The 144,179-nt window shown below is 41.5% G+C and overlaps 1 protein-coding gene across 1 annotated transcript; it reads right to left on the bottom strand.

Annotated features, from left to right (window-relative positions):
• Positions 1 to 33,994: 33,994 nt before the first annotated feature.
• CENPF (centromere protein F) lies at positions 33,995 to 101,913 on the bottom strand. The gene is made up of 19 exons (XM_077813757.1): positions 101,877 to 101,913; positions 97,974 to 98,180; positions 95,482 to 95,678; positions 89,044 to 89,159; positions 87,750 to 87,841; positions 85,736 to 86,027; positions 83,411 to 83,613; positions 72,769 to 72,894; positions 67,882 to 68,010; positions 65,429 to 65,551; positions 62,014 to 62,149; positions 56,806 to 60,368; positions 46,215 to 48,524; positions 43,987 to 44,163; positions 41,452 to 41,613; positions 39,797 to 39,959; positions 37,590 to 38,063; positions 36,199 to 36,392; positions 33,995 to 35,556 (listed from the first exon to the last, which is right to left on the bottom strand). The coding sequence occupies exons 2-19, from the start codon at positions 98,133 to 98,135 to the stop codon at positions 35,347 to 35,349; spliced, it is 8,829 nt and encodes a 2,942-aa protein (XP_077669883.1). The 5' UTR covers positions 98,136 to 98,180; positions 101,877 to 101,913; the 3' UTR covers positions 33,995 to 35,346.
• Between the last annotated feature and the right edge of the window lie 42,266 nt (positions 101,914 to 144,179).

Consider the following 144,179-nt stretch of genomic DNA (forward strand, 5'->3'; position numbering starts at 1 on the left):
GCAGTTTTAAATGCAGTTTTATTACCTATGGCTTGTTTATGTGTTAACCAAACAACTGTATTATTATTGTTTAACATAGTTTATTAAATCAGGAATAATATTTGATTTAAGTTTGGGGAACAAACTAAAAAAAACCCAAAGCCCCTTTGCTAAACCACCATGATTTTTTGACACAAGCTGTAATACACTGCCTTAGTCATTTTTGATGATAGCTACAGCTTATGCCTACTGCAGCCTACTCATCTCACTGTTCTAATCCTTACTTGGCCTCATCACTGACAAAATAGGTCTTCCTGAAACACACGTTTGCTCATTTGAGCCATGGTGTTTTAATGTTCAGCCCAGGAAAGATACTTAAGCCCTGGAACAGGTTACCTAAGAAGGTTGTAGAATTCCTGACACTGGAGGTTTTTAAGAACAAGTCAGAGAAATATGTGTGAGAGATGGTCTAGGTATGCATAATGCTACCTCAGCATCTGAGGTCCCTTCTAGCCCTACGTTTCTATGATTCTATAAAGTATGATACAAGAAAAAGCTATTGTATTTTTTGTGTGCATGCTATGGAAATGACTGACATTTAGTTCTTTTTGAAAATGTATTCTTACAAAACTAGTCCTTCCTCATAGCAGTGATGGAAAGTACATCGTTAATTTTTTACAAGTGAATTATTTCAAATGATTCTTTAACATGTAATGGCACTTAATGTTTGTTTTCCAACTTTGATATTGACTCATTAGCCCCAAGCATCAGTGCAAAGTGACCAGTTACAAATTTTCATCCCTAATATTTAACTCGAATCTCCCTTGCTAGAAACTAAGCTGGTTACTTCTCATCCTATCCCTGGTAGACATGGAGAACAATTGATCACCATCTTCTTTATAACAACCTTTACATATTTGAAGATTGTTTTGTCCAATCATAGCCTTCTCTTCTCTAGACTAAACATGCCGAATTCTTTCAATCTTTCCTTATAGGTCATGTTTTCTAAACTTCTGATCATTTTTATTGCTCTCTTATAAGCTCTCCCCAATTTGTCCCCTTTGATGCCCAAAACTGGACACTGTACTTGGGGCTCACCATTGCCGAATAGACCAGGACAACTACCTCCCTTCTCTTACATACAACACTCCTGTTAATACATCCAAAAATGACATTTGCCCATTTTGTCACAGCATCATACTATTGACTCATATTCAATTTGTGATCTACTGCAGTCCGCAAATCCTTTTCAGCATACCTACTTCCTAGCCAGTTATTTCCCACTTTATAACTGAGCATTTGATTTTTCCTTCTTAAATGTTGTACTTTACAATAGTCTTTATTGAATTTCATCTTATTGATTTCAGACCAATTCTCCAATATGATCAAGATCATTTTGAATGCTAACCCTGTCCTCCAAAGTGATTGCACCTCTCCCAACTTAACGTTGGCCATAAAGTTTATAAGCGTACTTTCCACTCCTTCATCCAAGTCATTAAGGAAAATATTGAACAGTTCTGGACCCAAGATTGACTCCTCTGGGACCCCATTTGATATGTACTCACAGCTGGAAACGTTGATGATTACTCTTTGAATACAGTCTTTCAACTAGTTGTGCCATTCACCATACAGTAATTTCATTATTTCAGGAAGAAATGAAGACAAATAGAATTTGCTTAATCTGTCTACGTGTTTAACTGTCAATTACCACAGCATGCAGAGACTTGTAGCACTGTGGGTAGGTGCTGTGAAATCTTCCACACCAAACTCTGCTAAAGGACTTCACTTCTAACCTGCAAGCCCACTACAGTTCTACTACCAGTCCCTGACTCTGTCTTGAGCAGAAATTGCTTAGCAAGTACATTGTGAGGTTCGGGTTTTCTTAGAGGGTTTGGAATTTTCGTTTGTTTGTTTGTGGTATGACAAATGTTTACCTGGAACTTGGATGAGACAAGGCTGTGTGCCTTTCTGGAAGATATGCTTTAGTCTGAACACAAGGGTAACTGGGTGACATTCTATCGCCTGTGTTATACAGTAGGTCAGACTTGATAATCTGGTGGTGTTCCCTGATGTTAAAATCTTAACTGTGACAATACAGTCTGTCTGAAGAGGTGGAAGGTTAGCATAATAACCCCATTGCATCACCAAACCGGAACTCCTGCTTTGACTTAAATCAGTACTTTATTCATTCCAGTTCAACTATACAAGGAAGTTACATTTCTTACATCCTTCAAATTCCCATTGGCTCTGTTCATGGAGTTATGCCATGAAGCGTGTTGCAAGCATCTGAATTATGTAAGGGGTAAGCAACACATGACAGATGAAATCCTGACTTCATTGAAGCCAGTGTCAAATCTCCCATTGACTTCAGTGCGGCCAGGATTTCACCATTTATGTTTAGAGCAATCAGACAGCAAATGACTTCCTATTTGAATTCAAACATCGGGGACCAGTTGTGCTAACACCTGCATGTGTATATAAGGCAGAAAGTGGATGATGCAGTCCCAGTGGATTCTGTTTTGGTAGAGAGTCTGTGAGCTTGTTTCCAGGGGGCACCAGTTCCACAAGCGGGAATACACAGAAGCCTGTGGAGAAGGAAGAGACATTCCCCTCTTCCGATCCCTCTCCTTGAGCCAGGCCCAGCATACCAGGAGCTCTTGAGCTGAGGGAGAGCAGTGACTCTCCAGAGCTAGTGTTACTATGAGCCTTAACCTCCATAAAGGGCATAGAGTTGGGGGCAAGGCCATGACCAGGTGTAAGGGTGGCACAGCAGCTTTGCTTCCATCGCAGTCCCCAGAGCTCTGGAAGTCATTGTGACACAAGGCCATGTAGAGCTCCTTCTGGAGCAGTGAGCCTCCTCTTAATCATTCTTAAACAGAACACTATGGTGAAACGGATTCGTTAGAGACACTCTGTCTTTTGTAAGCTGCGGCATTTGTGTCTCATCTGTTTTGTTCTCTGAACTGCAGTGGCTGGATAAGAGTCGCCTGTATTTGGCACCACGTGGGAAAGTCTGCTCCGTGACTCAGGAAGAACAGCGCTCACCTGTACCCTTTCAGAAACCCCCCTCAAGAATTCCATCACCAGTTTTAACTGCACGAGAGACTATTCAAGACACTGTTCAGCAAGCTTTGTCTCAGACTCCTGTTCACAGATCTAATATGCTCAAACTATCCACTACACCACATAGCTAGGCTTACCTGTGTGCGGTGGTTTGCAGCAGGAAGACAACATTTCAAGACCCTTAGAAGAAAACATATAGTGGTGACCTCCTTGACAAACATTCTGATTGGTTCACAGAAAAAAAACAGCCTTTTGCCCCCCAAATTTTAAAGACATCAAGTCAATCTTTTCTTTCAAAGTACAGGTATTATAATCCTCCCCACAAAATGAAGAGCATCTCACCTGGAAGACCATCTCTTAGATCAACTGGAACATACAGTGTAAGGCCAAGAGAGTTATGCAGGTAAAATACTGGAAGAAAAGGGGTACTTCTCTCTTCTGTTTGCACATTAATGCTAAAAATTAAATGATTTCATTTCCAAGGAAATCATTTAAAACTGCAGTCATCTTTATTGAGCATTTTTCATTTAATCTTTCAGCTCTGTAGAAGATGCACATCTGAGATCTGATGCAGATTGCTCCACGCGGCATCCAGTTAAGGTTATTGTACCCATTTGGTATGAGGTGAAAATATATGGCAGCACTATTCAGAGACAAAAGCTGACTTGGTTCTGAGTGTAATGTGCTTTTAGAACAATTGATAACATAATGGGGCTTCATGGGACATAGCTAAAGGAGAGTGACAAACTTGAATCATGTTATAAGGTTTCATTTATTTAAACAGGATATGTAAGCTATTGAGAAGTGAGAAATCTGAGGAATCTAGCATGTTAGGCTAGATAATGACAATAGGTGTGTGTGGTTACAATAGAAACAGCTAAAATAACTGAGTTCTTTGAAAAACACAAATTAGGCTCTGAGGTATATAAAAATAATAGCTCAATATATTCAATATATTCTCAATATATTCCAGCACCCTGAGTTCTTTACGCAGGGAATGAATGTGAAGGCATATTTGTGTGTGAAACTAGACTAATATAGTTAGTTATCAGATGGGAAAATGCACAATTCTGTTTCTATTCTACAAGTCCTATTTTCTTAATGTCAAACGCTATCCTATATTTATTTTGCTTTTGAGATGTCAAAGTGACAGGGAACAAGAACAGCGAACAAGAAGTCTGAAACCATCTTGCAGAGCGTCCCCTATTTCTTTTCCATTTGGCCAGTCTTGAATATTGCAAAGGCAGTGGGGACTGCATGTACTCTGAAGAGTTCCAAAGGATTTTCAAAGACAGCAAGAGTGATCTCAAATCAAAAGCCAAGTGTATCTACAGTGTATGTGTAATGAAGTGAATCTTATTCTCTGCCAAGTTGATGAAAATAGAATTCACAGCTAGGAAGGAACTCACAGAGCTCTGGGAAATGAGGAACATTTACTGAATTTGGTTTCTTAACTCATTAGAGCAAGGACTGGTATTTTTAGTAGATGCTTCTAAATCCTTGTGAGACAATAGCATTGTATGCATCTTGTAATGTAGCGGTTAGATAAGACTGATGAGTGGAGATGTACTGCTAAACAAAGCTGCTCTAATGGTAAGCTAGCACAGCTTCACACAGTGGGCAGTTGTTTTAGTTCAGGGATATAAAAAATGCAGAGTCTCATCCCTCCTGCAATATGATGAAGATGCTTTATGCATTGGATTGGACCCAGATGCCCTGGTTGTCTGAGAATGCACAAGCCCATTCTGCTGAAAGTGAACTTTTCCCTTGTCCTAGCTGGCCAACATCCCCCATTACTAACCGTCCTTTCTCTGAAGCCCCTTGGCCCTGCTGACCTCCTGATGCCCTCCACTCCGAAGATTAGGAGCCCAGAAGCACTCTGTTGAAACATTAAGCACACAGGAATGCAATGGAGTTTGGGCCGTTCCATATCCCTAATCCATTTGCCAAAACCTTCCTGCACCCTCCTTAAACTCAACCCTGGTCCCAACTGCTAAGCCCTTGTGCACCTTCTGGTGAGAGATGTGTCACATACAACTCCCTTCCTCATTAGTGTTTTGTGTCTCTCTGTCATAGATCCAAAGGATTGGTGCTATGGCCCCGGATTTGGAACAATCTCTGGGAGGACCCCTTCAGAGAGCCAGACCCGCTGGGGGTCTCACTCTTCCTCCAGGGGAAGCCACGCAGCTTCACCACCTCTCTCAGCTGGACCTCAGGTCCTTCAGACTCCTGCTTCACAATGTGAGCTCCGTTCAGTGAGTCCAGCTGAGGCAAATACTTGAGGGAGACTTGTACAATCTTAGGGAGCAAGGCACCTCTTCCAGTATCTGCAGGGACACTCAGCCAGCATTGTCAAACAGTAGGGTTTATTAGTCGACTGGAACACAGCATAGGAAGTCCTTGGTTAGCATAGAGGAAAGAAAGTTACAGCATAGTCCATCTTGGTCAGCAGAGCTCAAAGCCCTGTCCCTCTCTTTGTGCTAGTTCAGGTGTGTGCCAGAAACCCTCAGCAGCCAACCTTCACCCACCATCCCCAGCACCTTCCCAGTCCTTTGTTCTCCAAATGGGCAAACAGTGCTGGCCTTCTTGAAGTGAAGTGGGCCATCCGTGGTTGTTGGTTGCCAGGTATCAAAGTCCCGCTGAGTAGAGTTGCCATTGTCACCTCAAAAGCTCCTTTGATATGGGGCCCAAACCCTAGACAGCTAGGAGCCTTTCAGCCCCAAGTCTCTGAGCCTTTATGGAAAGCAAACAACGCTTTCTACTCCCTAGGTAACGCTGCACTACATAGGGGAAACTGAGGCATACATCAGCTTCATTAAAAAAAAAAATACAAAAATTCCCACTCTCTCACACTCCCTTTTATAGATAAAGAAATGTATTCTAGGATGCATCCTGGAAAAAAAAGTCTTGAAATTATTTTAGGAAACTCCTCAACTGTTCTCCATTTCTCAAAACCTGCCATTTCAATTTATTGTAGTGCTTGTATCCTTCATATCAGGTTGTGAATGTTTGTTTCTCTATCTACATAGACACATTCTGCTTTAAATGATATATTTCCCCTGTACTTTGCTCATACTGATTATCATTCCCGGGGGTTTCATATGCCACTGAGTCATCTACTGTGTATGAATCGGTCTGTTGCTTCAGTGTGCTGCTGTGTAAAAGCAACAGAACTGGAGTGCTCTTATATGTGTTTCAAGCCCAAATCGTTTTCCCCTGACAATTTCATTGGGAATATAAAATGTTAATATAGCGGTATTAAAGAATCTTATTTCTCTTCATTTGAAAATGATAGGAACATGAATTGTGGTTTTTGAAGCCTCAAACTCCTCATTCTCTAAGACTTAAGGAGAAGTAAGTGAATTATTTGTTCTCCCTTTCAATTATTTTTTATTGTGTGTTGAAATATTTAAAGTAAGAAGCTAACAGAAAATTGAAACCATATCACCAGAGCTTGTTTAACTACCAGGAAACGGGTACAATACAGTAAGCAGAAGTGACGGCACAAATGGTACAGATTTTTGTCATGTAGATGGGGGATTATCTCACAGTAACCATACCCCTGGATGCTGCTATTATTTTTCTTAAATAGGTTATACATAAAAGGCGAAGATTTTTCAAAATAATATTTGGGTGCCCAACTTTAAACGTTTTAAAGAAGCTTGATTTTCAGAAAGTTCAAAGCTCCCTACCTCTGAAAATCAGGCCCCAGCTCTTGCAGGTTGGGCACGCAAAAGTGGGGACACCCAAAAATCAATAAAAAGAACAAGAGTACTTGTGGCACCTTAGAGACTAACAAATTTATTTGAGCATAAGCTTTCGTGAGCTACAGCTCACTTCATTGGATGCAAAAATCAGTAGTCACTACTGAAAATCTTGACCAAATTCTTTATTAGAAATGTCTTGTAATCACTGTGAATGCCAGCCAAATAAGAACTTTCTGGGAATGTTCTTCAGTAAATGTTTTCATCCATAGGATTGCTCAATAAAATCAGTCCTTAAACAAGAGCTGCAAATAAAACAAAGCCTCTCTTTTGAATGTTAAAATCAGTGGTATTGGCATTGCAGTAGGAGAATATTGACAATGGCCTGGAAAAAGCACCATGCTAAGGATGAGTGATAAAGGGAGGGTGTGTGTGTGGGGACCACTGACTAGCATGAACTGCTCTCCTGGACGAGCAATGATCAAAGAAAGAAAGGCCTATATCTCAGAACAGCCAGCATATTACAATTCTTGCAAATAGGAACAATTGGCAGACAGCAACCCTCCATATAGGAGCAGGGACATCCCCAAAAGCTCTGTTTTCCTGTCTGCATCCCTGGGAAAGGGTGCATTGTCCATGCTCTGAGTTGGCACATAAGCTTACTTTACTAGATACCTTTGAACTTTTGTTCACATTTTAACAAAGCCTCTTAGGGTTTGTCTCTCTTTACAACAAACTGGTCAGGGTAGACAAGGATAATATGGTGACCAGTGTGAACTCTGCTAACTTGACTCTTCAAAGCTGTACTGAAACACAATAAGATTTCCTAATGAAGACAAGCCTTTAAAATGCAATCAGTAGTAAAAAATGAAAGCCACCTTTGTTGAAATAAGATCACACTCATCAGTACTGCAAGTTGGTTTGTGTTCTGTTTACATTAAAAAAGGACGGAAATAAAACACAAAGCCCTATCTTGTCTGGGGATATTGATGCTGATGGTCTGTTTCATGTTTGTATAGAGAAGAAGAGTTGAAATACCTTCAGTTTCTTCAAGAAGTTACAAATGATATTTTGATTAGAAGTTGTTACCGCAAGGAGTAAGTAACTTGACATTTCTTCTTATTTATTCATCTGAAGAAAGAAATTGTGACTAATTTTATAATCAGTATGAAGTATTGGAGGGCTTGTGAAGATGAAGGCCATAATGCTATTCTTGAAATCAATTCCTTTGATTTGTCCTTTTTTTCTTTCCTGGCTTTTACACTTTGTAATAGAATCGCCAATAACACACACAGCTGAGAAACAAAATGGGAAATATTTGCAGTGATCTTCCTATTTCCTGATAACGTAGAGTAGATGTAAACAGACATTATGTTCTCAGAGTCTATTTGTAGGACTGAGCTATTGCATAAAATGGTGAGATGCATTGTTGTTATAGTGATGGCTCTGTGTTCCAGTTCTGGTTTTAATTGGTTTCTCAGAGCCTAGATAAAGTAACACAGAGCTACATTGAGTCTTCTGTAATAAAGTGCCTCAGAGCAAGAGGTTTTGCACAGGGGGCTTTTTCTCCCCAACACAAGAACAAAAAAGGTGGAATAAATTAATATCTATATAGAAATGCTTTTTTCTTTAGAGTATACAATGCATCATTCCACTTGACTTCTCTTATTAAATCATTAATGAAGATAAAAAACTAATATGCCCAGCCAACGCAGGTACCTAACTGTTGCGTCATGTGCAGTTTTCATGTTGCCTAATTTAAATTATGCATTTATACTCTTACACTGTTTTACATTTCTAATAATGAAGGTTGTGGAAGGTTCTGATAAACCACACTTCCCTGTTTGCCCTCAGTGAATCCAAGCATGACAAAATGTACTTTAATGTAAGTCTGCCCTCTCCTATTCTACTTGATGCCCTGCACCTTAACTAGAAGGTGTTTTGTCTGTAAGGATGAGAGAGAATTTAACTGCAAGCATGTTTAGGCCTTGATCTTTGTGAGGTGCCATCTAGAGAAGGGAGAAGTGCCAACCCTCACAATCAGTCATGTCGTCTTCTTCGGCTATCCCTTGATGCGAGGATAATGTCTGCCAAGGGGGAATCACTGATGGGTTTTTAAGTGGCTGAGGAGCCCGATTCGTGCAGATTTTTCCACAGAAGTGACAGGTGTAATCTTGGAGGAGACATAGTTGTTGGCTGGACTGTTGTGCCCTTTCTTTCCTCCTTTGTCATTTCTCTGTCTCATGAGAATGTCTGTTCTCCTCAAAATGAGCTGTGGTTTGGTGTATGATGTGGCGCCACTGTGTTCTGTTCCACACTGAGTCTTCTCAGTTTGTTGGGTTGATGCCTCCCTTTTTAAAGGTGTACTTTCATACGTCTTTGAAGCACTTCCGCTGCCCACCATGAACCCTTCTTCCCTGACTTAACTGAGAGAAGAGTACATGCTTCAGGAGGCAAGTGTCGGGCATACATACACAGCGGCCAGCCCAGCGGAGTTTTATGACCTGTGCCTCTATACTGCTGATGTGGGCTGCAGAGAGAACGCTGATGTCAGTGTGTCGATCTTCCCAGCTGATCCTGAGAGGCAGCGCTGTTGGAACCATTCCAGTCACTTGAGATGTCATCTGTAGATTACCCAAGTCTCACACTCATAGAGAAGGGTGAGGGTGACAACTGCCTTGTAAACCAAGGTCTTGGTGCCTGTTTGTAGATCTCTATCATTGAAGACTTGTTTGAGTGGTCTTCCAAAGGATGTGCTGACACAGCGTATCCTGTATTCCATTTCTATGTCAATGCTGCTTCTTTGGGAGAGGTGGCTGCCAAGGTATGGAAAATGGTCCACATTTTTTCCAAGGGTTTTCCGCTGATGGAGATTTGTGGAATACGAAAAGTAGTTTGTGCAGGTGAGGGCTGGTAGAGTACCTTGGTTTTCCCGGTGTTGAGAGAGAGACCCAGGCTGTGATAGGCATCTGCAAAAAGATTTAGGGACTTTGCAGATTGGCCTGTGTGTGTGCGTGCGTGAGAATGACACAGTCATCTGCATACTGAAGGTCAGTGATGCCTATTCTTGTGATCTTAGATTTTGTTTGGAGACGTCAGAGATTGAAGAGTTCACCGTCCATACAATGCTCAATCCCGATTCCATCGGGAAGGCGGTCATGAATGAGAATCAGGATCACAGCAAGGTAAATGGAGAAGAGTGTTGGAGTAGTGACACAGTCTTGGTTGACACCAGTGCGAATGATGAATGGTTTGGTCTCTGAGCTATTGCAGAGTGATGGCACTTGTCCCATCATGGAATAGTCTGATGATGGAAATGAATTTCTGTGGACAGCCAAACCTACACAGTACCTTCCATAGGGCATCCCGATGGATAGAGACAAAGGCCTTGGTTAGATCAATGAATGCCATGAACAGTTCCTGGTGTTCCTCTCTGCACTTCTATTGAATCTGTCATGCCACGAAGATCAAGTCAGTTGTGCCTCGGGGTGGCCTGAAGCCACACTGTCATTTGGGGAGAAGTTCCTCAGCAATGGGGAGAAGGCAGTTTAGTAGGATCTGGGCAAGGATCTTCCCTGTGATAGAGAGAAGGGCAATACCTCTGTAGTTCCCACACAAAGATTTGTCCCCTTTCTTGAATTTTGTAACAATGTTCACATTCTTAAAGTCAGGTGGAATTTCTTCAAAGGTCCAGAATGTCAAGGAGTTGCCAAAGTTTGCGTTGGGGCATTGTTCCACTGTCTTTAAAAAACCTCAGCTAGGATGCCTTCTGGGCCTTGTGTCTTGTGAATTTTTTGTCTTGGTGTTGGCACACTGGATTTCCTCAGAAGATGGGGGATCAGCAAGATGTTCCATTACCAAGCATTGTGGAATAGACTCCATGGCGTCTTCAGAGACTGCAGATTCATGGTTTAGTAGGCTCTGAAAGTGCTCCTTCTAGCGTTGTTTAATGGTGCATTGTCCTTGAGGAGGGTGGAGTCATCCTGGGAACATAAAGGGGTTCGGCTGTTGGAGCTTAGCCCATATATAGCTTTTATTGCTTGAAAGAAGCTTCTTAGGTCATCCTGGTCCATGAAACCCTAAATCTCAGAAGATCTCTTGCCACCACTTATTTTTGATGTCTCATAGCCTCCTTTGGACTTCAGCTTTGAGCAGGTGGTAAGCCTCATGTTTTCGTTGGTTAGAGGAATCATTTTGCCAGTTGCAGAATGCAGTTCTTTTCTGTTGAATTAATGCTAGGATTTCCTAGTTGTTTTCGTCACTGACACCAAATCAGAATCTGTCATTTTCCTTCTAGCAGACTCCAGCCAAAATCTTTAAGATTGAAATTAAAAAAACAACAAAAAACCAGCCATTAACACAATTGTGAGGTTTTGGTTCTTGTTGGATTTTTTTGAGAAATCACTTAAAGTTCAGGGTTTTCTTCCTGCCCCATCAAGGATAAATGGAACAGGTCTCTGACAACCTTAGGCTCAGCGGAAAGCACACTTCTATGCACTGGTTTATATCAGTTTACATTTTTAATTGCCTAGGAACATTCATCATTTGTTTAAAAAATACTGAAGCTTTGCTAGGTTTGGGAAGTTGCAATTAATTAAATATTTTGTGTGCCTATGAATATATTTGTAACTTAGATATTATTTTAAAGCATGCGCTGGCAGCAACTAATTGAATTGGAAGGATTGGTGTCCATCAGAAAATACCGCAAATAATATCATCAAATAAAAATCACACAACTGTAGCTACATTAACCTTCTTTACTGTGGTTTCCTAAAACAGTCACAAGTGGCTCTCTTTGCCAGATCACCTTTTAGCTTTCCCCTAGGCATACATAGTACTAGATTATGTCTTGTCCTGTCTGGGTGCACAGAAGGTGCAGGGTGCCTATCCTCTGCAATGTGGGAGATAGACACAATCCCAGTATAGCACCTCAGTCCTGCAAGGACTGGGGGATCTTAACACCCAGAGCAGAGCTAGACTCCTTAAAGAAGGTGGGATGAGGCCATCATCCTTCTTTCCCTGTTTCCATTGGCCAGTAGAGCTGAGCTGGTGTATGGGAATGAGAGAAGAGTGTGCCCCACACCCTGCACATTGACATAGCCACAGGTGCTGCTGTGTGGGGCTCCCATAAGTATCTTACCTTTCTGTATCACAGTGTCCTTGGGAACAGCCACCAGTGCACAACCTCACTTCCCCACAACTCAACGCCACGTTTGCCCTTTTGCTCTCTGAACATACAGGGGTCTTGGGACATGTGGTTTGATGCAGATTGTCCACACTACAGGCCTACAGGGTGCGTGAACCAAAGTCTGCTGGGGACTTCCCTGTTGATTTTCTGTTGAAGGCACTCAGATACTATGATGATGGGTGGCAGAATAAAACTCTAAGATAGATATATTATAAAAAGTGAATAGTGGCCCAGTATTGTTCTGGTAAATCTCTAACAACAACATTTAATCTCCTTGAAGATTAAAACTTCTGGTCAGTAATGGTCTCTTTTTAAAAAACTCAGAGTTGAATTGCTAAATTGATTTTAAGGAGAGCCTATAAAAGGTACAACTGGTAGCCTTGGCTGATTTCTTGCAGAATGAATATAATAGATGTACGTTTTAAAGAATCCCCTCATTTAGCTCAGTATCTCCAAAGGAAAATACCCAGTTCAGATTTGCAATATAAGTATAATGCTTGAAGAATTTGACTGAGACTTCTGGTTCATTACAGTTATGCAATGACTGGGGCAGAACTAGATCTGAATTACGATTGCAGAACTTGAAGTTCTAATTTCCCGATTCAGTTAAACCCTTATTTCTTATGTCTACCTGTTTCCATTAGTGTTTCTTTTATATTTGTCACAGCCATCTTGAAAAATAGGGATTTACATACTGGAGTAAGAAACACATTCTGAAAGCATTTTCACACCTTGTAGTATAAAGTGTAAGAGGTTGTGTTCAGGTTAACAAGGATTTGAGCTATGAAAGTTCTCCCCTTAGTGAGTCCCTTAAGAGTTATTGAAAGAGAAGCCTGTTTAGAGAGCGAACCTACAAATGGCGTATGTGGATACCAAAAGATAATACATTTTGAAATCCAAACATTCTTGTCTGAATAGCGCTATGTTCGCAGCATGTACACACAGAGTTAGAAACAAAACATCAGTACTCTAACACACAACAATCAAACACAGAGAGCGATATAGCCAGCTGTCACTTAAAGCAAAGGGGCACAATTCAACCCACGTTTCTCCAGACTGGCTCTTTTGCAGACTATTGCAGAGGACCCAGATCACGTGCTTCCCTCGGAGATTCCCTAGCCTGCAAGCAAAACCAAGAAATCCTTAGGATTTAAAGTGATAGCTTGTAAGTATTGTAAAGGTACGTCACTCAAATGTTGATCCTGCCCCCTGAGTCCATAAGGCCCCCACCACGCTCCATAAGACCCTCCCATGGTGTATTACTTCCAGGGCAGAGATTAGCACGTGTCAGGAAGGAAAGGATAGTATGTGACCCTTCTAAAAAGGGTCTCTCCACTCTCTCCACTGCTCTCTACCAAATGGAAATGGTTTCAGCACAGTAGGTCCTCCCCAAGAGCAATGTGACCAATTGGTGCACGTGTAAAAAACTTTGTCACTCATTTTTTCGCTTCTTACAGGAATAATTGTTTTCTTTCACATCTAAATGTCACTCAGTTGAGAACCTTTCGCCCAACTCTTACTGGGCCACCCTAACCATTTCACCAGTAGCCACTTTTTTCTCCCCTTTCTTCTCTCATTTAGAACTTTTTTTAAAATCCTGTAAATCCTGTCCTGTTTGGGGTTAATTTTTTGTACTTGTTCTGGGTAAAAAGAGCCAGAAATTTTCTCACCCCCATAATCTTTTAATCGGCATATCGTTCTCTATTCCTTGGTTAAGGCTTCATCCCCTTTGAATATTTCATCAGTAAACTTTTCTTCATAACCTGTTTCAACAGCTCCTTTGCTTTCAGATGGTTGCATTCTGTCGCCTTTTCTAAAAGGGGCACCAATCTTCTTTATTTTAAAACTCTCTTCAAAAAACATTTTTCATACCTTCAGAGAATTTGAGGGATTAACGTCAGCAGGTCTGATACATATAATTCTGTGAAAGTTTTAGTTGTAACTGTTTATAAACTCTGGTAACACGTCAACGTAGTGAAACGTGGTGTGGGTTGTAAAATATCTCCACATCTTAGATTTTAAAGTTATGTTAAACGGCTATACAACTCCTGCTTTAACTTCAGTATTAGTAACAAAATGTTGAACATTATGTTGCTTTAGCAGTTTACTTAAAATTCTTTCCCCCATTTGCTTTGTAATTTTTGAGGCATGAGACCTTCGCTGAAAATAGTTTTAAAGGTCTTGGATACTTCACCTCCCATATTGTCTTTTAGGAGTAGGACCTAAGCATGTTTAAATATAATGTCTATCGCTGTTAGGATATACTTAAAACCACTGTTGTGTGGGGAGACCTGCTGCATATCCACCAAATCTTCCTGCCATTGTGCATCCACATCTGAAACAATGGCCTTGTTTCTTTTGACACGTGTTCGCACCAGTTTGTGTAAAGTGTAAGTATCCTGGTCTGAAAGCCAAGCTGTTCCCTGTCTTCTATGCAAAGTTTTACTAGGTTTTTTGGCCGCTTGAAAAAGAGGGCTCACCCTCTGTAGCTTCCAACTTTCCCGGGGGCATAATATATTTTCTTTAACTGAGCCTCCTGTGTAGATATGACAGTTATAATCTCTTTTACTAACACGAGTATAGAGAAGATGTTCATAGTGACAAATTTAAACAAAAACAAGTTTTATAGTCACATGGTTTAACACGCTCTACAGCAGCTTGTGGAAAAAGAATGCTGTGACCCATGACAATTACAAGGTCCGAGCTGGTTCATTCTTCCATTTTGTTTTTATCTGGGGTCTCCTCTGTGAGCTCTGCGTCTCAGACATGAGCCAAAACAACTGATGCATGATAGATTCAGCCCTACTGCACTACCATTGTGTAGGTTTTCAGAGGTCTCTAGAAAGGTGTTGTCATCAGTGATCTTCCTGAAAACATCATCCTAGCCACTATGGATGTAGAAGCCCTCTACACCAACATTCCACACAAAGATGGACTACAAGCCGTCAGGAACAGTATCCCCGATAATGTCATGGCAAACCTGGTGGCTGAACATTGTGACTTTGTCCTCACCCATAACTATTTCACATTTGGGGACGATGTATACCTTTAAATCAGCGGCACTGCTATAGGTACCCACATGGCCCCACAGTATGCCAACATTTTTATGGTTGACTTAGAACAGCGCTTCCTTAGCTCTCGTCCTCTAATGCCCCTACTCTACTTGCGCTACACTGATGACATCTTCATCATCTGGATCCATGGAAAAGAAGCCCTGGAGGAAATCCACCATGATTTCAACAATTTCTATCCCACCATCAATCTCAGCCTGGACCAGTCCACATAAGAGATCCACTTCCTGGACACTACAGTGCTAATAAGCGATGGTCACATAACCACCACCCTATACCAGAAACCTACTGACCACTATACTTACCTACATGCCTCCAGCTTTCATCCAGACCACACCACACAATCCATTGTCTACAGCCAAGCTCTACGATACAACCGCATTTGCTCCAACCCCTCAGACAGAGACAAACACCGTCAAGATCTCTATCAAGCATTCTTACAATTACAATACCCACCTGCTGAAGTGAAGAAACAGATTGACAGAGCCAGAAGAGTACCCAGAAGTCACCTACTACAGGACAGGCCCAACAAAGAAAATAACAGAACGCCACTAGCCATCACCTTCAGCCCCCAACTAAAACCTCTCCAACGCATCATCAAGGATCTACAGCCTATCCTGAAGGACGACCCATCACTCTCACAGATCTTGGGAGACAGGCCAGTCCTTGCTTATAGACAGCCCCCCAACCTGAAGCAAATACTCACCAGCAACCACACTCCACACAACAGAACCACTAACCCAGGAACCTATCCTTGCAACAAAGCGCGTTGCCAACTGTGTCCACAGATCTGTTCAGGGGACACCATCATAGGGCCTAATCACATCAGCCACACTATCAGAGGCTCATTCACCTGCACATCTACCAATGTGATATAGGCCATCATGTGCCAGCAATGCCCCTCTGCCATGTACATTGGCCAAACTGGACAGTCTCTACGTAAAAGAATAAATGGACACAAGTCAGACCTCAAGAATTATAACATTCAAAAAGCAGTCGGAGAACACTTCAATCTCTTTGGTCACTCGATTACAGACCAAAAGTCACAATTCTTCAACAAAAAAACTTCAGAAACAGACTCCAACGAGAGACTGCTGAATTGGAATTAATTTGCAAACTGGACACCATTACATTAGGCTTGAATAAAGAGTGGATGTGTCATTACACAAAGTAAAACTATTTCCCCATGTTTATTCCCCGCCCCCCCCCCCACTGTTCCTCACACGTTCTTATCAACTGCTGGAAATGGCCCACCTTGATTATCACTACAAAAGAGGTTTTGTTTGTTTGTTTTTTTCCCTCCTCTCTCCTGCTGGTAATAGCTCACCTTGCCTGATCACTCTCCTTACAGTGTGTATGGTAATACCCATTGTTTCATGTTCTCTGTATATAAAATCTCCCCATTGTATTTTCCACTACATGTATCCGATGAAGTGAGCTGTAGCTCACGAAAGCTTACGCTCAAATAAATTTGTTAGTCTCTAAGGTGCCACAAGTACTCCTTCTCTTGAAGTTGTTGAGAGATTTTCAGAAAAGAAACAGCTGTAAGTCTCCTGTTTAGATTTACACAACCCCAGGGCAGTTCCTACCCCATTACAACTACCTTGACCTCTGCTTTTTATAGTCTATTTACCTGAGCTATTCCAAGGAGCCTTCCTCCATGGGTTCAGTTGTAGGGTGGGCATCTTACTGATCACGCTGACTCATAATTTCATAGGTCTTGCTGTCAGGTTCTGGTGTGTCCAGGAATAGCTGGGACAAAGGGTACAATCATCCTTTGGCACCACAGTTACAATTTGTGGTGTGGTTGGGACATAGCAGGACAGCCTGAGGCAGCTTACTGGGACTTAGATCTAACCTGCAATACAAGTGTTATAAGGGGGCCACCATGTTGCAATTGAGTGTTATATTGGTACCATAGACAGACCCTCCATTAAAGGTGGACGAAAGGAATATATAGGAATTGAAATTAAAAGCACGAAGTGGGAGCCTTGTTGTTATCTGGTTGTATTTCATCCCAGACAGAACTCTCACTGATTGATGTGCGTACTTCAGAATGAAGGGGATTAGAATTTTTTTTAAAAAAAAATTCAAATACTTGTGAGGTTAAAAAAAATATGATTATACCTTTGGTAGAAAAGTAGGGAACCTAGAATAAAAGTGAAAAGTTAGGATGCATCTATAAAGATTTGAAAGATGGACCAATCAGTATTTTTTATTTGCAAATATATTGTCTTTCGTGTGGGTTTTTTTTGTGCTGATGATGGGGGGGAGGGGTTGTTCTCTTTCTAAGGCAATAGAGGATGTATTTCAAATGCACATTAGAAGTAGAAGCCATGACCTTGCTGAGGTGAGCAAAAAATATTATTAAATACTCTGTCACCCAGAGCAGGAGAAATATTTTAATATCAGTGCGCAACAATTTATACCATTCTGACTCCTACGCAATTTAAAATGAAAAGAGGTGAGGGGGCAGGGAGAGAAGAAACCCTGTTCCGACAAAAGGCAACAGCTACAGGGTGTGTTATAGCTAGAGCTAGCAAAACAAAATTTTTCCTGTATGCTTGTATGTACATTTCTATTGTGGCTTCCCAAAAGCTTTTAATAAAGTACTTAATGTTCAGATTAGTTTAAATTGCACAGGGCCTCTGTGCAAGTGTTTGTCTCTACAGATTTCTGCTCTTTCTGCCATTGCTGTAGCAGACAAAGCAAGGGAGGATTTGTACCCCAATGTTTTGAAAGTGGGTCGATAGAAGGATGAACTTCAAAGCTCAGCAACAAACTCTGAAGTTCCCTCAGCTTCAAAACCCATTCCTTGCAGCATGTTGTGGACCAAAGTGCAGGCTGAGTGAAGCCAAATAAATACTGCAAAGCATCATGAACATTAATTTAGACAAGAACTGCAAATCTGCCTGAATGCTATTGGTGACGCCTTTTGTTTTCACTCCCTGGGTATTCATCTAAGCAAATGTTCATTTGCAGAAAACTCTAAAAGAGCTATGACTATGCATCCATGCTGCACGTGTTTGGCAGCCATTTTGAAGGTTTTAGGAGTCATCCAGTCAGATAGCAGTCAGCATGTGTAAAGTCTGTGGGACTGGAACAATCTTTTTGTTCTATATTTATACAGCGTCTAGCAAAATGGGGTTCTGACCCATGGCTGGGGCTCCCAGGGACCAATAACACACCATCTAGCTCTTCTTTAGTGCTCTTCATCGGTAGAGCTCCAGGTGCTTTACCAAGGAGGTAAGGATCAATCCCCTATTTTACAGATGGGGAAACTGAGGCACAGAAGGGGTGATGTAACTTACTGAAGGCCACTGAGCAGGCCAGTGGCCAAGTCAAGAATAGAACCCCGGTCTCCTACATCGCACTCCAGTGGACTGGCCACATTATGCCATTCAAATAAATAATAGGACTGGCAACCAGTCACTGCAAATAGCAAATTACTAAGAGAAAACATTTTAAGCAAAAGCCCTGACAAAGAGTTTGTGAGCAACCCATATGCAGCAATACACTCACACAAATAATGTCAAATAATGAGATAATCTGAAAAGATTGAAGCCTCCTTGTGGATAACACAAACAGAAAGAGGGGTTTAAAGTAATACATTGTTCTCTGGAAATGGTTTGTCCAGCTCTAGGACTGACCCATACTGGATTGTAAAGTTAGTTGATAACCACTTAGGGGTATGAAAAAGAGGAGAAAGAATGGTCCAGTGGTTAGAGCGCTGGCCTAGGATTTGGGAGACTGGGTTCAGGTCTCTCCTGTGACACAGACTGCCTGTGTGAACTTTGGCAAGTCACTTAGAATGGGATCCATGAAGAGACTGAGGCATTGCAATGCTGAGCCTGGCAATGCCTAACTTTTAGACACCTAGAAAAATCACAGGAACCAACACTGACCCACAAAGCCGATGTAGGTGTATAAGCCCCCCCATACCATTGGTTCTCAACCAGGAAGGATAAAACTGGGGCTGGGGGTCTCGTGGCGTATGTGGTCCAGGACCCCCCAAAACACCTGGATCCTTAAAGTGGTGAACGTCACATTTAGAAAAAAGTAGCTGTCATTTGCTTCTCTTGCACTAGAGTGTGGTACTTACCTTTATGGAAATCAAAGTTCTGGGTCCTTCTCATTGGCGGTACTGCTGACTGCTGCACACTGGCATCAGTGTTTTTTGTTTGTGCATATATCTATAGGAGATCCATGTCGCTCACGTTACGCCACTGAAACAGCTGTGTTAGAAACTTTCTCACAGACGTTAAATATTTTAGTATTCAATTCTCTGCCCCTGGAAGAAACAGCTTTCCAATGAGACTCAAAGGCAATGAAAAGGGAGAATGTTAAAGAGACCGCATTCCCCTAGGCCCATCTTCTCTAACCTGTGTCCTCTGCGCTTGCATTAGTGGTCAGAATGCCCAAGAACTAAATGATTAGCAGCGTCAGACTGGCTAACTGCTGTATCTTTCCATCATTGCTATGTTATTATTTGCATTCTGGTAGCATCTAGAGGTTGCCAGTCAATGAATAGGGCCCTGTTGTGCTAAGCACAAAGTACTAAAATATGATAGGGTATTCATACAGCTCACTGCATGGGGTTCCCTTGGGTGAGCAATTTAAAAATTGAGTTTCTCTTCTGACTGGACAACTAAGACTTCATGGGTCCTTTCACAGGAGAAAAGATTGGTCACTATAACCTTGACCAACACTCTACACCCTCAAAGCCCCTTATAGTTCAGTGTGTAGTATGCCCTTTTGAGTATGACTTTGTGTGTTTATGTACTGTGCGTTGGCATCTTTTCAGATGAAAGGAAGAGACACGTATAAATTAATAGTATTTATTATTGATGCACCAGGCATTCATTCTTCAGAAATACGGGGCATGTTATAAGAATATATATAAATAACAGAGCTAAACTGAATATCACACAAACAAACAATAATGACTAAGACCTTAATACATGGAATTTCCTAGGGTTTAATGATCAACTGGAGTTAGTGACGTAAGGTTTAGGGTATTGCTGCTTAAAACTCACACTGCTGCAATAGATTCAGGTAGAATCAGTTTTTGAGGAATTGGCATGCAATGTCCTTTAAAACTGTAGGGCTGTCTTTGCTTACTTGTTTCCATAGTGTTGGAGTGCTGCCTGGTGTACTCTCTTAAACAGTGGGTTATGTGGGAGTTAAACCATGTGCCTTGCATGAAGATTAAATAGCAATCTAGATAATTACAAAGTAATTGGAATGCAAAACGTAATTTTGTGTCTTTTGAAGTGCTTCAATTCAGCTAGAATGGGTGTTTTTGGTAGCAGTTTAGACATTAGTCTGAGTGACAGTCAGTAGGCAGGGAAAAGGCTATTGAAGAACAATCAAAGCTGAAGTTAGTGAATTCTAGGTTAATTTCATAGACAAAGGAACTTTCTGAAGTGATGCATTAAATTGAAAGGATCTGTAATTTAGTCCTGACTAGACAATGCCGAGTGTACATTGCTTAAGGTCTAATCCTACAAGATCCTGAATGCCATATGTTGAGATACTGTGCACCGTCAACTCCAGTGGGAACTGGAGGGGGCTTTATTCCTCTCTGGAGGCACTCAGCACTTCTAAGGATAGGGTCCTTAAATGGTAGTGGATTTTTTTTTTTATTGTATCCCACTGCACTGTATTTGTTACCTAAGAATTTACTGTACTGTCCCCAAACTAAGAAGTTGAGGTCTGGGCATATTCCTGTCAAAATTATTAACTAACTAGAGTGAATTCAGAAAAGAACAACAAAAATTATTAGAGCAGAGGAGGAATTGATTTATAAGGAAGAGTTTTTAAAATGTCAGGTATAACTGAGGTTGGCTAAGCAGTATTTGCTGGGGAACAGCAAGATCATCTAGATGAGTTTGAAAAGTGTAAACACCAAGGAGGGAGAAGTATCATATAAAAGGGTATAAATAAGGCTTAGATTAAATAAATGAGAAATGTACTCTTTTTGTCAGAAACTTGCTGACACAGATAAGATTGGAGAATAGTTTTGCTTACCCTCCATCCCCACACAAGGGAGGTGATGGAAGAACACTTACTTTGAGACTTTAATGCATTGTCCCCACAGCTCTTTAGAGAAGAATCCTGCATTGGCAGTGCCTTGATGATCTAAATCTTCTCCACTTTCAGTTTCTGTTTGTCTTTAAAACAAAGCATTTGTTTTCACTTAACATCTTTTTAGACACACAACCCTTTCCAGAGGATGTCTGCAAGCCCAGTTGGACTTCTAGGCAACTAGTCATTTGACTAGTAGGGTGGTTACTTCTTTAAGCTACAAGGCTGGTCAGCTCCTCCCATACACGTACTCTCGAAAGTCAGTGTGGATCTCTCTATTCCTGATGGCAGCTGAATGTACAGCACAATGCCTCAGACCTAAACATAGAAACAGCACCTACTATGGACCCTTGCTATGTGTGCATCACCAGGGAGCTAAGGTGAATTGGGTGGCCTTGCCCATTGTTCTTTTAACTTGCCTCTGCTGAGCCTCATATGCCACCCAATTTGGCTTGAAGCTCTTCCTCTTATTTACTAGGTGTGATAGGGCATCCACCCCACAGTAGCATGCAGGAGGAGCTGCAAGGAACAGCCAATCTGGGCACAGCAGGCCCATATAAGAAGAGCTGCAGGGCAGAGCAAGATCAGCTACTCCCTGGTGCTCACGGAGGAAGAACTGGGTGCCTGGCAGGCAGAAGGAAACTATCACCCTGGACAGAGCAGTGCTGCTAGCAAGGACCAGGGGAGATAGAGAACAGCTCCTGACAGGTTGCTGGGTTTTGCAGGCTGAGGCAAGGGTGAAGAAGGTGCTGGGGCCACAGGGAAGTGGCTGGACAATTGGCTGCAGTCACCACTGTAGAAATGGCGGGACAGTTGGACTGCAACCCTTGCCCTTGGAATGGGGTAGCACAGTTCATAACATGGCTGGAGGACTGTGTTATGAAGATAATGCTGTAGTCCTTGGAGTAATGTGGGCTCTGAGAGCAGAAGCGATGGCAGGTGAGGAACCACCAGGAGTGGGCATACTGATCTGCTAAGCTAATCCCCAATACAACTGCAGCAGCCACCAGTGTGGTGAGTGGAGCCATATTACATGAGGAAACAAGCATCTGCAGCAACAGTAGCCTCCTCCCAACCTCTGGAGAAGAGGCAAGATAGAGCAGAATCATAGCCAAGTTAGGGAAGGAGATTATGTGCTTTAGTGGATGTTAGGGGAGATGAGAGTTTGAACAGATAGGTTAGAAAAGAAAGAGGAGAATGGGAAAGCTGGGAGGGAGGGAAAGTGTGTAGAATGACACAGGGAACAATACACTACAAGGTACCCTGGGAAGGAAAGTGAAAGAAGGACAAACACTGGAGCCACAGGAAGTTAAAATATTTAAGAAGTGTTAAAATAAAACACCCACGAATAGTGCCATAGTGGCTGATTTATATAGACTATGTATTTATCAGTGGCAAGTGGAGGCACAAAAGGAAGTACTCTGTCTGATGGAGTTCAGTCCCTTCACTAGTCTCCACCCTGACACCGCTTTCATCCCAGGCTCAGCCAAATACTTCAGAGGAGCAATTTTGTTTGCCTTTGGAATTAATGTTCTTGCATGATAATTACAATTATGAGGAGCACATAATTCCAAACTGTTTGCACCTCTCCAGCCCTGGACGTTCATAGATATTTCCTTGGGCTTTATGACAGCCTTTTATCTTTAACATTAAGGAATTCAGGAGTTTTCTGACAGCTTTTTATGGAGAGACATTGTCCCTGTTTTCTGCAGTAAGGGTCATCGTGATTGGAAATTACTGCCTTAAGGGCTGCTTACCTTTCCCCCCCGATCAAAAATTAAATTTGGGAGTCCATTAACCCTTAGAAGTACATTAGCGATACAGAAGATCATTCTCAAAATCTGTTCCATGCTCAGATTCAATTCAAGAAGCCATAACTTCCATGGGAAATTTTCTTTAAAAAAATATATCTTCTCATGTTAGGAGCCAAAAAGAGGGCTTCTAGGAATTCAACAAGCTGGAAAATGTCACTCTTAGCCCTAAGCTAGCTGCTGCAATATGTTTGTAAGTACAGCATACCATTTTGTGAAATGGCTGGTACATAACAGCAGCTGTTGGGGGGGGGGGCAGGGCGGCTCTGGTGGCTCTTCTGCAAAACAGCTCATTCCAAGTAACTCCTTTCCTGGAAATTTGTCATAGAAACCAAAAGATAAATAGATTTAGAAGACAGTGTAGCAATATCTGACATTTATGGAATGCCTTTAATTTCAGCTGATCCTGAAGTGATCTCTCAACCAAGGGTAGCCAGACACCACTCTAGCTAGCCTGGGGGTGAAGCACAGCAGCTGTTAAACAGCACTTAGCAATGTTACTAAACATTTTAGGATAGGAAGTGAAGAATATTGTAGGCAGCTGAATGCCTCACCTAGTTGATAGTGTAGGGAGCCATTTAACTAGGCAGAAAGTAATTACTAGATCTGGAATTTGTGTAGGATATTCAACGTCCTGCAGAAAGCACTATGGGATTTTAATAGTCATAAGTGGTCAGGACCATAGTTTTAGTACCTTATATCCAAAAGATGGTCCAGCTAGAATCACAGTGCTAACACTATGCTGGCTCATTGCTTCAGTACTGAAGCAGAAGAAAGAATGCCTGTATTGAATCCCTCAATACTGTCTCCTAGGGTTCTCTGGTTTTCCCCTATCCCAGTACTAACCCCTCCCTGGCTTAGCTTGGCAGAGCTAACGGGATCACAATATAAGAAAGTATAGCTGCTGGCCAGCATAACTTGAGATATGTGAAAGCATTAATTACCAGCTTAATCATCAAAACTTATAAGCATTTACAACAAACATGTACTGGTATTGTTTAAATCCAAGGTAACAACAACTTGGTTTTCTTATATGCTGTAACTGGATGTGGCATTCGGAGGTATTTTAAAGACAGATAACAGTAAATATCAAAATATTCCTGCTGTGAAACTAAAACAGTGTCCAACTGTTGATCTGTTGCAGTTTGTATCCTCACCAAATAGAATTCTGTACTGTTTTTTGACTTACAGAAAATTCTGCCAGCGAGCCAGTAAATGGAACTCTTCTCTTGGAGTCAATATAGAAGCAATGGCCCCAGCATGGTACTTTTCTGCTGGAGGTTGCATCTTCATGATGAGACTTAAAAACAGGGATCGTATGCCCATTAATGATACCATGGTACTTCTCTGTAAGAGCAGGAGCATTATCCTTGCTGTCCTAGCCAAATTCTAGCTTGAGTGATTACGTTTTGCTTATTTATATTCTCTTTGAGGTTTTGTATGGATACACTGTTCTTCACTGCCTGCCCTGACGTAGGGTAGAGCACTGCTATATACTGTTAAACTTGCCTCATTTCATGCATTTTGATGGTGGACATAGTGATCCCTCTGTGCCATTCAGTTACTGTTGCAGTCAGTTTTCCCATTGACTTCAGTGGGATCAGGCCCTGCGGGTCCAATCCTGCAACCCTTCTCTCCAGATGAGTTCATGTAAGTAGTGTCCTGCAAGTTGAGTAAAGGTTGTAGGATCAGACTTTACATTTGCAGAGCACTTTCTGATTCTCTGGAATCTGTCACTCTTATGTATTTAAAATAGCACTGATCAGCTTGGTACGTGAATGCCTGTGTGATGAAAGGCACTATTTAAATATAGAATAGTGCTATGAGTAGGGCTCCTTACTAGTCTGTAAGAATAACCTATTGGTGGGTCCACTTACTGCAAGGAATCTAACCTTCTGTTGACACGCCTTCAAATCAGTCTTTTCTCTTGCTCACCTATTATGCTGGATCATAGATGCATTTAGCACATATCCCATAACTTGTAAGGTTGCAGTGGACGAAAGTTGGTCACAGGATAGCACAGAAAAATCTGATCTACACTAGAGAATTTTGGAATTGCAAACATCTGCCATGCTTGGTAAGAAACCATGTGTCTGTGCACACCAAAAAAACAACAACGCTTTCAGTGGTTCACAAGCACTGCCAGCAGTTACAATTACACCTCTTTAAAATAATTCTTGCTGCTAGCCATGTTGCCGTTTTAGTGTAGATAGAAAGCACATTGGTGCTGATAGACTGTTAAAATTGGTTCCCCCAGAACAATCACAGAATGTCCAGCAATTCTTTCATCAACACGCTACGGTTATTCTCTGGTTAGAAAATGCCATGAGGATAGTCTTCTGCCACAAGTAGTTACATTTCGCTTACTTAAACTCACTCTGCAGTTTCAACTTGATACGGTAGAACTTTTCACTTCCCACGCCACACTATTGTATACTGCTGCTGTACTCTGTTAAATGGCTATTATATTTCACCCCAGCACTGGCTGCATTTTGTTGCTGATTGAAGTGAACCTGGGCTATGTAGTCTGAATAGTGGGGTGCAAATCTCTTTGGGAGGCCTGTAGATGAAAGGTGCTGAATAAAAAGAAAGATATCCAGTCACTGAGTCTCCTTTTAATGAGCTAAAAGATATAAATGAATGAGATGGTAAGGGCAAAAATAGTATGTACACTGATTGAAACCTTATTCCAGTTTGCTTTTCTAAAGCCATTTGAGTATAGAGAGAAATAGCATAGAAGGCATATTTTAAAGTAATGGTGTACTGCCAAAAATCAGATGTTAACACGGCTTTCAAATAATTTGGGGGGTGGGGGGGAAGAATGAATACGAGTGCTGAATGATGATGTACTTTTCATCATCCAGCAGTGTGAGTAAGATGTTTGACCGGGAACTGCTGTACAATACTGGCTGCCGAATTGGTGAGTTTGTAGAAATCTCTCCAGTGTCCTAAAGACAAAATAAGAATTTTGTGAACTCCCTCTGCTTGCTAAGAGTAACCGAGCAACAGGGCCAGCTTGGATAGAGGACAGGAGAATAGCATTCCCAGCAAAATTCGTAGAATATACTAGATGCAACAGCTATAACTGCAGTGACAGAAAATGGTCTATTAGTTCCTAGGCAGGTTGTAATCAAATCATTTCCACTCACAGTAAAAGATGTGTGCTCGGAAACAAAATGGAAGGAAATGCCCAATGACATTTCACAGTTGCAGCATCTTTCATTTTAGCAGCTCAAAGCTTCTTACAAGTTGAGCTTCACTCCACCCTCCGAGACAGGAGAGTACTGGTATCAATCTCAGCTGTAGCACAGGATCAACAGGCATAGTACTTGCCAGATGTTTATGCAGTCCGTCTCAGAGTGCTGCCACCCAGAATTCAGCTTACCCAAATACGAAGGAGCCGACCCGAGGCCACGTTTACAGAGGCTCTCGCAGCCATACTAAGGACATAATCTCATTCTAGTCAATTCAGTTGCCTATTTTTATGTGACTTTAGGAACTGAAAATAATGGTTTTAATACAAGGCACCAGCCAGCTGCTGTGTAAGCTTCTCAGACTGTTCTAGCAGTACACCTCCATCTTGACTTGCAGTTTCAGTTTTGGGCCCCCTATGCACAGATGGCCAATCATGTCCAATTGAAGTGAGAAACTTAGTCACCCCAGTCCCTGGAAAAATCATGGAGCAGGTCCTCAAGGAATCAGTTCTGAAGCACTTAGAGGAGAGGAAAGTGATCAGGAACAGTCAACATGGATTCACCAAGGGCAAGTCATGCCTGACTAATCTAATTGCCTTCTATGACGAGATATCTGGCTCTGTGGAAGAGAGGAAAGCTGTGGACTTGTGATTCCTTGACTTTAGCAAAGCTTTTGGCATGGTCTCCCACAGTATTCTTGCCAGCAAGTTAAAGAAGTATGGGCTGGATGAATGGACTATAAGGTGGATAGAAAGCTGGCTAGATTGTCGGGCTCAACGGGTAGTGATCAATGGCTCCATGTCTAGTTGGCAGCCAGTATCAAGCAGAGTGCCCCACGGGTCGTTCAATATCTTCATTAATGATCTGGAGGATGGCGTGGATTGCACCCTCAGCAAGTTTGCAGATGACACTAAACTGGGAGGAGAGGTAGATATGCTGGCGAGTAGGGATAGGATACAGAGCGCCCTAGACAAATTGGAGGATTGGGCCAAAAGAAATCTGATGAGGTTCAACAAGGACAAGTGCAGAGTCCTGCACTTAGGACAGAAGAATCTCATGCACTGCTACAGACTAGGGACTGAATGGCAAGACAGCAGTTCTGCAGAAAAGGACCTAGGGGCTATAGTGGACGAAGCTGAATATGAGTCAACAGTATGCCCTTGTTGCCAAGAAGGCCAATGGTATTTTGGGCTATATAAGTAGGGGCATTGCCAGCAGATCGAGGGACGTGATCATTCCCCTCTGTTCGACATTGGTGAGGTCTCATCTAGGGTAGCGTCCCCAGTTTTGGGCCCCACGCTATAAGAAGGATGTGAAAAAATTGGAAAGTGTCCAGCGGAGGGCAGCAAAAATGATTAGGGGACTGGAATACATGACCTATGAGGAGAAGCTGAGGGAACCGGGATTGTTTAGTCTGTGGAAGAGAAGAATGAGGGGGGATTTGATGCTGCTTTCAATTACCTAAAAGGAGGGTTCCAAAGAAGATGGATCTAGACTGTTCTCAGTGATAGCAGTTGACAGAATGAGGAGTAATGGTCTCAAGTTGCAGTGGGGGAGGTTTAGGTTGGATATTAGGAAAAACTAACTTTTTCACTAGAAGGGTGGTGAAGCACTGGAATGCGTTACCTAGGGAAGTGGTGGAATCTCCTTCCTTAGAGATTTTTTTAAGGTCAGGCTTGACAAAGCCCTGGCTGGGATGATTTAGTTGGGGATTGGTCCTGCTTTGAGCAGGGGTTGGACTAGATGACCTCCTGAGGTCCCTTCCAACCCTGATATTCAATGATTCTATGAACTGCTGGGGTTTTTTGTGAAGAAATCCTAAATATTTTGATTAGGTAGCTTCCCAAATACTTCAGTCCAAACACACTGGCTTAGATAAAACAAAACAAATGTATTGACAATAGAAAGATAGATTTTAAATTACTACAAGTAATGAGGCATCTAAATCAGAATCGGTTACAAGGAAATAAGTTAGGAATTAGTTGTGTTTTACCTTTTAACAAGCTAAGTGAATAAAAAGCAAAGATCTCTCTCTCTCACCACATGTTCCAGCAGTCTTACTGGGTGAACCTCTTTCAGTCAGGATCTCACCCCCAGTCCAGTGCTACTTCCTTTGTTCTTCAGGTGTGGATGATGCCAGTGGCAGAGAGCAAGGGAGAGATGATTTGAGGCATCAGCCGTCTCCTCTTATAGCCCTGTCTCTTGCACAAGTATCATCTCCAGCTGATGTCTGGCCAGGAAACAAACTACTTCGTTGTCAAAATGTAGATTTTTCCCCCATACCTCTCTTCTGCCAAAGCGTGGCCACTTACACAGGTGGTTGTTCATTTGAGCTCATTAACACCTGGCTGAGCCATTGGCTAGCCTTTTGTCTCTGGGGAACTTGTTTGTGACTGCCCTCCAGAACATGTTGGAACGTATCTTTGGTTATCTTTGAAAAGTCATGGAAGATGGGAGCGATTCCAGAAGACTGGAAAAGGGAAAATATAGCGTCCATCTATAAAAAGGGAAGTAAGGACAACCCAGGGAATTACAGGCCAGTCAGCTTAACTTCAGTACCCAGAAAGATAATGAGGGAACTAATTTGCAGACAGCTAGAAGATAATAAGGTGATAAGCAACAGTCAGCATGGAATTGTCAAGGACAAATCATGTCAGACCAACCGAATAGCTTTCTTTGACAGGGTAACAAGCCTTGTGGATGGGAGGAAGCAGTAGATGTGGTATATCTTCACTTTAGTAAGGCTTTTGGTACTATCTTGTATGATCCTCTCATAAACAAACTAGGGAAATACAACCTAGATGGAGCTACTATAAGGTGGGTGTATACCTGGTTGGAAAACCATTCCCAGAGAGTAGTTATCAGTTCATAGTCAAGCTGGAAGGGCATATTTAATGGGGTCCCGCATGGATCAGTTCTGGGTCCAGTTCTGTTCAATATCTTCATCAATAATTTAGATAATGGCATAGAGAATTCACTTATAAAAGTATGCGGCTGATACCAAGCTGGGAGGGGTTGTGTGACAGGGTCGGCTTACCCTGCACTAGCCCAGACAGGGTTAGGCCCATATTATTGACAGCGGAAGTCCCACCTCCTCAGTGGGACTGGGCATGCTCTAAATGTTCTTGTAGTATAAAGGGAGGAAGCCCAGCTCATTGTGGGCTGGCAGCTGCAGGGGAAGGACCTATCTGGGAAGCTTCTGCAGTAGGCCAGCCACAGCCCCTGACTGCATCGGGAATCAGAGCCTCCCCAGGCCCAACTGAACTCGGGCAACTGGAGGAGTCAGAGAAGGCAGCCAGCACAGCTGTCCAGGGAGACTCCAAAGACTCATGGGAGACAAACACAGAGACCAGTAGGAAGTGACCCAAGGAGGGTGAAGGAGTGGTACTAAACAATCCCAGTTCCTTCAGCCTGTCCACATAAGTCATGTGCTCCAGCCCCCTAATCATTTTTGTTGCCCTCTGCTGGACTCTTTCCCATTTTTCCACATCCTCCTTGTAGTGTGGGGCCCAAAACGGAACACAGTACTCCAGATGAGGCCTCACCAATGCCGAATATATGGGAAAAGACAGTTACCTTTTCTGTAACTGGTGTTCTTCGAGATGTGTTGCTCGTGTCTATTCCACAATAGGTGTGCGTGCTCGCCACATGCACTGGAAGTTTTTCCCCTAGCAGTACCCCTAGGGGGGAGCGCCCCAGCAACCCCTGGAGTGGCACCTCCACGGGAGTCTTCTCTTCTCCAGACTAAACAAACCCAATTTTTTCAATTGTTCCTCATAGGTCACGTTTTCTAGACCTTGAATCATTTTTGTTGCTCTCCTCGGCCCTTTCTCCAGTTTGTCCACTTCGTTGCCAGAGTGTGGCGTCTATAACTTGCCACAGTACTCCAGTTGGGGTCTTGCCAGTGCTGAATAGAGTGGTAGAATTACTTCTTGTGTTTTGCTTAATACACTCCTCCTGCTAATATTTCTTTTTGACTTTCTCAGAAGAATTGAGGACCCTAATTGATCGCTGCTGACCAAAACTACTGATAGGTTATTTTTCAATTATATAATAAATCCAGGCCATTCATACTTTGAAAAATCAGGTCAGTGTATTGAGAGTTACTTAGCACAAGCCTGAAAGAATAAAAACAAATACTTATTTCAGTGCAAATCAATGGAAAAAAACAATTCTGTCTCATTTGCTTCTAAAAGATGTAGGACAATGAAAACCAAAATATAGAACATGTTAATGTGGTCTGGATGATTGCCTAAGTGTCTGTAAATTAAATAAAAAGAAAAGGAGTACTTGTGGCACCTTAGAGACTAACAAATTTATTTGAGCATAAGCTTTTGTGAGCTACAGCTCACTTCATTGGATGCATTCAGTGGAAAATACAGCGGGGAGATTTATATACACAGAGAACATGAAACAATGGGTGTGACCATACACACTGTTAATGAGAGTGATCACTTAAGGTCAGCTATTAAGCAGGAGAGCGGGGGCGGGGAGGGACCTTTTGCAGCGATAATCAAGTTGGGCCAAATCCGCACAGACACACCCCTGAAACCCTGACCTGGTGTTTTCTATCTGCTACCCAAGATCCATAAACCTGGAAATCCTGGATGCCCCATCATCTCAGGCATTGTCACCCGGACAGCAGGATTGTCTAGCTATGTAGACTCCCACCTCAGGCCCTACGCTACCAACACTCCCAGCTATCTTCGAGACACCACTGACTTCCTGAGGAAACTACAATCCATCGGTGATCTTCCTGAAAACACCATCCTGGCCACTATGGATGTAGAAGCCCTCTACATCAACATTCCACACAAAGATGGACTACAAGCTGTCAGGAACAGTATCCTTGATAATGTCATGGCAAACCTGGTGGCTGAACTTTGTGACTTTGTCCTCACCCATAACTATTTCATATTTGGGGATGATGTATACCTTCAAATCAGCGGCACTGCTATGGGTACCCGCATGGCCCCACCGTATGCCAACATTTTCATGGCTGACTTAGAACAATGCTTCCTCAGCTCTCGTCCTCTAATGTCCCTACTCTACTTGCCCTACATAGATGACATCTTCATCATCTGGACCCATGGAAAAGAAGCCCTGGAGGAATTTCACCATGATTTCAACAATTTCCATCCCACCCTCAACCTCAGCCTGGAGCAGTCCGCACAAGAGATCCACTTCCTAGACATTACAGTGCTAATAAGCGATGGTCACATAAACACCACCCTATACTGGAAACCTACTGACCGCTATTCCTACCTACATACCTCCAGCTTTCATCCAGACCACACCACACAATCCATTGTCTACAGCCAAGCTCTGCGATAAAACCGCATTTGCTCCAACCCCTCAGACAGAGACAAACACCTACAAAATCTCTATCAAGCATTCTTACAACTACAATACCCACCTGCTGAAGTGAAGAAACAGATCGACAAAGCCAGAAGAGTACCCGGAAGTCACCTACTACAGGAGAGGCCCAACAAAGAAAATAACAGAAAGCCACTAGCCATCACCTTCAGGCCCCAACTAAAACCTCCTCAACGCATCATCAAGGATCTACAACCTATCCTGAAGGACGACACATCACTCTGACAGATCTTAGGAGACAGCCCCTCAACCTGAAGCAAATACTGACCAGCAACCACACACCACACAATAGAACCACTAACCCAGGAACCTATCCTTGCAACAAAGCCCGTTGCCAATTCTGTTCACATATCTATTCAGGGGACACCATCATTGGGCCTAATCACATCAGCCACATTATCAGAGGCTCGTTCACCTGCACATCTACCAATGTGATATGTGCCAGCAATGCCCCTCTGCCATGTACATTGGCCAAACTGGACAGTCTCTACGTAAAAGAATAAATGGACACAAATCAGACATCAAGGATTATAACATTCAAAAACCTGTTGGAGAACTCTTCAATCTCTTTGGTCACTCGATTACAGACCTAAAAGTTGCAATTCTTCAACAAAAAAACTTCAAAAACAGACTCCAACAAGAGACTGCTGAATTGGAATTAATTTACAACCTGGATACTATTAACTTAGGCTTGAATAAAGAGTGGGAGTGGATGGGTCATTACACAAAGTAAAACTATTTCCGCATGTTTATTCACCCCCACCCCCTGTTCCTCAGACATTCTTGTCAACTGCTGGAAATGGCCCACCTTGATTATCACTACAAAAGGTTTTTCCCCGCCCCGCCCTCCTGCTTAATAGCTCACCTTACCTGATCACTCTTGTTACAGTGTGTATGGTAACACCCATTGTTTCATGTTCTCTATGTATATAAATCTCCCCGCTGTATTTTCCACTGAATGCATCCGATGAAGTGAGCTGTAGTTCATGAAAGCTTATGCTCAAATAAATTTGTTAGTTTCTAAGGTGCCACAAGTACTCCTTTTCTTTTCACGAATACAGACTTACACAGCTGCTACTCTGAAACCTGTAAGTTAAATGTTTGTCTTTTCAGCAATGTTATTAGAAGCATATACATCATGTTCCACACCTACTCTAAGTGGCTCCCTTCAAGGAACTCGCAACTCTCAGAAGACAGTACGGAATATTGAAAACAGACTCTCGCTAATCTGTCATCTTTCTATTTAATTTATAAAATGGGACATAGAGAGGAGAACATTGAGGGCTGCAGATTTTTCAGTAAACAGATCAGTCTCAGAAGCATTCACATAAAGATCTGAAAGCTTGAATTATGAATATAGATTGATTTGTCAGGCATTCAAAGAAGACAAAACAATGCAAATATATTTGAGGACACTGAATTGTTCTAAAGCTACCCTCTAGCTTTTCAAAGTGCTGTTCAGTTTCTGAGCACATTACACATTGAAAAGCTTTATATATAATTGTACCATCTTTGGAACCGCAATCTTAACAGTTCCATTTTGATGCAAATCCAGGAATTTACTGTGGGTTTATAAAATCAATTTCAGTACTATCATGGTTGAGATTATATTGTAATCCACATTTTATAGAAGACAACCCAATAAATACTCATCAGCATTGCCAGAAAAAGTTTAAAAAATTGTTTTGAACTGAACTCTCCACAGAGGATTGAAAGCCTTAGTATATCTTGCTTAATAAGGCTGTTGCTAGGTAGGACATGTTTTGCTTCATAGTGGTGATGGGAATTAAAGCCATTACAAGGGTCAAGTTGGCCTAAGTCCTAATGAACAGGAAGCAGCCAGGCAAAACCAGTCACAGGGGCAAATCTATAGAGAAGGGCTGTAATCTACACCAAGGGCCAATGTTTTTCTTCAGGACAGGGCACATTTACCTTAGTCTGCTAAGTTTTCATTTGTAAAATGAGCACATTTGTAATTCATAATGTAAAGAAAATCCAGTTTAGTACACATGTTCTAGTTCCCTCTCTGATCTTCTTCTAAGAATTGTAGGACTACATGGAATTATATTCCAATGTACATGTCTGAATCTGCCCAGGTTTCAGATATAGATAGCAGCTCCACCTAATATGTTATTAATATTTTCTCCTTAACATGTGACACAATTGTGTGCAATCACTACCAGCAGCAGACAGAGAGAAGCAGAAAAAGCAACAAGATGGATGGTGTTAAGGCATTTTTTCCCCTTCTCAAGAAAAATTCTTACAGGACTAGTAAATTCTTGTGAAGAGCGTGATGTATAGCTAGCATTAACTACTGCAGCGGTGTACACAACAAGGCAGTCTGGTGTTCCCTTTGAATACTGGCGCTTCAAAAAGTAGCATAGGTTTGGTAAATGCGTTTAGTTCAGTTGGGAGCTATATATGTATGCTGTTGGACATGAATGAACTGAGTTGCTCGGTGGACTGTAGCTGTCAAGGCAAATGTTGAGAAATCATATGTGGAGAAAGTGAATAAGGAAGAGTTATTTATTCCTTCACATAACACAAGAACCAGGGGTCACCCAATGAAATTAATAGTGCTGGACAGCATAGACATCAGTACAAGTGTTGAATGCTCTTGCAGAGCAGGGCATCAACGCAAACTATATCAAAATATTAAAGGAAGCAAATTCTGACGACACTACAGATATAACCTTATTTGATACTCCCCTTCACATCCCAGTTAAGAACGGTGTGAAACAAGGCGACATGGTTTCACCAAAACTCTTCACAGCTTGCCTTGAAATGGTAATGAGGCACATGAATTAGAAGGGTGGAATCAACATCAACGGAGAACAGTTTAACCATCTTGGATTCATGGACTATATTGTGTTGATTGCCAGAAATACTATCAAACTACAGAAAATGCTGCGAGAACTCAACACAAAAAACAGCCAAGTTGGACTGAAAATTAACCACTCCAAAACTAAATTTATGCAGTTTGATACCTTGCCAAAAGCCCAAATAACAATCAAGGGAGAACAAATAGAAGAAGTAGAGCAATATGTCTATTTGGGCCAAGAAATTAACATGCGCCACGATCAGGATGGTGAACTCTTGCAAAGAAAGAAAGCATGTCGGTGCGCATTCAATTCCATCAAGGATGTCCTCAAGGAAAAATCAACAAGGCAACATGCACCAGCCTCTTCAACTCAACCGTACTGCAATGTTGTACGGCAGCAAAACACAGGCACTGACAGAGGAGTAGCAACTGTCTGTCATGGAGAAGGCGATGGAAAGAAGAATTCTGGGAATTTCAATCCACGTCCGAGTCTCCCTGAAGTGATCAGACAGCAGAGTGGAGTGCAGGATGTTGTTGTTGAGAGCAGGCATAGTAAAATGCGATGGGCTGGGCATATAGTGAGGCTCACTGACAATCGATGGACTGCAGCTGTCGCTAAGTGGTACTCACGGGAACTGAAATGATCACTCGGCCGACCTCCAAAGAGACGGGTAGATCTTGTCATGAAAAGACATGGTCACACATACTGCTAATGTAATGTAATATGTGTGGTTTGGTATTTAACTGCATTTCTATTAAACTTTATTTCAGACAAGTTTCTATAGAATTATTTACAGAACATTGTACAATGATCACCTACATTACCAACATATTGAGAAATAAAAATGGATATGTCCATTCTTTCAATACAGCTTTACTAACATAGATATCAGTAAGTGTTTAACAACAAGTCCTGTAAAAATGATTTAGTGTTCAAAGTAGTATACAAATGCTTTTGACAAAAAATAGTGGGCATATAGTTTTCATACCTAGTCATGAAAACTATTTATCTTCCAAAGGTTATTTTGATCTGAAGTGATATAACTGCAGGTTTACTGTACCATACAGTTTTTTTCTTGTTCATTTTGATCAGGCAATGTTTGTGTGCTCAGGGAACATCTGCCTTTGTGTGTGTTAAGATTCTCCCTACAGATCCCAGCAACAGCTTTTGTGGTTTGCTTATTTATGCAAAGAGGAGATCTTGAACTAGATTCCATGGGTTCAATAGCTGTTTCCGCTTGGCACTGTTGAGTATCAGCTACCTGCAACATAAACAAAAAAAGTCTCATGCTTTAGTGGTATGGGAGAACCTTGTTAATTACCAGCAGGAAGTGAGAGACCCATTCCAAGCGACTGAATAGCATGAATTAGCAGACACACTCTAAAAGCAAGAATCTTCAATGTTTATATTTATCACTTTTAAAATACAGCAGTGCTATACAGTGCTAAGGGGAGGAGAGGAAAACTGGGACTGGCTGAGCAGAGAGACTGGGACAAGGAGCCTTAATTCTGGCATATCCGAACTTTTGAGTGCTTTTGCGTGTAATCCATATACGCATGCACACATACCCCCCCTGCTCTAGGCATCCAGGTCTTTCAAGAAATAATCAAATATTTGTGATGAGCATTAAAGTAGGAAGATTTACCTCATTTCCATTTACCATGTTAATGAGCACTTGGCATGAGATCACAGATTTGATCATACCAACAATTTTAAGTTTACCATTATGCCCAGACCTTTGTTACGCCAAGCTTTATTCATTGTATTTACATTTATGACCTTGTCTTCAGTATATTCATGGCAGATATACCATGGCATATCTTCAAACTCACCTGGATAGATAAATACATAATGTGGATTTCCCATGCCCTGCATATTTAGATACATTTTTAAGATCAGTTACCTTTTGTGATTTGCTGCCACCAGCTGTCAGTTTAGAGATCTCGGCAAGATTATCTGAACTGCCTTTTTGTAAACTTTGGACACTTGGTGACAATCTTTGGCTTTGGGCAGTAAGATGGGGACTGGTCCTTAGGTTTAGAGTTGTTCTACGCAAAACATAAGGACTGATTTTCTCAACAGGAATATCAGCAAACCCTGAAAAATAAACAGCTTCAATTAACCACAGTTGACTAAATTACTTTATTGTTCAAATCAATTTGATCTTCCTCATTTCAAGATGGAGATGACAACAGATGATAATATAAGAAAGTAAAATGGCATTTACTCACTGAATAAAATATAATGGGGGAATTATTAGGACTATTTTGTGTTTCCAGAATTTTATATATGAACTCAGGCAAGGGTGTGGATCTCTCCAACAACTCTACTAAAAAGGCAAAAAGAGTTTTCCCCAAGAAAATGTTCCCTTTTTCCTTTAAAGGGACACCATTAACTGGAAAATAATTTCCATCTGAAAATGATGTCTTTTCTATTGTTCTAAGTAGAGCTGGCCAGAGGGTGACAATTCTGTTTTGTGACACCTTTCGAGGTTTCAGAATTCATTTTTTTCCTGATTGGAATGAAAACAAAAGCCTTTCAAATGCTTTCACAAAATGAAATTGTATCAAAAACATCAGGTTTTCAATTTGGGGGCCTTCCTCCCTGCAAGAGTTCACTTTGCACCTCAGAAACCTTCCCAGCGAAAACTTTGTCAGAATCAATACATCTCCGTGAAACATTTAGGCTTTGACAATACAGCATATTTCAATGAAAAAACATTTAGTCAAAAATGTTTAATCAAAAATATTCCCCCTTCCTATCAACCAGAAGGAAGGGGTGTTTTATATTGGGAATGACTGGGCCTGGAATCCCTCTCTTTTTGCCAGAGGACTTTTGCAAAGTTTTTGGAGGAGTCCCAAAGTCAACAAAATTTATCTAGACTGATTTTCAAAACTACAACCTGATTTTAGGATTCTGGATTTCAGAATTTTTGGCTGTTTTCCTTTTGTCATCAACTACTACAAAACTGTACAGATGGGCAGACATCACACAGACCAAAAGACAAAACCACTAAAAATTACATACACCTACAACAAAAGATACTGTCCCCTTATAGCCTTAATTGTATAATAGGGCTTTTTTAAAAACATATGGGGCTAAAACTCAGCTCTGACAAGCAGTTGAGTTTAATGGAGTTATGCAACCTATACCAGGACTGAATTTGGCCAATGATATCCAAGTTTTTACAATGCTTCCAGGTCACACATATGACAACACGATTATTTAGATAAGCATGCGCGCACACACTCCCCACAAATGTGGACAGTTCTCCTCTAAAGTAGTAACAATTACCTTTTTTCACCACCTCTGGGAGTCCGTCTGGCTCATACTCAGTATTCTCATGGATCAGTGAATGTTGGTAGAATGCTCCCTTTTTCATTTTTTTAGATAAGGTCTCTGGTATAGGGGATTTTGGTTCCCCATCATCTTTCTTGGTTTCTTGGCATCTTTGTCTTTTACCTGAAAGCTTAGTAAGGTCTTCATCTGACCTCTTCTCTGTAACTGACTGATTGTTAAGTGTTACTGGATTATCTGAATTTTGTGAAGGAGAATTAACAGCATTTGCTGGTTGTTTCAGCTGAGCACTCAGCAGAGAGACCTGCGTTTTTAACATCTCATTTTCTTCCTCTAGTTTATAGTTCTTAATAATCAGAGTGCAGTACTTCTCCAGGTTCTCTTCTGCTTCCTTGGTTTTCTCCTCTACAGATTCTTTTAGTTCTTCCAGCTTCAACCTCATTTCTTCTGCACTGGCAACCTCATCAGCACCTGACCAAAGGAAAGAGTCATTACCTGTACAAATAACTTTAAGGAGACTCTGCATTGTAAACTCATCTTTCCAATGATCTTAATCATTCATTTGTTAATTAAGTACATAAGGTGTGTCCTTGTGCAACCACAATAAACTATACCAAATAAAACAAAACAGACATCATGTAAAGGTTACTTTACAGAAGAGATCTCCGTTGATACCATATTAACTGTAAGGATGCCATGTACCCCAATTCTTTGGAATCTGTTCCTGACACACCATGCATGGGCAACATTAATTCTGGCATTTTCTAACTTTTAAGTGCTTAACATTACCACCTTACCATTATTTTAACAGTTTTTGTTTATATAATTGAATATAGCTTACCTAAGAAATATGGATCCCTTTTTATACCACTAGTGATTCTGCTTATTGGACACTCATGAATATTTGCTAGCCTAACTTACCCTAGATAATGGCAGTCAAGTTGTAGTATTTTACACATTGTGGTGATCACTTTAAATTGTTGTTCTATTTAGCTCTGTACTTAGTCCCTGACAACTCTTGAAATGATTGAAGTTTGTGATCAATAAAACCCCTATGTATGTGTCTTAAAAAACATTATTTGTTCAAATTAATAAACTCCAGCACTTCCTGGTCCCAGAAAGCTGCAACTAGTACCAGGCTGATGATATTTAGAAAATGGAGGTACTGTCTGAAGCATAACACTTTAAGAGCTGCTCCTCTCTCACTGTCTACAATCCAGGAGGACACCAAAAGCTGTTGGGAAGGACATATGTATAAACTCTAAAAGATGTAAATTTTTCCGTGGTGGATGCTGAACTATCAGCCATCTATACCCAGAATGTGAATTTTCTTTGTTGTTATGGTCAGCAACGGAAAGAACAGACACACTCCAACATTTTACATTCTGTCAGTAGTAAATGTCTCAAACAAAGCATTTGTAAGAAGTTACACACCACACTCTACTGTTTAAAAAAAATAGGCTCCCTTTCATCCTAAGGTCATTTTCGATTTCGAAACATAGATGTTGGAAATTTATATTCATAACATATAAGAAGACTCTGAAATTTGAGGAGACAGATCTTGGGCCAGATTCTCAGCTGGTGTGAATGGCATAGCTTCAGAAGCTATACTGATTTACACCAGCTGAGGATCTAGCCCCTCATCTGAATCTAATGTAATAATGGATGTTTTGAAAACATGTTTTATAAATGAATGCATTAAGGCTAGAAACAGGATCATGATTAAGGCTGTGTTTTAGCCACGAGTATTTTAAGTAAAACTCACAGACAGGTCACAGGCAATAAACAAAAAGTCACGTCCCCATGACCTGTCTATGACTTTTACTAAAAATACCCATGACTAAATCTCACCTACTGGGAGGGGGGTGCTCCTGAAGACCATTGCAGGGGGGGAGGACAGAGCAGGGTGATGCTGCTGTGAGGGGGGGAGGGGGAGGAAGGGGTGTGGCCAGGGGCCCTGCCACCGCTGGTCCCAGACTGGTGCTCCAGGGACCAGCTGCCTGGAGCTGCCAGAGCAGTGGCTGGTGATGTTGGCTCCTGGGCTTCCCCAGCTGTTGGGGTGGTCCTGAGGTCAGCTGCACCAGCGCTGCAAAATTCATGGAAGTCACGGAAACTGTGACTTTCGTGAATGATTTGCAGCCTTAATTATGATTCACTTATAATGACATTCTAGTATAGCGTTTCCTTATTAAACTACCACATACTTGGCTTTTGTTTCTTTAATAGAGCACCATGTTCAGCAATTTGTTTCTGCAACATTTCTTTTTCCTGCTTTAGCTGTTTACAGGATTTCATCCATATCTCCATTTTACTACAAGCAAATTCATTTCGCTTCTTCAGTTGAACTATACACTTCAGATTGTCCACCTATAAAATAAAAATATTATTTTTAGTTGCTAACAGGAAACTCCATTCTTCTGTCTAAGCATTATATGCTCACTAATGACATCTCATCTGCCAGTAAAAGTTCATTGCAACTAAAAAACCAGACAAAAGTTATATATGAATTTGTACAGTAGAGTTCACTTAGTAGTACACAATTGAATTATAGGTTTCAGAGTAGCAGCCGTGTTAGTCTGTATTCGCAAAAAGAAAAGGAGTACTTGTGGCACCTTAGAGAGTAACAGATTTCTTTGAGCATAAGCTTTCGTGAGCTACAGCTCACTTCATCGGATGCATTCAGTGGAAAATACAGCTTATGCTCAAATAAATCTGTTAGTCTCTAAGGTGCCACAAGTACTTCTTTTCTTTTAATTGAATTATAGCAGCTTCTAATTCCAACAGAGAAACATTAAAGCCATGTTTATTGGAAAGCTACGCGTGTAGATTTCCTTGATAGAGAAATAATAATTAAATATAATATTTGAAATAAACAAATGACAAAACCCAGCTGAAAAGCACATGGTCCAGGCAGGTTTGTCCACCCTATGTGCATTGGAATGCCAAAATAAATGGATGGTGGATATCTAGCAGCCTCATAAAATACACCTCAGGATACATAAATATCAAGCACAGTGCTCCATTAGCTGGGCATGGAGTGAGTACTGTAACTCAGTGCCTGCTTGCCACAATATCGGCTCCACAGTGTGCTACATGAGTGCTTTTTGATGTGTTTATTTCTGAAGTGAGAGCACAGAACTACAGTCCGTCATTCACCACAAATGGAAGTAGAAAAAGACTGCACGCTAGAAAATACAGAGGGAATTGATAAGAAAAAATTCAGCTAGATGGACAGGTTTAAAAACTTTACCCCTTCTGATTGGCAGTAAACACCCAACCTATGTGCATTACAAGTAAAACTTCATACAGTCCTTATCAGTTTTTTTTTTTGCAATGACGTGGAATTGTTCACACTCCTATCTAAATTATTAGCAAAAATAGTGCTGTCATAAGAAGAATCACTAAATAATTTAGATGGAAATTCTGCATAATTCAGGACTGATATGCTCGCACAAAGTGAGTGTGACATAATGAAACACTATTTAAAGACAATAGGGGCATGTCTACACTGGAAAGTTTCATAAGGTATTAATTAATGTGTTAATTAACATGATGTTACAACATGCAGTGTCAACACTGCACTGTTATGTTTAATATCACATCAGTCAGTTATGGTTAACCTTAGGGGCAGAGTGAAAAATGTTTAAACACGGTGTAATTTTCAAGTACAGACCCTGGCAAATAAGGTATCTTCATTTTAGTTGGTGAAATTAAGGCAGAATCAAAGCCAGAGGTCAGCTCAGGAGCTCTTTACTTCCAGTTCTGTGCTTATACCATTATACTATGCCTCTTTCTAGATACTACATTGCAATTTAGTTTGAAAGTGAAAAATTAAACAGCTTATAGGGAAAATACATACCTTAATTTTCTTAAGTTCTTCTATTGTCTGGTTAGCATCTTTCAGAGAATTATTTAATTCCTCTTTACTTGACTTCAAGAGCTCCATTTCCAGCTTTTGTTCACTCAGACACTGCTCCAATGAATTCAATTTCTCTTGACAGGCCTGAATTTCTACTTCATTCTATAGGCAAATAAATAGATAACAAGTACAATTTTTAAAAGGCCCCCTACAGAATACTACACAGAAAATGTACTTATTGTCTACAGGAGCTTTGCAGTAAGCTTGCATAATATAAATATTTATTTTGAATTTAAAATGGGAAAGACCAATTTGCTTTATGTGTAAAACTGGAAGAATTCTACAATATTTTAAAAAGAATAGTTTACTAGAATTCTTGTTTAAAAACAAACAAACAATGTTTTTAATTCATAGGAATGAAAAGAATAAAAAGACACAAATAATTTCAAATGGGTTATTTATTACATGAACTAGGGCACTGAGTATCTGAAAAGCTTCCAAGTACACATTTTTGCAGATAAGCAGACAACTCTTTCAAAAGGAGAAAGGAGGACTTTTTAATGACTATTGAGTAAATATATATTCTGAAGTGTTCTTAAGCCTTGTATTTTTCAGTACAATTTGTAAAGTATAACTATTTTGAAAAATCTATAGAACTAAGTTACAGTAACGTTCAGTGTGACTTAAGCTCACAAAAGCCAAACATTACACTTAAAGATGAGAAGAGATCCTTAAACAAATCAAAGCGTTGTACAACACTGGCAGATCTAACAGATCATGCTTTTTCTTGTTTTCATAAGTTCAGACCAATCATTCATATTTTACTAGCTTTTCTGTATGGGATCTATATGGGCTCTCTGTAAGACCAAACAGTTAAAAGTTCTGTTAGCATTCCTACTAAAAGCCTCCAATTCTTGCATTACTAAGCTAAATGTAGAAATACTACTCCTCAAGGTTCTCCCTTCTATTTGCTCTCATTTCTCCAGCTGCCTCTCAAATCTTCTGCTTGGATGCCACACAGGCTCCAGCTCAGTCTCTTCAAATCTGAAGTTCTTGGGTCAGATTCTGCTGCCCTGTACCTTGTGTTGTCATTTACCCCACTGCAAAGTTACTTTACACTGGTGTAGATGGACTACCACACAATGCAGCACACAGAGAATCTAGCCCTTTATATATTTGCTATTAATTAATTTTCACCACATTCCATCTCTGTCACCTCTGATACAATGGGACACCTACTTCACAGGGATGTTTTGTGGCTTAAATAATTGTTTGTGAAACAATGAAATCCTAGGATAGAAGGACTGTATTATTACACCGCTATCCTGTCACCTTCAACTCTTTTCTCTCCCTCATATTCAGTCTCTTCTCAAATCCTGCCACGTCCTCCTTTTAATCACACTTGACTCTTTCCTCACAATCCCCAATGCTGTAACCTTTGTCTTTACCTAGATTACCATAATATTAGACCCACTCTAACAAGCCCTTCCTCCCTGGAATAGTCCCAGTGAAGATGTGTGAACACAGCACTCAAAGTATTAAATTTATGACAGACTATACACATTCATTTTTCCCCATAGTAATTATCGGAAGTAAGTGCTTTGAAATACTATAGCAAAGACAACCTCTTTTTAGGGGATATTATATACACATAAGTTGTTTGCTGAATATTCAAATCTTCCTTAAGATCCCCTGTCATAAATACAAAGGGAAGGGTAAACCCCTTTAAAATCCGTCCTGGCCAGAGGAAAAATCCTCTCACCTGTAAAGGGTTAAGAAGCTAAAGGTAACCTCGCTGGCACCTGACCAAAATGACCAATGAGGAGACAAGATGCTTTCAAAAGCTGGGAGGAGGGAGAGAAACAAAGGGTCTGTGTCTGTCGGTATGCTGCTTTTGCCAGGGATAGACCAGGAATGGAGTCTTAGAACTTTAGTAAGTAATCTAGCTAGGTATGTGTTAGATTATGATTTCTTTAAATGGCTGAGAAAAGAATTGTGCTGAATAGAATGACTATTTCTGACTGTGTGTCTTTTTTGTAACTTAAGGTTTTGCCTAGAGGGATTCTCTATGTTTTGAATCTAATTACCCTGTAAGGTATCTACCATCCTGATTTTACAGAGGTGATTTCTTTACTCCTATTTACTTCTATTTCTATTACAAGTCTTCTTGTAAGAAAACTGAATGCTTTTTCATTGTTCTCAGATCCAAGGGTTTGGGTCTGTGGTCACCTATGCAAATTGGTGAAGATTTTTACCAAACCTTTCCCAGGAAGTGGGGTGCAAGGGTTGGGAGGATTTTGGGGGGAAAGACGTGTCCAAACTATGTTTCCCAGTAAACCCAGTTAGAGTTTGGTGGTGGCAGTGGATATTCCAAGGACAAAGGATAAAATTAATTTGTACCTTGGGGAAGTTTTAACTTAAGCTGGTAAAAGTAAGCTTAGAAGGTTTTCATGCAGGTCCCCACATCTGTACCCTAGAGTTCAGAGTGGGGGAGGAACCTTGACATCCCCCGTGCCCTTTTCTTGTTTGCTTTACCTTTCTGTTTGCTTCTGCCAGAAGAGCCTGATGATTTTTCTCCACTTGAAGAAGTCTGCTTTGATATTCAGATATTTCTCTTTTCATTTCTCTCTTTTTTTCCTCCAGCTCTTTCTGAACCCCATCCAAACTCTTATTTGGTTCATTTTTTTCTGAAGTAGTTGGATCCAGTTGAATCTACAAACAAAAGTTGCTCAGTCTTTGGTAATTACATTTTTATAGATTGGGAAATAGCTGACATATTAGACAATTTGGCTTTGCATCTGGAAAAATCTTTAAATGTCAAAAACTGACAAGGTAAGAGAAAACTATTTAATGGCTGTATAAGTACAGTACTGTAGTCCCAGACTCAAACTTTTTAAACACAAAACAGTAGCATACAAGATTACAGAGAAGATGGGCCTCTCTGTCATTTACAAAGGCATTTTAGCTCTGGTTTGTACAAGAAGCTTCATCCCACGAATGATGTTAGCATTAAAGCCGAAGCTAACTTCACAACATATACAGCAATTGTTCCTACTGAGAATGTTCTGAGAAGTTCAGGGTCATTAGTCTCACCATGACAAAGATGTTGCAACAATCTGAAGTATTTAAGCTGTCTATTTTTGTGACTATTCCGTGGACATATTAGGATATAGAGAGTTAATTCTGGGTCTGATTCCTAAAAGTCACACTGAAATTCATGGCAAAACATTTATTGACATCCAGGAACAGGCCCATAGCCATGTAGTTTTGCACACGGTTTCTGCAGCTAACATGCCTATTTAAATTAGAAGCAATGATTACATAAACAAAAGCAAGGCTGCACTTCATATGATTTGTAAGACATCAAATGTGGAGAATGAAATATGAGCACTTTAGAATAAGAGGCTTAAATATGAACCTAGATTTTATCTACCCTAGAGAGAGCTGTCAAAAAGTTTATTTTTAAAAAATAAGTACTTGAGAAACATTATACTTGTTATCAAACTGATCTCAGATACTCCGCTCATGGAAGACATATAAATGCCTGAAATAGAGAAGAGCCCTTTGTCATAGCAGCCTTTCCAGGCTGACATCCTGAGGCCTCCCATTTCCAGTGAAACAGTTTTCAAATACAAAGTATGAAGGAAAGGGAAAGAACAGTGAGCTCGTCTTCATTCTGTATTAGAGGAGAATGTTAACAGAGTATTAAATTTCCTAAAATGTTGGAGCCAGAACCTCAGTTGCTTTAAACTGGCAGAGATCCATGGACTTCAATGAAGATACACAGATTTACACCAGCTGAGCATCTGGCCCTCAAACTTGGAAAAGTCAATTCCTCATACAGTAACGAACTTGGCTGTTTTCCCTCTGTTCCTGAAGATTATTCATCTTTCTGACTGCTTTTTCCGCAGACTACCTTTACTTCCCCCCCCGTACCCCCCAATGTTAATTTCATTGTCCTTTCTCCTCTTCCCTTCTGAGGGAAGAGAAAGATTCTGGCATTACACTTACTCTTCCTCACGCTCTCTCTCCTGTTTCTCTAGCTCTGAGTCATCTCTCCACAGCCTAGTGGCAGTCTCCAGCTCTATAACCCTCCCGGAATACCTTGATCCAGGATACATTTTAAAAGGGCCATTTGTTAAATAGGCAATAAGAATCTGATTCAAAGCCCAATGAAGTCAATAGGAGTCTTCCCATTGACTTCAATGGACTCTGACTTGCGCCCTAAAGCTGCCAACGATACCACATACACAAAAACCCTAAATACAAAACACACATAGCTTTTAGTAGGTCTGTGGGTATAGGCAAACAAACACCTACACTGCATTCACATTACCTGGTAAGTGAATGCATATCTGTTAGTGCATACACCCAAAATCTTCGTAGACTTGCAAGTGCACACATACAATCTTATGGCTTTTCTACAATGAGGAATTAATTCAGATTATGGTAGGGTATGAATTTATAGTGGCATAGTTATTCCTGATTAACTCCCTGCAAGGATGATCTTATTCCAGAGTAAAAGAATCCACATAGGGAGTTAATCACAAATAGCTATTATAGAACAACTCAGTGTGAGACAAACATTCACTGAAAATTAGGCCTATTGTTTCCACAGCACCACAAATTGTCGTCAGTGATTACTGTACAACCCTCAGTTTAAACTCGTCGGGACTTTAATTTGTCAAGGAAGCGGTCAGCCCAGAGGACTTTCTATCTCCATTCTTACAAAGAGGACTGTACAACAGCTTAAATTGAATTACCTTTTCAACAAGAGCATTTTTTTCAGACAGTGTGGACTCCAGCTCCTTCTCAAGATCTTTATGAGTTGCTTTTAGATTTTCTAGGATAGTCTGCAAAATTTCATTATTAGATAGCTGAATTGAAGCAGAAGGTTCAACGTCTATCAAATTCTGCAGCCCTTCTTTTTCCTGCTTCCAGCATTCACGTTCACTTTCCGCATGTGACAGCTGTACAGAAAGCTGCTCTACATTTTTAATCTTCTTTTGTAGCGCACCATTTTCTTGGATCTTCTCATCCAGGGTTTGTTTACAGTCTGCAAGTTCCTGTACAATTGCTTCCAGTGATTGTTCTAGTTTGGTACTGATGTTTCTTACTTCCTGAAGTTCCAGTAATAGTTGTGTTTTATCATGTTCAAGACAACCCACTTGATAAATTAAGTCTTGTTCTTTTGCCTTACAAATTTCTAGTTCATTGAAAGAAAGCTTTATTTCCTCACTTGCATTTTTCAGCTGAGATTTTATCAATACCGTGACATTTTCAGACTCTTCTTTAATTTGCATATTTTCTTTCTCCTTTTCTTCCAGCAGTCTTACAATGTTAGAGTTAGAAGATTCTAATTCAGATATCTTTTCTTGCTTTTCTTGTAGTTCTTTAGTCAAACCTTCTTTTTCTGACCTGAAGGCACTGACTGCTAATTCTAAACTTTTCAACCTTTCAGCCATCTCTTCCATCTCAATTTTTAATGTTTCTGTCTCTGTGTTAGCAGTCTCTGCCTGAAGAATTGCATCTTCTAGATTTTCTTCTGACATCTGCAATTCTCTTTCAAGCTTCTCAGTTTTGTCCAGAAGAAAGTCTGCTTTCCGTTCACTCTCTTTCAGTTTTTCAACTGTGTGGCGCTTTTTCTTCTCATCAGATTCTATTTTCATTTTCAACTTCTCAATTCCATATCGCAGTTGATCCACCTCTTCTTGTGTTGAGTTCAGTCTAGCAGCAAGTTCGCCTTTTTCAATTAATGAGCCTTCCAAAGTTTTGGAAAGCTTAGAGTTTTCCATTTCTGATTCACTTAACTTAGTCTGCAACATTTCAGGCTCCCCTAGAATCAATTTTTTTTCCTCCTCCAGATCCTGCATTTGGTTTTGCAACTTTTCTTTTTCTAATGTGAGAACCTCTGCATCCTTTTCCACATTCTGCAATTGCTGCACAAGATAGTCTTTTTCCCTTGATAACTGATCTACATCAGATTTTGTGGTCTGAAGCAGTTTGGTTTGTGTCTTAGCTTCAGCCTCTAATATCCTGATAAATTCAGTAGCATCCACTTTATTTGACTCTAGCTCTTTTATTTTCTCCTGCAGTGTTTGATACAATTGATCCAACTCCTCTTTGTTCTCTGACAAAATGCTCAGTTCTTGACTGAGTTGGTTTCTCTCCCTTGTGATTACAGCAAGTTGCTCTTGAAGAGTTGAAATAGTTTTCAGTTTATTTTCACTGTCTTTTTCTAACTGCTGATTTTTTCTCTGAAGTTCCTCTATGTTACCTTCTATGGACAGGGCATGGTTCTCAATGTTCTCTTTCTCAGATTTTGTTCTCCTCAATTCGTTTTCAGACTGAAGGAACTTCTCATGCCAGTCTCCTTTGGTCATTTCTAAGTCCTCCAGCATGTCTGTTACATCAGATAATCTAACTTTGTACACGTCCAGGTCAGACTTTGCCTTGTCAAGTTCTTTTTCTAGAATCATAACTTTATAAGCTATCTGGTGCTTATCAAAAGAAACAGATTCAAGTTTCTCATTTAAGTCCGAGTTTTCTTTTTTAAGTACTAGAACTGTTTTTTCTAGTTCTGCATAAGCAGTTACCTTTGCAGTTAGTTCTGTATGCTGCAAATCCAACCTTGAGTTTAATTCTTTGATTTCCATGAGCAGAGCATCAACCTTTTTATTGCTTTCTTCTGTGCCATGGAGCAGCTTCAGGTTTTCACTAGATGTCTGCTTTATCTGTAGCTGAAGAGTTTCAATTGTTACCTGATTTTCCAAGAAATCCAGAGGTGTTAGAGATATGTTGTGATTGGAAAATGATGATTCACTGTGGCAGTCTGTCTTTTTCTCCGATGTATTTCTATATTCAGTCTCAGAGATCAGTTTTGCTGGACATTCTTCTGCAGATCTTGCTTCCGTGACCTCAGCTACATTTTCACATTCAGAGTTCTTTTCTATAGTAATTTGTTCACATAGTCTTATCTCAGGTTTCTCTCGCTTGGGTGCCAAGTTTTCATTAGGCAAACTATGCACTTGCAACGGATGCACGCCGTTATTTTCTTGTTCATTAGGAGAAGTCTGCAATTAGTAAAAATCAGTGAAAAACAAGAGTGAGTCTACAAAGAACACAGAGAAATTTCTTACCTGGTAATTTTCCGCTAGCAACTTCTCTTGTTCCTAACAAATCGGTAATGTCACTCACCTGTGCAATTTGATCCAGTATTGTTGCTGGAGGCTACAGGATCAAGCCTCACCCTTCAACTCAGGCCATTACAAGAGTTATTCCAAAGCTATAGGAAAACTCTCGCAAACTATTACTAACCTTAAGACAACCTGAAATTATAATAACTAATGTTAAGATGATTATATATTTAAATCTCCCTTTAGAAAAAATATTCCAATTTTCTATAAATTGTGTCATGTTCATTTATCAGATAAGGACATTTGGCTGAATGAAGAGATGCTACTAGTAGAAAGAAAATGATCAGGTAAGAAATTTCTAGGGCTGTCGATTAATCGTAGTTAACTCACACGATTAAATTTAAAAAATTAATCACGATCAATCACAGTTTTAATTGCACTGTTAAACAATAGAACACCAATTGAAATGTATTAAATATTTTTGGATGTTTTTCTACATTTTCAAATATATTGATTTCAATTACAACACAGAATACGAAGTGTACAGTGCTCACTTTACATTATTTTATTACAAATATTTGCACTGTATAAATGATAAACAAAAAATAGTATTTTTCAATTACCTCATACAAGTATCGTAATGCAATCTCTTTATCGTGAAGTGCAACTAACAAATGTAGATTTTTTTTGTTACATAGCTGCACTCAAAAACAAAACAATGTAAAACTTTAGAACCTACAAGTCCACTCAGTCCTACTTCTTGTTCAGCCAATGGCTTACACAAACAAGTTTGTTTACATTTACGGGAGATAATGCTGCCTGCTTCTTATTTACAATGTCACCTGAAAGTGAAAACAGGTGTTTGCGTGGCACTTTTGTAGCCAGCCTTGCACGGTATTTATGTGCCAGATATGCTAAACGTTTGCGTGCCCCTTCATGCTTCAGCCACCTGTAGCAGGGTGGTCACCTGCTCCTGCCCTTAGGGGCTTAAAACAGTCCAGGAGAGGGTTGTGGCTGGGAGCAAGCAGCTCCTGGGCTGATTGGGGAAGCAGCCTCAGTTGTGGCCACGCCCCAATCAGAGTTCAGCTGGCCCTCATAAGAGGGCAGTGGGCTAAGAGCTTGCTCTCTCTGACTTTAGAGGGAGAAGGGCCTGGCTGCTGGGGAGCATACCTATGTACCTAAGGTGGAGCAGGGCTGGGGGAAGGCCAGAGGAGCTGGGGAGCTCCGGCCTGGAAACCCCCCAGGCTGTGGCCTAGTATAAGGCCGAATAGGTACTGGGGTTGCAGGGGACAGCCCAAGGGTAGACAGAGGCAGCAGGTCCAAACCCCCCCTTGCCTGTGATGAGTGGTTTGTACACTGCAGTCTGCCCCAGTGTGTGGGGGCTAGATGGTGACTGGCAGTAGCCAAAGACTGAGGCGAGGTAGGGATAGTGGGTGGGGGTTCCCCGGGGAGGGGAGACCCAGAGACTGTGGGGGTACTGCTAGGGGGCAGTACCCTGGGTAAAAGGGGCACCGGGGTCCAGGATGGACACGGGGGCCAGTGGCACGTGGGACAACGGCCTGCAGAGGGCGCTCCGGAGGCTGGAAGAGCTAATTCCCTGAGAGACCAGCAGGAGGTGCCACAGGGGTGAGTCTCGCTCTGTGACACCACTATTCTGGAGGACATGCTTCCACACTGATGATGTTTGTTAAAAATATAGTGCATTAATTAAATTTGTGACTGAACATCTTGGGGAAGAATTGTATGTCCCCTGCTCTGTTTTAGCCACATTCTGCCATATATTTCTTGTTATAGCAGTCTCGGATGATGACCCAGCACATGTTGTTTGATTTACAAACACTGTCACTGCAGATTTGACAAAAATGCAATGAAGGTACCAATGTGAGATTTCTAAAAATAGCTACAGCACTTGACCCAAGGTTTAAGAATATGAAGTGCCGTCCAAAATCTGAGAGAGACTAGGTGTGGAGCATGCTTTCAGAAGTCTTAAAAGAGCAACACTCTGATGCGGAAACTACAGCACCCAAACCACCAAAAAAGAAAAATCAACCTTCTACTGGTGGCATCTGACTTAGAGGATGAAAATGAATATGCGTCGGATCATTACTGAGCAGAACCTATCATCAGCATGGATGCACATCCTTTGGAATGGTGGTTGAAGCATGAAGGGAGATATGAATCTTCAGCGCATCTGGTACGTAAATACCTTGCAACGCTGGCTACAACAGTGCCATGCGAATGCCTGTTTTCACTTTCACGTGACATTGTAAACAAGAAGTGGGCAGCATTATCTCCTGAAAATGTAAACAAACTTGTTTCTCTGAGTGACTGGCTGAACAAGAAGTAGGACTGGGTGAACTTGTAGGCTCTAAAGTTCGACATTGTTTTTTTTTTAATGCAGTCTTTTGTACATAATTCTACATTTTTAAGTTCAACTTTCATGATAAAGAGAGTTCTATTATTAAGCACTATTATTAACAGCGTGATTAATTTTTTTAGTCGCTTGACAAGCCCTTGAAATTTCTCATTATGCTGAAGAACTTCTCTTCATTCATCACAAATGGGAAATAGCAAGCAGTGATTCACAGAAGTGTGTGTGGGAGGGAAAAAGGATAAATCAGAATTTTCGCTTTTGTTAGAATAGGACAGAATTAGGAGTTCACCCCATATAAAGCAAAAGCTTCATATTGAAGGAATTATTTTGGAATCAACCAAGGAGCAACCTACAAAAGGATGCCTCTGCAGAGAAATGGGAACCTACTTTGCAAATCTTCCTCAGATGACGCTGATACTTTTGTCCCACAATACCATTAGGGACCTTAGGGAGAGAGCCTTGATTCACTCAGTGAATGGTTTCTCAAATGCCTAGGGTGCCAACTAGTGAAGGATTTTAATATCTTGTCTGTAGCAACTTTGAAACCCCCAGGTCCTGCATTTTGGATGTCAAGAGATGATGAATGTATGACTGGCGTGTATATTCTATATGCTTAAGATACATCTTTTAGAGATCTAGGAATCCCCGATAATGCCACAACCTTTCCAAAATTAAAGTTGAAACCAACTAATTTCCAAGAATTGTGGAAAGAGGAATTTACCTTGGGCAGAAAAGGTTATTCTTACAGCCCAGAAACCTTTCTTTACAACTGATCAACCAAGCTGCAAGAAATCATTCCAAAACCTGACTTTTGGAACCAATAGCAATTAGAAAAGGAAACTGCTGGCCAGTCTGATGAAACTTGACATTTGGTGCTCAGCTGGGAGTTTGATATACCTGCATAAAGAACACTTATGGCTAGTACCCAAACTTATTATGGTGTTTGGTTGTAGGTCTCTAACCAACCATATGGGAGAAACTCCAGTATAGCTAAGATCATCCAAATGTTGTGATCATTATTAATTTTTTGTACTAATTAGACAACAGGGCCCGATTATGCTGGGTACCACAAAAATATATAACAAAGAGATAGTCCCTGCACCCAAAAATGTATTGTTTTCTTTGCACCATAAGTGAAACTTTACCAGAACAATGAATGAAATTTCCTGATTGAATTCTGTCTGGATACCAAAATGTATCAGTGAGGCTAAAGAAGTGTTTTTAATTTATAAGGGGGATCACACTCAGAGGCTTGCTATGTGAAAGGGGTCACCAGCACAAAAGTTTGAGAATCACTGGGCTAATGGATAATCTCTGCTGAACTGCACTTTTCTTTTGACATCCAGGCTGTTAAATTATAGGCAGCTCAGGTACAGATGAAATGGGGGCCCATACTTCAAGCGATCTGGTTCTTCTGCAGCTATAGTGGAGTTTCCTTAGCTATCAATCATGTCCAAAAATTCCCAGGACTTCTTGCGAGTGAAGAACTAGAAGGATGACTTCAGCTCTTTCCTCTTCCGTTTATGCAAACTGTCTTGCAAAGCAGCAGATTCTTCTCTACATCTGACATTTCCATGGCCTCTGAGAGAAAAGTTCTGACCTCTGGTTGCTCACTTATGTTGAAAGGGATTTAAACATTCATACTTCAGAGCACAAGCCAACCTCTAACAGGAGATAGGAAGAAATTTCCCTTGTGGGTCAGTTATTCCTTAACTGCCCTCTACAGGGTTTCTTGAACCTTCCTTTGAAGCAACTGCTATTGGCCACTGTCAGATGACAGAGGACTCAATGGACTACTGGTTTGATCCCATCTGTCCATTCCTATGTTTTTGTTCCAACACTATTGAATTCTGTAAAAGTAAACTAAAAGGAAGTGTACCCTGACATACTGAAAAACTGTACAGCACAAGTTGTGAGGTTGAGAAAGCTGGATGCTCTTTTTTCTGAGTGAGGGACCATAACCCTGGGGTCATCTTGCCTTCCAGGTATGCTCTTCACCATGTGAGGTTTGTTCCTGTAGCAATCATCCAAGGGCCAAAGTGAAAACTGGGTTGGCTTAAAGTATGTTGCTTGTACTTACCTGCCCCAAAAGAGACATTTGGACAGGATCTGAGAATGACGTATCCACAAAAGGAATTTCTGGAGGCACATTGTGAAATCCCACTCAGAAGATAGTACCAATGCATGGCATCAGCAAACCTGGTCACTGGAGAAGACTGGCTACAGGGTGACTGCTGCCAGGATACAACTGATGAGATGAAGTTTTGGGTCTTCGTAAATCTTTACTATAGTGGTAAATTTATAGTCAAAGCCATGCCTATTTTTAACCTGGTTGAACAATTTCCTGCACTGAATTCAGAATATTCTTGATTTTGAACTCCAGGTGGGTTGGAATCCTTTCTAGCAGCTGGCAAGTTATAAATGGATCTGTTTCTCTGGACAGGGCACAAACAGTGATGTTATCTATAAATGGATCGGGTTGTGTAACTTGGGACCTCAGCCTTGCTATGACTACTACCAGCCATTTAAACCTCTGGACACAGAGGGTAGGTCAAAAAGAAGAGTGTTGTACAGGAGTTGTAAAGTCTTCACACACAAATGATCATTTTGTCTGTGTGATGCTGAAGATTTAATTGTTTGGGAAGAAAAATATTTAGGTCTTCCACGTGAGCTTCTGCTTCACACTTTTCCCTCTGCTAGGCAAACACTCCCTTCATGAATACCTTTGGTGTTGGCAGTGACCAACAGATTACCATGCTGGCTTTGACAAGGAGGGTTCAGGCTTCTGTTATCTCAGCGACTAATTTTGCTGGTTCCCCAAATAGCCTTCCACTTGTAAATGTGGATGCACAGGGTATGGATGATTTTTTTCATGTTCATGAGTGTAAACAGTTTCCTTATAGCCAGAGAGTAAGGATGGTTTGACACAAATCACATCAAGATAGAGGAAAAATTGCCATGAAAGAGTATCTTGCACACCACTTCAAGGATTTGACTAGACTGTAACCCAGAGAACTCTCACACTCAAATTGAGGATCATATCCTAGAGCAGTGGTCCCCAACCTTTCTTATGGGAATAGCATATTGCTATTCCCAGAAGACTGTGGCGGGCACCCGACACCCTGCCACCAGAATGCCACTGTTGAGAAGCGGCAGCGGCAAGGAGCGCCACCGCCGAAATGCCGCTGAGAAACAGCAACACTTCTCAGCGGCATTTTGGCAGCAGGGTGTCCTGCGAGTGCACAGAAATGCCCCGGTGCATGCCATGGTGCCCGCAGTCACCGCATTGGGGACCCCTGCCCTAGAGACTATGACCCACTTGCTTGCCACCAAGTAGCTTTTCCTTACTAGGTATAAGAAATGACCACAGTTGAAATTTTGAAATTTTGATGTCGTGTCCTCACTCTTTTGGTAAATGGAATCTTTTGGAAGGAACCCCCTTCTGGGGGCATGGCTAAGTCTCTTTCTGGTATGATTACTGCTGCACTTAGGTTCCCCAAATTTACCTTATATTTTTATATAACATTTTAGTTTAACATCTAGTTTTAACTGGAAATGATGATCTCAAAGGAGGAAAGTATGAGAAACTAGATAGTTTATTATAGAGGTTTTTTTCAAGACACTGGTTTCCAGTGCTGAGAGTCATCTGGATTTGGGTTTTTTTTCTGTGTGGTGGTGTACATGGGGTACTTCCCCCAATTGTTTACAGAAGTGAGGTAGCGTAACCATCCTGATCTGGGGATTTCTCAACTAAGGAGGGATACTGAGACAAATGCTGATTGTTGGAATAGCCTGCTAGATGGCCCCAGGTGCCTGAAAGGGTTTTGTCTACACCCTCAGGCTGGCCAGGCAAGAACCCAGGTAAGTACTTCCAAAGAAAATTAGTACCACTTGGGGCTTTTTACTCAGTAAAGCAGGAGCCATTTTGAACATGGGAAGGGATTTCTCCTTGACGCCTCTGTAATCCTCTGATGGTGCAGGTACATAAGGAATGGAATTCTTAAGTGCCTCTGTTCTGGGCACACACTGTCTGAAAGTCCTTAGACTTCAACGCTGAGCAAGCCTATGGAGAGGAGGAGGAGACTCCAAACTCCTTTCCCTGGTAAAGTGTGCGTCCTTGACCTGATAGATGGACAGGAACAATTCCCACTCCATTGTGACCTAAAATTTGGGGCCCCTTCCCTGGTTGAAAGAGGGTCCCAGGCTGAAAAGCAGAGATAAACAATTTACATTACCCTGCCACCTCAGACAGGGCTTCACAGAAGTAAGGTGTCTCTGCATGCCCAGATATACTGCAGGGTAGGAGGGTTCAGTGACACTGATACAGAGCACTCCAGGAGACCCGTATATAGGAGAAAACCCCAGCAAATGCATCCTAAGAGTGGGAAGGCAAGAGAAAATGTTTAAAGCCTGATGTTTTTACAACCTGCTCATTAATTATACATATGACTTCCTTACAAAGGGGACAATTCCTTTTGTCTTTTTGGGACCCAGAGCATATGGAGTTTCCAAGTGTTATTCCTGAGCAGGCTATGTGGGGTTCTCATCAACTAGAGAATCCTCATTCTCCTCATCAAGCCTTCTCACAATGGAATCAGGGCTTCAAATAGGTGTGTTATGTGTGCATGCATGGCACTAGTACGTTGGTCCAACAGAGCCCCATCCCCTCACAGAGCAAGGATTGGTGGCTTGTAGCAGCAGAACATAGGTCACCCTCTAAGGCCTGGTCTACACGGGGGGGGGGGGGTGAGAGGGATGACCAATCTAAGTTATACAACTTCAGCTATGCGAATAACGTAGCTGAAGTCGACATACTTAAATCTACTCACCTCGGTGTCTTCACTGTGGTGAGTCGACTGCTGACGCTCCCCCATCGACTCTGCCTGCGCCTCTCGCGCCAGTGGAGTACAGGAGTCGACGGGAGAGTGCTCAGGGGTCAATTTATCGCATCTAGAGTAGACACGATAAATCGACCCCCGCTGGATCGATCACTGCCCACCAATTCAGTGGGTAGTATAGACATACCCGACTCCTAAAAAGCTGCCCACTGCACTACTTGGACTTAGCTTGATCTTGCAGGGCTTTTCTACCACTGCAATAGCGGTCAAAGGGAGTTACTGAGAGGTGCTGCATTTGCAGATCCAGAGAACTTACTTGAGGAGAGGGAGAGAGGAGCAAGAAGTTGAAATGAAATTAGTATTGCAGAAAAATGAACAAAAATTAGTTATAAAACAAAGTTGTTGGGAGAAACTGAACCGCCAACTTGTTCTGCTGCTGGACACAATTTCTGGTGGCCTGAGTTGAAGGGTGGAGCTCAGTCCTGGAGCCTTCAGCAACAACACTGGTCCACCTCCCAGTTCTACAGGTGAAAGGTATCACCGCTTTGTTACGAATGAGGAGAAAAGCTGGGCAGCAGAACAAACAAAATGTGCACATTTTAGCATGTTTTCAGGTGTCCCGCTAAAGACCTCCTGTATCTTTGATAGCCAGAAGTTTATAAGATAACAGATTTAATAAGATTTCCATACTACTAATGAAGCAGTTATATCAAATGTTATATGAGAATAGATATTAAAAAGGACACAATTTAATATTTTTGCTCTTAAAAGCTTAAGTATAAAATGCCTTATTAAATGTCAGCAAAGGATATTGATATTGCTCTTATCCAGCATTGATAACAGAGACTGAAAATAACATGGCTTTGTTATTTTCTGTATTGTACCATTTCAACTAAGATATAGGACAAATCATTTTGAATAGTTTCCATTTTACCTAAGTGAACCTGGTTTTGGTTTTACTATAAATCAAATGAAAACAATGATGCACACAAAATTCCTTACTTACATCTTCAATATCTATGCATAGCAGGGAACGTGAACTTAAATCAAGGCCTTGTAGCTGGAGTCTTGCTACTTCTAGCTCCAGAGACAAGTGCTCAATCTGTTTCTTCTCTGCTGCCAGTTTATATTCCATCTCCATTGTCACATTACTCAGTTTTTGTTGCCACTGTTCATTGTCAGATATATTTTGCTTTCTGAGATCATCTGATTCTTTCCTTTCAGAAATAATTAGTTGTTTTAGCTCTTGTATCTCATCTTTCATATTTTCACGAGACTGAAATTGCTCTTCAAAGCTCTTGATGGACTTTTCATATGTCTGACATATCATCTGAAGTTCTCTAATTTTACTCTCCAGATTAGATTTTCTATGTATAATGCTCTCTCTCTTTGCAATGAAGTCCAATGCCTGATCATTATGGGGCTCTTCAACTAAACTAATTTCTGTTTTATCTCCTAGAACAGATTCTTGAGAAATATTCAGCCAAATACTTTCTTCTCTCCATTTGCACAGATCGCTATCAAAGGACAACTCCAAAAGATTTGCTTCTGGAAAATATGGCATCTCATTAGGACATGATGGACAAAATGTGGACTTGGTTTCCTCTAATTTAAATTCTCCATTTTTTTGGCGAGAAGTCACCTGCACTTCCACTGAATCAGCATTAACTTTATTCAGACTTGTTGACAATGCAGAATTTTCTGCCTTAAGAGTTTTAATACAGGACTGTAGCTCAGACACTTTGAAGATCATACTACAGTGTTGCTCATGTAAGATTTGATGCTCTCTTTGTAAAGAGAAAATTTTCTCTTTTACTTCAGCAAAGTGCATTTTAACTTCTTTGTTGGACAGTTTTAAATCTTCATAGTTATAGTTAGGTTCAGTACTACATTCCAGAGATTTGAAAGACATTTGCTCATTATCAAAGTGTATTCCTACTTCATTTTCAACATTCTGATCCATTAATTCATCAGGAAAAATAGCTTTTTCATCTTTTAATATTTTAACTTCACTCACTATTTTTTCTACCTCTTCTGCCATTTTATCAGTAGTGGTGCATTCAGTTTTTGAGTCATTAAGTTCGGATGTTAACACTAACTTTTCAATCTGCAGCATTTCACACATTTTCTCCAATTCATTTAGTCTGTTCATTGTCGTCTGTAAAGAGGATACTAGTTGGACATCATCATTCTGGCTTGTTGTCAGCTCATGAAGAACCAAAGAGTACTTTTCATCTATTTCTCTTTTAGAGTTGACCTGGGAATCAGCATCAACAACAGACTCCACTGATTGGTCATTCTTATCCACCACTATAAGCTTAGGATCTGGAGTTTCCAATTCTTCTTTAATAGTTTGTAATTCTTGCTGCATCCTCTCTTTTTCCTTTTCACTTTCCTCAAGTTTTCTTTCCACACTTTTTAAAGCAGCCTCCAACTGCATTACCTGTGTGCTGTAGTTTTCTACAGAGACTTCTCTGTCCTCAAGATCCATCTGAAGTAGCTCAAGTTTAACTTGATATTTATTCAGCTCGTTCTCTTTTTCTTCCATGGACACTCTCAACTGTTCTGATGTAGGCCTTCTGTCATGAACTAAGTCACACGCTAGAGATTCATTCTTTGTTTTTATTACCTTGCTCATTTGCTCATTCTCTTGAAGCAAGACGTTATGTTCTTCTTGCATTTTGTTTTGTTCTGCCCTGACATTTAACATTTCCTGTCTCAAACAATCCAACTCAGCTGAAGATACATTTTGGATGTGAGCAATCTCAGATTGTTTAAATTGCAACTCTGACTGCACTTTCTCAAGTTCCTGAATCAAATCTTTATTTTTTCCCTCTAAGGACACTAGTTTAGAGAAGAATTCATTACGCTCATCCCTAAGCTGTTTCTCTTGTCGATCTGATTCTGCTTTACTCTCCTGAAAGTGACTTTTTTGCTGTCTTAAAATGCCTTCTGTGTTGGCATTTTTTTCTTCCATTGATTTGTATTTTCCTTGTAGATCTACAAGTTCTTTTTCAATTTCTTCATATCTTTCTATGAGTGACAGTCTTTCCTCCTTGTGTCTTCTGGATAACTCAGAAATGCTTTCCTCTCTTTCCTTTAAACTATTAGAAAAAATTATGTTTGTTTCTAGTAAGTGTACTTTTTCTTGTTCTAAAGCCTTGTTAATGCCCTTAAGGGTTCCATTTTCTTCAGTAAGGTCCTCAATTTCTTTTTCACGTAAGGAAAGCATTGTAGACATGTCTTTTTTCTTGAAATTCCATGTGTCACACACAAGTTGTAGCTGCTTTACTGAATCCTCAAGCAATTTATTATTGATTTTTAAATCCCAAATCTCTGCTTGTTGATTTTCTAATTCTTTGTTCAAAGTGTGCAATTGCTTGTCCTTTTCCTCAAGGGCAGCTAATGTTTTATCAACACAATCCTGCTGAGCAGAAGTATCCCCTTGCAAGTTACGAATATGGTTTTTAGTCTCTGTCACAAAACTTCCATGCATCTGTTCTGCTTCAACTAGCTTTTTTTCTGTCTCACCTTTGATTTCTACCAGCTTTTCATAAGGTTTCTGCAAAAGTGACTTAAACTGCTTTTGAGCCATTAATGAAATCTCAAGAGAAGAAACCTGATCTTGTAGGATTGACATATCCTGTCGATCATTTTTATCTGTTTCTAGGACAGCTTTTGCACAACGGTCTTCCCAATCCTCACTGATTGTTCCAGGTTCTCTCATTAATACATCTGTGATGGAATTTTTCACTGGAAGTTGTTCTTCACCACCCAAAACAGTCCTGCAATGTTTATTCTGTAAATGTAGTTCTCTGTCTTCTGTTACTTCAGAAATATCTTTTGATTTTACAAGATAGCAAATTTTCTCATATTTACCATGCAACTCATGGTAACATTGATCCTTTTCCAGTACTTCATTTGCTGCTAACTGTAGCTTTTGTTCTAGAATTTCAACTTGGTTGGTGAGCGGAGATATTTTCCAGGTCATATTTTCTATTTCTTTCCGATATTTTTGATCTGAACATTCCGCTTTTTGTTGAAGTTCATCATAAGCTTTTTTCTGTGCCTCTAGTTTTTCACTTTTATATTCCACCATGTCTCTGAGATTTTTAATCTCTAAACTGTATTTTTCTTTCTCATTTACCATTATTCTGACAGTCTCACTACTTTCATTACTTTTAACTTGTTGAATCTTGAGAAAACTTTCCAAGTCATTAATTTTGCTCAGCAATTCTTCCTTTTCGGACTCAAGCTTATTCACAAGTTGTTCATTTTCATTTTTCCATTGAGAAAGAATAGTAAACTCCTTTTTTAGTTCTTCACATTCTCCCTCCTTTAATCCAACAACTTTCAGCAAGGCTTCTGATTCCTTCTCCATTTTACTTATCTTACTGTTTAGTTCCTCAGTATGGCTTTCTCTTTGCTTCAGCAGATGTTGAATGGAGTCTCGTTGCTTTTCCAGATCAGCTATAGCTAATTTCAATTTCTCCAAAGTGAGAGAGGCATCTTGTTTGTTGAGTTTCTCTTGGAGTATCTTTAGGTCTTCTTCCTGAGACAAACTCTTATCTATAGTAATAAAATAATTAAGTGGTTAATTTGTGAAAGCAAACTATGTCAAATATGCAATAGTAGCTTTTATGGGTAACACCATAAAATGGCAATATTGACATTTTTCAATTTTTCACCTAGCAATAAATTTTCTTAGAATTTCAGAATATAATTACATATGTGTTCCAAAACTGCCTTTATTCCCAAACCATGAAATTGTATAGCTGAGACAATTTCAGCATTGCCAGAATTCAGTTTTGCAGAAAGAACATATTGCTGCTAGTCAAATTGCTCTATGCTTCACAGTTGTATCTCTGTTTCTACAGCCCATTTTTACTGAGGTCTGATGGCTTGTACTCTGAAACGCATGGTTGACAGGTAACAGTACCAGATGAAGAATTTTGGTGCCCTATTTGTCCATTTTCCTGTCTTCAAGATCCAGAATATATAAAAATAATCAAGGTGTTTGATGGACTGATTTATGAAGTAAAATTAAGAGATGCAGACAATACAAGAGATTTCCTGTATTGCAAAGAGAATTCTATTGAATAACACCAACTTACCATATAAAACAAGACCACGCATTCCCTTCCAACAGGACAAGGAAAATTCAATGTCTCCAAGACCCCAGAATTTGGCGATTCAAAGGGGGAAAAAAGGTATAACTAGAGAGGATAATCAGAGACTAATTAGAGAGGAAGAACTGTCTGGGGGTTAAAGGTGACAGCCTAGGACTCTGGGCACCCACATTCAGTTATGTTTCAATTAGGACAAGTTATTGTTGGTTGCAGTGCAGAGCTACAGCACAAACATCTTCTGACTTATTTTTTGTTCATAACTATTCCCTCCAGAAAACTGAGATAATGCTACCATTTGACACCTTACTAGAGGTAGAGTAAGAACCACAGATAGAAGATAGTGAAAGCAAGAAAATGGACTTAGAAGGCATTACATTTTATTAGCTAGCCAAAAGTGCTGCCACATGGCAGAAATAAGATCAAAACACAAAGCAGTTATTTGGGTGGACTCATGGATTGGAAAGTGCAGAAATACTGATTAAAATGGGAGCAGGACTGGTTCCATAAATTTAATTTTGAAATCTCATTAAGTGAGGGTTAGACTTCTACAGAGATAAGCAGGAGCAGTCTCCTTTTCAATGACTATTTAGCAGAATTACCGGTTCTCTTAAACCATAGTATGCAAAATGCATTTTCCCAACAAAATATACAAATGTAGGGAAAAGTCAAATTAGGGCTCAGCAGGTAATATTTCATCACATTTTAGCTTGATGGAGTCCATATTCAAGCTAAAGAATAATAATTTGAGGTGTATTTGTTTGCTTGGGATTTTAAAACACAGGAGCACATTGTAGTATTTAATTTGCTGACCATATAGTTTTGTTTGGGACATATTTATTCCTCATTTTAAATAGCTTTAAAACCATATAATTTTATGAGTTAGAATATCTGTATAAAAAAGTTCCATCTCAGTTTGGAAAGAAAATTGCATGTATTAGCTAAAAGTTAATTTAACTATATCACACAGTGGGAACTTTTTTCCCTTGGGTATGCTTCAAATCACCATTTATAATGAGGTTTACAGATCCTCCACGCTAAAGTAATGGTTTTTAATAGGATTTAATAGGTAGAAATCTGTAACTCACTTTTCATCTCTTCAGCATAATTCTGGCTCTCCTTTAGAAACTGTTTGGCTGTTTTTAGTTGTTCTTCCAGCTGATGGATTTCTCGTGACTTTTGATCAGACTGGCAGCGAAGAAGGTTTTTTTCCTTCTTCATTTCCTACAACAAAACATTAGTTACAAAACAGTTGATTAAGTCAATAAACTTAGAGTAGTGTAATGTGGTATGCTACCCATCTGAGTCCCATAAAGACTCTGGAAAGTTGGGCCTTGGTTTCAGCTGGCACAGATCACAGCAGTACTTAAGTGGCTCAGGGTATGGAACTAGGGAGCTGCAACCAGTTCTCTGTTGCCTGCCCATAGCAGATCTTGACACCGGATAGAATCCAGCCCACAAAAACTGAGTCAGTGAAGTTAAGTGACTTGCCCAAAGCCACAGAGTGGAGTCAATTTCACTGCCAGTATCAGAACTCAGGAGAAGTTTCCAGTTGCAGCTCCTGTTCTCAGACCACCCATCTCTCAGTGTGGATGATTCAAATATATGAAATTGCTCATCAGCAAGATAGATGTAAAGTATTATTAGTCAGTAATACCTGGGGGTTCAGGATAGTACATTTTCTAAGTATCTTTTTTCCAAATAAGTTAAGAAAAGTTAAAATACCCCATACAACTAAGTCCTACCCAACTTTTAAATAAAAGTTATTTCCTTCCACTCAAACTCCTGCATTGTGGGTAACAGATGGCATGGCATTGGTGGGACTCTATTGGACGCAAGCCATCGTTTATTCATCTACTTACTACTAGCAGATGGGCACCAGTTCACAGAAGCCAAATTCAAGAAAAAGGCAGGGTCTGGATGGAAAACAAATTAAAACCTTGCTGCACAGCAGGTCTGTATTTTCAGCTATTTAAACAAGTCACCCAAAGAACATAAATAAAACAGTGGCTGCTTCTAGTTATTTTCCTTTCCTCTCACAACTTCCTAGTCCAAAATATTCAACTGTTATACCGAAACACACACACACTCTCTGCTATCAATCACTCTAAAACACACAGGTGTCAAGAGACACAATTTTCAGGCAATGTTGATGTATGACAAATGTTTCAAAGCTGTATGAATTCTGAGCTTCCTGTGTTCAAAATACCAATGAAATTCAAGGGGTTTAAATGGCTAAAACACCCGCCCCTCTTGCTGTGACTTTGCACAAGTGGGTCTGATTAAGAAGCATTCAACACAAACCTGGAACAAACAACCTAACATAGCTGCAAAAAAATCCCATGCTCTGATGCTGGACTTTCACAAAATCATTTGCAAGAAATGCATTCTCCCACCTTAATCTGGTAAGGCTACATCTCATCATTTGGGATTACAATTTGGCCTCAAATCACATAGGCCTTCATTAACTCCTGGTTGAATAAATGAAATCCAATGTATTTAGACTTGACTGCATCAGCCCTGAAAAATCTGCAACAGTTACAGAACACAGCAGCATACCTTCTCAGTAATACAGGTTCACCTGAGTACATCAGTCCTATGCTTCACTCACTCTCTGATTCCCCAACAGAACACTGAATCAAGACTCAAAGTTATTTTCAAAGCTACAAAGAACATGGGCCCAAAATACCATCTTACTCTCAGACTTCAGTAGCTGTGTTCAAGAACAACTGTCTACACATCAGCAGTAAAACTAGCATATGCAGGAGACAGGGCTTTTTCAGGAGCTGGCCCAATACTATGAAACTGACTCCTGCAAAAACTTAGAATGACAACATACATCACCATTTTTTCATATTTACTCCCCGCCACACACACCCTTTACCCTCTAGGACAGTGGTTTTCAACCTCTTTTCCATTTGCAGACCCTAGAAAATTTCAGATGGAGGTGCAGACCCCTTTGGAAATCTTAGACATAGTCTGTGGACCCCCAGTGGTCCACAGACCACAGGTTGAAAACCACTGTCCCATTGTAACGACAACCTTTCAAGGACCCCTTAGATAGTCTGTGAACTCCCAGGGGTTTGTTGACCACAGGTTGAAAACCACTGCTCTGGGGTATATGGGAGAAATAGAAACCTCAAATGACAGATTCTAGTCACCTTAATTATTCTTAAGTCTGGAAAGCATTCAGATACAACAGCAATTGGCACAATATAGGAACTTAAAAAACAACAATCTCTGATGTTCCTTCTATGACTATTCAGAGCTCTCTTCCCTTTCATTTTCCTTCTAAACTACAAATTAAAGAAAAAATCTTTTAATTTTTTTAAAATCAAAACTTACAGCCAGATCCTTGCAGTGTAAATTGGAATAACTTTATTGATTTCAATGGAGCTATGCTAATATATGCCAAGTCACGATCTGGCTTCATAGCTAGAATTTTGTTGATAATGCTGGTCTATAGTGCTTACAATAGTAAAAATGTACTTGTTTTGGTTGTTAGCAAAGCAAATATAACTAAAAAGACATGTAATGGAACATTATACTGGAGGAGCAGACTTACCCATGTGAATGCAAAGAGGCAAAGAGTTTGGCAGTACCTCCCAGAGATTCTTTATTTATACAAATCATTTTGGGGATTTTCTCTTGCTTTAAATTGATTGTGTGACCAAAAAAGTACCCATTCCACCATGAAATCTTGGAATTAGGCAAAACACATATCTTAGGAAGCAGCTCATGATTCCAGAATTTCCAAATGAACTCAAACAGATATTTAAAATGTTTTATTTTTAGGACTAAACATAGAAAGAGTCTCTTGAACCATACTACATAATTAGATTAGACAAATAACTCCACATTAATATGCAAACTAGATATCATTAACTTGGGTTTGAATAGAGACTGGGGGTGGCTGGGTCATTACACAGATTGAATCTATTTCCCCATGTTAAGTATCCTCACATCTTCTTGTCAACTGTCTAAATGGGCCATCTTGATTATCACTACAAAACCTCTTATAGTCGGTATGGCTACTTCCACCTTTTCATGTTCTCTGTATGTGCATATATATATCTTCTTACTAGATGTTCCATTCTATGCATCTGATGAAGTGGGCTGTAGCCCACGAAAGCTTATGCTCAAATAAATTTGTTAGTCTCTAAGGTGCCACAAGTTCTCCTGTTCTCTTTCCACATGAACTGTAACCCTATCTGTAGTATGCTGGGGCAAAATTATTTTTTTAATTGACCATACAAACAATTTTGCGCATGGGGTTAGTCCACAACATGGAATCAACTGCAAAAACTGCAAGATCAGGGCCTTATTTTGTATCACAACTATAAGACAGTATCAAAACACAACTTCTGGTGGAAATACACTATTCCCCAACATACAGCTTGCAGAGTTCCCCTGTGAGTAAGTAAGGCATATATGGGGCACCAGTTCTTACTGATTCCCAGTTTAAATTATTAATTATTCCAGTTGCCCCTCTGATTTATTTACCTCAAAGTTTCTCCTCATGTCATTTTCCTTTGACTGGTTTGCTAGTAAAGCCTGTTCTGCTCTGCACAGCTTCTGTGTAAGCTCACTGGAGTTGTTTTCCAAACGTTGTTTCACTGCTATTGCCTATGACGAAAACACATCACATTTTATTTGTGGTCATATTTAATCTATTTTAAAAAACTAAAAATTCCTGATGTCCCTTTAAATGATGAGCTCCGAAGATATGTTATAAAACAAATCAAAAAGAATAAGCTATGTTCTGCTTCCTCTTACAGAAAGAGAAGTCTGAAGTAACTGTTAACTTCAGTGTTGTACAACTAAGAGCAGAATTTGGCCCTAAACCTTGAAACTCAGCATGATGGCTTTAAAAAAATGCAATTAAAAATAGCCCAGATATCTGAAACATCCATCCTCCTTTCACTGCCCAATCCCGGGGTCTAGATTTTGTATTTCCCTCACAAAAGTTCAAGTAACCATATCAAAAACAGTACATGTTAAGGTAACAAATCTTTAATTCAAGACTGGGCAAGGATATGAAAAATATTTTCAGGCAAATTTTCAATAATATAGTTGTAATGTATAAATATATTCATAATTTAAGCTATATTTATAGTACAGTATGTTAATCATTGGGAATCCTAACCAGTGCTTTCTTTTAAGTTCAATCATAAGGGCAGCAGATTTAACACTTGCTCTCAACTTTTATAAAGTAACATACTTTGTCAAAGGAAGCACCTGTTAGGTTTAGAAGATGCTTCCCCATTCCCACTTAGTCCTCAACTGCTCATTTGAGAGGTAACATTTAGGTGTTGGACTGATGATCAGCTATCACCAAATGTGCCATTGAACAGCCAACAAATGGAAAGGATCAATACCAAACTATACCAATACCAAACTCAATGCTGTATAATCCAAATACCAAGAGATTGACAAATTACTCTACCTTTTCCACTTACTATATATTCAAGGAATAGATTACATGTTCTTAAAAACCAGTATTTGTACACCTTAATTTTCTGCATTTATGGACCAACAAAGACATTCAGCTTGCACCTCTGTCTCCATAACTACAGTCTTCGGGGGTAAGGGAAATTAGTGTAGTGCTATCCTCTACCTTAAGTTTATCTTATGACTTTATACCACTATCGAAACCAGAAAGTTAAAAGGATCATAACGGTAACACCACCAAATTCTAACTGGTTTTCAACCTTTTTTATCTGTTTTATATCTGTCACAATAGCTCTATAGTACTCCAAATTAAAAAGGAAGTACATTTATTACCAACATCAAGAGGAAAAAAATGAGAATGAAATCATCTAGTTCCATTCTAGAAAGGAGCACGCTTTTCTGGATAAAAATCTATAGACATCCAAGTTTCGGTATGAATCTAGTGTTTAAAGAGTAAACATGGAAAGAAGAGTATGTGTAGAGAAAATACTAACCAGAAAATACTAACCATTTTCTGCAGAAAATGTTTGATTAATGTGCTCAGACAGCTAGGATGACACATAGCTATGCAGGACAGCTATCATGGACAAATTTAGAACCTCTGTATTAAGTCAGTGTAGACCGTGTGTATCATAAATCATAAATAAAAAAGCAGTTTTCTGCTAAAGAGTGTGGGTGGAGAAAAAGCAGTGCTCAAATCAGAACAAGGCTAAAGGGAACTGTTGCAGGACATTACGCCCAGACTGCCTTTGGGCCCATCTGTTACCTCAGTTTACCTTCAATCTTTCATCAAACCAGCTATCATGTGGGGATTTTACAGTAGTGCTCTCTTCCAGTTTGGTTTATTATCATAACACAATACTCAAACATACTCTTACCAGCCTCAATTATTCCTTTCAGTTTATAATGCCTCATAAGTTTTTCCAGGTCTTTATCAGAGCATGCCCATCCTTGTAGTCCAACCTCTCTCCTAGCTGCGACTTCTTCATCCTGCAGGTCCATCAATGGAGGCTTATCCCTGCACAGTTTCCAGTTCCTTGCAAATCTCTTCCCCCAAAAGTCTTCTGCCTTGGAGTTCTGGAAAATTTTCACCTGCCCTCTTCACAGGCTACCTGCCTGGGAGCTAAGGAGCGAGTATGTCTCTCTGAACTTTTGGGGCGGGGGAGTGTCTCTTTCTTGAATGACCACAGGCTGCCCTTTTACCTGCCAGCAGGCCTAGTTTAAATGCATGCTTCTGTATTGACCCTTGTATTTATTCCCATCATACAGGGAGATGCGCTAAACCTGACAAAAGGTGCAGCTGTGCCCCAGTCTTTTAATGGACCAACTCACCCTGTGACAGGAGCATACCGCAGCTTGCTCTGACCTTTGATGTATTTAGTTGCACTTAAATATTAGTCATGTATATATCTTTAAACACAGGAAAGAGGACAGTTAAATTTTACTTAAAATAAAAACTCAGCATCACCCTTCCATTTGAATAGTTCAGATATTAAAAATCCTACTTTGTCAAGTTCTGCCCGTAGAGCATTGTAGTCATTCTTGGCTTGCTGCAAGTCCTGGTTCAGTTTGGCTTTTGTCTGGTTGCACTGCTGATCCACTGTCTGTAAGGCATGTTGCTGACGAAACAGTTCCTAGAAATTTAGATGTTGGGGTTGGGGGCAGAAACACATGTTTCTCCTCAAGTTACTGTAACTATTTACACTGGAAAACGTGGGTGAGGGACTGTAAATAATCCCTGTAAATAGTCTCTAACTAATTAATAATTATACTAAAGCCCTCTCTTACAGAATCAAAAAGAGTTTAAAAACCAATTTCAAGTAAAGCATAAATTCCGTTATGGCCACTAATGGGTCCTGACTCAGTTTGGCCAATCAATCAGAGTAGCCTACTTAATCTGTTACACCAAAACAGGTGGATAAAAAAAAATACTAGCAAATAATGGAATGAAGCTTATATGGAGATCTTCTTTTGAATCGATATAACATTGAGCATTACAACTAAGCAACCAGACTAATCCTCAATAACCATGGTCCTTTGGGGAAAAAAATTCCCTTCTTTGCTATGGTTACATGTTTAACTTATTGCTGTAACAATGTTTTTCGTGGGGAAAATGCCTTAGTTTTTTTCAATTTGACTTAACATAAGACTGAGCAGCAACAGAAGTTTGGTAGAGGGGCATTCACTCCTCCCTCCTCAGGTCTGGGGGAGCAGAACTTCACTAATGCACACCTCCTAAGATCCTTAGGAATCTAGCCTATCTCCTGCAATCTTTAGGAGATGCAAAGTAGATATCCATCCAGGTATCATTCTTTTCTGAGGCTTCTTCCCAGCCCCACGGTCCTTATGGTTGGGGATCTAGATGAATTTGAGAGGGGATTTATGTGGGGGAATAGGGCTATGAAGGGCATGGGACTTTTAGAAGGGGGTGTTGGAGTTGGTAAGGAGAAGAGAGGGCTAAGTAGGGGAGCAGAAAGCAGAGGAAAATAGGGGAAGGAAAGCACTAGTGGCTTCTCCTGGCAACAAACCTCTCTGCCAAACTTCTCTTGGCAGCAGCTGCAGGACTCCCCTCTAACAAATCATAGCAGGTTTGTCAGATGGAGAAGGTAGTGAAGTACTAGTGCTTCCCCTCTGCTTTCTCCTAAGCACCCTCCTATCCTCCTGCAAGACACCTGTTCCATCCCATGTCCTCAAGTACCCCCACAGCCTGTTCCCACTCTCACTGCCAGCCAGAGACCTGTCCTATGAAGTCCCCAACCCTCTTGGCTCCCAGTGATCCATTTCCCAAAATATCTGTGTCTTTCCCCTTTACCCCCAGCCTCTCTACCCTCATACCCTTTCCAAAGACCCACTCCTACCCTGGGCTGGCCTGCCAGAAGCAGAAGAATGCAGGTGGCGAGGTTCACACTCAGGAATAAGTGAGCCAGTTACTAGCAAAATGTTCAAACTTTTTTCTGATTTTTTTTCATCTAACTATAAATTAGAGGTGAACAAATTGGTAGCCTGCCTGCCCAGCCTATCTTGAAGAAAACGAATGGATTCACTTCCACCAAGTTATAACCACCAGACTACTATTATCAACAGCTAGGGAACATGGTTTTAGTCAGTTTAATTCATGGTAGGCCAATAAATTGTTTCACTTACAAATGCAGATCCATCCAGCTGCCAAACTAAAAGAAAAGAAAAAAACGTAGCAAGAGAGGGTGTGACAAAGGAGAAAAAAATGAAAGGAGGAAGGTCAGAGTGGAGATACTTAAAATATTTTCCCTCTAAGTTTCCCTCAGTTTGCATATGAGCTACTAAAATTTGCCCCTTAGTAGCACAACTAGAATATCATGTGACAAAAACAGTTGTTTTCCTTACACTAACTGGTTTCTTTTGAGATGTTTTGTCTACATGAATCCTGCTCTAGGTGTGCATGTGCCCCAGGTGCATGATATTGGGTTCTTTTGGTTGACAGTGTGCAGATGTAGCATCAGCAGGTATCTTAATATGCACACACACACCCACACACCTGCAGGCAGAGCAGGCCCAGCCACTTCTCAGTTTCTTTGCCAATACAGAATCCCAAAACTAATAGATTTCACAGTAGTGGAGAAAGAGGACTGGTCGTGGGGTCCATGTGGGCAGAACAGCCTGAAGAACCAGAATTACTATAAGGTAAGTAATTGGGGTTTTGTCTCCAAGTATCTGTTAACATGGATCTCACTTTAGGTGACTAGCAGTTATCTCCCTATGGAGGGGAATGTCAAGAGTCCAATTTACATAAAGAGTGCAGGACTGCCCTAATAAACTGGGCATCAGAACTAGGAGTTGCAACTAGTGAGTAGTGCTGAATAAAAGTATGCAATGAGCTCCCAGTGACTTCTTTGCAAATTTCTGACATAGGAACATTCCTCAAGCATGTGTGTGTCACTTAAGCCCTAATATAGTTTGCTTTAATATAAGAAGGTGGATCTAATTTATTTAGTTCACAGAAGATCCTTATGCAATCAAGTATCCATTTCAAGAATCTCTGGGTTGAAATAACAAGCCCTCTAGACCTGTACCAAATATTGCAAAAAAAGTTCTAGGCCAGTTATGGAAAGGCTTTGTTCTATGGAGGTAGTAGAAAAGTGCCCTAAAGACATCACTCATATGAAGTTCTGCCCCTCCAGGAGTCAAATGAGGTTTGGGGGAAAACACTGAAGGTGTATGCATTGATGCAAACAAAAGACTGAGACCACTCTGAATAAGAACCTAGGGCGAGATCAAAGAAGAGTCATCTTGTCTTTGTGAAATGTAGTAAAAGAGGTCCTGCCATTAATGCCTAAATCTAGCTTATCCTGTGAGCGGAGATAACAGCCACCAAATATCCTGTTTTCATAGAGAGGTGATAAGGAACATGATGCTAAAGGCTCTTAACAGGGACGGGGGGGACCATTAGGTCCAGGTATACAATACTTTGGTCCCAGGAAAGTCCCTCACTTCAGGAAGTGTAGTTGCTGCAGCCAAAATGTCGAACAGGTTGTCAGTCGGCTCCTTGAGCACCACAATCTCTAGCCCCAAGTTGGAGGCCACTCATTTAAGCAGGTCCTGGTGGGTACAGAAATTGTCAGGTAGCAAAAGGTTGGCAGGTCCAGCCACTGCCTCGTCAGGGAAGGAGGCAGCCATGGGCATTGCAGCCGGTTCATCCTCAACTGCTGGTGCTGACTGTGCAGGGGTCACCGGAGTCTCGGTGCCAGGGTCTGGTTCTGAGCCGGATTCCGGTGGCACTGTAACCAAGGCCTGGCCCTCAGAAACTACTAAGGGTGCCTGGAGAGAATATGAGCACAGCATGGGAGAGAACCCCCAAAGGGTCCAATACAGCCACTGGGGTGGCCATTGGGTGGATGGCCAGGGACCTGATGGCAGGCCTGCTGCGGGCTTCAGCCTGTAAGACTGGTGCTGATGATGCCTCTGGGTTGGGGAGGGCTCACTCTTGGACCCCGAGGAAGATTCCTCCCTAGGAGACTAGGGTGGAGCTGAGGTGGCCTCATGCTGGTAGCCATGGCTTGCTGGGGATCACCATTGCACCAGGGAGCAGCACCGAGGGGAAGGTGACCGGTGTCTCCGAGCTGGAGATGTGCTTCGCAGTACTGAGAACTGGTGCCAGGAAGGTGGAGACCAGCGAAGTGGCGAGCAGTGACGTGGTGATGGGGAGCGACAGGCTGGGGAGCGGTGCCACGTCGGAGGCCCAGAAGGTAGCCTCATCACAGGTTTCCCTTTAGAGGGAACAGCCTTCAAGTTGTCTTCCAAAGATGGGCCTAGGTTCCGAGGCATGGGTGGCACAGGGAGAGACATCTAGTCTCTTGCTGCTCGGAATGCCTCCAACATTGAAGGTGTCATGAAATGTTATGGGCCCCGACGGCTCCCAGGAGTAGGTGGTGGTTCCCAATTTGGCCTCGGTGCCCTACATGGTGTGGCCGCTGCCAGATGTGACTCTGGGGAAATCGAGCAGCCCTGTGCAGGTCTCAACTCGTGTGATCACTCCCAGGTAGCTATGTATGGTGCCGGAGAATGACCTCGTTCCAACCGTGACTTCTTATGCCTCTTCTTAGGCTGGGGAGAAGGGGAGCGGCACCAGGAAGATCCTGGTGTCGGAGGGGCACTCCGCACCAACGCCACGGTGCTTGATGCAGAGTCGGAGCGGCATGGTTCCAACGCGGGGCACAGGGCAGCCTCCATCAACAGGGCTTTTAAATCGGCTGTCCTTGTCTTTAAGAGTGTGAGGTCTGAAGTTTTTGCAGATCCTGTACTTCTCTTTAATATGCACCTCTCTGAGGCACTTAAGGGAGCTCTTGTGCAGGTCACTAATAGGCATAGGTTTGGTGCACCCAGCACACGATTTAAACCACAGGGACCAGGGCATACCCTGTCCCTGGGGCTATGTCCCTAACGGGACTCCGCTCCTAAATGCTAACTACTACTAACTATAATACTAACACTACAGTAACTATATACCAGAAAAACTCAAAGAGTCCGAAGTTAGAGAAACCACTATCGGATTTGTGAAAACAAGGAGCATTCCAACAACCATCACTGGTGGAAAGAAGGAACTGAGAGGGCGTGGGGCCAGCAGGGCCCAATATACTGGCACATAAGCACGGGGCTCCAGAGTTTGCCAAAGCCAGCCCTAGGGGTACCACTAGGGGAAAAATTTCTGACAGCGTGCACAAGGGCGCGCACACATCAAACATGGAATCGACATGAGCAAGCACTCAATGAAGCAGTATCCGATCTTGCGTGCCTGAGGCACATATACACCTAGAGTGGGATCTACGTGGACAAATACTCAATGAACAACTTGTTCTCTCTGATAATAGCAGTCTGGAGGCAACTTTAAACTTGTGAAAAAATGGGTCTTGTCTTACCTTTTGGTATTCCTTTTCCTTTTCTTTTACTTTCTGTTCTAATGAGCGACGAGCACTTTCAGCATTTTCTCTTTGACAATTCAATTCTTCTGATAGTTTTTTCATCTTTTGCTCCACCATTTCATACTACAAAAAGTTTCATCATAAATCACAGCGATGCAAGGGGAATATTTATTATTTGTACTACAATAGCAATCCCGCCCCCACAATCAGGATTGAAACCCCACTTTAGTAGGCACCTTAAAAAAACAAAAAAACCATACATACATACGAGGAAGTCATGGTCTTTGCCCCAAAACTGCTTACAGTCTTCCATGACGCAGTGGACACCCACATAGGTATCCCATACCAAACTGATAACCAATTACACTTGGCTACAGTACAAGTGTGTGCTAAGTTTCAATAAGTGAGCAGCAAAAATTGAAAAAAACTAGAAGTGTTTAGGCACAGGAGATAAATTCAATGCAACTCAATTTACAGTGAATCAGCACATTGATTCAACAGAAAAACATTACTGAACTATTTTGAACAGCAAGAACAGAACAATTTTCATTGTTTAAAGTAGGTTAGACTGAAATTTTAAACTGAAAATCAATATGCTAAGAATTTCCTTTTGAGAGGAAATTCTCCTATTAGAAGTGTTTCAGTTTATCTGTCATTTTATTAAAATAATATATTGCTTGTAATTTTGGTGGTTTATAAAGAACCAGAGTACACTGAAACCCCATTTAATAAATTCCCAGTGTAATTTCTATTGTCAAAACAATCTGCTGATATAAGTCTGAAAGTTGCCGAAAGCACACTACTATGCATTTTCTCAGAACACAATACTACTGTTTATAATGCTACTGCTCCTTTTCTCTTACAGTTTCATTACGTTTGCAGCATGTTAGGGAGACTTACAACCAATTTACCAGAAAGCTGTCCTAGCAGAATAACTGTTTTTCTCTCTCTATGGAACACATTTTTATTTTCTGAAATCTTTTCTTTACGGCAAGTAACTATTCTTAAAGGTAATAAAAAAAGTGAACCACTGATAAGATTTAAATCAACTTCATGGTTGGATACTTTTAAAGCAGATGAACAATTTATTTGAATATAATTTTAAAGGGATGTGACAATGTTACTGGCATATGTGGAGTTATATTTCATTTTAATTTATGCTTTGTTGAAGTGAGGTCCTGCTTACACATAAATGAATTAGAATATTAATGGAATAGAACGTTGTGACAAGAGCATCTCCTGTTGCTTCAGCTTTGATGTATTTACGGAACGTAATTATGGTGAAAAGCCAATGATTTTCAAAGAAGGAGACAGTGGTGCTGTTAAAATGTCTTTTTATGACACTTTCAAATGGCTTTAGCATATATAAAATATCTGTGTTTCTTAGATGTTTGTTATAGTTATTCACTCTACCACAACAACAATACTGCATTGCTGGCTGCCTCATTAGAGAGCTGGCCTACTATTTGTTCAGTCTATCAGAGCAACTTATCCATAAAGGAAAAGTTTTCAAAGTGCAGATCTTCCCCACAGCACCCTCCCACATAGCTGGGATAGGTGCTGGGAATTTCTGAAAGGGAGAAGGTAGGGGAAAAAAAGGAACCAATCACTAATCCCAAAAGGTATAGAGCAGAAGATGATCCACTAGTTTCCATGGTTCTCCTGCTCTGTTGTCCAGTATAGCAGTGCAGTGGCTGATCGACCAAACCAAACAACCACCACATGCAGTGGCAAGGAAGCTCCTGCAGAGAAAGGAAGTGTTGTGCAGGTTGCTGAAGTCTTGCCCACCCTCTCCCATATAGCAAAGTGTAGGTCCCTTCATGGGTATGGGAAGACAGGGGCCAAAGAGGGATTTATCTCTTAATGAAAGGCTGGGTTTGACTGGCTTAATTTCTTTACTCTTATCAGTGTACAGCTGTCTGGCATCTGTTCTAGCTAGCAAAAAAAAAAATCCATTTTATATGATTAATACACGTTTGCTCCACTAATGCAAATTATTTCAACATTTCAATTATATCAGTACTATAGCCACAGAAATTTCTTGGGCTTCTTTGCACTGAATACAAGAGGCCCTTTTTCCCCTCGATTCTTCTGGAGCAAAATGTAGAGGTCTTGGAAAGATCCAAGATCTTGCATTCTGAGCACTTTAAAACTCTTCAGTATGGTGTGTAAATTCTTTCCTGTTATGGAAGGGATCCAGAGGTACCACTAGTATTTAGAGGGTCCAAAGGATATAGAAAAATTCTGTCCTGGATCATGCAGGTCTGTGACTTTAAGTGGATAGCTCTATTCTGTTTCCTTGTTTATGTATCAGCTTTACAGACTGCATTACAGTTCTACGAATAGGGTTTATTAACTTCTGCCTGTGCTGGTGCTGCATAAGCAAAAGTACAAGATGTTTTAGCTCATGTAAAGATATTTATTTTAAATTTTTTAAGGGCAGAGGGAAATGGAGGAAAATGGTGGACTTAAATAAACAGTAGAACCTCAAGAGTTATGAGCAACTCGGGAATGGACGTTGTTCGTAACTCTGAACAAAATGTTATGGTTGTTCTTTTAAAAGTTTACAACTGAACATTGACTTAATACAGCTTTAAAACTTAACTATGCAGAAGAAAAAACGCTGCTTTCCCTTTATTTTTTAATAGTTTATGTTTAACACAGTACTGTACTGTATTTGCCTTTTTTTTTTTTGGGGGGGGGGGGGGGGGTTGTCTCTGCTGCTGCCTAATTGTGTACTTCTGGTTCCAAATGAGCTTTGTAGGGTTGACTGATCAGTTCATAACTCTGGTGTTCGTAACTCTGAAGTTCTACTGTAAATTATGGAGCCACCATTAGCAAGCACATACAAAGTTAAGCTTTGTTGAAGAACTGTGTAATGAACTGTGTTAGTCAAATATGTACTAAGTAATGTTAGAGAAATTAATATTATATATAATCCTATAAGAAAATATGAAGGAATTTTTGCTTTTTGTATGTATTTCTGATGCTTTAGATCGTCAGATTTTGCTGAAATAGTTTGTAAATCAGAAAACTGGGTTGTGTGTCTCATATATAAAATTCTTGGCCAAGCGGATAGCAGGCTTGAGAAGAGAGCTGTTAGCTTTCAGTAAGTCAGGTACAATCCCTCACCCTCCACCCGTCCATTCGACCAGCTTACAAGTAAAAACTCAAAGCCACAAAAACAGATGAGTAAGAATAAAAATTGCTGTAAAGTAAGTACAACTGGATGGAGCCAGTGGCCATGACAGCAAGGAATAGATGTGTTGGGAACTACACAGATGTAAGTAAGTTTTAGCAAGATAGGCAAAAAATTTATTAAATTGGGTTAGTTATTGTGATTTATGCAGGAGAATCTTCTAAGTAGGGGGTTAGAAGGGAATGTATATGGTGTGACAGGGTCAGGCCAGATGGCTACAGGAGAGTGACAGAAGGCAGATATATTAGCCCCAGGTAAAGTAGGTCCCTTTTCCCTGGGTAAGGTAACAGGGAAGGTTCCAGAACAATCAGGAACTTTCTGGAAACAATTAAGGCAGACAAGCTGATTAGAACACCTGCAGCCAATCAAGGAGCTGCTAGAATCAATTAAGACAGGCAGGCTAATCAGGGCACCTGGGTTTAAAAAAGGAGCTCACTTCAGTTTGTGGTGCACGTGCGAGGAGCTGGGAGCAAGAGGCACAAGAAGCTGAGAGTGAGAATGCGGACTGTTGGAGGACTGAGGTGTACAAGCATTATCAGACACCAGGAGGAAGGTCCTATGGTAAGGATAAAGAAGGTGTTGGGAGGAGGCCATGGGGAAGTAGTCCAGGGAGTTGTAGCTGTCACGCAGCTGTTACCTGAGCCACTGTAGACAGCTGCAATCCACAGGGCCCTGGGCTGGAACCCAGAGTAGAGGGCGGGCCTGGTTCCCCCCATCCCTCCAACTCCCTACTTGATACCGGAGGAGTTGACCTGGACTCTGGGTTCCACCACAGGGGAAGGTATCTGACCTGTTCCCCGATCCACTACGTGGATCAGCAGAGACTGTGGGGATTGTTCTTCTTCCTTTTCCCCATGTTGGCCATTGATGAGGCGAACTGAGTGAATGGCAGATTTGAGCCACGAAAGTGGCCAAACGGAGGGCTGCCGTAAACCTCTGAGGCAAGCAAATCCGCCAATAAGCGCAGGACCCACCAAGGCGGAGGAGGAACTTTATCACCATGGATAAAGACAGAGATGAGGTAGGTTCCTATACTGAGTCTGCGCAAAGTTACAGAACAGAGGATTAAAAAAAAATAGATAATTGACATAATAGTGGAGAAGATACAGGGAAAAAATAGCCAAGCATAGCAGAGATTTGTAAAGAGTCACCCTGTCCCCAAGAAAGAGAACCTGAGCATTTCCTTTTCTTGCCTTACCTTTTTTTGCATGTTTATGTAATTCATAGGTGATAGTAGCATTGTCTTAAAACATATATAATAAAGGCTAAAATAAATTGTTTAAGCCTAAATTGAAGAGGATCTGATTCTCACCCAACAAGTTGACATTGGCATTTAAAGCGGAACTAAAAATCCTTGTTTCACAGTATAATAAATTAATCTATTTTCCAAGTTTAGCAGTTACACTTTAAATGACCTATTAATTTTCTGCATAAAATAGTTTCTTACTTTGCCAGAGAAAACTAATTTTTTTAAGATCACAATATTAATAAAATTCACCACTTGTTCTCTCACCTTATTCTCGGCTTTGATTATCTCAGTGATAGACCACCACAGGCTCTTCATATGTTCCAAATTTAATACTATAAATTTGTAATTAAATCAGATTTAAAACTCATTTAAAGAAGCTGGATTGTAATAAGAAAAGCTCTTAACAGTCACATCTAGAGGTTATGGTGACAGAACTATGCCAGTAACTCAGGTGATTCATAAGTAGCATTATTGTGACATCAGAACTAGCAACCAATCAATCTTTCCTCTCCAGTTTGCTGTCAGTGAAGTGGAGAGGGCCTAGTCACAGGTCAAAAGTTCTCATTGTTAAATTACTTGAACATCTGTATACAAACATGGTAATAACACTGGATTGGCTCAATGTCTCAGGCCTCAACCTACTCCCAGCCAAGACCATCTCTCAATGGGGTCCTCACAGAGGTAGCAAACAACCACCATTGCTGTATCTCTCCAGAGGCAAATTCTTAACCCCCATTCATGTGATCGTATAATCTTCAGCATCCTGTATATGGGATGTAGGAAGCAGCAGAATTTCTAACATTCTTAGGTAGGCAGCAGAATCTGCATGCATTCATAAAAACCCTGACAGGAAAGGGTAGGTGACAACCATCACACCTACAGAAGACACATGTGGTGGTTCCTTTCCCCAAGGCAACATAACTTCTTTAATCTAAGGGTATGTCTACACTACGAAATTAGGTCGAATTTATGGAAGTTGATATTTAGGAAGCAATTTTATACCGTCGATTGTGCGTGTCCCCACTAAGTGCATTAAGTCGGCGGAGTGTGTCCACAGTACCGAGGCTACCATTGACTTTCAGAGCATTGCACTGTAGGTAGCTATCCCACAGTTCCTGCAGTCTCCGCCACCCATTGGAATTCTGGGTTAAGCTCCCAATGCCTGATGGGGCAAAAACATTGTCGCGGGTGGTTTTGGGTACATGTTGTCAGTCGCCCCTCCCTCCGTGAAAGCAATGGCAGACAATAGTTTTGTGCCTTTTTTCCATGCGGGCACCATACTGCTTTCAGCAGATGGTGCAGTAGGTCTGCAAACCGTCGTCATGGAACCACCACTTCCACTGCCACTCTGCTCTCCTGGTGGTCTCGCAGGGCCGCTTCCGCTGCAACTCTGCTCGGCTGCTCTGTCCCGGCAGCAGACGGTGCACTAGGTCTGGAAACCATCGTCATCGAACGACCGCTTCCGCTACCACTCTGCTCTCCTGGTGGTCTCACAGGTCCTCTGTATGACTGTTGTCATCTGCCACTTCTGCTGCAACTCTGCTTGGCTGCTCTTGTGTCACCATACCACGGCGAGCATGCAGCCCACTCAGCTGTTGTCCTGGCAGCAGACGGTACAGTAGGTTTGCAAAACTGGTCATCCAACCACCGCTTCCTGTGCAACTCTGCTCTCCTGCTCACGCCATACCACAAGAAGCATGGAGCCCGCTCAGATCACTGCAACAGTTATGAGCATTGTAAACACCTCATGCATTATCATGCAGTATATGCAGAACCAGAACCTGCTAAAGCAGGTGAGGAGGCGATGGCAGCGCGGTGACGAGTTGTGAGGACATGGACACAGACTTCTCTTAAAGTAGGGGCCCTGGCAATTTGGCCATCCTGGTGGCAATGGGGCAGGCTCATGCTGTGGAACATCAATTCTGGGACTGGGAAACAAGCACAGACTGGTGGGACCGCATAATGTTGCGGGTCTGGGATGATTCCCAGTGGCTGCGCAACTTTTGCATGTGTAAGGGCACTTTCATGGAACTTTGTGACTTGCTTTCCCCTGCCCTGAAGTGCAAGAATACCAAGATGAGAGCAGCCCTCACAGTTCACAAGCGAGTGGCGCTAGCCCTCTGGAAGCTTGCAAAGCCAGACAGCTACTGGTCAGTCAGGAATCAAATTGGAGTGGGCAAATCTACTGTGGGGGCTGCTGTGATCCAAGTAGCCAACGCAATCATTGAGTTGCTTCTATCAAGGGTAGTGACTCTAGGAAATGTGCAGGTCATAGTGGATGGCTTTGCTGCAATGGGATTCCCTAACTGTGGTGGGGCCATAGATGAAACCCATATCCCTATCTTGGCACCGGAGCACCAAGGCAGCCAGTACATAAACCGAAAGGGGTACTTTTCAATGGTGCTGCAAGCACTGGTGGATCACAAGGGATGTTTCACCAACATCAATGTGGGATGGCTGGGAAAGGTACAAGACGGTCGCATCTTCAGGGACTCTGGTCTATATGAACAGCTGCAGCAAGGGACTTACTTTCCAGATCAGAAAATAACCGTTGCGGATGTTGAAATGCCTATAGTTATCCATGGGGACCCAGCTTACCCCTTAATGCCATGGCTCATGAAGCCATACACAGGCACCCTGGACAGTAGTCAGGAGCTGTTCAACTACAGGCTGAGCAAGTGCAGAATGGTGGTAGAATGTGCATTTGGACGTTTAAAAGCGCGCTGGTGCAGTTTACTGACTCGGTTAGACCTCTGAGAAACCAATATTCCACTGTTATTACTGCTTGCTGTGCACTCCACAATATCTGTGAGAGTCAGGGGGAGACGTTTATGGCGGAGTGGGAAGTTGAGGCAAATTGCCTGGCTGCTGATTACACACAGCCAGACACCAGGGAGATTAGAAGAGCGCAACAGGGTGCGCTGCGCATCAGAGAAGTTTTGAAAACCACTTTGTTTCTGTTTGTTTCTCCTTGATGAAAACCCGCCCCCTTGGTTCACTCTACTTCCCTGTAGCCAACTGTCCTCCCCTCCCCGCTTCAGTCACCACTTGCAGAGGCAATAAAGTGGTCATTGTTTCAAATTAATGCATTCTTTATTAATTTGTCACACAAATAGGGGGATAATTGCCAAGGTAGCCCACGAGGGGTGGGGGAGGAGGGAAGGACAAGGCCACACTGCACTTCAAAACTTATTAAATGCCAGTCCTCTGGGATGGAGTGGTTGGGTGCCTGGAGGCCCCTCCCCGTGTGTTCTTGGGCATCTGGGTGAGGAGGCTATGGAACTTGGGGAGGAGGGCAGTTGGTTACACAGGGACTCCAGTGGCGGTCTGTGCTTTTCCTGCACCTCAACCATATGCCGGAGCATATCAGTTTGATCCTCCAGTAGCCTCAGTATCGCATCCTGCCTCCTCTCATCATGCTGCCACCACCTTTCCTCTTGATCCTGCCACCTCTCCTGTTGCTCCCGCCACCTATCCTCTCGTGCGTCCCTCCTGTCCTCGCATTCATTTTGTGCTTTCCTGGACTCTGCCATTGTCTGCCTCTATGCATTCTGCTGGGCTCTTTCTAGTTTGGGTGGACGGCACAAGCGCAGAAAACATTTAATCGCTAGTGAGGTTTTTTCGCCTTCTTATCTGCGCTAGCCTCTGGGACAGAGATGCTAGTGGCAGTGTTGAAACATTTGCAGCTACAGGAGGAAAAAAAAGGGAGAGTAAAACTGAAAAAGACACATTGGCCATTTAAAAGGAGGGGCTGATGTTTTCGGGTTAATGTGCAGCACAAACCCAACGAACACCCCCCACACACACCCAATTCTCTGGGATGATCACTTCACCCCTCCCCACACCGTGTGGCTAACAGCGGGGATGATTTCTTTTCAGCCACAGGCAAACAGCCCAGCAGGAACAGCCACCTCTGAATGTCCCCTTAATAAAATTCCCCTATTTCAACCAGGTGATCATGAATGATTTCACTCTCCTGAGGATAACACAGAGATAAAGAACGGATGCTGCTTGAATGCCTGCCAACACCGGGACCACACGCTGCCATACTTTCTTATGCAATGATTCCAGACTACATGCTACTGGCCTGCCATGGTAAAGTGTTGTACCATGGAGGACGCAATAAGGCTGCTCTCCCCAGAAACCTTTTGCAAAGGCTTTGGGAGTACCTCCAGGAGAGCTTCATTGAGATGTCCCTGGAGGATTTCTGCTCCACCCCCAGACACATTAACAGACTTTTCCAATAGCTGTACTGGCCGCGAATGCATACCAAGTCTTCAGGTAAAATTAATCATTAAACATGCTTGCTTTTAAATTGTGTATTATATTTACAAAGGTACACTCACCAGAGGTGCTTTGTCCGCCTTCAATGTCCGGGAGCCCGGGTTGGGAGGGTACTGTCTCCAGGGTGATAAACAGTTCCTGGCTGTCGGGGAGAACCATTTCTCCCCTTGCCTGGTGTGCACTATCTTAAGCCTCCCCCTCCTCCTCATCTTCCTTGTCCCCAAAATCCTCATCCCTGTTGCATGAGACTCCCTTGCAGGAGTCCACGTACAGGTGTGGGGTAGTAGTAGCACCCCCTAGAATTGCATGCAGCTCATCATAGAAGCGGCATGTCTGGGGCTCTAACCCCAAGTGGGCGTTTGCCTCTTTGTTTTTTTTGGTAGGCTTGCCTGAGCTCCTTAAGTTTCACACGGCACTGCTGCGGGTCCCTGTTATAGCCTCTGTCCTTCATGCCCTTGGAGATTTTTTCAAATATTTTGCCATTTCATCTTTTTGAACATAGTTCTGATAGCACGGATTCATCTCCCCATACAGCGATCAGATCCAATATCTCCCGTTCAGTCCATGCTGGAGCTCTTTTGCGATTCTGGGACTCCATGGTCACCTCTGCTGATGAGATCTGCACGGTCACCTGTGCTGATCCGCTTGCCACGCTGGCCAAATAGGAAATGAAATTCAAAAGTTCGCGGGCCTTTTCCTGTCTACCTGGCCAGTGCATCCGAGTTGAGAGTGCTGTCTAGAGCGGTCACAATGAAGCACTCTGGGATAGCTCCCAGAGGCCAATACCATCAAATTGGGTCCACACTAACCCAAATTCGACCCGGCGATGTCGATTTCAGCACTAATCCCCTCGTTGGGGAGGAGTACAGAAATCGATTTTAAGAGCCCATTAAGTTGACGAAAATGGCTTCATTGTGTGGATGGGTGCAGGGTTAAATTGATCTAACTCTGCTAAATTCGACCTAAGCTCGTAGTGTAGACCAGGGCTAAGTGTTTATGGAGGGGCAGAAACAACATGCAAACAACATGCCAAAGCATGTCTAGCATTCAACATATGGAGCATAGCATGAGCCTTAGAAGCAGGTGGTTCAAAGAAAAATATAGGCAGATGAATCTGCTAGTTCAGATGTAAGTCTGTGACAACTGTCAGTAGGAACACAGGATGTGTCCTAAACACACTTTGTCCTAAACACACTTATGATAGCATAAGTTGGATCTGCATAAAAGCTTGGATTTCTCCACCCTTCTCTTTGAGGAGATCTTAGTCTGGGATCATCTCTGTACTCTTCCATCTCTGTACCTTTTTCACAGAAAGCTTCTTGTCCAACATGCCAGATTTTGAAACAGGATGTTGCTGATGAGGCCCAGGAAGTTAAGGACCCAGTACTAGCACTCTAAGGAGCAGAGAAGGCATTTACAGGACGGTTATATGACCCAGGTCCTGAAGCTAGTCTCATTGCTTCACCCATTAAGTAAATCTGGAGCAGGGCTTCTCTAGATTTGCAGAAATGCTGGTCTCCCCTGTGAAATCTTTTGTGTACTTTTACCCTGTTCTATACAGACCAGATTTCACGGTCTGTGATGTGCTTTTCATGGCCGTGAATTTGGTAGGGCCCTACTTACCAGAGATGATGTTCCAGATCTCTAGTGAATCATGCCCAAAGGCATGAGGCTGCAAGATGCTAAGTACCTGCTAAGAAGTGCTTGGAACCTTGCAGAAAATGGCAAGCTAATTAAGAACTTTAGTTTGTCCAACATAATACGTACTTTCAATTCATTATCCTCAGGATGTTCTAAGAAACATTATTCAATATCTTGAATCTTGTAAATATGACTGAATGTTTGCACACACTACTGCTAACAATAATTATAAAAGCAGCCAGAAGAGGCCTGGTGCAACATGGTACCTGGGCAGTAGCTTGATCACGTTGTGCTGTCATTCTATTCAATTCATCTCTAATTTTGTGCAAAATAGAATCTTTGTCCATGAATTCCAGTTTTGTTTTCTCCAGCTGGAGTTGAGTTTCTTGAAGTTTGTTCATATGGAATTTCTTTTCTTTTTCTTGATCTTGTAGCTGATGCTCTAGTTCTTGAACTCTGGAGCTTAATTCTTAATTTAAAAGAAAAAGGATTAATATGATGCCTTCTACTTAAAAAGTTATTTACTGTATTAGTACTTTAAAGCAGCCTACACATTCTAATTAGACATATTCTATGCACTTGATAAGACTTCAGGCACCTATCAAATGCAAATAAAAAATAAAAACTATTTAAAAACTGCTTATCAGATTAAATATGTAGCAATATAAAAATTTTAAAAATCTATTATCAAATTAGGAAAATTGAAAGGCCTTTAAAAGTCTAGTTGGCTCAATTTATGTTTATTTTTTGAGCTTGGATAGTGACTATAGATCAGTTTCACTTTGTTTTTTACTAGCTTCATTTTCCAATTTTTATGCATTGGCACAATGTTGCAGTGTTTAGGCCACCAATTTTGCAGAGGTTCTTTGTTTTTAAGAACTACCTCCACTGGAATTTTCTAAAAAGTTATTGAAACATTTCTGCTTGGTCTTAAGTTTTGAAAAAGCTGCTTCTTAAGAAAAGCTATTACAAACCTATGTTTTGGGCCAAATTTAACCAAACAGTGTTCGTTTAGCTTATTCAATGCATGTCTCTCTTTTTGGAAGGGTCCTTTAGTAAATACAATCTATGGTCTTTTTTTCACATCACTAAAACATTGCGTATTACAAATCAAAACTGCTTTTGTCATGATACACGTGTGTGTGTTTGGGGAGGCTCAGAATCTATACAGTTTCTTTTCCACACACTTCAATGGAATTTTATACATGAAGAACAGTAGTCAGCAATTACAGATTATTAGCATGTGAAATAAATTATCTGATCATTCTTTCATGAGGACCTATTCCACTGGTACTCTAGCTGCAAACAAACAGATGGCAGCCAATAGCAGTTGAGAATTTTCCTTTTTTCAGTCTCTGACCCTTCTCCCTGCCCCAGCCCCCAAAAAACCCTTCAGTCTTCCAAAGCTGAAACTTCAGTTTAGGTTTGCAATGAACTTTACGATGTGACCATGCATATAAGCTAAACATTGAATGAAAACTCTACCCAATTGAACTAACAGTAAGCAAAGGGTGAGTGTTTGAATTGATACAACTACCCTGCAGAACAGCATTACCATTTAAAAAATTATCTTTTCTGAAGACCACTTGCCAACAATTTTGGCTTAATTGGATTAAAGAAGAAGTCTAAGAAAGGAGGCGCATCCATTCACTGAGAAAATGGAGGATCCAGACTGTCCTAAACACTTCCAACAATGTAACAAAATTAACCGACAGAAAGCTGAAGACCAAAGACAGAATAACAGAGCACAAGTTATGAAATGGCCCTAAGTCACCTGTCACCTTATCTGCTGAAGACAAGGTTAATCCTATAGTGTTTATTAAATGTCTACAAAGACTTCCGAGTGGATATCCTGCACAGCTGAACTGAGGCTATGGCTACACTACAGCTTAAGTCGACATAAGTATGTTGTTCAGCGGTGTGAATTAGCCACCCACCTGAGCGACGTAACTTAGACAGACTTAAGCGTCAGCGTGGACAGCACGATGTTGGCGGAAGCGCGTCTCCTGCCGCCATAGCTACCATTGCTTGCGGGGCGTGGAGTAATTAAGCTGACGGGAGACCTCTATCCCATCAGCTTAAAGTGGCTACACTAAAGAGCTTAAAGCGGAACAGTTGCACCAATGCAGCTCTAAACTCTCTAGTGTAGCCATAGTCGGGGGGGACGGGAGGGGGACGACATGACACTTCTTAGTTGAAGAAGCTCCAAATGCTCATTCTACTATGGTTTTAGTTTAACCAGGCAAGGATCTCCATGAAAAATGACTTCTTGATAGAGCAGATTACTCTACAGAATCTTCCAAAGAATTAAATTCAAAACACAATAAAACAAGTCATTTTATTACCTCAGTTAATTTTTTCTTACTGGAAAAACTTTATAAATCAATAAAATAATTAATAAACACGTATATAGTGTTTTTTACCCAGAGATCTCAAAAAGTCTTACAAGTTGAGAAGGTATTTTACCCACATTTTATATATAAAACAGCCTTCAATGAAGTCCTTAAACACAGAGGGTTTTAATTATCTTTAAAAAATGATGTTCTTATTTATAAAATAGATTTCAAGTCATAACTATACTTGCAAGATACCTTGGTTCTGTGTTTTTAACTGCTTGATGACAGAAGAATTATCACAATTGTCAGAGAAACTGTTGCTGAAATCTGTCTTCTTTGATCTTAAGCCACAGTGGCTAGGAGTTGCCTCTTGTTCCCATGGAAAATGGGATGAAGTAAAACCTCTCTTTAAAGGGGTTTCTTGACTGCTGGATGAAGGACAGCTTGGTGTCTTCTCTTGTTGCCACAAGAATACTGATGAAGAAGCCTGATGCCGAGCAATCTCTCTGTGACTCTTAGTACTTTGAGGATGAGAATGATTTATTTTCTATTTAAAAAAGAGGGGGGGAAAGCATATCTACCTTTACACAGCTGACAATTTATAAAAGAATTCATTCACTACTGTATGGTGGAAATAAGATAGGGCACTAGGTCACGCTGTCAGTTACAATTTTTGATAACAGAGTCAGCAACACAGATCATCCATTAGCACAAAGTACTATACAAATCACACCAGTCTGCTTTTATACCCCCAACAGTCAACTGACCGGAATACTTTGCCAATTAACATCACAGGCAGCTGAACAGGGTTGGGATAGTACTATCTGCAGTTCAAATACATCTAAGCTGGCCAGCATCTCAATGACAAGAAGTTTGACTTGTGGTTCCTTATATTGAGCATATCAGGTTTTTTGTTTTGTTTTTTTAAGAGAGGTGTCCTATCAATTAACGCTGAGTTACTTCCCTCCACATTCCTCACAATCAGATCAGTTTTGTAAAGCTAGCTGTTGACATGCATAACATTCATTTATGTACTTTGTTCTAGACTTACTGTAAATTATATCTGATACTCATTTGTGTTCTGTGGAAAAATATAGATACAATTTTAGACTATGGGCTCTATTCATCTCCAAATGTGTGGTGATCCCATTAGCAAGAATTCTACATGTAAATCGTTCCATACACAAGAGAGAGATTATTTGCACTTACTTTTACAAAATACCTGGACTCAAAAAACATGTTTAGGCTCTAATATCAGATATTTCTTTCACTAGACAATCTCTGTGTCCCTAAACCTCTGACAGCCAGAAGCCAGGACTGGATGACAGGGGATGGATCACTCAGTAAATTGCCCTGTTCTGTTCATTCCCTCTGAACCATCTGACATCATCCAGAAGCCAGGATAATGGGCTAGATGGATCATTGGTCTGATCCATTAGGGCCATTATGTTCTAAAAATACAAGAAAGCTGCTATTGGTACTTACTGAACTTGGTTTTTCAATATGTCTAACGTTTGAATGGAGTTTGTGACTAAAGCACTAGGGGCCCCAATATTGGTCCCCCAAAATTAACAAGAATGTAATCCCTGATTTCCGTGGCAGCACTATCAGTCTTTAAAACTTCAACAAAGGAAGCACCAACTGAAAAACTTTAATGGGAATACTCCTGGATATTTACACTGAGTTTATTGTGTAAATAAACTTTTAAATTTACTAGAAAGTGATTGTACAAGTATTGTATTAATTTTGTTTGTAGCTTTTCAGTACACATTTCCTAAAAAAGGATTAAAGCATGTTGAAGTAGTATAAATATTCTTAAGGTGGTAAAACAACTGTGCCCAACTTGAGTAGGTTAGGTTTTTTGTTTGTTCTGTTTTTGAAACAGAAGAGGTCATTTTCAGATTTTGAATGCAAAAACATATACATTCCTCATAAATTCTATCCCTCTTTATAACTGTGGGTAATGAGAAATTCTCAGTCATGTGTGATTATTTAGATGAAAACAATATATTTAAAAAATCCTTTTTGTGTATTCTGATTCATACTAACTTTTTGAAAATGCGGTCAGGAAATTAACCATACCCACTGCTTACTCTTCTTAAATCTACACTTTAATCTCAGTGGCATGAACAGTGAGCAAATTTAATTTTACCAGTTTCCCTGAAAAATCATATGGCTAATTTTGAAGAACTGCACCTTTCTCCATTTCACACAATAAATGAGATTATAATTCTGAGATACTCTATACCCCATTTCAAATGGTACTTACTTTAATCTGGATATTTCTCAGTTCTGCCTCCAGCCTTTTTCTTTCTTCAACTTCTTTATTGTATTTTTCTTGGAGTTCTTCAAACTTGGAATCTACAAATTGACAATGAATATTTGTTGTTAATCTGGCTCATTTCATACATAATATCTTTCTTATACCATTTCTTATGCCTAATATTAAGCAAGGGTGATAAAAGCAACAGCCCTCATTAACCTCTAGTGATATATAAAAGACAACAACTCAAGGGGAGTTCTTCTAAAACCAGTAAAACTGAGTATTTCAGGGACTGAAAACTGAGATCTGGAACTCAGTGCCACAATGAAAATGCAACCATTAGACTGAGGGACGAATACCAGGGCTATAAGTGTATATTGTAATATCACCTGAATGAAGAATTTTTTCCCCATCGCTCCCCTGGAATTAACATTCATTTGTAGCATGACTGAAATATCAGGCATTGAGATTCAGATATTCAAAGAAGCTTAAAAAGAAAAACCAGTGGGACTTGGACACCTAATTTCTTGCTAATGGGAATCACCACATATTTGAAAATCTCAGCTTAAAGTCACATCACTCAGATTCCTATCTTGCTTCTTTCCACTTTAATTCCTACATAACTGTAGCAGCCACTTTCTCAAGCAACACCATAGCCAGAATGCTTTGCATCTTCCGAAAGCATCTGAAATCTCATCTTTCAAATGAGAACAAGGACTGATCTCCACTTCCAGTTAGTCAGGTAGCCAAATGCAAGTTTTTGGCAGTACCTTGTTTTAGTGTCCATGAAATGTGTTTGTTTTGTATTGTAGATTCTGAATTTCACAACCCTAAACACAAACAAATTGTGTGATGTACATTGTCACTGGCAAACATTTTGAAATCTGAGCATTTACTACTAAATCCCTCAAGACCCCAATTCACCAGCCAGCGAAACTGAATTTCAATTATTTTTAATGAACCTTCACCTGAATATTTTGTTATAGAACATAATTAGGATGTACATATGTTATGTCTATATTAGTATCTGCATTTGTGCCCTCCCCTGAATCAAGACAGAGCATATTCTTGGACTCTCAAAGCATGCTCACTTAAATTCTTACATATTCACTCATGAGAACTAATTTTCAAATATTGGAAATTTATAGACATTAACAGATTATAAGCCAAACACATGGTCAACTGTTTTCTTCATTCACCTTCTGTTTTCTTTTATGCTTCTGGAGTGACATGTATTTTCAAAGGAATTTACATTTTATTCAATTGCCTACTAGACATGGGGGGGCGGGGGGAGAATTACCATTGTGATTTTGATTTGGTGTTAAAGGAGCAGCAAAATTCTTCTGTGGTGTACTACTGAATGATAAGTCTCCTGTAATCAATGTTTGCTGACTTCTCTCAAGTTCAGATTTGTACCTGTTTAAAAGAAAATTAGAAGTTCAGGGAATTAGTTACAGAAACAAATAGGGCCCAATCATACATTTTTAAGAGCCCAAAATGCACATTGAATGGCAATTTTGGTTACTCAAGGAATATAAAATTGGGCACAATAAAGATATATCACTAAAAATATGATTTATATATCAATTCTAGATTACAATACGACACCTTCAAATAAATATTGGAATCTGTACTTTCACTTCTAGTGATATTTGGTTGTTTTAAATTTATTCTTATACGAAAGAGACAATTTGTTTATATTTTAGATACACACTCAAGATTTAAGATTTCAGAAGACTCGAAACAAAAAGAATTATTCACAAAAAGGACACATGGATGAAAAGGAATTACAATGATTATACAGTATTAATATCAGTCAGTTCTGATAAAGCTCCCTCTGCTGGACATTCACAAGACTGCTGTGTTTGGATCCCAATATGCTAGATTTGTGCTCTTAAGCTTCCCTTGGCCTGAATAGGCTGCAGCACTGCCTTTTCCTTTGGCTTCTCTGGTACACTTCCAGGGCACAGGCTCTTAGTTCCACTTCACAGAAATGGGACCACACAACCTAGCTGTCTTAGGCATCCAGGCCAGCACTGACCCCGCCGACAAACACACCGGTTTCCCCAGAGCTCCAACGTTGTGGGCACTCTGGGTACACAGTTCACCTCTTCAGTGACATGTGGTAGCTGAATACAGACACACAGACTTTACAAGCATTCCCAAAAACCACTCTGTTAGCAAGCACAATAAGTATTCAGATCTGGCCAAAAAAAAAAATAAAACCCTATACACAATTCCCTGCCTCAATTTCCTCACCACTCTTAGAGCATTCTTTGGACCTAGCTCAGAGTCCTCTAGTTCAGGATTCTTCCTCTCTCTCTGCCCTCCTGCACATGGTTTCTCCTCTGAATCATGGAGTATCTGTAGTCTTTTCTCTCCTTGCCCCCCTCCTAGGGTTAGACCCTCTTATTATCTCCCCCCACTTTCTCAGGTGACTCCCAATCAGCCTCATCAGCTAATTAAAGTACCTTCCCACAGATTCTGTTGCTTAGTTACCATCATGCCTAGAATTCAGATTTTGAAAAAACTAGTTTGGCCTGGATGGTAGCCCTTGCTTTGTCCCAGGGCTTTAGTTAAATGCTAAATGCTCCAGTTAAATGATCATCAGAGTTTAACAGTCTGTCATTGTTTGCTTTGTGCCCCCACCACTTGGAATTTTAGTCCAAGATGGAGGTAAAAAGACAGAGGCTAAAAGATCCACATTCAAAACGGAGTTTGCAGTCTGACACAGGGTCCCCAATATCAAACAATTCATAAACTGTACATAGACAGATTCCCCAAATGTTCATAATTAAATTGTTTTATTAAGATTCCATTTTATGAAGCTACTGCTATATGTACAACAATCCCCTTAAAGGTCATATAACCTCCAAACTCTTTATATTATATTAATGAGAGTGATAAAGTTAGAGCATTAGGTCAACATTTTCAAGCCTGTCTCTCTAAAAAGTTGCACTAGAAAGCTGCAGTGGTAAAAATTCTGTTGTCATAGTGACACTACCAAAACTATTTTGGCAAAGTGCATTTTACACTCTGCCACTTCTGCTGGCATGATATGTCTAAATAGCATTGAATTATACTGGCAAAAACACATTGCACTCTGAATAGGCATTCCAGTGCTATATTCCCAAAGACTCGGCATTCAAAGACTCAGCTGAGGATAACTGGAAAATAAATGCAGAGGGTATTCATGGAACAACCACATTTGGTGGAGTGGCAGTTTTGAGCCTGTCTAATGAGTGGTGGGCCCAAATTGTCACAAAGCTGGGACAATCGGTGGTTCTAGAACTTTTAGATGCAGAAGTTCATTCCTAGAGTTGCATGCTCAGCTCACCCCAATCCCTCAAACACAGAAACAGCAAGGTGAAAGCTGCCCTTACAGTGGGGAAACAAATGGTGATTGCCCTATGGTATCTTACAACACCAGTTTGCTATCAATTAGTGGGGTAATCAATTTGGTGTTACAAAAAAAGATCAATGGTAAGGACACTCATCATTGAGGTATGCAAGACAATAAAGCATACCCTGCTGTACAGGGTAGTTAGGCTAGGCAATTGTGCAAAAAAAAAAAAAAAAATGAATAAATGGATTCAATAAGCTGGGTTTCCCTAAATATGGAAGGGTTACAGGTGGGGAATATATCCCCATTCTGTGTTCCCCCTGCCCAGCTTCTGAGCATTTAAAAAAAAAAAAAAAAAGTAATTTCAAAATGTATGCAGGCCTTGGTAAATCACAAGGGAAAAGTTGCTAACAAACACTAGCTGGTTCAGAAAAATTCAGGACACCCACCGTTTTTAGAAACACTGTGCTTTTTGACGTATTGAAAGCAGACTCCCCACTCCATCCAACTGGAATTAATGACGTTTCTGTGCCAATCATAGTTTATGGAAGCTATCTACCCTTAATTCTCTGGCTCAAGAAACCATATACTAGCAAGCTGGACAGAAGCAAAGAAAGATTTGACTCTCACCTGTGCAGCTGAAGAAGGAATGTAAAGTGGACAGAGTTGGAAGGGTCTCATGCCAAAGCTCCATATCAACAAGTAAAACATTCTCCGTTCTAATGCAATGCACAGCATTCAGCACTATCTGATAAGACCCTATTGCCAGGGTGGATGAGTCAGGTGGACAGGCTGGATCTAAAATAGGCTACCTAAGAGATGCATTGCTAACGCAGTTCAGGTAAGGGAAGCTTTAAAAACTTACTTCGACAGTAGGTAATAGTTTAAAAGAAACGGGGTTAGGCTATTAATAGAACATGTGTGGGTTTTTTGAGATACACATGACTTTTAAGGAATTTGTTATTGAAGTATGGAAGATTGACAGTGTTTCTGTGGTCATCAGTATAGTACAGGTAGTGTATTTCTAGACTAAATAAAGGCTAGCACTTCTGTAATATACATGTATTGACTTTTTTGAGAGGTATGGAAGCCTTTCTGGTTGTATTACTTTCTAGCACTGCAATACTAAAGAGTCACAATAAAGTTGCACCAACTTTCAAGTATGTATTTTATTAACACCACGGCATGCTAGACATTAAAAAAAAAAAGATTACTTATAAATAACTTTACTAGCTATATACCTTGACTAGGTACAAGTACAACATGCAGACTAGATGTCAGTGCATCACAGATGACTGTATGTGTAATCAAAGTTCTTTGTTCCCTAACATGTTGTCCATGGGAGTAGAATACAGAGGGAACTGACACAAGGGGATGAGGTGTCTATGATCCCCCAACACCCCATATTTATCCATGCTTTGGAGTGGGTGAACTAATTCAGTGAGATCCTTAATGCTCCCTGATCAACAATGTATTTGAGCAGCTGGATCAGCAGCAGCATTTCTTTTTGCATCTTTATACTCCCTCTACTCCTTCAGCAGCTGTTCACACCCCTGCCTTATTGCTCTTGCATTTCACTTTTACACCTGCATAACCTCACAGAGCACATCCTTCTCTGTGCACTTCCTTTTGGCTCTGACAGTGACCAGACATCTGCACAGGTGTTAGTGGGATTCTCCTCAAGATTTTCCCTATCAATGTTACTGATAAAGAGAGAACTGTTAGGTGGAGAGGAAGGGAGGTGGCCTTCCATGACATAATTGTTGCAGCTACTCAGATTTTCCTACCTTGTACATGATAACTATGTGGATTGCCTCTAAATTATTAAGGCAAAATGAGTGCTAGACCTTACATGGAGAGTAGAGCAAGTTTCTTAACCCAATGCCTTGGGGAGGGGATAGGGTTCATTCTGATATATGAAAAGGATAGCATTTAATAAAGACAACTGCACTTAGCAAGTGGCATGACTTCCTGAAATGATCCTAAAGTGGCAAAGAAGGAGCTGTTTAAGAGGCCTTAGTATGCCCATAGAAGCATGCAGCCATGCTGTTTTCTGCAATAATCCCCCTCAGAGGTCCTGGCAAAGTGGCATGGGGATGTGTCATACCATGGTGGGCTGGTCAAAGCGTATCTTCAACATAATGTTTGGGTAAGCCTTACATACTACTCCCTGAAAAAAAAAGTTCAGGGAATTGTGCCCAGAAAGCTTTGTGTGTAAAAATTAACAGGCTGCTCTGTCTGTACCTCAAAGCACCGCAAGACACAAACTGATAGCGTGCCAACTTGCTTCCTTTCTCTGGCCATACTGTTCCTTGAAATGTTTAAAATTGAACGTGTCTCCGCTTTGTGCCCGCTGTATCCGATCCACGTGGTATGTATGCACTTGCAGTTCAGGATGACTTTCCACACTGTATATACTGCCATCAGATCAGTAACATTGCAGTGCTATCTCAACTGAAAGGAAGTGTAGGTCGCGTAGTCTTGAATTTCTAAGCCTAGAGTGCACTATGTTTCAATTCATGGTTTATAGTGCTTTGTCAAGCTACATGTAATGCCTTAAAGTGCAGATTTGTTATTAGAGAACGTATACACATAGATTCTGTATGTAATTGTAATCCTAGGATATCAACTTAATGAAGCTAGTTATTGTCAATTGTGTCTCATTGACTTTGCTACAAACAATTCTGCCTCCTGTTACTATTGATGCAGTTAGAACCTTTGCAGTAAAAGTCTTGTTTTAAAAGAGACGTTTTCAGTACACTGTATGCTGGTCTGTCTTTTTGAGAGGAAGATTTGATTATAATATGGGCACTAGATCTAGATTTGGGTACAGCTCCTGATAGAAACTAGGTAAGGGGCAGATCACTTTGGGAACGTTGAGAATGGAAAAACCCACACCAGAGTGGTCTGTTACGGATGACTGACAAAGTGGGGAATGTGGAGTAATGGCTGACTGTTTGCAGCCATAATGGGGAGGTATGCGGAGGATATAGGGGAAATAGCACCTTACTGTCTGCACACAAGTATGCATTTGCCAAAAGTTAAGGCATATCAGCAAACAATAGTTTATTTAATGGGATATTAACCACTTTCACCTATCACACTCTGCCTTCACCCAAGGAGGAAACATTGATGCATGTCATGGCTAGGTATGAAACAGCTCCTGGCTGTCACCTGCCTTGCTGTATCCCTCCTTGTCCCCACCTTCCTGGTCAGGGCCAGATACCTCTTGCTCATCCATTACTACAGGGAGGGATTACCTTCTCCTCACCAGGACACTCCTCACCAGGAGTGTCCACAGGGTTACGGGGAGGAGGCAGGGCCCCTCCAGAATATAGTGCCCTGCTCACAATGAGAGACAGGTCATGCAGGTGGCTCCAAAATTCATCTTTTCTTCACCTTCTGGTACCACTGCCTCAGCTCCTTTTCCTTTGTGTAGCACTGAACCTCTCTGACAAGGCTGAATTTTGCTATAGCCTTCACCCCATTGCTGTAAATATTCTTCTTCCATCAGGAGTGCTGTAGATGTGCCCGCCCATGCTTCTCCCCACACAGTGCAAGGAAACTGAACACCCCCCCTCTGGGAATGGACAGCAGCATGAGACAGAACTAGGAACCTACACTCAGTGAAAGTGTAGCAGGGAACAAGAAACATATTGGCATTTAAAAGCGAGGGGAGGACAACTTCCAGGTTGCTGCACTCTGGACAGTGGAGTTCAAGAGCACTACCAGACCGACAGTCACTCTGGAAGGGAAAGTTGCATTGTGGGATTGAAGGTAGGGGACTGCTTATATTGTACAGGTACATGTGCATCCATAAGAACTATACTGGCAGGGGACTTATGTCACTCTGAAAAAGAGAAATAATTAATGCCAGAAAAAGCAGATTTTGTTGGAGTAGAGAAAATTAAATGTGGACACACACCAAGCTGTGCTATAAAAGATGAATTTTGCCAGGACAACTTTCAAGTGTTTAGGCACATATTTAACAAGGCCTAATCTTGACAGGCAAAAAAAGTATGTATTTTTTTCAATCCTGTTAAGCTAACAGGTTTGAAACATAAAACTTTTTTTGCCCAACAAAGAAAGGGCCAAATATTCAAATGTGCTGAGTACCTTTGAATTCCACTGAGCTCAGCAGGAGTTCCAGGTGTACATTACATTAGATAATCAGAGGCCTAAAGGTGGGACTTTAGGAGCCCTGTTTTAGGCACCCAGGTTTGAAGATTTTGGCCACAAATTCAAACTTCTATTTAAACGTGGAATACAGTTAAATTAAAATAAGATAAAGTGGACGAAGACAGTAATTTGATAGTCATCTACATTTCTAAGCAAAATAATATTTAAATGGGATAACAGACACACTTAAGTTAAAGCAGAACACTATGGTCTCACCTTTTAAGTTCCTGTTCTAGTCTTTCAATTTGTTTCTTGCTTGAAGTTAGTTGTCCCGCTTGATAATTAACTTGTGATTCTTTTACTTGAAGATCATGTGAAATTTTCTGCTTTGTTTTTTCAAGATTATCACACAATTCCATCAAGCTCTGGTTTTCTCTTTTTAGTGTTGCTCCTTCGTTTTTTTCATTTTCAACCTAATTTGATTAGTCAATTATAAAAAACAAAAAAAAAATCTTATTTTAAAATTTTGATCAAGCCTGAGAATAAACCTCTTTATTCAGAGTGAAGCGTGGAGACCACTTACAAAATAAACAATTTCTGCTTTATTATAAAGTAGTACTTGAGAATATTTTTATTCACTACATTTCAAAGGCCTGACACTGAAAATTTCAGTTACATACAAAGCTATTTTGCTATTCTAATAATGTCCATATCACATTTTTGAAAAGGCTTCCCTGTGTAACATTTAAAATCAAAATATAGTCACCACAAGTCTATGTTAATTTCCACCTAGGTATTAATATTAAAACGATTTCTCTAATCAGTGGCCCCACACCAGTTCTTGGAAGAGTTTATTGGCTATAAAAACACCTATCCAGCCCTTGCACATCATCAGACGAGCTAAACTGATGACTCTGATCATCATCTTGCCCTTCTCCCTTCAAATCTGTCAATTTTAGCAATCAGTATTTCCTGAATGACTAGAGTTAGAAATCAATGCTCAAGTTGCATTGCCTCAAGATAGCAGCTGGAGCAGCCATGTCTGATTTGAAGTAGGGATGCAAGATAGTAATCAGAATAATGCAATTTCAAGATCCCTCTCTCTCATGATCTGTGTTGCGTTATGTAGCATTGGAAAACAGATTTGATATTTCCAGCCTTTGCAAAGTATGGTGCATACATTCCTATCCCTGATAGAATGGTCCCAAAAAAGCACTACCAGAGCAAGAGGCCAGTGACTGGTTAAGACTGAATACATAGCAAGGCCTGGATAGTGGGCTAGTGTAATTTTTATTCACTACTTTACACAGGTGTGAATCACTGCTCAGAGTGATTATTAGCACAAAAAACTGAGTGAGTAGTCTACATTTTACTGGTAAGTTAATTTTTTGATGGCAGCATAGACGTTTTGCAAATATTCATCTGATCAGCTATAAACCTAGGTGTTATGGCTTTTTTGTGACTAAAGCCCTGATTAAATTGGAGGCTCTATACCGAAGAGTTAAGTCCTTTTAGCTCAAGTGATAGTCTGTGCTAATAATGATAAGGTTTGGGGTTCAAACTATGCTGATGAATGCATAAATGGGGGATTATTACAGTTGTACATAATATTTTTAGATTTTAAAGTGAAGACTGGATGTTTCTCTAGAAGATATGGTCCAGGAATTATTTCTGGGAGGTTCTGAGACTTATGTTATATAAAAGATCAGAACGGATGATCACAATGCTCCCTTCTGGCCTAGGAATCTAGGAAAATAAAAGCAGCAATTTTTAATAGCCATTATAACAGAGTTTATTCCAGTACTTTAAAACCACCACACATATACAGACAAGTTTGTGTAAATTCTGAATGAGCCTGTTGCTGGGTACAAAATAAGTTGAGCTAATCGTTCACAAAATACCAATGAGTATCTGATATGAGAAACTGGGCGCAAATCATCAACATGACAATTTTGGTATGTTTATAAAAATTTTATATGAAGTGATGAGTGTTCACAGATGTCCATTTGTAGAAATAATTTGTTTTACAAAGCACCCTGTATAATCAAAACAATTTACATAAAGGTCTTTTTAAAAAATTTTACTTTTTCCACTGTGCCTTATAAGATTAATGTTTGCACAGCACTCTAGACGCATTGTATAAGTGATGGTTTGCTATTACCATAGCACCTAGGAGCCCTCATCATGGACCAGTACCCCCACTGTGTTAAGCGCTGTACAAACAGAACAATAAGACGATCCCTATCCCAAAGAGCTTACAATTTAAGTACAAGACAAGGAAAAAGGGGAGAGTACAAGGAAACAATGGTCACTAGGATAGGCAGCTTGTGTACTGAGACCACAGCCTAACTGTTGTCAAGTTTTTGTAGGCATCACAGCAAAGGATAGTTGCAAGGAGGGCTTTGAAAGAAGATGAAGGGACTTCGTGGATGGTTATGGGGAGCTCCTCCCAAGCATAAGTTGACAGTCAGCATGGGAGAAAGCATAAAGGTGCTTGTTGAAAAATTTAAAATTTATTATGGGCTGATTGGATGCAGGAGTTGACATTTCAATAGTGAATGAAAAAAGGATGCCTTGGTTGGGGTAGGCCATGAAGGAGCTTGGAAGTGAAGACAAGCAGCTTGTTTTCTGCAATAGAGAACAGAGGGGTGCCAAGAGAGGTGACATGGTCAAAGTGACAGGCAGGAGAATCTTTGCAGCAGCACTCTGAATGGATACGAGCAGAACAAAATTGCATTAAAAGTTACATGGTGCATTAAAACTATTACCTTCTGCTTCTGCTTTTGCAAAGCTGCCTCCAGTGATTCAAGCTGAAACTGTCTTTGCTGCCGTTCTTTTTTAAGCTTGTCTAGTTGACTTTCAAGCTCTTGAATCTTCTGAAGGGCCCTTGTGGAAAGGCCTTCTTTCCACTCTTCCACAACCCAGCTCATTTTATATCTGCTTTTTTCCTTAATACAAAGTGAATATCACTGAACCTGAAACACAAGGAGAACATTACTAAAACTGATTTTTAAAAGGCTTAGGTTTCAAAATTTTGATGTTATTCGTTGAATGCAGTAAAGAATATGTATTTTAAAATTACTCCTCGCTTTCATAATAATTAAGACAGGGCTCGAAAGAATTTTACTCTATGAAACTGTTACAACGGTGGATCACATTCCGGTCTCTTGAACCAGGGTTAGCAATTTATATCTGGAGCATAACTTCTAATTTGACATTCTGATTCCTTAGGCTATATCTATACTAGAGACCTTACAGCAGCACTGCTGTAAGGTCTCCCATATAGCTGCTCTATGCTGACAGCAGAGAATTCTCCCATCAGCATAATTAAAACACTCCCAATAAGTAGCAGTAGCTATGTCAGTGGGAGACACAGTGCAGCCCACATTGGCACTTTTGTTGGTGAAAAACAAAAGTTTTACTGACAAAAGTACTAGTGGAGACATAGCTTATTAAATTAAGTTGGAAAAAGGTAAGTGACTTCCATCTCCTATAGGGATAATTTTACCTCTACTGGTCCCCACACTTGAGATGCATTTCAGAAAGATGCCTCCTACTATGTTATTTTTATGATCACACAAAAACAGTTTGCTAAAGATCTTTCCATTGATGTGTTGCCTTGTATGCAAAACACTCACACACGTGTTCACTCTGAAAGCCTTGCTTTCTCTGCTGAGAAAAATTATACCTTCATTTTAGGTATCTGCTGTGCTTTTCTCTTTACAAGTTTTACAGTTTTTGGAAAGCAAAATAGCTGAGTAGCAGAGTACAAAAGTAGTTTGTAAGCACTGTTTCTGCCAGCCTGAGGCAAACACTCAAATGTAAACATGCATTCAACCGCTGTGCGTATTGATGCAGCTGTAGGATTACCTGTTTCTTCAAAATGAACTGTATTTTGATGTAATGGCAAATAAAGTAATCAGATTTTTGAGATTATTAAGACAGAAAAAGTTTATTAGTTTGAAGCACTGCAAATAATTGCCAGGAAAGCAGATATAGATTTTTCTTTGTTGAAAAGCTATTGTACTACCAAATGAAAATAAGTACTTAGGTATGGCGTACACTAACAAGTTAGGCTGATGTTAAGCCTAGTTGTCAACATAGTTGTGCATGTGTTTACACTTAAATGTCTCTCCTACTGATGTAAGCGCCCCATTACAGCAACACAGTAACACCAACTCCCCAAGCAACGCTGAACCATGGTCAACGTACCTTGGTCAAGGCAGAACAAGTATAGATGCTGCGTTACCTTTGTCGGCACTAACAATCCTCCAGCAGCTGTCCCACAACGCCTGACACTGACTGCTCTAGTCACAACTGCAAACTCCATTGCCCAGGGATCAGAGACCAGAATGAAAAAAATCTCCCTGTTAAAGTCCCGCAACTTTTTGAAATGCCTTTTTCTTGACTGTCTCCCTAGCATTTCTCCATTCCTGTGTGCAACTGCCCAGCTGAACATGCCAGCCACATGTGCTCCAGCTTGGAGTAAACAGGAGATATTGGATCTCCTGGGCCTCTGGGAAGAAGAGGCTGTGTAAGCACAGCTATGGACCAGCCACAGAAATGTGGACACCTATGAGCAGGCTGCATGGGGGAATTCAGGAGAAGAGGTGTGACAGGGACTAGCAGCAGTGCCATGTGAAAGCAAAGAATCTGCACCAGGCATATCAGAAGGCCAAAGAGGCCAACAGTCAATCTGCCATCGCCACCCCACAAACCATCATGGATAACTCAGAGGAGCCCAAGCCACAGGCCCCTGGTGTGAAGTGAGGACAAGGAGGTGGAGGGGAAGTGAAGGATGAAAACCATGCAACCGGGGGATCCAGTTATGCCATGAGCCAGGACCTGTTTGAGATTCCACCGCAGCCCAGTCAGTCCCAGCAGCTGAGCACAGGCAAGCCCAATGCAGGGTAAGGAACCTTAGGTAAGTGTTTGTTTTTCCTATTACAATTGTGTACTTATGGCATCCAATTTAACAGGGCACAGCTATTGACTTTTCATTAATTCACTCAGAGAGGAAGTGGTACAACAAAGAGGTAGCATTATCTGCTTTTCATTCCCCCTGTAGAATTAGGCAAGAGGGGGTAGGTGGAGCAGTTTGTTTACATACACAGGGACGGTTCCTTGTATCCTCCTGAGACAGCGCAATGAAGAGTATCCTCTGCCAAAGGTTTGGGATGGAAGCCTTATTTCTTCCTCCATAGTAGGATGCTTTCCCATGCCAGTCCGTGATAACTTTGGAAGGCATCACTGCAGTACCCAGGCTAGCAACATGCCAACAGCTTCAGAATGCCAGCAGCAGCTGTGCTCCCTAGATCTTTGTTACCCTCAGGAGCTATTACCTACAACCTTGAATTGGTTCTGACTATGTCCCACAGCAATCTGTCCTCCAAGAAAGTCATGTTCCCGACTGATTCGATTCTTCTTATGGCTCTAGAAATGCTGGAGGATCACGCGTCCTGTGCTTGCAATGCTTATGAAAATAGTGCAGAGCTGTGCGCTTTCCATGCTTGTCAGAGATCGCGGACAGCGAGGAGGACCATGCAGCTTTGTGGAATTTTAGAAAGGCCTGAAAATTATAGGCTAGAACAGCAGTCCCTGAACTTTTGACGGTTGCACTCCTCCCCCCCCCCCCCGCTGCATTCTCCCAGAGGTGGGGCCAGGAGCAGAGCTGTGGCTCCAATAGGGGGAAGAGGGGTGGGGAGAGGGGACGCATATAGGAGTAAGGGGGCCAAGGCTGGGGCTGCAGCTGGGGGGGAGGGTGGGTCTGGGGCCAGAGGCAGGGGCCAGAGCCAGCAGCTGAGCCCACAGGACCCATACCCCTGAGGTGAGAAGCCACTCCAAGCAGCAAGCAACAGAGAGAAGTCTTAAGCCAAGCCTCACAGCTGGGATTACATGTGTTATAAAACCCTAGCAAAGACATGCCCTAGATTAGCTGTGTCCTGAGCTCTACCACTGAGTCTCATCCCAGAAGATCTAGACATTCTGGGAGGCTTTCCATGAAGAACTAAAGTGAAATCCTCAACAATCTACTAAACAGCTCCTTGGCCCTAATCATACAAACCTGTAAAGACTTTGGACAAGTCATCCAAGGTGGTACTAGGAAAAATGATAACATCCTACCAGCAGGCCAAATTGCTCACCATTTGCTACAAAGAAAGACGTTTTCTCACAAGAGTTGACAGCAGTCACAAGAAAAAAAACAGTGCAGCAGGAGTCAGAAGATGCTAAGCAAAGAGATCTGCACACAAACGATCAGTTTTTCCAAGGACGAGGGTACACAAGGGGGTTTGAGAAACAGTGACCTGCTGGCACTTGCTCTGGAGTACCCGCCCCAAATCTGCTCCTAGTGGCCAGTGCCCTGTCCAGGCTGGGCCAGCACAGCACACTCCCGGCGAGCGCAGGCGGCCTGCTATGGGCCACGCTTACACACGCAGCTGAAGCCGGGGCTGCAGCGGGAGGCTCGGGGAGGGGGATCGATACACAGCAGGGCAGAACCAAGCTGGGGCAAGGCAGAGCCCTCCCGCCCCCCGGCCGCCCTTGTCTCCAAGCAGGAGCCAGTTTTACACGAACCTTTCCAGGGACGAAGCCTAAACCGTAGCCCAGAGGCAGGGGGAGAAGCGATCTCTGAGCGCCCGCTAGCACCCGGCTCCCCCCAGCCCCCCACTCACCGCAGCGCCCGGGGCTGCCGGACGCCCGACCCCGCTCCCTTCCCCAGCGCCGTGGTTCGAAAAGCTGCTGCCACACGGTCAGTTACACACATCCCGGGATAGCGCTGATTGGCCACTAGCGCAGCCGCTCACAACCCAGCCCTCCCCGTTGGACCAATGGGCTCAAGCCGCAGGGCCGAGCCTCTTCGATTGGCGCGTTCGGAATGATTCAAACTCCATTGGCTGTTGTGGGAGGAGGGTGGGGTGTGATTGGCTCTGAGGCTGCAGCGCAGGCTGGGGCGGGCTGTCGGCGCAAATAGGCAGCAATCGCGGCGGGCATGGGAGTTAATGGCTGTTTATTAGGGAGGTTCAGCAGCAACACGTCAGCCAGTATGTCCAATGGGATGGGTAGATCCCTCACCAAAACCAGGGCTTGGTTCTATGGTGCTGTGAAGGGGCAGGAAAAAAAAAGGTCGCATGGAAACGATATGGTGACACGATAGTGAGCGGTGCTTCTAACTGTACACATCTGCCTCCACCCCCTTTCCACACCACACCACACCACACGAGTTGATCCTGCAGTCCGAACTCATATTTACCTCAGTGGGACTCTTGCATAAAGATCAGCTGCCTGTCATGGTGCCTACAAACCCCAGGCTGCTGATCTTGGCTAGAGAGGTGAAAAGCTGTGCCTATTCCTTTCCTTTCCCTTCTCAGTTCTTTCCTTCCTCTAACCCCCATTTAAAGGGGGAAAAAACACCTCCACAATACAAGGTTTCAGAGTAGCATGAAGTGAGCTGTAGCTCATGAAAGCTTATGCTCTAATACATTTGTTAGTCTCTAAGATGCCACAAGTCCTCCTTTTCTTTCCACAATACAAGTTACTAAGAAAACTCTGCCAACTCTTCACCATACTTTACATTCTCTACCTGTCCTCTGTTTGTATTTTGAATTAGTAAGCCTTTTAGGGCAAGGAGTGTGTATTTTCTGTGTTTATACACCACCCAGCACAATGGGCCCATAGGCCCTTGGGTGCTATCTTAATATAAATTACAGACAAAAATGCATTAAAATGGTGTTATTTAGGTTGGAAAGTCAAGCACTCCAAAGTTAAGAAATGCCAAGTTTAAGGATGCTCATGCAACCTAATTCTGCCCCTTGTGCATCCATCCTGTGCAGTGAATGAGGCAGGGTCCTGTGACAAACATTGTGTGTTATCATGTAATAAAGGACAGTATCATAATGCCTCAGGCACAAGGGGACTGAATTAAGGTTGCACAAGTAACTGTAAATCTGGTTGTGCAATTATAACAATCCCCCTGCCATCACCAGTGGGACTTTAACCTTTAGCAACATAGGATTATAGCTGGCAACAGGAGAAAGCTGTTATTCCAGAGGAGGAAATGGACTACTGGGTCTAGCTGCTGCCTGGGTCTTGGGTGTGGTCAAAGGGGAGAGTTGAGCTCAACACTGGTATTTCTTTCTCTCTCTCCCTCTCTCCCTGTTCCCCAAGAAACTGGTGCAGCTCCTGCCCTTGTGGTACCCCTGCAGGGGGGATGGGCACTTGAAGCCATGTGCTAAATCCAGGAGTTGTTTGTGGGGAGTGTGGCCCATCTCTCTCTCTCTTCCCACCCTCCTTTGCAGTTGGCAGAACTACAGTCCCACATAGTAGCCCCTGAGGTGTGTGCGTAGGAAATGAACTACTGAGGCCAGATGCTGAGTCTGGCAGGATCCAGAGGAATGTGGGGAGGAAGTCCCATATAGTGTCTCCAGAGGCGTTGTATGAGATCCAAAGGGGTGGGACCTCATGCTGATCAGCTCTCTTTCCCCTTAACTCCCATGCCACTATAGTTTAGCTGGCTGTTTTCAGGCATTGCCATATATCTGACTCTGCTGCTGCTGCTGCTTTGGTGGATGTATATGCCCAACCTTCGAATGTTGTGTTTGGTTATTCTTTTAGCCTACTGCCAACATTTTATTGAGGAACACAAGTGAAAGAAAGAAAGAATAGAAAAAGACCTCAAGGGGTCATCTAGTCTATCCCTCCATGATGAGGCAGTCTTAGACCATCCCTGATAGATGTTTGTATAACATTTTCTTAAAAGCCTGCTGATTTTTAACTGTTTGTACATCAGGAAAAGCTGAAAGGAATTTCAGGGGACAAAGAAAAGGCACTTTCCTAGGCTAAGGGTAGTCTCACTGTTGAATGTTAACAGACCACTGCAAACAATAGAGGTGTGAGAACTTCTCAAAGGAATGATCTCAAAAATCCTTTATAACAGAAAGTGTTGGACAATCTAACTTGAGGGGTTACAACCAGCTCCCCCTATATTCACTCCTCCTCCTCCTTTAACCAATAATTTGTCCACTTAGCTTTAATCCCTCTGAGCAGACCCACCCTTACATCCACCAACAACATATAACATTGGACACAAGCCTATTGTACAGAATAGGCCTGAAATGGCAAAAACAAAGCAAAATCCTATCATTCTTATCCTGAGAAAGACACCCTCTTTATCCTACATAATAATTAGCATAGCAAGGTCAACAAACAGTCAGTTAAAAGATGCAAACCAAATTCAGGATTAATTCGAAATTTGTTATAAACAGAAACTCAGAATAATTCCCACTTTACTGAAAAACCAACTACAGTGCAACTACTAGCCTCAAATATACAGACATATACCATAGCATATTTTGAAGGCTATGAAATTGAGCTTGCGCATACGTCAGTTAATTTTTTTCCCCCAAACCTCATTAGAGATCTTTTCCCACATAACTCAAGTAAGAATTTAGGCCTTTCAGTAATATCATTTGCACTTAAGGATTTTTCTGCACTTGCCATTTATTTTTTTGTCTGAAAAATTTCCAACTGATGTTAGCAGGCAGCCACAGGTGCCAACTTTCTTCTTTCCGGTGGATGCTCCACCCCTGCACCGCCCAGACCCCGCTCCCATTCCATCCCATCCCCCAAGGCCCCACCCTTGCTCTGCCTTTTCCCACTCCTGCTCTGCCCTCTCCCCACAGTGCCTCCCACCCACCCACTGAACAGCGGATGGGTGGGGTCCACCGAGCATCTGAGTGGCTGGATCCCCCAAGCAGCTGATGGGTGGGACCTGCCGAACAGCTGTTCAGCCGGTGGCTGGTGGGTGCTCAGCACCCACTATTTTTTTTCTGTGGGTGCTCCAGCCCACAGAAACTTTGGTGATGCATGTAAAACAGACCAATTGTTACTGGTTTTGTAAAACCTTTTAAGGTAGGTTCTGAAGTTTATAACACCAAGGTCAGGAGTGTGTCTCATTACAGAACTATTTTATCCAATCCTCTACAGTTTTTTTTGAGAGGGCCTGGAAAAGCTGCTTTGGGACAACATGACATTAAAAAACAAGAACATCTTGATACCACTGCCTCAGACTGTGTTGTTGTATTGACCTTTGAGGCCATAATCCTCAAGCTGCTACATAGTTGCATGCCATCTCCTACATCCCACACATTGTTTCCATCCTGCTTCCTCCTGGCACAATGCAGCCTCATCTTTTCCACATCACCCCATGCTGTGACTGTTCTAGGCCACCTGACTACACCACACAATTTCCAGGATGTCTACCTGAGAACATTTGTAAACAAAAGAGATCCATCTTCTCATACCATGTCATTGCCATATCACTGACATATTGTTTCTATGCTATCACTTTATGCTGTATCTCTAGCAGAGGTGATTAAAAGTGTGAGTAACCACTACCCTCTGCAGGGATCTGTGACTTTTGAGTTTGGAATACTGTATATGGACCCTGAGCAGTGCTTGAATAACAATTAATTGATCTGTAAGACCTTTCAGAGTTCAGGAACAAAATGAAAGACCATCCCTTATGATGAATGATGAGCTATGACCGTGTCTATGTGGGAAAGTTTTACCAGTTTCACTGATTTAGTATACTGGTAAAACACACCATGTGGACACTCTTATTCCAACATGAGTGGCTTTTTTCAGTACAGTTTAATCCCCTTCCCAAGCTACAGAAGCTGAACTGGAAAAGGCACACTTACGTTGGAATAAGAGCATCTTCACAGGGTGTTGTACAGCTATAACAATATTGGTTTAAATTCACACCTTAGGCTACACTGAAAACATTTCCTGTGTAGACAAGGCCTAATACTTTGCATTTGTATAGCGCTTTTCTCAAAAGCACTTTACAAAGGTGGATAAATGTTATCTCTCTTTTACAGATGTGGAATCTGAGTCATAGACGCCTTGTTTACACTGGCATACTCTGCATTCATCAGCAGCTAGGTCAGCTGCACTGGTGTTAACAGTTTAAGTGCTAGTACAATCTCCCTCTGCAGCAGGAACCACATCTTTCTCTGTTTCAGAGTAACAGCCGTGTTAGTCTGTCTTTGCAAAAAGAAAAGGAGTACTTGTGGCACCTTAGAGACTAACCAATTTATTTGAGCATGAGCTTTCGTGAGCTACAGCTCACTTCAGTGTTTAGTACATCAGGGGGCTGATCCTGTTTGAGGCCTCTGGGAGCTATCTTAATAAATAATAATAGACAGGAACAAACTGTTTCCAACACTGTATCCAAAAGACCTGGTTTAAGCAAAGCTCAACCATAAGTTTCAGAAATGGTTCTGAACATGACTAGGTCCACTCTACACTTGCAGTTAAATAATTCTGAGTCATGGTTCATTTGCACCCTTTGGGTGCATCTCAGCCAGCAAATTTCTCACCTAGTATTCCCAAACAGCCCTACTGCTAACACTAATGGAGATATTAATATAGACTGTGTGCGCACATTAAGTAGTAAAAATGTCCACATCTGGTATATTGTAGTATTTAGTTCAGTCCTAGCACCATTGAAAACAACCTACTGGACAGCATTAGTAAAATTTCCTAGCAAAATAGAACCTCAGCATTACGAACACCAGAGTTACGAACTGACTGGATAACCACACACCTCATTTGGAACAGGAAGTACGCAGTCAGGCAGCAGAGACCACACACACACAAAAATCAAGTACTATACAGTACAGTATTGTGTTCAATGTAAACTACGGAAAAAAAAAGGAAAGTTTAAAAAAAGGATTTGACAAGGTAAGGACGGGGCGGCAAGTTGTATTGGCCCATGGTGCCCGGGCTCTAGCAAATTCAGGGCCCAGGGGACCCAGCTTCACCAATGTGTGGGGCCGGGTCTCTCCCCCGGCCCCGCCCGCTGCCTCCATGCGCCCCCTCCTCCGAGTGTCCCTGCCTGTCCTGGGCAGCGGGTGGCTTCCCCCTGAAGTTCCATGCTGCGCTCCCTTGCCGGCCACTGCCAGCTACAAGGGAGCATCGCTGGGGGCAGATTGAGGCAGCTGCTGCACCCGTGGAGGGAGGAGGTGTATAGCCCCCCCCTCAGCAGGCGACTCCAAGGTGCGGGGGCTTTTCCTCGCTGGACCTCCTGAGCAGGAGCCTGGGGGGGGCTTGGGTGAGTGTTATGCTGCGGGGGGCCAGGGAAGGGACCTCTCCCCCAAGAGCTCACTGCTGCTGGCTGGGGGGAGTCCTCCTCTCTGGCTCCGCACCCCAGCCTGCTGCACCCCAAACTCCTCATCCCCAGCCCAGCCCCATGCCCCACACCCCCTCCCATACCCCAACCCTCTGTCCTAGTCCAGAGCCTGCACCCAGCACCCAAACCCCCTCCCGCACCCAGCACGATAAATCCCCTCTCACACCCCAACCCCCTGTCCCAGCCCGGAGCCCGCACCCAGCACCCAAACTCCCTCCCAGAGCTCGCACCCCTCCCACACCCAAACTCTTCCCCAGCACCTGCACCCCAAACCCCCTCCTGCACCCAAACTCCCTCCCAGAGCCCGCACCCCTCCCACACCGAAACCTCCTCCCACACCCAAACTCCCTCCCAGAGCCTTAGGCAGGTATGCGTGAGTGTGTGTGTGTGTGGGGGGGGGGGGGCGGGGACTTGGACCTGTTCTGGGCACCACCAAAAATTATACAAACCTACTGCCCCTGGGTAAGGAAACTGTTTCTGTGCTTGTTTCATTTAAATTAAGATGATTAAAAGGAGCATTTTCCTTCTGCATAGAAGTTTCAAAGCTGTATTAAGTCTATGTTCCACTGTAAACTTTTGAAAGAACAACCATAACGTTTTGTTCAGAGGTACGACCATTTCAGAGCTACAAATAACCTCAATTCCCGAAATGTTCATAACTTTGAGGTTCTACTGTATAGAGATTAGTGAGGTGACATGACTTGTTTAAGGTCACATAGTGAATTGTGTAGAAGTGGGACTAGAAGCTAAGCCTGTGATCTAGCCACTAGATGATAGCGCCTTTCTATCATGTATGATAGGGCAGGGGTTCTCAACCTTTTTCTTTCTAAGGCCCCACAACATGCTATAAAAACCTCTATGGCCCACCTGTGCCACAATAACTGTTTTTCTGCACATCCAGTAGATTAAAAGCCAGGGCTGGTGTTAAGGGGTAGCAAGCAGGGCAATTGTCTGTGGCCCCACACCACAGGGGGCCCTGCAAAACTGAGCTGCTTGGGCTTTGGCTTCAGCCCCACGTGGCTTGGGCTTCAGTTTTCTGCCCTGAGCCCCAGGGAGTCTAACACTGACCCTGCTCTCTGGTTTAGTTTAGCAGATCCCCTGAAACCTGCTGGCAGCCCCAGACCCCTGGTTGAGAACCACGGTGATAGTGGGTGATTTGATTAATTCAACTTTGCCGTGTGGGCTAACTTGTATTTCTTTGTTTTGGAACTTTCCACTTAGCATTTATATAAGGTCTTATGGTTGCTGCTTTCACTTTGAAAAAGTATGGAAAAATCTGATAACTTTTAGGTAAAATTCCTGTGAATAGTTATGAATAAGGCTACAATTTAGTCATGGGTATTTTTAGTAAAAGTCATGGACAGGTCATGGGCAATAAACAAAAAGTCATGGCCTGTCCCATGACCTGTCCATGACTTGTACTTTATAAATGCCCCGACTAAAACCTAGGGGCTCGGGTTGAGGGACCTCTTGCAGCTGTTGTTGGTCGGGTGGCAGAGGAGGAGGGAGGCTCCGGCATGCCATGACTGCTGCTGTTGAGGGGCGGGGGAAGGGCGGGATCCTGCTAGGGGAAGGGGTGGCCCGGGGCCTTGCCACTACTGCTCAGCCGCGGGCCCTGCAGGCCACTGCTACTGCTCCTGGATCGCTGCTCCATGGTAGTGCCTAGGACCAGCTGCCCCGGGTAGCCCGAGCAGTGGCTGGTGCAGCTGGCCCTGGGACCGCCCCAGTGGCTCTGGTGTCAGACCCACTGGGCGCTGCAGAAGTCACGGAGGTCCTGGAAAGTCATGGAATCCGTGACTTCTGTGACCTCCATGAAAGACTTACAACCTTAGTTATGAACATAGAAAAATATTCCCTTGTAACTTTGACGTAACTTTTAGCTAAAATTTATCTTGTTTTATCCCACAAACACCTGCTAAAATCTTAGCATTTCTATTTGATTGTCAGTAATATATTACATAAATGCAACTCAATAATGTAAATGTTAGTAACATGAACTAGATCATGAAAATTTTCTACAGCTGCCACTAGGTGATTCCCTATGCTCTGGAAAGAAAGTAATAACGAGTCTAACAGCAATGTTTTTTAAAAATGCCCAGTCAGTCAGAAGGGGAGTTTGGCAAGTTACATGGCCACAGCAATGCTGTGATTGCAATAAGAGCAAACCCACAAAGATATTCTATTTATGCTGTTCAGAGTTACTATAAATGAGTGCTAGCGGATCAAGGCTATGAATACCTCAGTAACGTTCATGGATTTAGTATGAGAATGAAATTATAAATAATTATGACAGTTACATTATGAAATGATACAGCTAAGTCTTCAGTTCTTTTGTAGGGCTGTAAATTACCAATGCCTGAACTGCAAATAAAGTTGGAATTTTAGAAGAAAAAAAAAAAGATACCGTATTTAAGGATCTTTATTAGGCCCATACCGTATTTTCTTGTGAATTCTAAAATAATCAGTATCAATAAGAGCTGCACTCTGTTTAATGGTGTCAATGGTATTTAAGATAAAGGAGAAACTTTAATACAAACTTTATAACATTCAAGCCTGCTAGCTGCTGGGGTAGGGGAACAACTATGAGTTGTCCCCTGCTCCAGTCCACTCCCAGCAGAGGAGACTGGATCAGACTGTGAGTTGCAGAATTAGGGCCCACTTACACCACTGCAACCACACAAAAGTCAATGTGGTGACAGGTGTAAAGGTAAGCAGATTCTGGTTCCTTTGTGTGGGGATCCAGTCAAAGAGCAGATAGAGACATTTGGTATGAATGACTTTTAGTTTAAGTGAAAAGCTAAACAAGAAAAAAAAAGTCTCCATGTGAACAAACAGCATGTACATCATCTGACAATCCATAAGGAGCTCAGCTCCAACAACAAACTAGCAACTGAACTCTGAACACAGAAAGAGTGGTTCAGAAATTTACAAGTGCATTACAAGGTGTCACATTTCAGGGCAACTGCCCCTGTATTTCCCCCCAGTGGTCCGGTAAGGGCACCCACTCCTAGGCTTCCTGTTCCCCAGCCATTGCCTTTCTTGGGTGGAGACCCACATCTCTCCCCCTTCTGACTGGGGTACATCCTTGTTCCTTGGCTTCACTGTGTTACTCCCAGTGCAGACAGGTTGTCCAAGGACACCTGCTTGCTTTCTCCTCAGAGATGGTTAACATGTGTAATTGCTACAGTTATAAGGCACCACATAGCTCTTTTTATGCAAGACTAATTTTATTATTAGGGTAAAAGCACTACAGAAAAAATATTAAATACAATAAAAAACCTTACACACTTGCCAATAAGCTCACCAGACATCACCCCAGCTCTAACAGGGGCTCTAGCAGGAGTAGTCCTTCAACACTGCACCCAAGGAATTTTCTTTGTGGTCACAAGTTCATCACAGCTTCAGTCCTTCCAACCCTACTCTACAGATTGGGGCTCTCCATGGATCAGGGGTCCTGTCCATTTGCTGGATGAGGAAGAAGGCCCCGAGCCAGGTTAAAACCAGGCTATTTATCCAACAATCCTTTCTTTGTCTGTTAGTCCCTGGAGAATACAATTTGAACTAGTATATGTGGACCTTTCCAGGAGGGTGGCTTCAAAAGGCTGATAATGCAGGACATTAGCATCCTCCTCCCTACCGGAGAAGGTACATACAATGCCACAATAACACATCCACAATTGCATTTTTAATACAATGTAAGCCAAAGTTATTAACCCTAATTCAATAATTTAATTCGATAAAGTTTATCTTGATTCCATCAGGTTTGTTCAGGATATTACAATATATTGTCACTCTGTCACACAAGGCATAACACTTTCACAGCTATATACACTACACTTTACTCTTGTAACTTAAAAAAAAAAAGGCTTTGTAGAAGGTGCATAATAAGCATGGTTAGCAGTTGTTCTTGCTCCAGTTCCTCCATCTGCATTTTGTGATTCACCTTCAGTAACATTTTTACCTACATCATCTCTAGTCTGATAAACAATCATTTCCTTTTACACTAATTACATAATCTTCAGCTCTAACTTCAGTTCTTTATTTCCTGTTCTGCGCCTTTTATCTAGTACACCTGGTTAATACAGTTCGTATTACTTCCTAGCAACTAGATATGTTGCTGGTCCCAATACCTTCCTGACAATACCTTTTCCAGACTGGGGGAAAAAAACTGGTGGGGCTCTTCCAATCACCACCCAAAACTGTCCTTCCTCCAGTTTTTTCTGTCTGGCTCAATTCTCCTTATGTGGTTCTGTTCCTATGTGGACACTTTGGGCAGAGCACTTCTGGCATGCTCTGGCTTGGCTACCTCAACTCCTGCTGGCTGGCTCCACTCCCATTCTCTGCTGCCCTTGGAAAAAGAAAGAACAAAAATAAAGTCTTGATGAGAACAGCATATGTGTCTCTCCTGACAGTCTGTAGCAAGCTCTGAGAATTACTGCTGATTTCTGTACACACAGAGAGGTCTTAGAAATGTAAAAGTGCAGAACAGAGAAAATATCAACATTTTATAGCTGCATACACCAGTTGCTTTACATGGTATGTTTAGTTGGAGTAGGCCAATTTCTGATTGAAAATCTATGTGGGAGTTACTACTTGTCTCTTCAAGGAGAGGGGAGCCCAGGGATTGGCTACATAAGATAGGACACCAGTCACCATGCTATATAGGTGCTAGAGGGCTGGTCTTCCTTACAGGATCTGTGGGATTGACTGTGACTTCTTTTTCAAGGCCACATCCCTTGTCCCCTCTCTGAGGCTTGCAATCCCTCTCCCTGAGGGGAACATTCTTAGGAAGCTTAAATTCACCAAGTTGCCAAAGTTCTCTCAGCACTTCTCCCCAGATTTTTCAGCAGGGGGGAAACATTTGGCCCTCTGTCTTCACTTTAACATTCACTTTAATTTGCTATAGCGTATACAGGCATTGCGTAAGTTATGGTATAGTACGGGGTGGCCAAACTGTGGCTCTCGACCACATGCAGCTCTTTTACCCTTAAAGTGTGGCTCTCAGAGCCCACCACATCCCCCCCCACCATTCTCCACCTACTAGAATGGGTGGAGCTGCTCGGAACCCCTGCCTTGCAGCAGGGTGCTGGGGTATGGGCTTGTGCCTAGTGGGGAAGGGGATCTTGGGGCTTCAGCCCTGCAGGACACACTTCCCGGGGCTTGAGGCTTCAGCAGGAGCAGGGCTGAAGCCCTGAGCCCCGTCAGACACCTCCCGCAGGGCTGAAGCCCCAAGGCCCAGCCCCTAGCAGGTGTGTCCCGGCTCTTGAACTTCTGAAGATTGTCAGATGGGGCTCGGAAGGCCCGTATGTTTGACCATCCCTGGTATAGTATGTAACACTGGTGGGACAGGCTAGTGCTTAGGATGAGATCAAGTCAGAAGCTCAGCTGGAACTCTAAATATATAGTGTATTTATTTTAAAAACATATAGCATATCTGTAAAAGGAATTGGTTTGATCTGGATGTTGCGATGCAATTTTTTTAAATCATTTAATGATCATGAAAGATGCCCAATTCTCCATAGCTGGAAACTGAAATCATTTATCTACTGTAAAAAGAAAAGGAGTACTTGTGGCACCTTAGAGACTAACAGTTTATTTGAGCACAAGCTTTCGTGAGCTACAGCTCACTTCATCGGAATATGCATCCAATGAAGTGAGCTGTAGCTCATGAAAGCTTATGCTCAAATAAATTGGTTAGTCTCTAAGGTGCCACAAGAACTCCTTTTCTTTTTGCGAATACAGACTAACACGGCTGTTACTCTGAAACTTATCTACTGTAGGCAGTTTCGAAGTTCCCTGCACAATTCCATTAATGTGCCTCAATGCTGTTCTTTATCAGACCACATCTAGGAATCTGAGGGTGAGTCAGTCTGAAAATCCACTGAGTCTTAACTGGCCTTTCTGCTAAGAATGCTGGCAAACTGGCCATCTGTAATGTGGAAATCTGTCCATTGAGAAGTGGACTCAGGCCATTAACTAATTTCACATAGGCCCCAAATAAAAAGAGCCATCAGGCAGTAACAACTTTCAGTCACTAACAACAATTTGGGTCAGATTCAAATCACTGATCATGAGGTAAAAGGGTTTAATCCTACTACCGGTTCCCTAAATCACACTTCACCTTTTTGACAAATGGTATCACTTATTCAATACACTTGTCACTTGTATTTATTGGAATCATGTCTCTATGAATTAAAACTCTAAATGATAGAGGCTATGTAGAAATGCATTTTTTGGCCTGATGTTCATTAATAAATCATTAATTCATAAATCACTCTTAGTTCATGAATCATTGACCAGATAGATTGCAATGACTCGGAATGGTATGAAGGCGAATTGGTCACATACTGACAATACTTAGCATTTTGTGAAAATTAAAGTGAAGCACATATAATAACCAATTTTTAAATCTCAGTCTCTCAACATTCTAAAATGGCTTTATTATATATCAGAAAACCATATGATCATATTCTGAATTAATCACTAATTAAAAGAAAAAGTATAATTATTTAATATGTATATTATTGTAGTTGTCATAAAATCCAGTGTGAATCAGGACCCCCTTATACTAGGTGCTCTACAAATACATATGAAGACAAAGCTGATATTTATATTACTATATAATGCTTTCCATCTGCTGATTTTAAGGAGCCTTAAAAGCATGAATGAATTGAGCCTTACAACAATCTTGTAAACTAGGAGCGTATTATCTCCATTTTACAGATAAGCAACGTGTAGGTGTCAAAGTCAAAGCACCAAGAATAAATTCAGGTCTCTTGGTACCAATTCTTTGCTATTTTCAGGAACTGGATGGCCCAAAGAGTGGTTATAGATCAGTATTTTCAAATGTGGGTGCCAAAAGTTAGGTACCTAAATACATATTTAGGTGCCTAAATAAGAGACTGATTTTCAGAAGTTCTGAGCACCTGAAATTCCCTTAGACTTAAACCCTGATTCAGTAGTCCATCTTTATGCTTACCTTTAGGTATGTGCTTGTCTCATTAACTTCCATGGAACTTAAGCACATGCTTAAATGTTCTTTGCTGAAATGTGCCCTTATGAGATGCTGGTGCTCAGCACCTCTGAAAATCGTGTCACTTTTATTTAGGTTTGCACTACTGTTGCCTTGTTATATGGATACATTATGGATTTGGATCTCCAGGGTTGTCAAACCAGTAATTTCAGGAGCAGTAAATTCACTAAAAAAAATGAGCTTTTTTTTTTTTTAAATGAATGCCGATTTTGGATTGTATAAACTAAAAAATTACAATAGTAAATTTCTAATTGTGCTAGAATATCCTAAGAATATCCTAACTGATGTTAAAAAAACCCACCCCAAAACAACTTAGGAAAAATATTTGCTTCTGTCTTAAGTCTCTGTGACAAATTAATGTCCACCCTGAAACACATTTCTATACAATTTCCACAAGAGCCTGAAAAATGGGGTTTATAATAGAAGTGGTGACACAACCATAACTGTGGAAGCAAGAGTTCACCACTATAATCAGTCTCAAACACTAAAACTTTTTTGATTTTACAAACTTTTATTCAAGGATTAACAAAAGGCCGAGATTTTCAGTTATTCCCCAAACCTGTAGAAATAGACTGTAACTTTAAGCAAACTAGAATGTTCAATGTTCCATAATTTATTTGTATGGATAATCACAGAAAACTTTTCCTGGTCCACAAAACTTGGTGCTGGCTGTAAGACACTGTAAGCTATAGAGTACTATAACATGTTAGCTCATGCTTGATGGCAACAGGTTTGTTTTCCATAATTGTGTAATCCAAATTCCTTTTCAAAGAGAAGATTTTTGAAAAGGACTATTAAATGCAATCATTAACAAGCACATAGGGCACTAGACAAGTAAACTTGTCTTAATTATGGTAAGCTTAAAAAAATTGAAAGTACCAAGTTACAAAGTACAGATATGGTTTTAGGACTAAGAAGTTTCTCCCAGTATACTGCCTAAGCTTTTGTCTCCATTACAGTTACAGCCAAGTCAGGGTACCCAGCACATGTTCCAGCTTTTAGAATAGTTAGGGAACACAGTTAAGGTCATATTTACACTACACATTCGAACTGTGTTGCAACTGTGTCCTTTGATTTGATTGTAATGTAGATGGCTGTAAAGCTAATTAAACCTCATCTACTGTTCTCAGAGCAAACCGCCAGATGTTGCTTAAGCACAGTGTAAAGGGAGTTTTGCTGAAAACAGGTTATGACATGGTTTTGCCAATAAACAGGGACTGAACATTTTCCGTGTTATAACAAGATTTTAAAAATTGCTTTAGCCCAGGATAAACATGTTGGAAGTGTTTAAACACAGGTGTTACCAGGTGCTAGAACTATTTCAAATCTCATTGTACACCATATCCAAGTCCCATAGACATTTTACATTTTACTGTGCAGGAACCCAGATAAAAAACAATAATCCTCTGATATGGTTGACACACCATTCGTTCAGTATAGATATACTGGATTATGTTTTCACTTCTTTTTAGCCATGTTACAGCTCTGCTTAGTGCCAGACTTTAGCATGGTTTAGGAACAGAGTTAAAACATGATTCAGTCCTGTCTGCTCTGCAAATCCAAAATGTATATTAACTTTGTTAGGACTACTCTGCTGCAAAAGGATACCCAAACAAAAAACTTTTTCCAGGGCAGATGGGATATTAGAGAGATAAATTCCATAAACTGTCATATAAAACCACTAAGTCCCATCTTTAATAATATTTTAAATCATGGCAACACTTTTCTAGCAAAAGAGTTATGTTTAAACATGGTCTCTAGGAAGCTGGTAACATGTTTTCTTAAACGTCGGGGCTGTATGCTCCTTTCCATTCTGTTTTGGGGAGCAAAATAATGGCAACAAGAATACAATGGGTCCTACACATGCTGAAGGTGGGAGTGGTATCAAAGTGACATATTTCCGCTCAGAAGCTTGTCTGTACTAACCAATTGTGTATTTCTTAAAGCACCTCTCTCCATAGTATCTAAGAGCCAAATACAGGTATTAACATTTGTATTGTCACACAGTAGGCCATGCTTTTCACCACTCCTTGGTTCAGCAGCTTTTATATATTTGGGCGGGTTTTCTCTTTGTGCTACAGCTTGCCATTGCAGGCAGGGCTTTGCAAAAGGGTCAGCTCTGTAAGCTGCTGTATTTTGGGGCATATTTTTATCTCCTCTTGGACTCTTCAGTATTTCAGGACTGTGCTGGGACAGGGGAGACAGGAGCTGGGATTCAGCTCCCATTCAAAACTAGCAGATACTCGAGCCAGTATCTGCTACTGTGTTAGTGCTGCTTGCAATATTACCATATGCTCGCACTTAAAACTCCTTGAATGGAAGAGTTCTGTACAGGTGCAGTGAGATCTAGAGGAGGACAAAGGGGCCAGGAGCAGTACCTGGGGCCCAACAAAACCGCAGAGGTGGCTAACACCTTGTGGTGAAGCATTAAGATATACCTGTGAATGCCAGCCTCCACAGTGTTTAGAAGTAAAGTCTTCTGCCTGCTTGGTAGGGCCTCAAAGTTGCAGAGAGAATCCAGCAGAAACTTCAGGAGTTTCATGCCCACTTCCCCACCCCACCCTCTGTGTTTTTCTACTTGTGAGGGGGAAAATATAAAAAAGAATCTTACAGATCTGGAGTAAGGAAACTCTAAACTCCACTGTCCTCTCCTGCTTTGCTACCAGCTGCAGCTACTCTGCTCATGGTGCACTACCTACTGCTGTGCTGTGACTGAATGTGTCTTTGTAGTTCTGTAGTTGGGTGCTATTCACAGCTCCGTATCTGACTCAGTGTGTGACCTGGAGCAAGAAAAACCTTTGAATGCAACAGTTTACCATCAGAATCACTTCTCAGCATAACCATCTGTAAGACGTGGATACTATTTACTTACTTCACTAAGCCTCACAACAGCTTTGTTAGAGCGTTTCAGATAAATAGGACTTTCTCTGCAAAGTGTAATTACATTTTACAATCCCAGGGGTAAGACACAGACTTGTGACTCCACATATGGTCCTGAAGCACAATTATGAATCTATCTAAATTGAGGAACTGTGCTATTTCTCTCTTTTTTAAGGGCTTGATCCTATTACCTTTACTGATGTGGGTAATGCCCACTGACTACTCATGTACTGAATGAGTATTGCAGGACCTGGCCCTTCAATGAGGGGAAAAGTATGTATGAATACCAAAATGTGTTACATAAGTGTAAAACAAACAAACAACCCTCCAATTGTCACCCATTTTTTTAGAAATTACTCTGCTCATGAAACTCTCTAACTCCTGTGTAGGGAATTTTACAGTTTTCGGAGCATATTCTGTGTACGTCTCTAACTGACACCAAGAGGAATTCTGTGCCCTATTCTAGGGTTGCTCCTACCCTCCATTTGGTTCTCTCCTGCTCTGCTAACTCAAAAATGAATAAATAGATTTTACTCAAACTACCCTCCTAAACAATCTCCCATACCTGAAATCAAGCACAGTAAGGTGAATTTAAGAGCTAAAAGTGGTTTAATATAAGGGTTCAAAATCTGGTTTAGGTAATTTCCTCCTGATTTTCAGTGTTGATTTTTAGGCAAACAAGGGCTCTTTTTTAAGAGTAAAATTTTTGTGAATTTATTTTAATGATATATTACTTAAATGCCCAACACCTGTAAAACGCTATAAATATCTGGGGAATTGTTTGCAGGGTGTCTACATATTCTTAACACCAGTTCATTCATAACTGATTCATCATCTCAGCAGAAGCAGCAGCCTGGCTTTACAATGTGCCCCAACCATGCTCCTCAGCCAATCTTAGTGCAGCCACCAGAAAGGCCCTTCCTCATCCACTGTTGATGAGGAAGGGCCTTTCTGGTGGCTGCACTAATGTTATGCTTCTGGCATGACATTCCCATCTCTGATACCCCATCGCACATCTGGGGGGCTGCAGGGTTTTCTCTGCTGTTTCTTCTCCAATTACAGTGGTGCCAGCGCTGCAGGTAGCCAGGGAGCCTTTCCTCCACTCCCTCTGGAGGATCCCAGCAAAGAGCTGGCAAGGAGTAGGGAGAACTAGCAGCAGCTGGATTCCCCAGCGCCCTGCCACTGGACACGTGTGGGTCGGGTCCTAACACAAGATGTGAAAAAGGGACAGGCCAGGGAGCAGGGGCTGAAGTAGGGAAGCGCGCAGAGGCTCAAAGGCGGCCCATTTTGTAATACAGGGAAAGGGGCTGAACAGAATGAGGGGTGGGGTTGGAGGCCGGCTAGACCAGACAGCCTGAAGGGCAGGGGGGAGGTGGACCGTCGGGGTGGGGGGCACAGCAGAGGAAGTGGGGCTAAAACGGGGAGGCAGGGGCAGAGAAACTGGCCTCCGAAAGACTCCCCTGGGCTGCCTCAGCCCCCGCAGACCAAACACACTCCCTAGGACTGACTCAGCCCTTTCCTCCCTCTCAAACATTCCCGCTCCCCCCCCCCCAAACCAAACCAAACCAAACCCTCCCCTGCGGACTCGGACTCTCCCTGTTCTCCCAGCACCCTCAACCCCCCGGCCGCCCCTCGCTCCCTGCCCCTCTCACTGGCTGGAAGAACGCGGGGGGAGGAACTGGGTTGCAAAGGTAGCGCAGGCGAAGGGGCGCGGGCGGGACCAGCGCAGACAGGGGGGCTCCGAGGGGAAAGCAGCGAAAAGCCCGTCCCGCGGCTCTGCCCCGACCTTGGCAGAGTTGCAGCAGGCGGGATTGGCAGGAGCCCGCCCCTCCTCTTCCTCCCGCGAACAGGGTTCGTTCCTCCTCTTCTGCAAAGAAAACACACAAACAACAACAAAACAGCCCATGTCAAGTCCCCGACGTCTCCGGGCCCCGCAGTAGCAGCGGCCGCTCCGCATTCCTGGGATTCCAGGGCTGTGACTCCGCGCTCCAGCCCCACGCTCCACAGCGACTCCGACACGCACTCGCTCCGCAGCCGCCGCCTCCGGCCCCATTCGCTCTCTCGGGACGACAATCCCCTCCCTCTCTCCTTCCCCCACCCCCGCGGGCTGCAGCGGGAGCCCACGGCTCCCTTCACCGCCTGCAAACTCCCCTCCCGGCCGCAGCGTCCTGCCTCCGCCTCCCCAAACTCCTTCAAACTTTCCCCGCCGCAGCGGGGACAACATTATTGGGTGGGGGGCGTTGGTTTAGTTTCCCTCCCTCTCCTCCGGGAGCCCCCAAATCCGGCACCACCCTGATTTCCCCTCGGCCCAGCTGAGCAGCAATCAGCTCTTCCCAGCAGCACCGGTTCCTACTTTGTCCCCCCCCTCACCAGTTGGGAACCCTCTCCCGGTCAAGACGGAAACCTTCTCCGCTGGGAAACCCTCCTGGGTGACTTGGAACGAAGCCTGAGCTACCCTTGTTGCCTTTTCCCGAGGAAGGGGGCATTCCCAGTGTCCCTGCCCGAGAGGAGAAGCCGCCTCTACATGTAAACCCAGGTAAGCAGCAGCAGGAGCAGTAGAGTTTGCTGAAGTTTGTCCGCGTTGTTTTAATGTGTAACTTGTAGTTGCTTGTACCACTGATCGCAGCGCCGGAGCGGTAGTGACTTTTTCAAAACAGTCTTGTCATAATTGATGGCGTATGTGTGCGTATAAAAATCGGTTCCCATCCATTATAATTTATCATCCGTTGTAACGCAGTTATGGACACATTACTTGTATGTGTACATAATGCAAATTTATCTCAGCTAAACTTGTCCTAATTCAGAAATATACTGAAGCAAATGTCTAAACAATATACGATTTATAGAATCAATATAAATATATATTTGTAAACAGCTGGGGACAAGCTAAGCTTTCTGCTGAGCTGCTTTCTTATTTACACTGCAGCATGACTCTGTTTAGTTTCCAGGATCCTCCTCTCCTCTACCTCACCCCACCGATGGATTTACCTTGTTCTTTGTTAGTTACAAGTCAAGTCTACACTGGCCATTCCTCTACAGCAAAGGCTGTAACAAGTTGGGCAGAAATTACAATATTACAAGACTGTGTGAGCATTGTGACATCTCTTCTCATTTCTAATATGCCAAAGTCAAATGATCTTAAAAGATTCAAAAGTAACCTCCCCTATTACAATCCATTTGGGCCATGCAGTAGGTATTGTGTGTGTGCATGCTCGGGCATTGCAATGTTGTCCCATTAGGAAGACTGTAGTTTTGGTTGCAAAGGCAGTTCCATTATAAGCACCTCTCTATCTATTGTGGCTTGTAACTTTATAGAAACAAATAGTTACTGGTAAACTGGGCAATAACAGTGAATGATCATTCAGAGGTTGTTCCTGAGATTGTGGTATGTGGCCCGCAATCAAGGGCAGTATTCACAGTAAAATGAACTGTTTTTACTCTGTTTCCTCATAGACATTCGCTATTAAGTGAAAACATACACTTACTGTATGCTGAATTCTTTAGTGCTTGTGACTTCAGTCTATAAAATGGCTCCCTTAAGCAGGAGCTCTTGAGGCCACCTGCCAGCCTTGTGAGGGTGGGAGAGATTAAAGAAGACAAGTAGTTTTTAGGAGATACTTGCTGGAGATTGTCACCCTTGTCTGATGTCTTCTGACCATTTATTTGAAATTGTCTCTATCAAACAAACATTATAATGACATATAGACTCCAGGGTTTGCTATTGCCCTTTTAGGAAGGCTGTCACTCATATCTAACATTGGTTTAAAATATAGGAGGTTAATGTAGTTTTTGTACATGCATAGAATGGGATTTGGGCAGTGATCTGTAAATGACTGTGCAGCTGGACCTCCCTTGATTTCAATGGGTCTCTGCACAGACACAGGGCATTTGTCTGAGCAGAGTTTCATGCAGGATTGGGGCCTAAATCCAAACCCAGTGGGCACGATATAGAAGTTTCTGAGCCATGCAAACTGCTGATTTGGGGCCCAGTCCCAAAGCCCTTATTCAAATGATAGTCCTTTAAATCCATGGGTTAACTCCTGGATCCCCAAGTCTGCAATCACATCTGTATGGGGAAACCCTTGTGCCCATGTAAAGGTCCGATGGCTCTGTACAATTACAGGGGGTCTGTCTGTGCAGGTCTGACTGCAGGATCAGGGCCCGCATGGATGAAAACTGCAGGGTGGAGCCCTTAGTGCTGCTTTGTACATACAATGTGTCTTAAAAATGTATATTTAAAATCTGTGACTTTCAAATGTTTGCACCCCAGTAGTTACAGCTATTATAACACAATGTTGTTCCTTGAGGATTAATTAGCCACTGTTGTTAATGGCTCGTCGTGTCATTAAATGCCAGCAGATGCCTTGCTTAAATATGGAACAGTCTTCCATGAATTAGGTGTTTTTTGTTTTTTTACTCAAATTTGCACAAACTGCTAAAAAAATGGCTAAACCTAACATGGAGAAAGTTTTCAGCCCGAAGAAGAGTCAGAGGTGCTTTTGAAAACTGTCGGGTACCAGTGTAGTCAAAGGACCACAGATATTTTTCATCTTATTTGTCTTTACTTTGGGTCTGGAATTAATTACATAGTGCTAAAGCACAAGTGTATTATTTGACTCTGAATTTAATAGCTTTACATGCATATCTGTAGCATGAAAGACACACTTTAAAAATAAATAAATCAGGCTCCTTCGTTGGCACGTCAGTTCTATTGTATCTAAGTTGTAGTTAGGTTGTTGATATAACTATTGTAAGAATGCAGTTATTTAATATGTCTTAGAAAGTTTTTCATTAGGCTTTCATACTCAGTACTTTAATTATAGGTTCCAGTTCTTCAAAGGCTTACCCATGTGCTTAACTTCATGCAATGAAGCCACTGGGACTACTTGTGTGTGTAAATATTAAGTATGTGCATACATTTTTGCCATAATAATTAGGATGTATATAGTATGATTGTACTTATCAAGCACAATTACCAAAATAGAGATTGTTATATTGTAGGGATACTATAGCAATCTTGATTTAATCCTCTTGTGCCTAAAAACATTGATGTCAACAGAAAGATTCATAAGGGCAGGTTTTGGTTGTTTTTGAAACAAGCTGTGAAGACCATTTTTCCTGTGAGAAAACTATTGACCATCTGTAGACTTTGATGGAATTTTATATAAAAGCATGTAGTTCTGTATTAATATTTAAGAATATTTAAGATAATTCTTTATTACACAGGTGGTTCAGAGTGATATCCATAGAACCCTATTGATTTAATCTTCATTAAGTTCTTACAAAAGAGTCTTTTAGGTAATATTTTAATAATTTTTATTTTTATAATACTTTCTATTTGGGGACCTCAAAGCATTTTACAAATACTGTTGAGTTAGGCTTCACAGAGCCTCATGAGGTAGGCAATATTATTGTTCTTAGTTTATAGATGGGGAAACTGAGGTACATATATTAAGTGACTTGCCCAAGGTTATATCCTAGTGTGTGGCAGAACCAGGAAGAGAAGTCCAAAGTTAATTCTAGAGCACAGGATTGTGTCCTGACCTCTTAGTCCTATGCTCACGTCTAATTAATTGTTTTCCACCAGGGAACAGGGTGGGGTAGCAGAAATGAAGCCATTCCAAGGACCAGCCATAGGTGTCTTGCCATCCTAGATAAAAAATATTTTTGTCCCCTTCTTCCCACCAAGTAACTGAGCCCAAAAAAGAAAAAGGTTGAAGGATGTCCCCCCATATGCTGATTTGTTACCCCTAGTAGTTAGAGCCCAGGGTGATCACCCTGATTACCAGCCATACTAGATCCCTCTCTTCCCAGATGGATTCCCTCCTGCAGCTATTTCTTTTCCCTCCCAACTAGGCTATTCTTCTGCTTTGCTCCTACTGCACCAACTAACTGCAGCAGCCTGTTAAGGAGCCCAGTGTGCCACACTCCTCATCTCTATACTCCATTAGCTATAGGATGCAGCAGAACTACAGGGAATTTTGAGATGAATCTCTCTCACGCATCCCTTATCTCTCCCCCCTTCCCCCCACCACCACTTGAACTGCATGGAGTTATGCCACATGTGATTTTTCACCCATGGTTTCCAAACCCCTTGAAACATCTTGTGGCCCGCCCAGAGACCCTTGGAAAGTTAGGTTTCAGAGTAACAGCCGTGTGCATCCGATGAAGTGAGCTGTAGCTCACGAAAGCTTATGCTCAAATAAATTGGTTAGTCTCTAAGGTGCCACAAGTACTCCTTTTCTTTTTGGAAAGTTAGGAAAGTTCTGGAACTCCAGGAATGTGGACTCCCGAGTGGGTGTTCTGAGGAGGAAGACTCCTGGCCCAAAATGAAGGAAAACAGTGAGAAGAGACAATGCCTTGTGACACTCCAGAAGACAGGTGGGAATAGGGTGGCCAGATAGCAACTGTGAAAAATCGGGTCACTTTTTTTTAACGGAGTGGGGGGTATAGTTGCCTATTTAAGAAAAAGCCCCTGATATCGGGACGTCTGGTCACCTGAGGTGGGAAGGAGTGAAGAGATTGTGGTTGCAGATGTTGTGGAATAAGGGGGCGGGAAAGAATTTGGGAGGGATGGTGGCCCATGAAAGGTGAAAGATAATAGCAAATGTGCGTCGGTCTGGTTGACTTCACAAAAGTGGACGGAAGGGCTGGGAGAGAGTGAGTGTTGGGTGATCCAGGTGAGGGAAAGCCCACGGAAAGAGTAAATGAGTGAGTATAGAGACTACCTAGGAGCAGTCCTTCACACACTTTGAGCCAGTTTGTGAGTGTGTTTTCCCAGACTGAGCCTGCAGCTGTTTTATGAGGTGGGCAGGCTGAAAGGTTGGTATGTGCACAGAGGGGAGGAAGAGTGGGTTTGGTTCTGGGGAAACTAAATAATGGGAGAAGGGGTTGATGGGAGAGTGTAGCAAGTTTGTATTTCTGAGGTGTTGCATACCTATAGTTTGGTTATTTTCTGTCTGGCTATTGATAGTCTTTTTTTTGGTAGATAATACTTGCCCCAAAGAACAATCCTCTCTCTCTCTCTCTCTCTCTCTCTCTCTCTTTTTTTTTAAACAATTGCCTAGTACAATGGGGACCACTTCAGATTGAGGCATCTAGGTCCTTTAATAATAATAATAATAAATAATTAATTACTAACAATAATGATGGGAAAAACACAGAAAACAAGAACAAAAATAATAAAACCACAAGAAATCATTAGAGCGTAATCAAAAAATGGCCTCTTCACAGACAAAATTATTCATAGACTTTTTGTTTTGTTTTAATTTTTTTTATCCAAGTTGTTAGGGAAATTTATCTAATTTTTTCCTTTATTGAAAATCTTATTTAGCTACACTGGAAGATCTTAAAATGCATTTGCCCCTTTTTTTGTGTGGTTTCTGTTCTATTTTCAGCTCTTTAAAAAAAAAAAAACACTCTTGATTATGTTTGTTATAATTTATTATAAATTGAATGTTTGATAAAAAAATTGTAAAGTTTTGTGGTGAAAACAAATTCTGTGAAATTTAATAAGATCAAAAATTGCTCCATGTCAAACACTTTGAAGTGAACCCCCCCCCTTGAAATTTCAACTTTTTTTTGTGAAAAGTTTTAATTGTTTTTCCACCTCTTAAAAAAACAAGGAAAACAATTTAAAGATTAAAATGATTAATAAAAAGCTTAAAGCAAATAATTACAATAAATAACATATCAAAATGTTTGTTTAAACTGAAGAGATGTAAATAGAAAAGGATAAGAAGAAAATGGGAACACACATTGAAATCAACCTGGAATAGATAGATAGATGCCTATTTACCTCGTTTAGTCACTTCATTGGTGAGCTACTACTATTACCCTAAAGCTACTGCACTTGAATAGTTCTGTCCCATTTTATTTAGTCATGAGTCACTGTTTGTTTGGTTTTTTTGGCAGTGGTGCAATACTCTTCTAATTTTACAAATTTCTGAAATGAACATGGCAATCAAGATCTCCTGATTACCAAACCAATGTTTTAGCCACAAGAGCAAATAGACAGTATGTATTCAGTTTGTATGTATATTTTTCTCTCTTCACTGTATATTTCGCCCGTATGTTATAGAGTGCTGGACCTTCTGATTAGTGATTCCGATTAGTGAGTGGTAAAGGACAACATGGAACTATGACTCAGAATTTCCTTGGGATTTACAGTGTTCTGTCTTAATATAGTTTTACTGATACATTTCCCTTAAGATAGTGCAAATGGCGCATTTTTCTTTTGAAATCATAATAGTCTCCATTGACTTTATCTGATATGTTGGATTGGTACTTGATAATATACTATAACATGGTAATTTAAAAAATCGTTCTCATTGAGTTCAAGGGGAGTTTTGTGAGAGGAAGGACTGCAGGATCCCGGTTATTATAGTTGCCTTTATTTGTAATGACATTGGCATGATGATATTGTAATGAAATTAGATCTACTGTAGTGAATTAGCAACATTAGATCATGGTATAATAAGTGTGACATAACTGTGCTTGCACAGTGGTTTGCCTTCCAACCCCTTCATGGGGATTGACCCTTTTGGACTTTGTAGAGTGCATCCGCATTTATAAATTTCTTTCCTATGCTTGGGCTTTGTATTGTGGCATCTCCTCCTGTTCATGACCACATGCGGCTCTAATCGCTGCTTAAAGTAACTGAGAGATTGCTTAAGGACAAGAATTTTAAAGCTCCTCTTGCTCTAAGTGTTCATCCTCCACCGTTTTTCCTGCTACTGCTAGCCTGGTAAAGAATTGTGGTTATTTTCCAGCAGCTATTGAAAAAATACTTTGTCTGATAGGAATTTAATGATATCGTAATCTTAAAACAGATCCATATGAAAGGCATTCCTCTTAAGGGAGTCAGCATGGTATTTGAAATGTCAAACCTTTGGTATTCTAGAATTAACAGAAACCTTGGGTAATCTAATCCCAATTTGACATTCTTTAAGGGACTTTCCTGGTGCTCTGCTAATGTGAGGAGTAAAACCCAAACTTTGAAAAGTTAACAGACTGCAGCAAGTTTCTTCCCTTATTTCATTTTTTTGAAAAATAAAACAAGATGTGTATTTCTATTATTATTTATTATGTTTATTACTCTAGTGCCTAGGGGGTACCAAGATTGGGGCCCCACCGTTAGTTAGGTTTTTGTTTTATGTAGTAGTAATAGAATTATAATAATAGTCTAATTGAATTAGACTCTGAGCAAAAAAGAACTCTGAAGAACTGTTGTTTAATGTTGTTAGTGATCTAATAAAGAGGCTGAACGGCAAGGTGCCAAAATTTGCTGCTGATGCAAAATTATTTGGTTAGTCAAGACTAGAGAAGACCGAGAGGACCTAATAAAGCCAGATGAAAGAGCAACACAATATCAACATTGAATTTCATCTATTGGAAGGAATAGTTGAATTACTCATACATGTTACTGGGTTTTAAATTTATTATATCCACTAAGAATAAAAGACTTGGGTTTTGGTGGGTTCAGTGAACTTTCTACATCTACTTAATGTGTCACAGTGAACAGAAAAGGAAATAAAATACTGTACTAGAATAGAATTTAAAATATTTAAATCAGTGACCACACTCTACTCAGAATACTGTGTTCATTTCTGGTCGCTATATCTCAAAAAAGGTATAGCAGACTTAGAAAGGGATGTAATTAAGAGACTTCCATATGAAGATCAGTTGAAAACATTGGGACTGTTTTAGGGGGAAGATGAATAAGAGGAGACATGATACGGATATAAAAGAATAGAGAAGGTAAACCACGTTCTCTTATTTACTCTTTCTTATAATGCATGACTAGGGGTACATCCAATGAATGTAAAAAAGCAAGAAATTTAAAAGTGATGAAAAGTAGGGTTTCTTTAACACAATGCACGATCATCGGAACTCAATGCCACACGATATCATTGAGGCCAAGTAGGATTTTTTTTATAAAAGGATTTTATATATACTGTATGTCAACCACTCTCTGACATGGTGTAGGAAGAAACTTCCGTTAGGGGTTATTTCGTAATTGTCTACTATGAGATTTCCTGTACCATCTTCTGAAGCACATAGTATATAAACCACTGTCATAGACAGGATAATGGGCTAGGTGGACGTCTGGTTTGACAGCGTATGACAATTGCTATGTTTCTCTGTGTTGATGGTTTTTAGTTAAAAATAATGAACCTGTAATGAGAGGACTTAATATAGCTACACCAATGCTGGAAAGGAAAGCCTATTTTGGGACTTCCATTTGTGGTCCTGAAATAGACATAACGATGATGTAATATCTATTTTATGTTTTATGTATTGTGGTGGGCCACACTGGGCAGTGATGAGGATTAGCCGAGAGGGGAGAAGAGCTGGCACTTAGGCCCTATTTAAAGTACCATAGGGCAATTAGCATTGGCACCTGTCACTGAAATCATGTAATCTATTTGGTATAATTTGTTCATTTAAAAAAAATTCTATAAAGCTTATTGTAAACTACCCATGTATTTAAGATGTGCATAATATTCCTGAATTCTCTCTTGAAAAAGAAATTGGGATAATGCTTACATCTAGATGACAGTGGTAAATGTGAGAAACATTCTAACTGTCAGAAACATGTGAGCCATTCTCTGAATGTAAGGAGCAGTCCTTGGTGTAATTTAGTGAGTGTGGGTTTTTCAGAAAAATAATTGAATTATCTCTGAAACTTTAATACAACTACAGACTTTTTTAAATTCTGCGTCTGTGTAAGATGTGAAAGTGAAGGGAAACAGTTCAATTACAACATGTCTCCTCACTTCTAATTTGTTACATTATTAAGAATCCCCTTTTCTGTGTATATTGTAACATTTTTTTAAAAGTACAATAAGAAATATTTGAAAACTGTATTGGTGTACTCAAAAGGAAAACAGGGAGTGCCAAATCCATCCCTTTAACTGAGGGCAGAAATACCCTTTTTAAATCAATAGGAGTTGCAGCTGTTTCTGCAGACAGATTGGGTCAATAGTACATAGCTGCTTATAATACCAGTAAATCAGGAGTATAATGTGTTAGACACTTATATGAAGACTTAGCAAGAGATCTGTTCAGTGCTTCAGAATAACGGACTTGGCTAATATTTGCAAAGATTTGTCAAAGTCTCTATATCTGTCCAAACTGTGGAGTGCACTAATTCTGCGAAAGAGAAGGGATAGGGGGCTCTTACAGATTAAGGTAAAATGAACAATGCTGCCTGAGAAAAAAAGTTCTGTTTGAGAACTTACGCATCATAAAGTGTACCCTATCTAGCCACATTCACAAACCCTGCAAAGTTCTCCACAGCCAAATGGAACTAAGAGGATGTGCTGCTAAGCTGTGCCCTGCTCTGGCCACTGAATAAATGCTTTCTCAGTATCATGGAAATGGGGACTCTCCTGGGCTTTCCTTCAAATTCCCTTATTTTAACATTATTCACAAAATAAAACTCAAGTTTCTTTTGCTGACTTCATGTTGTTAGTGAGGATGAAGATCCGGGTATTTATTAAGATAAGTACCTACAATTATTTGCCTTAGTTTCTAGTTTCCTGCATTTTGGGAGCCACTAGCATTCCTGTCTAAATCTGAAGGGTGCTTGTCTTCCTTTTGGGATGACATCCTTTTAAAAACTATGGACCTGATCCAAGGCATGTTGACTTCAATGGGCACTGCAGCAGGCCATAACCCAGGATAAATCAGGCAGAGAGGGTGAGGTCAATAGTAATCCTTCTAGCTTTGTGCTTGTGTGTTTTTTCTTATGAAGAAAAAATAGTTTACATTCTTCAGGTTTCTTAGATTAGCTCTTATCACAGGACTCCTTCTTTTGAGAAAAGACACACATTGACTTGTAGATAAAGTTGGCTGCAGCCTTTTATTGATGAGGATGATAAAGCTAGCTGTTTGGACAGGCCTGATCATGGGGGTTTGGCAGTCTGAGATTCAGCTACTAGTAGTCAATTCCCTGCTCGAGTTTCTTCATCCGATGAAGTGAGCTGTAGCTCACGAAAACTTATGCTCAAATAAATTTGTTAGTCTCTAAGGTGCCACAAGTCCTCCTTTTCTTTTAGTGCCTACTGTATGTTCTCTCCCCTTAGAACTTCCCCTCACAAGACTGGGCAACCCTACTGGAGAAGCCTGCATTAAACCCCCAACCAATGGGTAATGTTCACTTCTGGGGCTGGTGAGACAGCACTTACTTCACCTACATTGCCACAAGCTTTGGCCTAATTGTTTACTGTAACACAGAATAAACAAAACATCCAAGCTGTGAAACATTAGAGCTGGGACTTTCAAAAGCACTCACAACGTGGGCTTACTTTTGTTCCCACTGCAGTCAATGGTAACACTCCACCATTGAGAGTAGAGGTAGGCCAGTGCTGAGTGCTTTTGAAAATCACACCCTCATGTAGATGAGGAAAGCAAACTCCACTCTTTGTGGGAAAACTACCTGAAGGTTCAGTATAGATAGAAATCCCTGATGAACTCTTGAGGTCGGAAGTTAGCTAGGGGGGTTCCTGAACATACTTCATTTATGACCCTCCTGGATCTTTCTCTGGGCAGGAACCTTTCATTAGTTGAGTTTCCCAGCTACTGGGTTGGAGCCACAGAGTTGCGTCAGCAGTTTTGTGACTTCCTACCCTCTCAACAGTATGTTAAAGGTTTTAAGCTATCTAAGAAAACCTCCTGGCCAGTTGGTCCACTCCAACCCATAAGAACTCTTGTAATTCACTTATTGTAGCTCCTGTTACTTGCCACATTGGACCCTTTGTTTGCAAAAACTGATTTGCGACAGCTGTGTGAACGTGCAACATCAAGGTAAAGCCGGATCACAGCACAGTAGCCTCTCTACATATGCTGGTGGCTGCTATTGCTTTGCAGTAGTTCTGCTTGCCTCTGGCACTCCGAGAACAAAGAAAAGAAGTGGTGGAATGGTTATCTCAAAACTTATTTCTTGCAGACGCATACAATTTAATGCCTTTCCCCTCTACAGTTCAGTGACACTTACAAAATTCATTTGTGCTTAAAGTAGTCTCAGCCATAAAAGTGAAAACTAAAATATTACAAGAGAGTATTATCCAGATAATGTAGTATATAACACCAGAATACTAAGTATGTTTGTTCATTGCTGATGGTTACAGTTCAAAAACTGGTTTTATTCACAAAAAGAAAAGGAGGACTTGTGGCACCTTAGAGACTAACAAATTTATTTGAGCATAAGCTTTCGTGAGCTACCTTTTTTGCGAATACAGACTAACACAGCTGCTACTCTGAAACCTGGTTTTCTTCAGTTTCTTTGTGAAATTTAGGAAATATAAATTATTCTTAAAGTATAAAATTTATCCTAGACACTACATTTTATATCTTGTGAATATATTTTACACGTAATACTATTGTATTGCAGCATTTTCTTGAGAGGCATGTTTAAAGAAGAGGTATTGTAAGGAAAAGAGCCTTATTTTGCCATGTACTGTGTGTTCAGAGTTCCTTCTATTTTTCTTATTTTGAATTATTTTTATATTGCAGTAGCAGTCAGCAGGTACCAGGCACTGTACAAATATAAAAAAATGCACAGTCCTTATCCCAAAGGGGGCGGGCGGGCGGGCGGGGGGTGGGGGAAAGAAAAAAAGGAAGAGTATAGGAACGAATACAACAAGTAGGTAGGATAAAAGCTGGCAAATGTATTTTAGTTTTGTAGGTTTGTTTGAACAAATTGTCCTTATCTCCTCGTCTCATTAGTAATGATTAGCTGGCTAGTTGCTTGAAGGTTTCTTGGTTGGAGAAGTAATTTAAAATGATAAAACTATTAAACGTATATTTAGAGTTGCATATTTCCTGCAACATATTTTGATTTCAAATTAAATGATTTCGGGAGAACATGGCTTATGAGAGAAATGATTTACTGTCATAATGTCTGATCTTGCGAAGGGTTATGGAGTGCTGACCATCCTCAAATTCCTCTGAAGTCATTTGAAGCTGTGGCTGCTTTGCTCAACATCTCAGAGGATCTGGACTGTAACATCTTACTATTCTTTCTTCTTCCTACCAACCACGTTCTGCTTTGCTGTAGTTCCTTCTATTATCTCTTGTGTCACTGACATAATAGTAACTTCAATATTTTTTTAGTTATTACAGTACAACTCCATATTTTTGTAACATAAAGTTATGAGTTTGTAATGCTGCACTGCTGATGAAATAAACAAGTAACGTAGATGAGGTATATTTCTGCAACATTCTAAACTTTGCCTAGTGAAGGGTATGATGTTACCTCCGACATACAAATGATTTTATCCACAGAGGTTATAAATGTGGTTTGTATAGGTTTCTGGAAAGTCTGACTTGGCTTTCTAGATTGTCACCCAGGCAGTAATTAATCTGTGAAAATATCTGACAAGGGGTGGGCATGAGTTTGAGGCAATTTGTACTTCTTTGTTGTTTGAGCCAGTAATGTTAACCTCTGTTAATGTGAATATAGGATTTCCCGGCCTGATTTACAAATGCTAATTTTGGATTTTTAGCTTAGAAGTTTGTTAACAAATAGCTTAGTCCTCTGGTCATGCCTGAATGTTTAGTATACTCAACAACTGTCATTAAGTCTCTGGGAATTGCTGTGAAATTTCTCTTTCAGTTCTTTTAATATAAAATGTATTTGAAGTAAATATTCATGTCTAGTGAGACTGTGTATTCAGGCCAATAGAGCAAATGTCATGCAATTATATCTGTAATATAAAAGGGACTTCCAAGAGCTAACTTCAAGGAGCAGTGCATATTATTACATGCCACTTAGCTTGGGTTGTTCTTTGCTCCTAAGTAGCCTCATTTATATTTAGCTTGGCAGACTAACTTCAGCAGATATCAATGTTTATTTTTATGCATTCTTAAATTTTCATCTATTTAAATTTTCACAGTTGCACAAAATTATGGGTTTTAAGCATTTTGTTATTAATTTAAATGTTCACAGTTGCAGGAAATTATAAGGGGGTGAGACAATTATTTAATGGCAGTAGCCATTGAGAATCAAAAAGTTAGTTTTATAATAATTAAAACATATATTTTGACACATGATGATGACCATTTACTAAGTAAATATTCATTAAATCAAATTCTCATAAGTTCTCAAGCAGCATCTTTTTTTACTTTGCCTCTCTGTAAATTTTGCTTATTGTCAAATAAGTAAATATTTTTCCTTTGCTTATTGTCAAATAAGCAAATATTTTTCTTTGATTTGTGTGCATCTACTTTAATGCTTACCAACATTTACTGATAAAAATCTAATCCTTTCAAGCCTATTGGAAATCTAATCCTTCCAACCAAAAAATGTAGCTATAAAGAGGATGGAAGCGAATGTACTTCTCAACAGCTCCATGTGGTGTTTTGCAGTCAGTCAGAACGATATGCTACCTTCCAGATACCAGTATAGAGGATATGACAATAACAGTAAAGGACGTCATTAATTATCCTGGAACATTCCAAGGATGAAACAATTCGTGTGAGTGGGGAAGATTTTATAAAATCAGGGATAATTTAATTCGTGGATGAGTTTGGAGATTCTTCTGGTATCAAGTTCAGTTCAGGAAGAAGATTGATATCAGAGATCAAGCAATAGATTTTTCAATATTGTAGGGCATGATTTTGAATTCCCTGAGCACGGGGAAGCCTTTTTAGAAGCAGAGTGACTGTTTAGAGTATAGTCTTTACTTTAGCAGATGTAGTGCCAAGCTTCTGGGCTTACAGTATAAAGGAAATAACAATTGAGTAGGAAATAACAAAACACGATTCAGTTTAGAAAAGAGGTACGCTAATATGTCTGGGGGAAAATAATCTGAAACACATTCAGCAGAAGGGAGAAACCTGTGAAACTGTAATGTTGGCAGAGACCTAGTGATGAAAAAGAATAGCAAATAAAAGGTGTTTCATGGATACTAAGAAAGGCAACCTAAATTTTTCTCTATCAGGCAAAACTTCCTGATATCAGCTCTATTAGGCTGTGGAATAATTTCTCAAGCATGTCAGAGGGAATTGCATTACTTACAGCACTAACAAGACTGGACAAAGCACCAGTAATTCCGTACTGGAAGAAAGATGAAGTAGGGAACCTAACGGGCTTCTAATTTTTGCAACCGAATAGGTCTCCCACTTGGTGGTGGTTTGAGAATATAAAACAGATTTTATGACATCTGTGCTCACAAGCTTTGATAATTCTTACCATATGCAAATCTATAGTAGTGGGGGAGATTCATATTTAACAAGAGATTGGAATAACCACATATAATAGCAGTATAAAACTTAGCAGGAGACACTTAAAGTATGTATTTATAGGTAGTCCAGTTTCATGGTGAATCAAGCAATCTCTTTCTTTTGTAACTTAATTTTGTACTTTTGGTTACACTTAGAAGTTTGATATGCTAACTACCATTTGGACAGCTTAGCATGCCTTAAACAGTTCCACAGACCTGCTTCCAGTGATGCACAGGTGACCACATCTCTGTTTCGGATTAGACTTGGTTTGAGTAAAGTTCTTAACTCTGCTGGTGTAGTGCTGTTGTGGACAGGAATCGATCACACAATATCACTAACTGTACAAAGAGTCTTTTCACCGCTGTCCTGCAGTGCACTTCTTCTGACCTGTGTGGTCTGCTTTGTTCACAAGAGTCACTTATCTGTGGGAACAGCGCTGCTCACACCCTGGCAGTTTATTTGCTTGCTTTTTTTGCCAACCTCAGGTTCTCAGTAGCAATCCATTCCACTGGTAGCAAGCATGCCTTGGAGGAGGTTTTCTTATTAACTTGCTGTCTACTGGACAGTAGCAGAAATGCATGAGCAGGATTGCCTGGAATTACTGTGGTGATCAAGACAAAGTTAATATTCTTCAATATACTTACTTTCAACAGGTATGAATAACTGCTCCAGATGCAAAGAAGCGGAGAATTGGGACCATTATAGTGTTGATATCTCTTGTAATTTTATTGCAAGTCTTGTGGTGTTTGTTTTCTTAGGCCTTGTCTACACTCCAGTTTTGTCGACGCAAGTTATGCCGACATACAGCCACTGCTGTAATTAAACCACTGTTGCATGTCCACACTATGCTCCTTGTGTCGGTAGAGCGTATCCACACTAGCAGCACTTGTGTTGACACAGAGAGCAGTGCACTGTGGGTAGCTATCCCACTGTGCAACTGGCTGCAGTGCGCTTTGGGAATGGTTTGCAGTGCCTCATGGGGGCAGGAACGGTGTCACGTGATGGCTTCTCAATCCCTTCATTCCATGGGCATTCTACTAGATTGCCAGCTGCTTTTCAACTGCCCTGGTAACCTGCAACCCAGATATCTCTGACAGACAGCATGAATCCGGCACTGCTGTTCAGCATTGTGCTGTGCATTATGAACACAAGGCTATAAGAGGAGCCCAACAGGGGCTATTCAGCTGGGGGATGCCTTGAAGGAGCATATTAACACTGCGGGCTCGTCTACACTGGCAAGTTTTGTCGCCAAAAAACTGGCTTTTGGTGACAAAACAGCAATAGCGTACACACTGCAATGTGACTTTTGCAGAAAAAACCCCTTGTTTTGGCGACACAAAATTTCCATCCCTGTGAGAGACGTTTGTTTTTTCCCCCCGCCCTTTATTGTTGACAAACATGCAGTGTAGACACCACAGCTTTTTCCCCGATTTTATTGGCCTCCAGAAAGTATCCCACAATTCTCATGCTGCCACTCTGGTCAGCGGTTTGAACTCCGCTGCCCTGCAGCCAACCTGTCCCTCCCCTTTGCAAGACCTGGGAATTTTAAATCTCATTTCCTGCTTGCTGGCTTCCCAGAAGAGCTTCCCAGGTAAGCAAGGCGGGCTATCGCACCAAACGCGCTCCCGCTTAGACCACCGCTGAGTTGTTGTATCTGATCGGTATATGGGGAGAGGAGTCTGTTCAGTCGCAGCTGTGAGTGACCCGTAGGAATCGGGACGCACATGGGCAAATTTCTCGAGGCCTGTGCAAAAAGGGCTACGATCGGGACACACAGCAGTGCAGAGCGAAGATAAAGGAGCTGAGGCAGGCGTACCATAAAGTGGGAGAGGTGAACTATCGCTCCGGTGGTGCACCTAAGACCTGCCGCTTCTGTAAGGAGCTGAATGCTATCCTTGGTGGTGACCCCACCTCCATCGCCGATAGCCCTGTGGATACTTCGCAGGCAGCAGAAAGGGGGGTAACCCGCAGGCTGAAAGTCTGGAAGAAGAAGTCGAGCTAGAAGAGGATGTGGTGCTCCCAGTGGGGCAGGCCGCCAGAAACTTTTCTCCACTCCAGAAGTGCTCAAAAGGAAGCAGATGAGATGCTGACTAAGTTGCTGTGGCTTGTGTAGGGAATCAAAAAGTGGGAGGCAGGTAGTGTTTTCTGTGAGCTGGATGTTGCCCTGTGTACCTAATCTGCATGGCCAAACAGGGTGTCGATGGGCATCGAGACCTGCAGGGAATCCTCCAGAGAGAGGCTCTGGAAAGTTTCCAAGAGGTACTTGTTAATCCTCTGCCGGAGATTCCAAGGGATTGCAGCCTTGTTAGTTCCCTCATTGTAGGAAACTGTATCATGCCATTTAGCAATCACTGGAGCTGTGACCAAAGCAGCACATAGCTGAGTTGCATGTAGACCGGGGTGAAAGCTGTAAGCATTCAGCAGCTGTGCTCTGGTTTCTCTGGTCACCCGCAGCAGAGAAATGTCAGCCAGCAGGTTGGCTGCCTGTGAAAAAGTGTGGGATAATTTTAGAATGAGTTCCCTGCAAAGTTGCCCTGCAAGCCGTGACCTTTTTATCTGTACGTAGAACGACCTTCCCTGCACTCCTGACACTCACCACGACTGGTGTGCTCGCGGAGCTGTGGGCCTGCCTTTAGAGTCTGAGAGAAAGTGATTTCTACTAGCAAAAGGCCCTTTTTACTAAAATGTTTGAATCATTTGCTGGAATGTAACAATCCCTCTTCTGTTCAGCATGGACCTTGAAGAACACACCCTGCAGACCGGCTTCGGCAGATAAGAAAAAACCCTAGGCACAGCAAAGAAGACCTGTTCCGTGAGGTGCTGCAGCGCGATGAGAGACAGACCACGGAGCGGAAAGAGTGCCGGGGAGCCGGAAGGCAGGGCAGAAAAGAGAATGCAGAATTTGCTAGGCAAGCAACAGAGCGGATGATAAAAGTGATGGAGGATCAGACAGGGATGCTCCAGTATCTGATACAGCTGAGCATATCTGAGCAGATCCGTGGTTGACCTCCCCTGCAGCACATGCAGATGCACAATTCTTTGCCAACCCCACCCCCCTCCATGCCCACACATTCCTTTTCACTTCACAGCCCTCCTGAGCCTCCCCGTCACTCCACCTCCTCTCAACAGCTCGCACAATGATAGCTGGAGCTATGCACAGTTGTGTGGTTTTATCTTTTTTTAACCATAAATAAAGGCTAAGGTATTTAATGGTACAGCGTTTTTATTCTGTGTTCTACAAAAGCGTATAGCAATCAATTCAGTTGTATCCGCTCCCAGTCCCTATTCAAACTCAAATTAATGGGACCTAATCACATGAGCCACACCATCAGGGGCTCGTTCATAGAATCATAGAATATCAGGGTTGGAAGGGACCTCAGGAGGTTATCTAGTCCAACCCCCTGGTCAAAGCAGGACCAATCCCCAATTAAATCATCCCAGCCAGGGCTTTGTCAAGCCTGACCTTAAGAACTTCTAAGGAAGGAGATTCACCTGCACATCTACCAATGTGATATATGCCATCATGTGCCAGCAATGTCCCTCTCCCATATACATTGGCCAAACCAGACAGTCTCTGCGCAAAAGAATAAATGGACACAAATCTGACATCAGGAATCATAACATTCAAAAACCGGTAGGAGAACACTTCAACCTCTCTGGCCACTCAGTAAAAGACTTAAGGGTGGCAATTTTGCAACAGAAAAGCTTCAAAAACAGACTCCAAACGCATGTTAAGTATCCTCACACCTTCTTGTCAACTGTCTAAATGGGTCATCTTGATTATCACTACAAAAGTTTTTTTTTCTCTTGCTGATAATAGCTCATCTTAATTAATTAGCCTCTTACAGTTTGTATGGCAACTTCCACCTTCTCTATGTGTGTGTGTGTGTGTGTGTGTGTGTATATATATATAGCTTCTTACTATATGTTCCATTCTATGCATCCGATGAAGTGAGCTGTAGCTCACGAAAGCTTATGCTCAAATAAATTTGTTAGTCTCTAAGGTGCCACAAGTACTCCTGTTCGTTTTTTAAAGTAGCTCTCAGTAATGTGACCAAACTGACAGCTGAACACACACACGTTTGTTGGCTTTTTGTGTTTGTGGGGTGTGTGTGTGTGTGTGTGGGGTGTTGGGGAAGTGTGTGCCTTGGGGGAGAGTGAGTGTGTCAGCATGCTGTCTCTCTAAGTTCAGGCAGCAGCCGGAAGCAACCAGTCCTGAGGCTGAAGCTGGTGCACAGATAGCTGATGGTCCCCTTCCCCCCCCCCCCAGCTCAGGAGAGGGACACCCCAAATCAGCCCCCGCCTCCCTCCTTGGCTCTGTTTCTCCCCCCCCCTCCCCTGCCCTGCCTGCTTGCCACTGTGGTCCTAGTGATTCCACCTAGTGTGGTCCCAGGGTTCCACATTCATGTTTTGATTCGTTGACTCCCTCAGAGTTCTCCCACATTCTCTTCTCCCCACAAACCAAGGAGATCCACCCCCTCCCCTCTAGTCCTGGCAGGAGTGTGTTTGCTGCTGGGAGCTGGCATGCTTAACTGAGCAGTAGCTATGTGAGCTCTCCACTCTGAGCAGTTTCAAAACTTTCTGGGGCTTTGAAAGAAGATGGGTGCATGTCTGTGTAGCTGGATGCAGGGCAACAGGGTTCAAAACTGTGAGCACAGTGGTCATGGTGGGCATTGTGGGAAACCTCTTGGAGGCCAGTTACGGTGATGTAACGAATGCAGTGTCTACACTGACACTTTGTCAATCTAATTTTGCCACCAAAAGTGTTATGCCTCTCGTTGAGGTGATTTGATATTGTTGGCAAAGCAGGAGAGTTTTGTCAGCGGGAGGAGCGTTGTAGTGTGTACAGCTCCACTGTTTTGTTGACAATACTGTATAGTATAGAGCGGGCCTTACTTAAAGCCTCACCTCCTGGAGATGAATAATTATGTGAGAATCCTTCGTTTGTTTGTTTTGTTTAATATGAAAGTTAAGTCTCTAGTCCTCATAGCTGAAGAGAAAAGCTTGGAAATATGACCTGCATGCCTCCTAGTGGCTCAAAAACCAAAAGACAAATAAAGTTTATTTATTATTCATCTCTTGATTGTTGAACATGTAGGATTGACAGTATTGCCAGTATATTTCATATACCCACTGAAACCCATAACCATAACTGCCTCAACAGTGCGGGGTTGTTTGAGGTGTCAGTCCTGCAGTGAACTCCATGCAGGAGGAGACCTGAGTCCTGCGCCTGCATGGAGCTGGAGAAGTCAGTGGAGCTTTGTTTAGTCACGCGGTCGTCTGTGTGCAGAGCTCATTGCAGGATCAGGGCCTTATTTTGCGTATTTGATACCTTCTCTTCTTCAGCTTTGCATATGTAAGAGAACAGCTTGTCAATATTGGCAATTACTTACCTTTTTTTTTTAATTAAAACAAAAATTAGGAACTATTTTGTGCAGTAGGAGGAAACTTCTCATCTAACAGCTGTTTTATTTATTTTTGTGCCTTCAGTTTATGTAGCCAACCATATTTACTTGCAACACGAGCCATGTTCTTTTCTATGGTTTTTCATAAGCCTGCAAACTAAAACATTTTGTTAGACTGTAGGCAGTAATATTGTTTGTGATAGCAGTGTTGTGTTGCCTATTGACACGCTCATTGTAGGGTTCTGCCTTGAAAAAGTAATGCCTTGACTTGCCCAGAAAATATATCTCCACAGTTCTATTTCCTCTGCTAGGGATCGTAAACACATCAGATAATGAAATAATCATTTTCTCTGTGTGTGTGTGTGTGTGTGTGTGTGTGTGTGTAACCTTGAAATGTTAATTAAAATTATCACATGTATGCCCCACTAACATGCACACCACGTTTAAAGGCAGAATGTCAAAAATCCACTTGGTACCAATACCTCTGAGTTTCCTTGCCCTTTGATCTTTGTTTAAAAAAAAAAAAAGCTGTAGGAATAAATTACAACGCTGTGTGAAATTGGTGGAAGTGTGGGCAAAGGACATTGTCAAACATCTGTGGTAGTAGTTGGTGTACAGAGCTTATTTAAACAGAGATGTGTTGCTTGACACATAGTGAGAAATTACAAAGACACGCTCTAAGGGCCAAAGGTGGTGGTGGTGGAGATAATAATAATAAATCAATCAAAATACCTGGCTTTCATGCCTGAAAAATGGATTATTCTGTCCTTTTCCTGCCACTGTGGGGCTGCAGCCCTCTATATTTTATCCAGTCCTAAATGAGTAAAGAGTAAGAGCCCTGTGAGCTGAGAGCGAACACAGTTTGAAAGATGTACATTTGAGAGCTGTAGTATTTAAACAATGACCTTTTGAATGAGACAGTTGTAGAGCAACATAATTAAATTGAGTGGGTGTGGCACCTGGTGCAGGAGATACAGATACAATTCAAAATGCACATGTAATATATTACATTCTAATACAGTGAATATGTACTAAAATATCTAACAATTGAACTGTCAGTCTATTTTTTCCGATTTGATGCATCCAGTATCTCCGTGATCGTGAATGATTTAGATGTGTGTCATGATTAGTTGCCTTAGCACTGCAGCTTCTCAGCAAGAAGTGTAGTTTGCTGATGTAGGTCCCAATTCCAAAAGGCCTTAAACGTGCTGTTAGTTCTTACTCCTGCGGCTCGTCCCACTGAAGCCAGTTAGGCAGCTTATGTGGCACAGGTTTGGAGGATCAGCACAGTACTTTGTGACAAAGGAAGTACTGTGTATACTAACATTCAGTGGGGGTGTTTTAGTTGCTAGCTCCCAGGACTAAAAGGGGAAGGGTCTATGTGAAATCAGCAACCTGAGACTGATAGTCCCCAGGAACAATGGGGAGAGGCCAGTGCTCCAGGTCAGCATGAATGGCAGGGCAGGCAGGCGAGTCAGGAGGCCAGGGAGGTCCCGTCCTCCATGTGAGCTGGAAGTGCCTGGGTCAGACAGAGTGGGGCCGAGCTAAGGAGAAAGCGGGGTGCAAGTTGAGCTGGGGAGCAGAGCTGTGCCAGATCCAGAGAGAGCAGACCCTGTTCTGGGAGCAGAGCTGCAGCCCCAAAGCCAGAGGCACAACCCAGAGAGAGCAGACTTGCCCTGGGAGCAGAGCTGTAGCAACCAGTGGCAGAGGGACCAAAGAAGCAGCCCAGGGAGCTGGGAGCAGAGTCACAGAAGCAGCAGCAATGCTGAGACAGAGTGGTGGAGCTGGAGCTGGGGCTGGAGCAGTCCGGAGCTGGGTGCGGTGAGAAGCTGGGGAGAGCGAGGGGGACCCTGGGCAGTGGGCCCAGCACAGGGAGACACCTTAGCCAAGAGGCTCTGCAGGCCAGGCTTGGATCGTAACCCCGACAGGGTGGGGCGACACTGGGAAGAAGGGTCCTACCACTTAGAGCCTGAGAGCGTGTGGCCACCACCAGAGCAAGTGTCCAACCCACAGCATCCCTGCAGCACAGCCAGGGCCTGAGAAGAAGGCCTGGGACTTACAAGGAACAGACTGTGAACTGCCCTGACATTCCAGAGACACTGTTTGTGATGTTCCCTGCCAAAGAGCGGGGTGATGTGTTTCCTTTAACCTTTCCCATTTTTCCTTATTCTTCTTAAAATTAATTGTTGATTAAATAACTTGCATTTGCTTTAAATTGTATGTAATGGTCAGTGGGTCAGAGAAGTGCCCAGTGCAGAGAGAGTATCCTGGAGTGGGGACACCCTAGCCCCTGTCCTTGGTGACCACAGCAGGGTTGGGGGTCGAGCCCCCCAGGAATCCTGGGCCCAGCCTTGTCGGGGGTTACGAGGACTCTGCCAGACAGGAGAGTGGAAGGGGAGTCTTCAAGGGCAGGGAGGTCACTGGGTAAAGGAAGTGGGAGCGAGGACTCAGATCCTTTCGCTATCCCACTCCACCACGGTAGTGCAGAAATCAGGAAAGTTCCCCACAATAGCGGGACTATTCCCCCGCTTACAACTGCGCTAAAGTTTAATGCATGAAAGAGGCTGGAGACTTTTAACAGCTCATTCTAAGTTAATTCTTTTGTACTGAAAATATAAAATTATATATATTAAACAAATGTTAAATTAAGAACAGAAAATATAGTAAACAACAGAATTGTCCTTAAAATAACCTCCAGGTTTTCTCATGTGTTTTGAAGGCTAAACAATACTTCCTTTGTCACATATTACATCAGCAGACAACTATTACAAGTTCCTGTTTCGCTAATTATTTATGATCATGTTTTGGATAAAAGAAAAAAGTGATTTACTCTTCTTTGTAATCAGATGAAGTGATTCTAGGGGTTTTACTTAACCTTTTGATTTTTTTTTTCTTTTGATACTTTAGGATATAAATTCCTTCCTTTCCTTTTACAAACAGACCTTCACCTTTCTACCTCTGTGAAATTGCATCAGGTTTGTTTTTTAATGGCAATAGCCATTGTGGTGATAACCCTCAGGCTAGGAAAACAGGAGCTATTCCTCTCTGGGATTGTTGCTGTTCCATGGCGTGTACAACTGGCAGAACTAAACTAGTTGTTCAGCTGTAATGCCTATTTAGGTGCTCTGACCCCAAATTCGCTTGCAAGGACCTGATTCTACAGTTTGCTGAGTGCCTCCTATAGAATGCCTTTCCGCTCACTCTGCAAGGTGCTGACCCCTCCAGCTTCCATTGACTAAAGTGGAAGTTGAGAGCTCTGAGCATCTTGCAGGTATGGTGCTTAAGTATAGCAGGCCAGCCTTCGGTTGCAAAACATGCCTGAACTGGTTGTCCGGTATTTGAGATGGGGGCATAGTTTGTTTGTGGTTCTCATCCAGGTACCTTATATAGTGGGCAAAAGGGTTTGTTTTGTTTTGGTTTGGTTTGGTTTGATTGTTTTCTGAAGGCAGCCACCATGCTTTAAAAGGATGGGTTTCTTTTTTAGACATACTGTTTTTTCTTTTATAACACTTCAGCGTTTTCAGATGAGATGCTGTTAGTGTAAAACTGGCTAGGTTGAAGATAGTGGAAGAGAAGGGATAAGTTTCAGATGTGGTCATGAACAATAGATAAGAACACAAGGAGAGGTATGGAAATGTAATGTTAAACCACAAAGCAAAGTCTCTGACCTCTAGAAGCCCAGAGTTATTTCTGAAGCCTTCTGACGCTATCGGACATTGATTAGGGCACAAACAAGGTGCCACTATCCCTGTCTATCATGGGCTGCTCTTTGCACGTCTTCTATATGGTTAAATCCCATAAATTTTTCCCTCTCTAAATACTATTTGATGTAGGGATTCTTTTGGTTTTGCAAGTTCTTCCAGCTGCCTAATAGCTTGTCTGCCATGCTGGACAATCTTTTGGTCTTTGCTTGTTGGTTTAACTGTCATTCGGGGTTTGTCTACACTTCAGGAAAAAAGTGTTCTTAATTCAAATTAGCTAATCCAGTTTAAAGTAGCAATGAAGCCATAACAACTTGGATTAGGATCTTGAGTTCAACCTCAGGCTCAACTGTAGGCTTTAATTCAAACTGCTAACCTGCTAAAAGTGGAAGCACTGTGTCTTCAGTACGTAAGCCATGGGATGCCTGTGGTGTATCCTTCTATGCTTTCTTATAATGAAGTCTATGGCAATGCCAAACAGGAGATTTGGGAGAAGATTTCACACCACAATTCACTCAAGTCTGTGTTGACTTTAACTGGGCAAGTTACCCCTTGATATAAAGCCTTCAGGATGCTAATTATTTTTATTTCCACAGCAGTAATTTTCTTTACTTTGTGGTTCTTCTGCTTTCCTAGTTACTAAGGGCTTGTCTTCACCGAGGGGATAGATCGACCTATGTTATGCTACTCCATCTACGTAAATAATGTAACTGGAGTTGATGTAGCTTAGGTTGACTTACCACGGTGTCTTCGCTGCCCTGTGTCGACAGGAGACGCTCTCCGGTCGACTTCTCTTACTCTGAGAGCTGGAGTACCAGGGTTGACCGGAGAGTGCTCTGCCATAGATTTAGCGGGTCTCCACTAGACCCGCTAAATCAATGCCTGCTGCCTCGATTGCAGCAGCATTGATCTCCCCATAGTGAAGACCAGCCCTAAGTATCATCATTTAATCCATGTAGACCTAAAAGGGAAATGTTTAATAAATGATTGGTTGAAATCTTCTGGTTTTTTTAATCAGGTCTATAACCATAGTAACAATTAATTTAAAACAAACAAAACTTTTGAATAATTCTAACTCGTTGTTTGAATTGAGTTGCCCAAGTTATATTTTGCATGCCTGCCTCAGTGGTAATTTACATAGCAGAAAGCTTTGCATTATACCTATAAGATTGTCAAACTCTGGCAGACTATCAGAGAGAGCTGGTTTCGTAGACAAGGTCTTTCAATGATAAATGCCTGGTTGAGGTTTTCAAAGCAGTGCAGGGGATTTAGCCACACATCATTCATTAATTTTAATTTAATGGAAGAAATGTGTCTAAGTTCCCTGCTCAGGACTGAAAAATCCTAACAACGCCACTGGACCTGGAAAGATTGTTTCCCAAGTATTGACAACATGAGTACCACTACCAGTGTGCCTCTCTGCTTACATTTAAATCTCTCAAATATTAGAATCTAGTGCTTTATAATAAGGATTAAAGGTGAATTTGGAATTTATTTTTTCTTTACACAAAACAAACCCCTCTAAATCCTCAGAT

Source organism: Eretmochelys imbricata, chromosome 3, assembly GCF_965152235.1.
Source record: "Eretmochelys imbricata isolate rEreImb1 chromosome 3, rEreImb1.hap1, whole genome shotgun sequence".
NCBI lineage: Eukaryota > Metazoa > Chordata > Testudines > Cheloniidae > Eretmochelys > Eretmochelys imbricata.

Excerpts from the sequence above, each read along its gene's own strand:
- CENPF (XM_077813757.1), bottom strand. The coding sequence starts at position 98,135 with ATGAGCTGGGTTGTGGAAGAGTGGAAAGAAGGCCTTTCCACAAGGGCC. Across the intron at positions 95,679-97,973 it reads TGCAAAAGCAGAAGCAGAAG|GTTGAAAATGAAAAAAACGA; the intron begins GTAATAGTTTTA and ends TAATCAAATTAG. Across the intron at positions 87,842-89,043 it reads ACCAAATCAAAATCACAATG|ATTCCAAGTTTGAAGAACTC; the intron begins GTAATTCTCCCC and ends GTCAATTTGTAG.